At 38.8% G+C, this 103,713-nt stretch overlaps 6 protein-coding genes and 1 pseudogene across 8 annotated transcripts; 5 read left to right on the top strand and 2 right to left on the bottom strand.

Moving 5' to 3' along the window:
* Positions 1-6,362: 6,362 nt before the first annotated feature.
* LOC140525549 (histone H2B type 2-E) lies at positions 6,363-6,869 on the bottom strand. Its single transcript, XM_072641048.1, has one exon. It carries the CDS (start codon positions 6,802-6,804, stop codon positions 6,424-6,426), a length of 381 nt encoding a protein of 126 aa, XP_072497149.1. The 5' UTR covers positions 6,805-6,869; the 3' UTR covers positions 6,363-6,423.
* A 2,191-nt stretch (positions 6,870-9,060) lies between these two features.
* Positions 9,061-9,578, top strand: LOC140525547 (histone H2A type 1-like). The gene has a single exon (XM_072641046.1). It carries the CDS (start codon positions 9,119-9,121, stop codon positions 9,509-9,511), a length of 393 nt encoding a protein of 130 aa, XP_072497147.1. The 5' UTR covers positions 9,061-9,118; the 3' UTR covers positions 9,512-9,578.
* A 2,099-nt stretch (positions 9,579-11,677) lies between these two features.
* On the top strand, positions 11,678-12,188 carry LOC140525538 (histone H3-like). The gene has a single exon (XM_072641034.1). The coding sequence runs from the start codon at positions 11,728-11,730 to the stop codon at positions 12,136-12,138; it is 411 nt and encodes a 136-aa protein (XP_072497135.1). The 5' UTR covers positions 11,678-11,727; the 3' UTR covers positions 12,139-12,188.
* A 4,675-nt stretch (positions 12,189-16,863) lies between these two features.
* LOC140525521 (E3 ubiquitin-protein ligase TRIM11-like) lies at positions 16,864-36,232 on the top strand. 3 transcript variants are annotated; one of them, XM_072641011.1, is made up of 6 exons: positions 16,864-17,677; positions 22,717-22,812; positions 23,018-23,248; positions 26,848-26,870; positions 26,968-27,068; positions 30,925-36,232. In XM_072641011.1, exons 1-6 carry the CDS (start codon positions 17,213-17,215, stop codon positions 31,464-31,466), a joined length of 1,458 nt encoding a protein of 485 aa, XP_072497112.1. In that variant the 5' UTR covers positions 16,864-17,212; the 3' UTR covers positions 31,467-36,232. The 3 variants fall into 3 exon arrangements, with proteins under 3 accessions (XP_072497112.1, XP_072497114.1, XP_072497113.1); XM_072641013.1 differs by having other exon boundaries at positions 16,867-17,620; XM_072641012.1 differs by lacking the exon at positions 16,864-17,677 and adding an exon at positions 17,684-18,135.
* A 5,118-nt stretch (positions 36,233-41,350) lies between these two features.
* LOC140525526 (uncharacterized) lies at positions 41,351-62,193 on the bottom strand. The gene is made up of 3 exons (XM_072641023.1): positions 62,003-62,193; positions 50,753-50,861; positions 41,351-43,189 (listed from the first exon to the last, which is right to left on the bottom strand). The coding sequence occupies exons 2-3, from the start codon at positions 50,838-50,840 to the stop codon at positions 42,135-42,137; spliced, it is 1,143 nt and encodes a 380-aa protein (XP_072497124.1). The 5' UTR covers positions 50,841-50,861; positions 62,003-62,193; the 3' UTR covers positions 41,351-42,134.
* Positions 62,194-70,184: 7,991 nt separating this feature from the next.
* LOC140525540 (histone H3.3A-like) lies at positions 70,185-70,704 on the top strand (annotated as a pseudogene).
* A 24,947-nt stretch (positions 70,705-95,651) lies between these two features.
* Positions 95,652-96,599, top strand: LOC140522674 (putative olfactory receptor 2W6). Its single transcript, XM_072638002.1, has one exon. The coding sequence runs from the start codon at positions 95,661-95,663 to the stop codon at positions 96,597-96,599; it is 939 nt and encodes a 312-aa protein (XP_072494103.1). The 5' UTR covers positions 95,652-95,660.
* The last annotated feature ends 7,114 nt before the right edge of the window (positions 96,600-103,713 follow it).

The following is a 103,713-nucleotide window of genomic DNA, read 5'->3' as shown; positions in this document are numbered from 1 at the left end:
GCTTTTTCTTTACTCAAACCCTGTGTATTTAAGAAGGATTTTAATAGCATTTTTAGAATTTAGTTTCTCAGGATTCATGGCCGTGGTAATATCTAGTTTCCAGGTGTTAAATAATAACTCCCAGAATAGCCCCAGGGTTCCTAGATAGTAATTCCTAGAATCATAGTGATAGACAGCCCTTCCTGTGTCCTGACATAATATGATACTTATGTACAGAGGGATGATATAGCTAAAGTTAATCTATGAGCTTAATGTTGGCAAGATGCCTTTTTAGTCTGTTGCCCTATAAAGAAAGTGGTTACTGGTCAGTGAGTAGGGAATTCATAGGGGAATCCATAGGGGAACCCATGGGGGAATCAATCTGAGATTTGGGTAGTGCATACAAGAATGCACGTACCTGCCTCAACCAGCCCCCATTAAGGTTTGAGGGGATTTAGGGGAGTGTACAAGCTGTGCCTGTCTCGACTGACCCCATCAAGATGTAGAGGTTGTTGCTCCCCCTTTAAGCTGGCCCCTGTGAGAAGGGTGATTAGGGAATGCTCTAGGAATTGGTGCCTCCATTATCAACAACTCCCTTTGAGAAGACTAGACCAGAATAAAGTAAGATTATTAACCCCTCTGGAGCTGTCTTCCTGTCCTGCCTGTTGGATCAGACCAAGAGTGAACATGTTAGAGGCTGAAGTCCCAAAACTCCAGTGCCTCTGGTTTGTAATCTGTGAATCACCCTGACAGAAAACTGAGTATTTCCTCAACACAGAAAGGCCAGAGGTGGGTTGGGGGGTGTTGGGGGGGTTTGAAGAGGACTGATGGGGAGAAAGTGGTGGTGGAACTAGAGGCAGGTACAAATGTAGGCAGAGCTTGAGTTTTGAGGTATCAGGAATTTTTCTATTCAAAATAAATTCTGGGAGGTCAAAGAGTAACATGAGGACTTTTATGCTTAAAGTAGAAGTTGATTTAAGAAGGTCCAGCAACTTGGATGGGAACAAATGCCTCTGTATTTCAATATAATGTGTTTCCTTTGTAATTCTACATATTACATTTTCAAACATTTTTCTGTGCCAGTACTCAGTCTTCACCAGACTACCAAAAGGTTATATGATAAAAAGTAAAGAATTTCTGCTTTTATTTATTGCAGAAAATTGACACATAAATGTAAAGTAGTTAAATATATAGTGGTTTGGGAGGGAGAGTACTAGCAGCTGAAGAGATCAGAAAAGGTTTCATGCTGTTAGTGCTTCAGCGTCAGTTTCTTGAAGGAAGATGGGGAATCTATGAGGAGGTGGTGAGAAGAGAGTGTATTCCAGGCATAGAGACAGTGAGGGCAAAGGAATGGAGAGGAGAGATGGAGGGTCCTGCTTGAGGAAGATCAGAGGGCTGGAGGGGGCAAATAATGTTTAGCGAGTTGGAAATAGAATTGGCAACAGAATGGGAAACATTTTAAAAGCTAGAGTCTTTTGCAACATTTCTCAAATATGCCCCCTTCTTCTCTGACGTTGTTACCCCCCAAAGTGCAGGCCCTCATCATCTGATGCCTGGAGTATCATATAGCCTGCTGGTGTGTCTGTCTGCCCTGAGTTTATCCAGCCTCCCTTCAGCCATTAATGTGATTTTCCTAAAGCATAGGTATGACTGTTGTCACCCACCTACTCAATAAACTCCAGTGGCTCCCTATTGCCTCCAGGATCAAATACAAAACCCTCTATTTGGCATTCAAAGCCTTTCATAAGCTAATTCCATCTTACATTTCCAGTCTTCTTACATCTTACTCTGGGACACTGGAAAAAAAAAGAAAAAAAATCCAGTGACACTGGACTCTTGAATGTTCTGTTAACAGAATATTTCATCTCTGCTCTCTGAATATTCTTTCTGACTGAATGCTCTCCTTAGTTTGGATACCTTACTTCCCTCGGTTCCTTTATACTCAGAGTAAAATACTACTTAATGGAAAGCTTGCCTAGTCCCTCTTAATTCCAGGGCCTTTCCTCTGTTAGTTACACCTGGCATATAAGTAAACATTTAATAAATGTTTACTGATTAATAATGATTGATTACATTTTATCCTTCAGGCAATAAGAAGCCACTCAGACATGGCCAGAGTTGTATTTAAGGAAAATTACTTTCAAAGGTGCCTGGGATCTGCTTATACTAGAATGGCATATATGTCACATATACCAGTTCCTGTTTGTTTATTCCTGAGTATGTAGCAATGCATTGCCCCAATATTCTGAAGCCACTTTGACCAATCTACTTACTTGACAAAAAGAACAGGTTTTGATTGCACCTAAAGTCTTCAGTTGCAGGTCTTCAATATGACAAAAGAGACCTAGGTGGCTGTGCCAAAATCCAATATCCGTTCTTGCTGCTTCCTTTATTTTAATAATGATGAAATTCAGATATGCAAGTTCACTGTAAAAATGTACTATTTCCTTATGTGGTGCTTGTCCCTTCCTTTTCCTTTTTCCCTCACCCCTAAAGAACAGTGTTTTTCCTATTCAGGATGCCTGATACAACTAATCAAAAACCATCATCTCGAAAATTCTGAATTCTTTTGCTAGTAAACCAGATGGCATACAATCATTTCAAGGCAAAAGTACTAAATTAACTGTAAGGCTAAAGAAGTAGGAGCAGAACTTCACCTAAAGTTAGAATAATTAATTTTTGTATTTCCTGAGACCTAGCACAGTGACTGGTACATAGTAGACACTTAACATATGCTTGTTGAATGACTTCTTTCAGAAACCTGGGGCAAGCTCTCATATTTCTGGGAAATACTGCACCTGCAACCACAATTCTGTGATCACTCCTAAACTTGATATTAAAATTTCTTTCCATTCATCTGGACGTCAGCCATCTGCTAATTTGTCCTAGTTTTAGTCAAGGGCAGACTTTGTTCAGCCAGGAATCTTGCAGTATTGAAAAAAATGAAAATTAAGTTTGATTGGGCACATCTATTTGTATTCCTCATATTCAAATGAAAGTTTTAGAAATCTTATTAAATAAAATATAAGTCCTTTACAGTTTAAATGTAAAAAAACCCAACAAAACAACCCAAAGCAACACCTGAGATACAAGTTTTACTTTCTAGTTGGCTAGATAATAAAAATATATTTGCAACCAATCCATAAATTTGCTTATAAGATTATATAGTAATGGTTCCTTTTTCCTCTAAATATGTTTTTCTTCATTTTAAGAAACTCCTATCACTCACTTTGCTGTGCCAGGACTCAGAAAAATGAACCAGCAAAGCCTGTATTACACTAGTGATATTCTCTCAGGAAGGGTTGTTTGTACTTCCTCTTGGGCCTGGTGCATGGTCTGATCAGCAAGGGCAATTGCTCTGAATGGGTCAGGACGACAGTGAATGTGAACCTGACTGCAGTACTAGAATACCTAGAAATCAAGACATAGAAGTGATTGGTAACATGGTCTAGGGTTAGGCACATAAAATGTCAGCAATTATTTCTACCATCCCCCAGAAGGTCAACCATGAGTGGTCACTCTACTTCTATTGTGGGCCAGTCAAATAGAAAATAGACACAGTTTCAAAAAAAAAATTTAATTAAATTAAAAATTTACATTTTGACAGTGGGTAAATAAAGAGATCTCTTTGTTAAACAAAGTGATATAAACTTAAGTACTGTTTAAATCTTGCGGAAACAGTTCTGTTTACAATTTATTTGTTTGCTGGTTTTTTCTTTTACTTTTTTTTGAAATCTGGTCTTCTTAACTGGCCAAAGCTAGAGGTACAGTGGTCACCGACAAAAGCCAGTCCTTTTGGTTCAGCCCTCCTTAGGGCAGCCTGCTAGTCTCTCAAACTCTGGGGCTCACCATAATTTTGTGTTGATGACAATTTTTTTTACTCCTGTACACTTCAGAACTCCCAAGCTCAAGCCATCCGCTAGCCTCAGCCTCCTCCAGTAGGAGGAATTTTATGTATTTGCCATAACTTTGTGAAAGAGGGTTTCCTTCCAGAGTTGCTACAAAGACAAATATCAATCTCAATTAGTGAGAGAAAAAGAATTTCAAGTAACAGTATCATCAGTGACACAACATTTTGAAAAACTTTACACAGAAAAACATCACATCAATGATTGAAAAAGCACAATGTTAAATTCTCAGACTTGTAAGTAATAATAACTAACATTTATGTATATCTTTAAGGTGAGACACAGAGCTTCAGGGTAATTAATAATCAATTTATTAATTAGGCAAGCTGGCAATCAATAAATTGGTGGTCTCTGGTTTCTTCTGAAATCCCTTCTGAAAGGGAATTTTCCTGACAAGTGAAACTCGATGGTGAACTTTGATTATTGGACACTTAATGAGGAGATAGGTTAGAAGTCTTTGGCCTCCTCCTGCTGAGAATGTGGCTTGATTGTGAGATTCAGCAGCTTCCATCAATCTAGGCAGAGAAAACCATTTCCATCTGGATCTCTCTGGTTTTCTCCTTCGTGAGCTGGGTCACCCTAAACTCTAACTGAGGAGATGAAGAACAGGGGTTCCTTTCATTAGGGTAAGAGCTCATCTAAACTGCATTCTATTTATACTCTAAGAAGAAATTAAGTCTCTTTGTTGGGTGGAGTTCTGCCCAAAATTGCCTAGCAAGTTCCTTGAGGGCTAAGAGCAATCTCATCAATTATCCATTCCCTTCAGAGACTGACTGACCTTAACAGGAGTTGGGTTTTACAGAAAATGAAGGAAAAAAGGTGGATCACAATTAATAACTAGTTCTTAATATAAGTGTATAATATTAATTTCTCTCAAAGGATTGTGAAGTGCTTTAACTAAAGCCTTTAATACTATAGTTAAGTAGGCCAACAATTTAAGCCATGAAATATAAAATCAAGCTTAATTGCATGTGCCCATTAAATAAAAGAAAAACAACAATATTATAGATGCAAAGTTTCCTTTTCAAATAATTTGTAATTGTTTGGATTTTTTAATTTTCACTTTTTGTATCTACTCCAGAAGTCCTTCAGGTTATATATGTAACTGAATTGTCATGATTTAATATTATACTCAATCAAGCAAGCAATAAAAACTAATTAAGGGCCTATTATGTACCAAGCACTGTTCTGAGCTCTGGAGAAACAAAAAGTGACAGAAGACAGTCCCTGCCCTTCAGAAGCTTAGCAAACATATACCAAGCAAGCTGCATAGAGGATAAATAGGAAATAATTAACAGAGAAGTTGGGCAAGGCTTTCAGTAAAATGTGGTATTTTACTTGAGACTTAAAGGAAGCTGGAGAAGTCATTAAGCAGAGCTAAGGAGGGAGAGCATTCCAAGCATGGAGGAGAGCCAAAGAAAAGGCTCAGAGCCTGAGAGAGTGTCTTGTTAGGAAAACAGCTGAATTCAGTTCTGCATCAAAGAGTACATGTCCAGGAGTAAGAAAAACTGGAAAGGTGAGGGGAGCTAGGTTATAAAGGGCTTTGAATGCCAAACAGCATTTTGTACTTGGTCCTGGAGGCAACAGGAAGTCACTGGAGTTTATTGAGTAAGGGATGAGGGGAGGGAGGAGTGAGAATCAGACCTGGGCATTAGGGAAGTCATGAGATTGGAGTGAAGAGAGAGTTGAGGGCCTGCATTAGAGTGGTGGCAGTGTTAAAAGAAAAGGAACTGTATAAAACAGATGTTGCAAAAGTGAGATCAATGATTGCCAAAAGATTGGATATGGAAAGTGAGAGACAGTAAGCAATCAACACATATATTCCAGTGGGCTTTTCCAAATGTTAACCAAGAGAGCTAACTTTGACTCCAAGTAAATATGTATGCGTGTGCACACACATTTTGTTGGTGCTTAGTTTTTACATCACTGCCTGTAAGAAAGTATCAAGTATGCTTGTGTGTTACACGAAGTACAGCTTAAACAGAGTAAATGAATGTGTATGGGATAAGATGAAAAACTGCTAGAGAATGAAGACCCGAAATAGGACAGGAGTCAAACAGAAAAATCAGCATACAAGCCCAGAGGAAACGGGCATTGTGAGACTCGATTTTCTTTCAAGAGCAATTTATCAATTTATTATTAGCTAGCCTAATTACTAAAATCATTAGCTGCCCAGAAAGTATTGATGAGCCAGAAGGGCACTAAGTGCAAATATATGTAAACATATATATCTAAATACACATACCTATCTCATTAATTCAGAAGAGTATTTGCCTTCAAATTGAAGCATATTAGGATACGGACACTGTTCCACTTTCTGTCTTGCACAATGAAACAGCTAAGCTATTCCTGACCCTGGTTAACTTCCAACCTTTCTGGTTGGAAATGCAAAAACACATTTAGATAATAGGTCTAACAATTTTTTCCCCCTCCATTATGCATAACGCGTGTTCAACACTCTTTTGTTTGAGAATATGGGTGGCTCTTAAAAGAGCCCTTGGGGTTAAAGGTTTTGAGGTCCTCGCTGGCAAGTACTCTACTTGGAGCTGGTGTACTTGGTGACGGCCTTGGTGCCCTCGGACACGGCGTGCTTGGCCAGCTCCCCGGGCAGCAGCAGGCGCACGGCCGTCTGGATCTCCCGGGACGTGATGGTGGAGCGCTTGTTGTAATGCGCCAGGCGGGACGCCTCGCCGGCGATGCGCTCGAAGATGTCGTTGACGAAGGAGTTCATGATGCCCATGGCCTTGGACGAGATGCCGGTGTCGGGGTGGACCTGCTTCAGCACCTTGTACACGTAGATGGAGTAGCTCTCCTTGCGGCTGCGCTTGCGCTTCTTGCCATCTTTCTTCTGCGCCTTGGTCACGGCCTTCTTGGAGCCCTTCTTCGGGGCGGGAGCGGACTTGGCGGGCTCAGGCATCTCGCAGACAGAAAAAGACCTCAACGAGCCAAAGAAGAAACCGAACGCAGCCTTAACCAAGCAGTCTGTCCTACTTGTAGTGCGCGTATTCAAATGAGAGATTAGAAAACTCTAAAGTCTGATTGGGTGAAGCACCTTAAGCCGTTTCCCTATTGGGAGGAGCACATGCAAATTTACTAGATACCACTTCTGATTTTTAGTTGGATGGTTAATTTTTTAAAAAAGGGTTTTGAACCAATGGAACAGCTTTGCTTGTATCCTACCCCTTTTTGGAGTTCGATTGTGGGTCAGAAAGAATTTTTAAAATCCTTTCCAGATTGTTTCTGTTTAACTTGGCTGAATCTCTTGGTGGCGCTACAAAGAGTCCTTGACATGTTATGTAGAGTTGCTGGCTGACGTTTTTACTTATGATTGGTAACCTTAATTTTACTCAGTGCTTGGTAATCTTAGCAGTTACGTGGCAAAGAAGATAGAGCACTTGGCTGGTAATCAAGAAGGCTCGTGTTCATGAGTCCAAATTCCATCTCAGACACTATTTGTATGAATGGCCAAGTGATTTAACCCTGCTTGCCTGTTTACTGAATATATTATGCTAAAAAGCAAGGCAGCAAGCACACAGCCATTGGTGACTGGGAAAATTCATACTTGACTATGAATGCCATCGTGGAACTGGAGTACCATACTGATGAACTTCTCTGGGCAACCAAATTTTGCCATGATCTCCTGCAAGCCTTCATGACTGACAGTATGTCATCAAAGTTCAGTGGCAAGACAAAAGTTGAGATGACTGGTGATAGCTTGGGATGCAGTAGATGACCTTGGCATCTTCTATGACTAACCAAGCTCTAAGTGCTTCACAGTACCTGCTTCAGCCACCTTCATGTCCTTTGAAACAAATTGTTCTCACCCACCCATTCTGCCAGGGAAAGTCTTCACATCCCCCTAATTCACCAGTGGGTTTGAGGCCTATCCATTACCCTCAGACCTGGTTTAAGCCATCTGCTGAAACAGTTTACTAGGACGTGGCTATGCATACTACAGCTTCTTGGAGACACAGATGAGAGTTGGGTGGCAGGTGGGCCCCAAAGGTGGAAAGGGTTCTGCAACCCTCACATCTGAGGTACTAGTCTTCATTGAACACCTATAGACACCTAAGAGGGCAGCTAGGTGGTGCAGTGGATAGAGCACCAGTGCAGAAGTCAGGAGGACCTGAGTTCAAATCTCTCCTCAGACACTAGACACTCACTAGTTGTGTGACCTTAGGCAAGTCACTTAACCCCAGTTGTCTCATCCTGGGTCATCTCCAGTCATCCTGATGAATATCTGGTCACTGGATTCAGATGGCTCTCGAGGAAAAGTGAGGCTGGTGACCTGCATAGCCCTCCCTCACTCAAAACAAAGTTAAGTGCAAGTCATGTTATTATTTCTCTGACAGCATGGTCTTCAGCAAGGAAGGACAGACACAGATATACACCTATTAATAACTATATACAAACAAGATATATACACATTATATAGATGGTAAGTTACACAGGGAAGGCATTAGCAGGTAGGTGGACTAGGATAGATTCCAGAAGATGAATTTGAGTTAAATCTTGAAGTTATGGGAGTTTAGAAGCTAAGGGAGGAGGAAGAGCATTCCAGGCAGTCCCTCAGCCATAGGGGACTAACCACTTCAAAGGAATGAAATTAGGAGATGGAATGTGACATGCAAGGAATAGCAAATACATCAGCGTAATTGGATTGGAGAGTTTTGGCTATGCTGCATGTCTGAATGCTCTCCTTCCACACCACAACTGCTCAATTTCCCTGACTTCTTTTAAGACATCTCAAATCCCACCTTAATGCAAGAGGTTTTTCCTTCTCCCCACAGCTGATGGTGCCTTCCCATATGAGTTTACTTTCCATATGCTTTGTAAAAATTATTTACATGGTATAAACTACCAGTTATTGTTCACCTACGGTCCTCATTTTCTCATTGTGCCTCTGTTTCTGTCTGTTGGCTGTCGCTTAACATTAGAGGGCCAGTATTCCCCTTACTCTGTCTTCCTTCTTTCCCTTCCGCCACTTCCTCCCCTCCACTTTTATTTAATATCAGAATCTTCAGTAGATTGACTTTTGGAAGGGGATGGCAGTTTGTAAATATAACAGATCGAAAATCAGTTTTTCTATTGGCTACTATAAATTAGCCAATCAGAGTGCTTTGTTTTCGCGCTCAGACCACTTTATAAATGGGTCACTTTGTGCATTTGGTGCATTACTTCGGCTTTTGTTGTCCTATTCGAACTCCTACAGCACTCTTCAGTTTGTTACCATGTCTGGACGTGGAAAGCAAGGTGGTAAAGCTCGTGCCAAGGCCAAGTCGCGTTCCTCTCGGGCTGGTTTGCAGTTCCCAGTGGGCCGTGTACATCGGCTACTTCGAAAAGGCAGTTATTCCGAGCGAGTAGGAGCTGGAGCACCGGTGTATTTGGCCGCTGTACTGGAATATCTGACAGCCGAAATCTTGGAGCTAGCTGGGAACGCAGCTCGGGACAACAAGAAAACGCGCATCATTCCCCGGCATCTTCAGTTGGCCATACGCAACGACGAGGAACTCAACAAGTTGCTAGGCAAAGTCACCATTGCCCAGGGTGGCGTCCTGCCCAACATTCAGGCGGTCCTGCTGCCCAAGAAGACCGAAAGTCACCACAAAGTCAAGGGCAAATAAGGCATTTGAGACAGTCCTGTGTTTTTGCCTTTGTCCCTGAAAACCAAAGGCTCTTTTAAGAGCCACCCACATTTTCAGAGAAAGAGTTGATTCATTTTCAGTCATAAGTGTAACAACATAGTGCGATTTAAAAATTTTTGATTATGCAATATTTTTTTTAGCGAAGCAAAACCTATCCGTTGTTCCCCCATCCAGCACTACTTGCTGAGAAGGAATTTATCCATAATTTGTAAGAGGGTATGAAGTTTTGATAGTGCTAATTTGGGAGGTTAGGGTCTCACTAAATCATTTAAACCTAAAATTATTAGTTTTAGATCCCTTAGAAAAGGTTACTTCTGAGGGAAGAGGTACACATTCTGCTTTCTCTTAAATTCTAAAGGATTTTTTCCCCCGTGTTTTGGTAAAAGCACAACCACCTCATTAAGGTTCAAGTGATGCTGGCAAATTCTCATATTTAAGGTTCTTAAAATGATAATAGCATGCCCAACAAAGAATGGTCTTTTGTCCTCGGTCGCCGCGGAATTTAGAGCCTTCGGTACTTAAAGGCACTCTCCTCTCCTTCGCCCAAACTCTCAACCGACCATGAAGGCAGGAACAGTAAGACTTACAATAAAAAGCGGTTACGTTAAGAGTACTTTCCACAAAAATTGAGGGAAGTCGGAACCACGGTGATATGGTTCCATTTCCCCTTCACTGCCTCCCCTCTGTCTTAACCTCCCTTCCAGTGCTGGAGGAGGTCAGGGTTAGAACTGAGAACACACAGAACAGATTAATGGCCGAAATTCTGCTCTCTAGCTCAGCGCTTGGCAGGTTGAGGGTAATCCTTGGTTTCGGTTTCCCTTTTCTGTTTTCTCAGGTATTCTGGCTCGTTAGGGTATTTCCTACAATGTACAATTATCTCTACTTCAGACAGTCAGGCATTCTAGCAAACCAACCCCAGTCCTGGAATGTTAGTTTAAGGGGAGCAGACTTGAAGACCTTTGGAGCTCCCAAAGCAGAACTCCTCTGAAGGGAACGAGATAGGGAACGGGGAGAGGGGTGGTGAGGAAGTTCATTCTTGTGTCTCCTCCTTCTTCCTGCTCCACCACTAGCCCCCATACCCAACGCCTCTCACATGCCCCCCACTACTCAGCATCCCGAGCGAAAATACTCCTTGACTGCGCGGAGTCTGCCGCTTATCCTACTGCCGCCTAAATTCTAGCTCCCACAACAGGGTGTCATGCAGCGAATCTTAACTTTTTGTATGTTTAATGAACCCCTTTGATAGTCTGGTTAAGCCATTCTCAGAACAAATGCTTCTTTTTTATTGAAGGATATTCCGAACTAGCGGTTAATGAAATAAAGATTTAACTTTCCCTCTGTAACCAAGTTTACGGACTCCCGAAAGCTATCCACAGCTTCTGTGAATCCCAGGCTAAGAAGCTCTGATTTAAGTGGAAAGAGCCCTGAATTAAATGAGAGTTGATTTATTGTCAATAGAGCTAAACTTCCTTACAGCTAGAAATCATGATAAAACATTGAAATGGCTGAATTCACATAAAGACAATTCGACTTTTAGTATTGAAATCTCTGGGAAATTCTTATCCAATTCAATAAAATGGATTACATGTAACCGATGTTTATAACAGCTAGGAAAATTTTTTAAAAATATGATTTTATTAACCTTATTCCACTATGCATTGTTCTCAAATATTTTAAAATCACATTCACGCGTTCTCCACCCCCATCTCTTTCCACGAGATGTGATTTGGTCAAAAAAATAGGGCAAATACTATAAAATAAAATCATGTTTCTGTCTCTTTCTCCTGGGTTTTGTTGGTAATTCACAGAGAATCTATTTCTTCTTTCAGAGAGATAAATCATTCTTTCAATAACAAGTCACAATAGAAAGTTTTTAAAAATCTCCAGAAAGACCAATCACAAACCAGCGCGGGCTTTTAAAATGTTAATGGGGAGGGAAGGAAATCAGTTTTATTCTCACGAACGTTTTGATTCTAGAAGCAAGGAAAATAAATCTTCAGAATTAACTTTGCTCGTTAAATTGGCTTTTTACTCACTGGAGCTAGAGGATTGAATTGAAAACCAATCAAGACATAACGCGGGACTTTCGAATGTTGTTTTGTCCAATCAGGAGAGAGTCACTTCTATAAATATAGCCAGGAACACTAGGATTGTACTTGCGTTACGAAGAGCTTGCTTTAGGTTGTATTTGCGAAATGGCTCGTACCAAGCAAACTGCACGTAAATCCACTGGCGGGAAGGCACCTCGAAAGCAACTCGCTACAAAGGCTGCCCGCAAGAGCGCGCCGGCTACCGGCGGCGTGAAGAAGCCTCACCGCTACCGGCCCGGCACCGTGGCGCTGCGGGAGATCCGGCGCTACCAGAAGTCCACCGAGCTGCTGATCCGCAAGCTGCCCTTCCAGCGGCTGGTGCGCGAGATCGCGCAGGACTTCAAGACCGACCTGCGCTTCCAGAGCTCGGCCGTCATGGCCTTGCAGGAGGCCAGTGAATCCTACCTAGTGGGACTATTTGAGGACACGAATCTCTGCGCCATCCACGCCAAGCGGGTGACCATCATGCCCAAAGACATCCAGCTGGCTCGCCGCATCCGCGGAGAAAGGGCTTAAGCCATGAGAAGGCGCGAAATAAAATCCAAAGGCTCTTTTAAGAGCCAACATGTATTCACAATGAGTGCTGTAATAACACTTTAAGTACTGACGCAAGTAGTAAGTAGTACGTGTAACGACTAGCTTTGTGTTGAAACTCGTAAGATTTTTTTCTTTCCAAAATTGCATTTGAAGTGTAGTCTGTCCATAGTATGAGGGAAAATACTCTTAAAATAAGTTGCTATTTTCTAGAAATTCTTGATCTCAGTTCAAGATTGTTATTTAATCTCTTTTTGCAAAAGGTCTTCATTGAACATAATTTTAGTATTTGCTCAGTAATATTCTTTCGTCCATTAAGCATTTTTGTGAGTTTCTGTTCTAATGCCAGGTTTTTATAACGGTGCCATGCACACCGGAATCGTGTTTCCTCCATATTCCAACAAATGAGGTGAAGGAGATACTGGCAAAAGACATACTAACAGTGAGGTTAATAAGAGAGAAAAGCGAGCTCTTGGAGAATTGCCTTTTTTTTCCACTTCAGTGAAATAGGAAGCACGTTTCTCAGTTGAGTATAAGGGAGGAATCTTGGGTTGATTTGAGTAAGTGGAAAAACTAGTGTTCAGGGTGGAGAGTTGGTTAGGGAGGTAAGGAAAGTTTTTTGATGCAGTGAGGGGCCAATTGAGGTTATGTAACGAATATGTATAATGCACCTAGTCTGTACGATTGGGGATTTTCAAGGAAACAAGGCTGCCCACAATGATCCAAGGTTGAGGCCTGACCAGTTAGTGGTATCCTTTGTGTCAAAAGACTTGATATAACTGTACTAACTTTGGAAGACATAAAGTAGTTACAAGTTGCCTTTCAAAATGACTGGACCAATTCACAACTCCACCAGCAGTGTATTAGTGTGCCTGTTTTATCTCAGCGTTTCCCAAAATTTGCCATTTTTTTCGTCATTTTTGCCAATCGGATAGGCATGAAGCAGACCTCCAGAGTTAATTTGCATTTCTCAAATTACTAGTGATTTGGAAGTTTTAAAAATAGCTATAGCTTGTGTTTCTTTCTTTGAAAACTACCTGTTCATGTCCTTTGGCCATTTTTCTTTCTTTGTAAATAAATATATTTGTAAATGTCAGTTCCTATGCTTAGAAATGAAGCCTATATCAGCAAAATCTGCTGCAAAATTTCACCCCATCCCAAAAAGTTTTTTTCAATCATAGCTGCTACTGTTTGTCCTTCATTCTTCAAGAGGACCATGACATCAGGTGAATTGGATTTAAGTGAGGAAGGGCTGTGCAAAGTCACCAGCCTCACTTTCTCCTCTGCAAGAGAGATCAGGACAATTGGAGATTGCCCAGGATGCAGTGGGGTTGGCTTTTTCAAGCTGTGGCCTTTAACAGGTCTAAGTTTGAAAAAAGGAGGCAAAGAATGGCCTCTTAAAAAAAAAAACAAAACAAAAAACAACAGATCTGGGAAGGGAAGACCCTCTAGGTTTCTGGCAAAACCAAAAACAATCATTGTTTACATTCATTCTGAGCCAGTCAGGAGCCAAACAGTGACCAAGTAGGGCTTGGTTTGGAACCAGAGTAATTTAGGGTTTAGGCTTGTCTTTAAGAGATAAAAAATGAGAATAAGAGAAAAAAGTTTCAGAAATAAAAATTTACTCCCTCTGGATAATCTTTTTTCTCTGCTATTGTATTTTCTCACTTGGCAACTGCATCAGTCTCCTCGGGTTTAGTTATCTCTATGTAAATAATTCATATGTATACATATACACATAAATATGTATGTGCATATATATACATATACATATATGTGTGTATATACATATACATATATATATATATATCCTACCTAGACTGTGAATTGGGAAGAGGGTAGATGTTATTTTCTAGTGGCTCTGATATGAGTCATGTCTGTTTTCCCTAACCAGTGAATAAGCTCTTTCTTGAAAAATGAGGAGGAAGATAATGATAAGAATGAGTAGGAGACTGAGGAGGGGAAAAACTCTGGAAGTCGGGGACTGGTTTATTTTTATTTTTTATCCTCAGCATACATCACAGTGGAACCTGGCATACAATAAGGCTTGTTGTTTGACTGACCAATTTCCTGACAGCTCTCCCAGGAACCTGTTTCACTGTGGAGTGTAGGGGTTCAACATCCTCACAATCCTATAAATCAATCTAGAAATTTGTCAAATGATGACTATGTGCCTTGAAGGGAGCTAGGGGTTCTAAAATGCAGAGATGAAGAGGGAGAACATTCCAGGCATGGGGGACAACTTTTGCCTAGGCAGACATGCAAGAATTCATGTCTTGTGTGGGGGATAGAAGAGTAGCTAGGTAGCACAGTGGATAGAATGCTGGGCCTGGAGTCTGGAAGACCTGAGTTCAAATCTGATTTTTGACACAAACTAGTTGTGTTACCCTGGGCAAGTCACTGTTTGCCTCAGTTTCCTGATCTGCAAAATGAGTTGGAGAAGGAAATGGCAAACCATTCCAGTACCTTTGCAAAAAAAAAAAAAAAAGGCAACCAAATCCAATGAAGAGTCAGACATAACTGAAATGACTGAACAACAAATGTCGTATCACAACCAGTCCAATTTTACTGGACCACAGAGAACACAAGAGGGAGCACTATGTGATAAACTTGGACCAGGGCCAGATCAAATAGGATTTTAAATGCCAATCCAAGGACTTCTAGTTTAAGTTAAAGGTAATGAGGAGCCACTTAAGTTTCTTCAGCGGAGGAGAGGAGAGGGTTAGGCCTCTGCTTTGATATTATCTCTTTGGTAGCTATGTAAAGGATGGATGGGAGAGTTTGGGGTGAAGGATGAGTTGAGTACATATTAAGTTTGAGAAATCTATGGGACATCCAGGTAGAGTTGTCCAGGAGACAGTTGGAGATACTGGACAAAAGCTGAAGAAATGAGGGCTGAAGGATTTGGGAGACATCTGCATATAAATAATAGCTGAGTCTATGACCAAAATTTCTCAGAGAATCTGTGACAAAATTACTGCTGATTAGGTATTGCTGCCAATCATCAATCAGCTTCTCTGAGGTAAGAGCACAGGCTTCATTGAACTCTTATCAATCATTCATCCAACCCTGAGCATCAGGCTTAGCAACCTTACATAGAACATGAATACATAAGCAGGAAGAGTACAATGGAATTTTAGCGAGCGCAGAAGAGGAAGGTAAGGGTTTACAAATGGGGAAACAGACAACAGAAGGGCAAGAAAATCATGTCTGTATCAGGAAGGTCCAAGAATCAGTTGGTTAAAACTGGAATTTTACTTCTCAAGTTTGATTTTTGCAAACTTCAGACATAGCCAAGATGGTATCAGAAAGTTCAAGATAGAATCTGAGACAAAGTTTTTCTTGGCACAGTGGAGGCCAAAAGCCTGAGCCAGAAATTCTCTTACCACAAATCTGAGTGTTAGTGAAATTGCCAAGAACAAGACTGAGTAGAAAGCAAAGAGGAAAGGAAAGGGAATAAGCATTTTTAAGTATCTAATATATACTAGGTATTAAGTTGCTGCTGTTTTTTGAAGTGGACCAACATCTCACAGGGTGATATCATGACTTCCTCTTGAATTGAATGAGGCAGAGTTGTCAGCTTCACTCTCTCTTCCAGAGTTATCAAAGTCCAGCTGCAGAATAAAAGTTCAGATGACTGGTGATAGCCTGGAATGCAGCGGATGATCTTGGCATCTTCCATTGTCTAACTAAGCTCTAAGCTTCAGCTACCCTCATGGCCTTTGGAACAAATTGTTCTCATCCACCCATTCTACCCAGGAGGTCTTCACATACTTGGGGTAGGTATCTCCCAATCACCAACTGATGGGAGACCTGCTGATTACTCTCAACCTGGTTTAGGTCATCTGCTGAAATGGTTTACTCAGCATGGCTGCTACACAGGCTACAGTTTCTTGGAGGCATGGGTGAGAGTTGGGTGATTGATGAATCCAAGGGTGGATAAGCATCCCTAAAAAGGGCTCAGGTCTTCCTCATTTCAGGCACAGCTCTCTATCCAATGCTGCCTCTTAAGAGGAGACAGGTTGGCTCAGGACCCTAGGTACACCCATGCAAGAGGATTGACACATAATAAATTAATAATAATGCACATCTGTATAACACTAAGTGTCAGGCATCCTTCTAAGCACTTTAAGGTTATCTCATGTGAGCCTTTCACAACAATCTTGGGAAACAGATGTTATTATTAGCACCCTCACTTTACCGATGAAGAAAGTGAGGCAAAGAGGTAAAGTAAGGAACTTGCCCAGCGTTACGCAGCTAAGTGTCCTAGGTTGGATTTGAATGCAGGGCCTCCTGACTCCGGGTCTGGGCTTCTCCTCGCTGCTACAAGGACACGAGTGTCACGAAAACCCAGGTGGGTGAGAAGACCCGTAGGAGGGGATCAAGCCCACAGGGATCAAGGTGGAAGAAAGGTCAAGAAAATTACTTCCACGCCCTCGGAGAACAGGCCAAGCGTCTCACATTGCCCCAAGCAAAGAACCCAAACTTTCATCTCCGACGTTTCACCCAATACCGGGATGACACTGACGTCACCTGAAGAACGTTTTCCAATCCAAAGCGCTCCCTCAGCGCGCAGAGATCCCGTGGTAGGAACCCGCCAATCCAGAACCAAAGCGGGTGGTTCCCAAAAAATAAAAAAAGAAGTCTAGCGTCTTCCTGCTTCCGCCTCCTCATCTCTTTGCTGCGGCGGCTTCTGCCCCTGGCACGTTTGCGTGCCCGCCCCTTTGCTTTGGCTGGTAGCGGGTACGGGACCGTGCGCGGCCTCGCCAGCTTTCCTACTGCTGAAGCCCGGGGCGTCCTCTCCGTTCTTCAAGCGAAGTGCTTGGCAGATCGCCCCCCGTGCCCAGGCTGGCACCGCTCCGATCCCGGGACCCAAGGCGGGCAGCTCGGACCCGACACGGGCGGCTGGTCCTCCGCACTCTCTAGGGCGGGCGGTGGGAGGTGCCGCTCTCCCCGATCGCTGTAGGGAGGCCGGGGACTCTGCTTCAAGGGGGTGGTCCCGAGCCGCCCAGGGCCGCCGGCCCGACCCTCCCTGCTCTTTCCCTCGGCCGCAGCCATGGCGGCCCCGGATCTGTCTGCGAACCTCCAGGAAGAAGCCACCTGCGCCATCTGCCTGGACTACTTCACCGATCCGGTGATGACCGACTGCGGCCACAACTTCTGCCGGGAGTGCATCAGCCGCTGCTGGGGACAGGCCGAGGGCCCCTTCCCGTGCCCCGAGTGCAGGGAGGTGTCCCCGCAGAGGAACCTTCGGCCCAACAGACCGCTGGCCAAGATGGCCGAGATGGCCCGGCAGCTGCACCCGCCGTCGCCGGTGCCCCAGGGCTTGTGCGGGAAGCACCGGGAGCCGCTGAAGCTTTTCTGCGAGGAGGACCAGGCGCTCCTGTGCCTCGTGTGCGAGCGCGCCCGAGACCACTGGACCCACCGGGTGTCCCCGGTGGAGGAAGCCGCGGAGGACTACAAGGTGAGGCGGCGCCCCCGGGCTGGGGCCGGACGGGAAACTGGAACCCGGAAAGAGGAGGTGAATCTTCGGGAGACTCGTAGTTAACAGCTTAAATGGCCGAGCAAATCCCCTCACCTGAATCCAAGGCCGGGGCTCGGGAGCAGCCCTATAAGCCATGCGGCATGGAAAGGGGGAAGGACCCCAGGGGCGACACCTCGCAGATAAGGGAGCCCGGATCCGTGGGTCTGGGGCGCTGCCCTTTAGTAGCGCAGGGGATGAGAGAACAGCAAAGAAAACTTAGTTTTGCAAGAGTAACTTTAAAGAAAGTTCGTCCTGCTCGAATTTCAAGGGTCGGGCGCTGTCTGTTTTCTGAAGAGAACCTCCCGGCTCAGTTTAGAGACGACTCCTCCCCAAAGAATCCTAGATTTAGATCCGGAAAGAAACCGAGAGGCCATCCAATGCAGCCCCTTCGTTTTTTACTAATGAGAAAGCTGAGACCCAGAGAGATTTGTGGTTTGTCCAGGGCCACACAAATAGTAAGTAACAGGTCTGATTCCATAGTGCCATGGTTTGTTTTCCCCCTCCATTGTACTACCAGCCTTTTTACTCAAGTTTAGTATCTCTGACTGACCACTGGACATTCAGCTTGCATGCCTAGGATCTTGAGTTGGTATCCACACGAGATGGTAGAAAAATCTAGTGAATTGGAGCAAGCAGAAGCTTTTAAACAGAGACCCTTTAAAGAGAGAGGCTAACGGCGCGTTGATCTTTTAGCTCTGGGGGGAGAGCAAGAGACCGGTTTAATTGAGGGCTACGAAAAGCTGCTTCTGTTGGACCTGCCTCCTGTCCTTAGATCACTTCTGTTGTAAGGCTGTTAAGGTAAAGGTAGCGCCCTCAGTACATCGCTGGACCTGGAGTTCAAATTCGTTTAGCAGTCTCTTACTGGCTGTGTGACCCTGGACAAATCACTTAGCCTCTGTCGACTTCAGTTTTTTCTTACTGCAAAATAAGGATGATAATAGGATCTATCTACCTCACCTGATTGTTGGCAATCAAAATGAGATCAAATGTGATTATATTTGTAAAATGTTTAGCACTGTGCCTGGCACTTAGTAAGCACCTAACGTTTATTCCTTCCCTTGTTCTGCCCCATGAAATCCAAAAGTATGTGGTGCATAGTAATGGATTCTGATGCACTTCCAAAAAGCCTAGGTCTAGTTCTTGGGCTTAATGCCCACCAGGGACTGTTTCTGAGATTACTGGGCAACATGATCTAAGTCATCAACTGCTTAATAAGATGCTTGAATTTGTGATAATTTATTGAGCAAATTAGTCATTTCGTTAGCAGGATATATTTATCTGCTATCACATACACAGCTGTACTAGGTGTTAGAGAAGAGGAACATAAAAAAAATAGTATTTGACAAAGCCTCTGCCCTCAGGGAACCTCAAGTCTTAGGTGGAGAAGTGATTTAGGTACATGAAACATTACAATATGTACAAGTATATGATTAAAATCCCAAATAAGTGGTTTGACTAACTGAAGTAGGAGGTCAGAAAAAGGGGCAAGTTACTATCCGATGGGACTTGCTGAAGGTATTGCTGAAGTGGAAAGTAAGGAAAGAAAGATTTGGCTTGAATTGGGCCATGAAGGTAAGAGTTTGAAAGCCAAGAGGAAAGGAGAGCATAGCATGTTTTGAGATATGAAAGAAACCAAACCAGACTGGACCAGGATAGAGTTAAGGGTTGATCTTGGGGAGTAGTGGAAAGTTTATCATTGAGGTGAACTGAAATAGGTGGAAGATAGTCGAAAGCTAAACTGAAGGTTTGGATATTAAGCCTACAAACAGTTGAAAATGTTGTAACAAACATCCTTTTCCTATCATAAACAGTCTCTCAACTACTCTATTTCACATCCCCCCTTAGGGGGAAGGATACCTATACCTGTTGGGCTAGTTATTAATTGTTTTACCCTTATACTTGATCTTTCCTGCCTCCTCTAGAATTTTATTGTCCTGCACACACCTTCTTCCCACCTCCATTGTAGATACCTTCAGTAGTTCCTTCTTTACTTCCTTCTTATCCACCTAAAAATACATCAGGCATTAGTAATTCTAAAAAACCTTGAACCTTTACTTGTTGTCCCATCTTTTTTATTTCCCTTATAATGAAACTTTTTGAAAAAGTAGTCTATGTACTTCCTTACTGCCCTCCCTGGTAATCTGGTTTTTGTAAACAGATTTAAGATGGGTTGGTGGGGAAGATACAGGTATTTGTTTAGTTCCTTCTATGTGCCAGGCCTTGTGCTGGGTGATTTACAAATGCCTCACAACTCTGAGCTGGGTGCTATTATCCCTATTTTACATTCGAGGAAACTGAGTCAAATGGGTTGAGTGACTTGCTCAAGGTCACACAAGTCTCTTAAGGTCTGACTTTATGCAGAACTTATACCTTCTTTCTGAACGTAAGCCCCTTGGGGGCAGAGAATATTTTGGCTTTTTGACTTTGTTTGCCTTGGGCCTACCACAGTGCCTGGAACATAGTAGGTAGCTAACAGAATATTTTTTGATTGGTTGATAATCCTTCCCTTGATATTATAGATATAGTCTGCTGGTATTCCTACCTCTTCTTTTATTACTGATCGATTGTCTTGTCCTAACTCATGATGTCATGCTTCTCTACTACCTTTGTATGTATTTTCCAGTAGCAATCTTGTCTACTTAAAGAATCATCAGTTACCTCCTATTGCTCCCAAATGGAATTTACACAAATCTCTTTATGGATATTATTTATACATTATAATTACTATCCAGATGACTCATTGCCATCTCAAAAGAAATATCTCCCAACCTAAGCATTTTCATAAAAACAGCTTCTTCTGATGTTACTTTCTGTCAGCACATATTCAAAACAGATATTTGCTTTGGTTGATGATAATGTATAAGATCAAATATCAATTCTGCTTAATATTTAAAGTTGGTGAAAAATATTAATACTTTACTCTGATTTTGACACAAATCTACAAGAAACTGTTTTTATTCATTTAACGTTATTCAAAATTGAAACATATCTAGCTTAGAGAGAGAAATATCTCAATTGATGGTGTCCCCCCACCATGTCTTCAAACATATCTCTCCTCCAAGACAACTTGAAATAACTTAGGAATCTTGAACAAGGAAGGAAGATATAACAATATGATTTTTTAAAAAGTTTTTTATGGTCAGTCTTCTAGAACAGTTAGTTAACTTGATTTTTCAGGAACTCTTCTTGAGAAATAGAACCACTCATTCTTCTTTGACTGCTTTTCTTAAGGGCATTTCCATCCCTTCCCCTCCTGACTCCCAAGCTGGTCACTCGTGATCTGTAGTAACCAAAGGACCTCTTTCCTCTAATCAATATCCTCATCCCTTCAGGAAAGAAGGAGAGAAGGATACTGCTTAGACTGACCCTAGTACTCTTCATTTCAGGGGGTGGGGAACAGTGAGCTCAACTAGACGTGAAGTATTTTATTTTTGTTTCTGTCTGTAATTCAATTTTGTTCTTTCCCTATATATTTTCCTAAGAACCAGAGTCTGGAAAGGATTTTTGGGCCAGAGAAGTATTTTGATTTTTGAATGAAAAAGGACATTTTTAGTATGTTTTTGCAAAACTTTTCAAACTTGGGCGCAGTCTGTTTTCAGCCTTATTATTCATGACTCCCCTTTACACGCTACAGTCCAACCATACTGATTCAGACATAAGACTTCATTTCCTGTTTCTGTAATTTTGTGCTCCCTTCTTACTGCTGCCTCTTAGAATCCCTAGTTTTCTTCATGTTTTACTTCAAGTGCCATTGTCTGCTTTAGACTTTTCCTGATTCCCCTCCCAGCTGCTTCAAATTTCCTAATTTTGCTAATACCATATGTACATGTTACTCTCCCATCCATAGTAGAATTTTAAATTTCTTGAGGGCAGGAGGCTATTTATTTCTCTTTTGTTTCTGTATTCCTAGCACTATCAGTTAGCATTTCTTGCATACCTGCTTTGTATGTGGTAGACACTGTGCTAACAATGAATAATTACTTGATTGAATTGTGAAAGGAATGAAAGGGAAGATTCTATTTACCAAGGCCTATGATCTGTTTTTGCAATAATCTTCTTGTCATTTATTCTATTTAGTCATTTATTGGCTATTTGTTGCCTTCCAAGGAAAATTAAAACTTTGCTTGGTTAATTTATCATGTGCCTTCTATATGCCAAGCACTGTTCTAATAGCTGGGGGATACAGAGACAAAAAAAAAAATCAGACATTCTCCACTCTCAAGGAATATTCATTGAAGAAATGAAGAAAAATTCAAATGGAGAAAAAAAATCCTAAGCTCTGGGGAGAAAAATGGAAGACATTTGCCAACAAATAGTTATATTGTAATGGGGGACAATACACAGAGGAGTGGAAACCAGGGAAGAACACTTTTCTGAAAGTTACAGGGATGGTGTGTGGGACCATTGGAGAAGAGATTGTTATACCCCTTCCAGGAACAATGGTAGAGATGATCATGCTTCCATAACTACAGGGCTAAATTCCAAAGAAAATCAAAGGAGATAACTGGGGAAGAGGATGTAAAATGAAGCATGACTGGGGCATATCTGAAATCATCTGCTAAGGGAGGTAATCACCAATCAGAATAATGGGCCCCCCAGGCTGAAGTTCCAGAGATGAAAGAGTTAAAGGAAGGAGATTAATGAGCTCACTGTACTTATATAAACATAAACACATTGAATACAAAATAAATAAAAAGTAGTTAGGGAGAGTATTAACATTGCTGTGTCAGTGAAAAGGTATCATGCTTGAGCTGTGTCTTGAAGAGAGGAATTCTCTGTGTAGAGGGAGTACATCCTGGCATGGAACAGAGGGCGTCATTGTGTGTGCAACATAGAAATAATAGAAATAAAAGTCCAGCAAACAGATACCAGACTAAACCTTGGGTTAAGAAATTGGGCTAGAAACTCCAGGGTGATGGACTATTTGTATAGAGGTCATAGAAGTCATAAAACTGAATGACTTCTCCCTAAGGAATAGGGAAGGATTGGGGGCTCCTGTTCTGCTGAGGGGTTAATCAGTCTCATCTCTCCTCTAGGGAAAGTTGGAGAAGTCACTGGAGCATCTGAGGAAGCAAATGGGACAAGCTCTGCAGTTTCAGACCCAGGGAGAGGAAACCTGTGTTATTTGGCAGGCAAGTGACTGGAGGGGAATGAGAAATGATGAGAGTAGCCAGGCTGGCCAGGGAACCCCACAGCACAAGCCCAGGAGTATGTTTCTTTGAGACACTTGCTTAAGTAGGAAGAACAAATGTAACCAAGTGGGAATAAACAGGGGAAGAGAGAAAAATGCAGAGGTGACTTAGGTCAGAGCTTTCTTCTCCCCTTCTTGATCTACAGAAAATGGTGGAAAGCCAGAAACAGAATGTTATAGCTGAATTTGATAAGCTTCGACGATTTCTGGCTGAGGAGGAGCAAAAGCTCCTGCGGAAGCTGGAGGAGGAAGAAAGTGAGACTCTGCCTCGGCTCAGGGAGAACAAGGCTAAGCTGATTCAGCAGAGCCATTCCTTGGAAGAGCTGATCACAGAGCTAGAGGAAAGATGCCAGCGTCCTGCCTTGGGCTTGTTGCAGGTGAGTCTTCCTTTTAATTTTAGAGGCACAGAGGTTAGAGATGGAAGAATTAAATGGCTGTTGGTCTCCTATAATTAGAACAGGTAGCTTTATTTAGGTTCCTCTTGGACAATCTGTTCTCTTACCCTTTCTCATCTCTAACTATCGCCAACCCTGTTCGGCGCAGCTTATTATTTTGATCGGTATCAGTACTCCCTGGGAGAAGTGAGGGAGGGGAAGGAAGAGACATGAAAGAAGGGCTGAAGAGATTTCAAATAGTGTAGCCAGAAGAGGACTCTGAGAAAAGGGAAAAGAAATTATAGTTAGTGAGCCCTCTGCCAAATACACAGCATATCCTTCCTTACACATAATAAATACTTAATTAGTGTTTGTTGAATTGAATTGGATTTCTTACTCAGGCCCAGTTCTTCAAAAAGGAATTCCCCAGTGCTAAGAAGGTAAAGATGTGCAGAGGTGGAAATCTCTCTATTATTCCAATTTTTTGTGTATTTTCTTCTTCCTACCCTGGTGTCTCATCACATAGTATGGAGGTGACTGTATAAGTTTGGCCTGTATAGACTGTGTCATTTGAGAATCAGCCCTAGAAAGGGAGGGCATAAGAGAAATGAGAAAGTCCTTCCTACCTGTCTTTACAGTGCATGAATATTAGGAATTATTCAGAGCTGGGTGTGTCAGGGCAGTCCGTCATAGTGGAAAATGTAAAAAGATAGCCCAAGTCTCTTCATTTCTTGCCCTGCCTGGGGATTATTAATTCCTCAAAGGCCCACTAGATCAGTGATCTCATTGATGTGGGAACTCTTTCCAAAAACAGAGATCACAACTCAACCATACCTTATCCTATGTAACTCCTATCTATGTCCTTCATAAATCTTCGTCCACAAAGGTGCTGATGAGGGGTCTTCCAGAAAGGCATCCGAGAACACAAAGGCTGACTGTTGGCTTCCTTTCATTTATGCTGTATGACCAGCCCAGCTCCTTTTCCAGGAGTGGCCTTCTCCTCTTCTCTGTACCTCCTCATGATAATACTTTATAGTGTCCTCACTCCAGCTGTGTGCCTCACCATTGCCCTTCAGGTGCAGTTTTAATTTTCTTGAAGCTGTAGTGGTCTGTGACTGACAGCCTTAGAGCATCATTAGAAGAAGTTTGGAGACACATTTAATACTATGGATGTTTGCTTCAGAGAAATGCTTGGAGGTATTTAAAACCTAGCTCAGCTACTCAAAGGCAACCTAATGAAGAAGTCAGCAGAACAGTTCCTACCCTCAAGAGGTGTGTGTGTGTGTGTGTGTGTGTGTGTGTGTGTGTGTGTATGTGTGTGTGTGTATACACATATAAAACAAATACAGGGTACTTCATGGAGGGGTCTGTCCTGTGCTTTTCTTCTTTGTATTTCTTCACTTTATGATCTTATTAACTCCTAAGGATTTATGATCTCTATGCTAATGATTCTCAAATTTACCTGTCCTTCCTCAGTCTCTCTGCTTACCTTCAGTTTTGCATCTCCAACTGCCTTTCACATGTCTCAAACTGAATGTCCAATAGACATTGTAAACTCAACCTCTCAAATAGAATTCATTGTCTTTTCCCCTACACTCTGCCCTCCACCCCCTCTGACTTCCCTATTATTGTAGGAGTACAAAACCACCCTCCTAATCCTTCAGGCTTGCAACCTAAGCATTATCTTAACTCTTTACTAATTCTTTCCCTCCCTATATCTAATCTGTTGCTAAGGCCTATAAATTTCATTTTTGCAATATCTCTCCAATAAACCCCTTTCTCTCCTCTGACACTGTTATCACTGTTGTAGCCCCTCATTACCTCATGCCTGGACTGTTGAAATAACCTAATGGTGGGTCTGCCTATCTCAAGTCTCCATTCCAATCCACTAAACTGATTTTCCTAAAATCCGACCATGTCATCCTTCCTCTCCTACTCAGTAAGCTCCAGTGACTTCCTATTGCTTCTAAGATCAAATATAAAACCCTCTGGCTTCATACCTTTCCAGTGTTCTTACAACCTAGATTCAGTGACACTGGCCTCCTTGCTGTTCTACCAGCAAGACACTCCATCTCTCTGCTCTGGAATTTTCTGTCTGTGCTCCATGTCAGGAGTGCTCTCTTTCCCTTTTCATCTCCACCTCCTGGCTTCCTTTAAGATCCAACTAACATCCCATCTTCTACAGGAAACTTTTCTCAACAGCTCTTAATTCTAGTGCTTCCCCTCTCAATTATTTCCTATTTATCTTGCATATAGCTTGTTTATACATATGTGTTTGCTTATCATCCTCCCCCATTAGATCGTTAGCTCCTTGAGGGTAGGGACTGTCTTTTGCCTCTTTTTGTATCCCCAGCACTTAGCAAAGTGCCTGGCACATAATGGGTGCTTAAAATATGTTTATTAAATGACTGGAGGGGAGAAGAAATCCTATTAGCAGCTTGTGGTTAGAGGGTTGGGATTTATAAAGATTTCACATAGAGAATGGTGCTTGATCTGAGTTTTGAAAAAATTTTAAGAATTGGAGGTGAGGGAGGGAGTTCATTCCAGGCATAGTGGTCTGCTTGTGCGAAGGCACAGAAAGAAAATGGAATTTTATACGTGAGGCACATCCAGAAGGCCAGTTTGACTAGAATGCACGAATGAGAGTAGCATATGATAACGTTGAAAAGATAGATGGGGCCAGGTTGTGAAGGGCAAACAGGAGTTCATATTTGGTTCTCAAGGCAATAAGGAGCTCCTGGAGTATTTTTGTGCAGGGAAATGACATGAGGTACTCTTTAGAGTGAAATTGATTTGTCAGCTTTTTAGAAAATGGAATAGAGGGGAGAAAGAGCCATATCTGAGTCAAAGATATGAAGCTCTTAGACTATTCCAGGTGAGATGTGATAAGGGGCCAAAGGAGGGTTCTGGCCAAGTGAGTAGGTAAGAAGGGGCCAGATAAAGGAGGTGTAAAGGTGGAACAGAGAATCTAGAGAAAAGAAAAGAGGGTCTAGGGTAGGAACTTAGGACACACCCACAGAGGCATAATATGATGATCTAGCAAAGGAAACTGAGAAGGAGCAGAACTGGTAAGAGGAGAACCAGTAGAGAGCAATGTCATGAAAGCCCAGAAAGGAGAGCATAACTAGGAGGGGATTGATAGTCTACATTGCAAATACTTTAGAAAGGACTTAGAAATAAGGTCATCAGATTTGACAGCTAAGAAATTATTGGTAACTTTGAACAGAACAGTTTCAGTTGGGTAATAAGGTCAGAAATCAGATAGCAAAAAGTCGGTCTTAGAGAGGAATATTAGAGACATTTCTCTCCTGCCTGCTCTTCCACTCTAGTTCAGTTCTGGGTCATATGAAAGTGGAGGTGGGTGGGGAGGTAGGAGAAGCACTTGTGGAGATAGTGTCTTAAAAGTCTAGCCCACCAAGGTGAAAAAGAGATTCACCCCAAATAATTAGAGGAATTTAAAAAATTAGCTGTTGGTTTTTGCTGTTCTTGCATCTCTAAGGAATTAAATTATGGACAAAGGTAATTAGTCTCTGATGGGAGTAGTGAGAGTAGTGGGAGTTCCTGTCCTCCTGCTCACTGTTGACTTTCTTTTCTTTCCATAGGATGTCAGAGAAGTACTGCATAGGTATGTGGTATCTTTTGCTTCTGTTAGAAGGGTGGGTGGGCGGGAGAGTGGGAGAATGCTCATTGGCTGAGCCAGGTGGGACCTGTGCTCACCCTAGGAGTCAGGATGTGAAGCTGCAGCTGCCAGAGGTCGTTTCCATGGAGCTGAGGACTGTATGCAGGGTTCCCGGGCTGGTAGAGATGCTGAGGAGATTCAGAGGTAAGTGGGACATAATTGACCAGATATTTTTAGGTCTATTAACCTGCTTGAACCTGTAAACACAAACATTTCCTTCAACCTAGCAGAAGTATGTGGAAAGAAGGGACTGATTTCCATTAGGCTCAAGCTTATTGCCTGATTTCTTTCTGGTCTATTTATTCTCATACTTCTACTGAGTCCATGTAAAACATCATCTGGGCAAGAGTGCAAATTCACCTGCTGGACTAGCAGTGAAAAAGTGGAGGCAGGTGACTCACCTGTTTAGTTTTGTACATCTTTAATTCAGCAGATACTTTTTAAGCCCCTGCTTTTTAGGTATTGTGCTAGGCACTGGGGTGGGCAAGATACAAAGAAGCATGTGACAGCATATAAACTTTCATGTGGAGCTTTTTGTGTAGGAGTGGAGAGAACATATGTACACCCTATAATTTAAAGCTTTCATGTGAAAGTCTAGTGAATGTTAGGACAAAGGTGGGAAAGGTCACTTGTTTCTTGTTTTTACATAAGCCTGGAAATTTGCTCGTATCTGTATGCTGATAGCCCAACTCTCCAATTCTATAGAAGCCTTTCCTGATCTTTCAAGTCAGTGATGACCTTTCTACCTTCAGAGTTCACAAAGTACTTGTGTTGTACCTTTCTAATGCATGTGTGTGTTATTTTTGTATTATCTATCTATCTATCTATCTATCTATCTATCTATCTATATATATATATAATATTATATTTGTCTATAAGTTTAATAAGGGTAGGAACTATGTCTTAGCCAAACTTTATATATCGGTACCTAGCACAGTAATATATATACAGTAGTATGTTCTTAACTAATTTTATGTTATTAGGGGCAAATGTGCTTGATCTTTATTTCACAGTGCCATTTCTGGTTAGAGAGATTGGGAGGGAATGCTTTGGAGAAGAATGGACTTTCATTCTGGGTCTTGAGGATTGAGCTGGTGAGGAAGCCAATTTTAGGTGGAGAAAGCAAGGTGAGCAAGGGCACACAGAGTTAAGTTACTTCAGGGCATATTTTGGATACAAATATAATATGAAAGAGAATAGTGGAAGATCAGTCAATGAGCAGTTATTATAAGCAATTTCTGTGTTCCAGGCACAGTGCTAGCATTTGGATACAAACACCCCTACCCTCAAGAAGTTTATATTGTAATAGAAGACAACATAGATAGAGTTGTGGCCACAGAAGGGAATTTTATTCAGTACAGTCATAGGATGGTGGGTTAAGACAAGAGATATGCCCTTTCTAGAAATTGTATAGATTTGGTTACTCTGTTGCTTGTTCTCACATATGAATAATAATGGACAAAAAGGGGGATTGTGCACCCTGTGGCAGGCAGATGATGGAATGGCCTAGTTGGACAGATACATAGGATGTGAAGGTGAAGCATTGTCTAAATTTTTGGGTCATCTCGATGTGACCAGCTAAGTGACACATAGTTTGAACTCACTCAGAACCAAAGTTTAGACTTTTATTTGGTAATAATGAGGTTTTTGCACAAGGTAGGGACTTGATTCTGAGCTGTACTTTAGGAAGATTAATCTAGCAGTAATTTGTAGGAAGATTGCTTGTAGGAAGAAAGGCTGTTGTTAGGAGGTTAATTGTCGTTAAGTTGTGGCTTTTTATCTTGAACCCTAAGGTGAGCAGGAGACTCAAACTACAGTGATGGTGGGGGTAGAAGGGATGTAACTTACTCACTGGATGTAGGAGACAAGGGACAGGGAGTAGTTTTAGGGGGAAGATTATAAGGTCAGTTTTGGATGTATTGAATTTGATTTGTTGATCTAGGTGGAAATGTTCAGGAGAGAGTTAGAAATAATGTGATGATCAGACTCAGGAGAGAAATTGGTGGCCATCAATATAGAATCTATTTGAAGCAATTGGAATGGCAAAGGAGGGGAAAACAGATTAAGAACAGAATAATGGGAACTTCCATCACTTGGTATTTAGGAAAATGAGTTAGTGGAAAAGAGATACAGGGGGTCAGGAGAAAAAGACTTTTAAGAGTATAGGGCTTTGGGAACCCAGGATGGAGATTAGTTAAAAGATGAAAAGGTTCTACACTGTCAAATGAAGCAGAGTAAATGAGAAAATAGCCATTGGATTTGGGAATTGGGTCTAGGAATTTGAGAGAAGGGAGTGGTAATGAACAAGATTGGGAAATGAATATGGGGGAAAGTAGAGAAAATAAGAATAGATCATTCCTAAGAAGTTAGGCAGTAAGAGGCAAATGAGAAAGAAAGATAGTGAAGACATGTACACACTGTAATTTAAGACTTTTTTTAAAGCTAATTTAAGAGTAGCAAGATGGAGGGGTTTTTTTAGACTGTAGAGATCTGAAAATTCAAGGGGAAAAATGAGATTAAGGGTACCAAAGAACATGGGAAGGAAGGCTCTTGAGAGATTTTAAAGATTGTAGCATCTAGGAAAAGATTCTGAGGACAAAAGGGGAGAATTAACCTTGGAAAAGAGAAGATTCTTTTTCTTTGAGTTAGGAGGAAAGAATAAGATGAAACTACAGAAGAATTTCGAAGAGGAACATTGAAAAATTTACATTTGATGACATTTTTTCTGTACTCAGAGGAAATTGCAGAGAGCAGAAAGAGGAAAGGTGGAAGGATAACTTCTGATCCACCATTGAATTGAAACTTCCATCTCAGAGGTTGATAACAGTCTCTTAGCTTCTAAATCTCATGGCCTTTTGTTTCAGTGATTCGAGGAACAGCAAATGTAAATTTTGCATAGCCAGTAGTCAAATGGTGCCTACTATATGCCTGGTAAAAAAAAGAAAGACAGTCTCTGCCCATAAGGACCTTACAGTCCAACTGGGGAATACAAAACACACAAGAAAGTTGAACTCAGTGAGAGAAACCCCAAAGCAGTGCAGTCAAGTGAGAAATGAGTAAATGCCTGAGCTAGATAACCTCCTTAAATGATGGTTTAAAGTTCATGCCCCCATCCTCCAATCAGGGACAGTGATGAGGTGGCATACCAAGCAAGGCTGATAAGGTGTTATAGGCTGAGAAGTCTCACATCCTCCAGATGAGAAATTTTGTTAGGACAGTGTTGGTTAAGTTTTGCTTAACTGCTTTTCTTCCAAGGAGGGACTCCGTGTTGGAGGGATACGTCAGATAATAGCAACAACCAAGAGCTTTAAAATTAAAACTTTTATTTGAAAAGCCCTTTTAGTGACCTTAGGTTAAAGTAGAAGTCTCAGTCCAACATTTTAAAGCCTTCCACAAACTGTGTTATACTCATCTTTTCAGACTTAATCTGTTATTACCTCTCTTTCTTCTTGTTTGTACTTTAGCCAAAAAGCAAGAAATCTAATAGCATTTCCCAGAACTCTGTATTTTACTGTCTGTCTTAGGTGAATTCACTCCCTTAGCATCGCCAAAATCCCACGATTCCTTCAAGGCTCAGTTCAGGTACCACCTTATACTTGAAGCCTTTCCTGATTCCTTCAGTTGTTACTGTTTCCTCTTTCATCAATTTATCTTGTATTCATTCATCTGTGTAGATAGTAATCACCATGAGGTCAGAAACTAGTTCATTTTTGTCTTTTTATCTCCAGTGCCTAACAGAGTGCCTTCCCTATATATCAGTTTAATAAATGTTTGTTGAATTAAATTTTGAGGAGATAATGTGGAAGGACCAATGTGATGTCTGTCCCATAAGACTTGAGTTTGAGTCTTAATCCTTCCTATAAATGGGGATCATAATATCTACTCTTTGCCTTATAAAATGAACATTATAATACCTGCTCTTTCCCCTCTCTCAGCCTAACTCATTTTAGCCATTCTTATGTTCTAAGACCTCAGAATGGCTCTTGGCTTCTCTCTGCAGGAGATGTGACTCTGGATCCAGATACAGCAAATCCTGAACTGGTCCTCTCTGAAGACAGGAGAAGTGTGAGACGGGGGGACATACGGCAAGCATTGCCAGACAGCCAGGAGAGATTTGATCCTGGTCCTTGTGTACTTGGTTGTGAAAGCTTCACTTCTGGGAGACACTATTGGGAGGTGGAGGTTGGGGAGAGGGTTAATTGGGCTCTGGGAGTTTGTAAAGAAAATGTGAACAGAAAGGAGACAGGGGAATTGTCTGCTGGCAATGGATTCTGGATTCTGGTGTTCTTTGGAAACTATTACTATTCTGACCAGACCTTCATTCCACTTAGAGAGGCTCCCCGGCGAGTGGGAATTTTTCTGGATCATGAGGCTGGACATATTTCATTTTATAGTGTAACTGATGGATCCCTCTTATTCATGTTCTCCCAGGTAACCTTCTCTGGGACACTCAGACCCTTGTTCTCCCCCTTATCCTGTAGCCCAATCCCTATGACTATCTGCCGGGTAATAGGAGGAGCTGAGGAATCTTTTACCTCCTGATTCCTCTGACATTTTGACCCAACCCATCTTTTGTGATCCGGAAGTCATAAGTTGCCCAGGCGCCTTACAGTCCCAGAGCTAGTCCTTTCCATTTGTCTCAGCAATTCCAAAGGATATAGAGATTATAAGGAAAGAGATCCTTTTTTATTTTAAGCTCGTGAATATGGACCCTATACTACTGAGATAAATAGTTTGGTGCCAAAACATTAAGCCTTCCAAATTTGAGTGCACCCTACTCAGATCATTGGTTTTCCCCAACAATGTCCCAAGTGGTACAAGGGAAAGATTTTTGAGCTGAGTCATGCAGTCAGGATTCTAATCCTGATTTTTCTACAAGACAGACCCTGGGATAGCTCATTAATCTCTGGATTTTGTGGTGAAACACTTAGACCAGATAATGTTTGAGGTCCTCAGTGTCTTTGTAATGTTCATATTTTCACATCAAGTGTCAAAAACTTACCTTTAAATGCAGAGAAATCTTGAAGGTTTTATTATGAGCACCAGTGTGATTGGATTCTGGACTGCTGAAATGTCTTTTGGGTGTAGTGCTGCCAAAGGAATTCTGGGTGTCTTTGATTTTTATCAAATCAGACCTGCCTGTGGAGAAAAGTCACAGCATCTAAGCTGTGTATAGATATAAACCTAGAGACCAGGTTATCAGCTGCTCCAGACATAACTGATCTTTGACATAAATGAGTTAACTCTCTGGCAAGTCATTTAACCTCCTTGATAACTCAGTTTCCTCACATATAAGATAGAAGCATTAGATTATTTCAAAGGGTACTTTCTGTTTTAAAAGTCATTCATCTCAAATAATTAAGATAAGATATAAGACCAAGGGAGTCTTCAGTAAAGATAATAACTATATAAATAGCTGTTATCTTTTTATCTACATACTATATAAAAGACATTTATATGGGGAATAAGCATTTATATAGTGGCTACTATGTGCCAGGCACTGTACTAAGCACTTTGCATTTATCTCATTTGATCCTCACAACAATCTTGTGATGAACTGAGACAGCTAATAAGGCTGGATTTGAACTTAGGTATTCTGACTTTTAGCCTAGCACTGTATCCATTATGCCACCTACCTGCTTCACATGCATTATTTAATTTGTTTCTCACAACCCCGTGAAATAGGTAGTATAAAATGTAAGAATTCTGTCTTGGACTTGCTTAAGGTACCAAACTAGTTAACGTCAGAGCTGGGATTTTCCAAGGTTACCAGTATAAAAACCAGTGTTCTTTTGATGTCTAAAGATACAAGGACTCTTCAAGTGAAAAAAACATGTTAAGATAGAAGTCCCCCAAATTATGCATAGGTTGAACATAGATTTGGTCACCAAATTCTGGTATATCATCGAAGGGACACTCCTTGAAGTGCTTATTTAGTACATTCAAGTATCTGAGGCTGGATTTGACATCAGGTCTTCCTGGTGCGCTATCCACTGTACCCCACTGTACCACCTAACTGCCTACTCTAAGAGGTATTACAGATAAAGATAAAAATATACACAGGAAAACAGTATTTCATTAAGTAGGTAGAACCCAATCAGGTTATTTAGTACACATTGCTAAATTTTGAGGTTGACTTCAAGAATTGGCCTTTCCCAATCTTTGAATCATCAATGATAATTCTAGATTGGATGGACCATGTGTCTAACACAGGATGGATCATAAGATCACAAATTGAGAGGGAACTTAGAGAACATTTATTTCAATCTCATTTTACAAATAAGGCAACTGAATCTCTGGCATTAAGTTACATGCTCAAGGGGAACAGATGGTAGAACAGGGATGTGAACCAAAACCTTTGACTTGAAATCCAGGTCTTTACCCTGTGCCACACATTTTTAGAACTTGAAGCAGTGAATTTGTTCACCTAGGACAGGTAATTGCCATGCATATGAAATTGGTCTGAACCTCTGATCTTTTGTGATATCCACTGTAAAGCTGGGGCAAAGATGGTGATGAATGTATAATGAGATGTACGCAGGACCTATTGTCCAGAGAACCAGTTTGAAGTCCCAATTCTACCACTATCATAGACAGGTCATTTCAATTCTCTGGCCTCAATTCTAAAATAAGAGAGTATTTGCTCATTCAGTCTGTGCCATGTACTGGTAAAATACCCAATTCTCTTGCACATTCAAAATTATATAGGTGTCCAACATGTATTTCAAAGTTTTGCCCTTGAAAGAGGCAGGTTAGAATGATTTATTTGTTGTGGTTTCTTCTTATATCTTCTTTTGACTTGGTAGTGGTTGAATTTCTGTAGTTTTTAAAAAAAAAAAGTTTACACAACTCCTTAAAAAGTACAATTGTCCAAATAGAAATGAAAGCACAAAGCTAATTGAGGAAAATACCTTAAAAATTAGAATTGGGCAAGTGGAAGCTAATGATTCTATGAGACATCAAGAATCAAACAAATTCATAAGAATAAAAAATAGAAAATGTAAAATGCATCAAGGTATTTTACTATTTATATATATATATATATGTGTATACATAAAATATAATACACATATTACAAGGAGAGACAATGTTAGAATCATTGAACTACCTGAAAGCCATAATCAAAAGGAGCACCTGGACAGCATCTTTCAGGAAATGATCAAGGAAAACTGTCCTGACATACTGGAACCAGAGGGCAAAATAGGCATTGAAAGAATCTATCAATCACCTCAGTAAAGAGATCCCAAAATAAAAACTCCAAGAAACATTATAGCCAAATTTCAGCATTATTAGATCAAGGAAAAAATACTGCAAGTGGCCAGAAATTCAACAATTCAAATATCAGAGCCACAATCAGGATTACATGGGATTTAGCAGCTGCAACATTAAAAGATCGGAGATCACGGAACATGATATTCTGAAAGGCAAAGGAATTAGGGATATAACCAAGATTTACCTACCCAGCAAATTAAGCATAATACAAAAAGGGGGGAAAATGAAGTAGAAGGATTTCAGACTTTCATAAGGAGAAGACCAGAATTAAACCAAAAATTTGATCTCCACTAACAAGACCCAAGAGGTGCATAAACAGGTAAAAAGAGAAGAAAACATAAGAGATTTAAGTAGAGCTAAACTATTTCCCTACATGGGATGATGATACTTGTAATTCAAAAAAATTGCATCACTGATAGTACAGCTAGAAGGATTATAAATCTATTTTACAGGAAAGTAGGAAGGGAAGAGATTAAGTAAAGGTGAGGGAGGTGGGGACTGACAGGAGGGAAGGCAGATGGGGGGAGGTGGTAGACAAGCAAAACACTGGTGGGAGGGGAGGGAAAGAGTGAAAGGAGAGGACAAACAGGAAAATTAGGATAGAGGGAAATACACAGTAATCGCAACTCAATGTGAATGGAATGAACCGTCCCATAAAACAACGAGGGGGAGGAGGGAGGTGTGCAAAAATCAGAATCTTATAATAGGTTTTGAAGCAGAGACACAGTAAAGATAAGGGCCTGGAGCAGAATCTGTTCTGCTGAAGTTAAAAAAAAAGGGGGGGAGGGGTAGCACTTCTGGTCTCAGATAAAGTAAAAGCAAAAATAGACCTAAATTAAAAAGAGATAAGGAAACTACATGTACCATGGACAATGAAGCAATATCAATACTAAATGTCCCAAGTGGTATAGCATCCAAATTCTTAAAGGAGAAGTGAGTTACAGGCATTATGAAATGTAAAATAGATAATTTTGATTGTCTTTAAAAACCTTTTGTATAAACAAAACCAGTGCAACCAAGATTTGAAGGGAAGCAGAAAGCTGTGAAACAATATAACGTGTCTAATAAAGGCCTCATTTCTCAAATTTATAAGAATACAAGCCATTCCCCAATTGATAAATAGTTGAAGGATATGGACAGGCAGTTTTCAGATCAAGAAATCAAACGTATCTATAGGCATATGAACAAGTGCTCTAAATCACCTGAATGCAAATTAAAACTAAGGTGCTATCTCACATCTATCAGATTGGCTAATGTGACAAAAAGGAAAATGATAAATGTTGGAGAATGTGGGAAAATTGGGCAACTAATTAATTATTGATGGAGCTGCAAACTGGCCTAACCAGTCTGGAGAGCAATTTGGAACTATGCCCAAAGGGCAACCAAACTGCATACCCTTTGATCTAGCAAAACCACTGCCAGGCCTATAACCCAAAGAAGGGGAAAGGACCTACATGTGCAAAAATATCTATAGCAGGCCATTTCACGGTAGCAAAAAAATGGAAATTGAGGGGATGCCCATCAATTGAAATGGCTGAACAAATGAAATACTTTTGTGCAATAAGAAATAATGAACAGGAACATTTCAGAAAAACCTGGAAAGGTTTGTACAAACTAATACAAAGTGAAATGTGCAGAACCAGGAAAACATTGTACATAGTTATCAGCAACATTGTGTGATGATCAACTGAATGACTCAGCTCTTCTCAGCAGTACAATGATCCAGGACAAGTACAAAGGAAGGAAAATGTTATCCACCTCCAGATAAAAAAAATTGATGAACTCTGAATGGAGATCAATGCATATTTTTTCACTTTTATTTTTCATTTTTTTCCTTTTCTGTTTCACAATTGTAACTAATACGGAAATGTTTTACATTATAGCACATATAGCACATACCATTTTTAGAAAAGAGGAGAGGAGGGACAGAGAAAAATGTGAAAATCTTTTAAAATGAATGCTAAAAGTTTTCTTGACATGTAATCGGGAAAAAAATACTATTTAAAAAATAAAAGAAAATAATAGTTTACAACTGGTACGATGATGAATTTTTTTCAAATATAACTGGATGGATTCTTGTCTAGCAGACATATATAGACCTGGTCAACACCTAAAGGCTTGCCGTAACCTGTACTTTACAGGCACAACTTTGAAGAGCCCAGATTCACTTACTGTAGAACTTCAGTGGGGAAAGGAATATATATTAAGTTTTTCCATAAAGTAAATCTTTTTGTCATTAGCTACAAACTAGGATATTTCCAAATGTCAGTGGGTAGCATGTAGTTTTTAGGTCATGTAGAAACATGCAATCCTGGTATTCTAAATGTGAGACATTTGAACAACAAATAGTGCCTTATACTGCTAGAGAAATTAAATCATTAACATATTTTGTGGGAAAATAACCTTTTGATAAAAGGAACGTAGTAAATGTATTAAATGCAGGTTCTCTTTGGAGAGGCAAATAAAGTCTAAAAGTAAACAAGAAACACTTCATGGGACTCTTGGTCATCTCCCTTTACAATGCCTTTGATGAGCATAAACAAAATGAACTTTGTAAAGGTATTTGCAGTTCTTTTGTTGCAGGGAATAGGAGTGGTAAAGAATTCTACGAAGAACTTAGAGCCCTGACTTTAACCCAAAGGTTGGTAAAGTTTTTGTGAAGTTATGAATTGGCATAACCATTCTAGAAAGTAATTTGGAACTATGCCTCAAAAAACTGTAAGGCTCTACTAGGCCTATCCTCCAGGGATGAAAGAACAAAAGGACCTATCAAAAAATTTAAAAACGTAGCAGCTCTTTTTATAATGTCAAAGAACAAAATAAAGGGAATGCCTGCAAATTGGAATGGTTAAATTATGGCATAGAAATGTAATATAATACTATTGTGCCACAAGAAATAATGAAAGGTAGTTTGAGAAGAATCTGGTAAGATGTGTATGAACTGAAGTAGAAGGAAGTGATAAAACCAGAAGACGAAGTTGTCTTAGAGTTTTAAATCAGTACAGTGACCAACCATGATTCCATAAGACTGTTGATGAACTCTGCCATCCATCTGATAAGAAAGATTCAAGATGAATCATGAGACAAGAAATTTTGGAGCCTGGCTAATGTGGGAATTTGCTTGACTATACATCCTGCATGGGTTTGTTTGTTTTAGCTACGTTACCTGCATTTTTACTACACTGGTAAGCTGGATAGAAAATGAATGTTAGTTAAGAAAACATAAAGAATGACAATGAAAAACCATATTGGAAGGTATGGTTTAGGATCAAGAAATGACATCAGCCAAATGCTTAAAGAATGCTCGGAAACTTCAGCATGTCATACTTTATTCAAGAAGAGATACAATGTACTATACATGACAAACATTGAAGATTCCAATGAATCTGATCTCATTGATAGGGATATTCCCTCTACTGATCTCAATCTATCCATGCTTGCTCATTTTGTTTGATTTCATCTTTCCATGGACTCACTAGAATTCTGCCTTACTTGCTAGACATCTTGTGATCCCTTGGAATACTAATTTACTGTGTGTGTGGTTCCACCACTAACACCTGGTTGTAACCCTGTATAAGTCACTTAACCTCTCAAGGATCCCAAGCAACTAAGTTGCAAGAGAAGGTGGCAATCTGCATTAGTAATGTATTAAAAAGTCCTAATTTAATGTATGTATATTCCTGTTGTAAAAAACTATGCCTTTATATATCCCTAACCCAGGGCTGGAGCTCAGCTAAGATAAACTGACTTCAGACTGGGGAGAGCTTGATCTCCATCCCCCTCACACACAGACACAGACACACAGACACAGACACAGACACAGACACACACACAGACACACACAGACACACACACACACACACACACACACACACTCAGGCTTTTCTTGAACTATGGCTTATACCCCTCCTTCAAAATATCTCCAGGGAAAATCTTTTAAAGTTAAGTAAAAACTATGGTGCATATCTAGGGTCCATCCCTAAAAGGATTAAGATCCTTTCTAGAAAGATACTTAAGTGTATATAGTAGATAGCAGGTTTCAGATAGCTGCTTGTTTTACCAAAAATTAATTTAAAAAAAGCAATATATAAAAAGATCCTAAGTACTCATGAACTTAAAATAGGAAGTAGTAATAAAAGGCTCATAAAAGCTCATCATCTCCATAATACTTTCCTGATATGTAAAAATTCCAGAGAAATTTACATACCTCTGGCACATATTTCACTTTCACCTCAGTTCACACCATTCGAGCAAAAAGTTAGTCATTGTCTTGTGGTCAGCCAACATCATGAGGTTGTATAAAAATCTGGATCTCAATTACTGCAGACATCTCTCATAACTGTTGCTGTTACCTATGTTCAGAGAAAGAGGCAGCTAAAAACATCTATTGAGGGTCAGAGAAGCACACATATTCATTGCTCTGTGCATACAGCTGTCAAAGCTGCATTGAGGAGGATAGGGAATACCCTTTTCATTAAAGGAGAGTTCCAACATGGGTAAAGAGAGGAAGTTGTTCTTCCTTTTAAGTCGGAATGGGGTAGCTTTTCCTAACTCTGGGCAATTTTCTTTGGCATAGCCCCATTCCCTTGTCAGAGAGGTAGTTAGCTCTCTGGTAGCTATAGTAATACAGCTTCAGCAGTAGGCCAGATTATGTCATAAGAAGTGGCCACAAGTGTACACTCAGTACCCTGTCTCCCATCATGGGAACCAAGGAATTAGTCCGGGAATCTTTGGTCATGCATTCCTTTCAACAACAGTTTGAAAGTATGTGTCACCAGAAGAGGCCCACTTCCTCAGCCCCCTCACCCTTAAAACATCTCTTCTACATAAAAGCCTTTTAGGTATTTTTGAAGGATACTATAATGTTGCCTCAAGCTTCTTTTCTATAGGCTAAACATTCCCTTTTTTAAAGTGATCTTTATATGACACAATTTTGAAGCCCTTTGCTATCATATTTGCCCTCTTCTAGATGCTCTCTAGCTTGTCAATGTCTTTCCTAAAACATGGAACACAAAATTGAACAGTTTGGCCTTAAAGAAAGTTAGACTTTACTGGAAATTATTAACTTGCTACCCTGCTACCATTCACCCCATCATAGCAATAACACCACCTATATGATGACAAAACACATTAGCCTTCAACATAAGTGTAGAGCAAACTTGCCACTATTTAAAATGAAGTTATTCTGAGAAACAAAACCTATAAGCCAAACAAAATCCACTCCCACTCGTTTTCCTCTCTGATCCTGTGGCCTCCCGGGTATCACCAAACTACATTTATGTTGGGGTCCCTTAGACCATTACGGGGATCCCTAAACCCCGACCCAAGGCTCCTGTCCAGCAAGAGGCCTTGATCTAGTGAGTAATGAAATGAGGTGGGAGACAAGGTGGTAAGAACTCCGTTTATTCCAGCTAGTTCACATGCATATATAGTCTTAATTACGTGAACGTTCCTAAGCCTATACATTGAACCTATCACCTAACACTATTCCTTATATGGGTGTCTTCTCCACTGGACATCCGGAACTGGACAAAGAACTGCCATGTTGCCAACAAAGACGAGACCCTTCCTCCTGAAATCCATCTAGTTCCACCCCTACGGACAAGCCCCCAGGTTATCCAGGCAGGCTCTCAGTGGGGCGTCCTGCGATGGACAGGGGTCGGCTCTAACTCGTCCCGTTACACATTTAGATCCTAAAGGAAACAGTATAAGCTAGACCACTATACTTACTTAACTTGATGTTACATATATCATACATACATAATGTACAACATAAAAGAGGGATTTTAGTTTCCCCATAAACAAATGTACAGAAACCATCAACATTGATAAATGTTTATTCTATTTTTCTCACCTAACTACAGTCTCAGCCCTTTTTTATTGTTTTTGTATTTTGTTGAAATACTGTTTAATTGATTTGTTTCATTAGTAGAACCCCCAACAGGTACTGAAAGAAGACTTGTTAGCCAATGGTGTATGAAAAACACTACAATGTCACCTTTAGATCTTTAGAAATTCTAAGGCTCTTAAACTGATAAGCCCCACTTTCAACAGTAGAATACTTGTGCCCAATTTTGAATTAAGGTTCTTTCCAGGTCTAAATCCCATGATCCTGATTCTATGTGGCCTAAAGGATATAGGTACCCCAACCTTGGACTACAAGTCTATTTAGTCTTTTCCAGTGCTTAGAAGGCTAGACTTCAACCAGGATGTGGTAAATTGCTATATATATTGGTAGACTGTGGAATAACAATCAGAGCTTGTCAGTCTTGACCTTGAGTAACCCCATCATGGCTAATTCCTATTAGGGCAGTATTTCACTGTGCTACAAGGAATGAAATGTCCCAAGTTTTCAATGAACTTTACTGTTTATTAATAAGCATTAAAAATAATTCTAGAAGACTTTACCAGAAGGGTTCTACCATTATAGAAAAACTTGAGAACCACTGTTATAGGAGATACTGGGTCCCAAAGGAAGACTTTGGGAGGAATAGCAGGAAAGAAGGGAAATCTCTGCTTGTTAGGACTTTAAGACAGTCCACAAAACTGCTACTTTTATTTTACTCTTTTAAAAAATTAACAAGCATTTATTCTCTCCTACTTGCCATTTCCTTTCTTTGGAGCAGAGGTGGGGGGAGGGGAAGGTGAAATATGCATAGTCAAACAAAACATGTTCCCACATTGTCTAATAATGTGTATTTCATTCTGCATTTTGAGTCCATCACCACTCCTGGAACAGCAAGCTTTATTACCATTTCTAAGGAATCATGCTTGGTCATTGCATTGATTAGAGTCTTTCAAAGTTGTCTTTTCAATATTGTTACTGTGTAAACTGTTCTCTTGGTTCTCCTCACTTTACTATGCATCAGTTCAGAAAAGTCTTCCCAAGTTTCCCCAAAACTGTTCCTTTCGTCATCTCTTATGCTAAGTATAGTATTCATGTGCTATAATTTTTCAGCCATTCCCTAACTGATGGACACTCCCTTGGTTTCCAGTTCTTCACCAAGCCATAGGTTTCCATTCTTAAACTGAGGTGCTTTAACAGAAAAACTGTTAAGGTAATGAAATATGGCCAAAAACCCAATGGATAGAAAATCAAAATCTAGGTTCACATTCTTGGTCTGCAAATAAGTTCCTGTATGATACTGGATAAATCAATTTACTTCCTTTTATTTCCTTACCAACAGAAGGAGGGGGTTGGACTGTATTCAATTCACAAAGAATGTACCTAGAAATTCTCCTTAGTGGCCTGGAATTCTTTGAGGAAATTATTCCACATGACATAGGGCATGAAACCAGAGAATTATTCTAACAATTCCAAGTGATACAGCATAAGGGCACCATAGATATATGTGAGATACGTCTCCACATGCATTTATATTAGAAAACATTTAATCGCTTTTATGGCCCTCTGATTTTTTTCCAAAGTGATTAAAACATTTCAGAGGGTTTCTAGCAAGCATGGAAAAAGTTGAAAGTCATGGTGGGACAGAACCTTCCATATATCCTGACCTAGACTATGCTTTTCAAATTGCACTTTTAGAAAAAGGATTAGGATTCTAGTACAAAGAAAGACCATGTTAACAGGACTCTCCAACACCAGATAGGAAACTGAGTTTGGCTCTTCCACTCTTATCATACCCAGTCCCTTCTCTTCTCTTGGTATTCGGTTTCTCATGTACTTGATGGGAAGAACAAAGCCACCTTGTTAATAGTTGTGAGGGTATATAAGATAATCTACTGAATGTAAAGGCCTCACTGGTGCTAGTAAGGTGTAGGTCATGGGTTCAATACTCGAATGGTTCACACATATCCCATCTAGCCTTCTCCTAAATGGATGCTCTTGACCTGGCTAGGTGCATGAAGGGCTTATCTTAACCTTATGTCCCATTGATGATCTAGAAGAGGGTCATTTGGCAAGAATAAAGGATATGCCCTTTATTCTAGGGGTTTCTCTGGAAACTCTCTAAAATGAGTCCTCTGATGCTTCAGAAGATATGAATGGTGCCCAAAACTCTTCCCACACTTGCTGCAGCTGAAGGGTTTCTGCCCTGTGTGTGTGGTCTGATGGATGATGAGACCAGATCTCTGGTTGAAGCTTTTGCCACAGTCACTGCACTGGTAAGGCTTCTCACCAGTGTGTGTTCTCTGGTGTATGACAAGGTCTGACCTACGCACATAGCTCTTTGCACAAACTGTGCACTTGAAGGGCTTTTCCTCCCAATGAGATTTCTGGTGCGTACGGAAATTGGAACTGTCACTGAAACTCTTGCCACACTCCACACATACATAAGGCTTTTCACCTGTGTGGATGCGCTGGTGACGGATGAAGGCTGAGCTGTCATTAAAGCTCTTGCCACATGTATTGCACTTATAGGGACTGGCACCTGTATGGATGCCCTGGTGTCTGGCCAAACCTGAGCTGTCACGGAATCCCTTGCCACACTCTGGGCACTTATAGGGCTTCTCTCCAAGGTGAGTCCGCTGGTGCAACTCCAAATGGGAGCTGCGGCCAAAGCATTTTCCACACTCCTTACATTTGTAGGGTCTTTCACCTGTGTGGATCCGCTGATGGCGGATGAGGGCAGAACCATCACTGAAGCATCGACCACAATCCCCACACTTGTAGGGCTTTTCACCAGTGTGGGTTCTCCGATGGAGACTGAGATGAGTGCTTCGGCCAAAGCATTTTCCACAGTCCAGGCATTTAAAGGGTTTTTCTTCTGCTTCAAGTCTCTCATGACCAATTAATTTTCCTTGATCCTTTGTTGGGGTGTTGGATTTACCCATTTTTCCTTCCATCGGTGGGGTCTTCAATTGTTCTTCCAGTTTAGGTTCTTTGGTCTCACCACTAGCTCTACCCCAGGCATGAAAGAGATGCTGGGTCCTGCCAATGTCAGATTCTCCCAACAACCCACTGGAAGATTCCTTCATTCCTGGAACCTCTTGCTTCAAGATACTCTCTGTGATGTCTCTTTGCTGAAGCCCTAAACCTGGAAAAGTGGGTAAAGAAATCAACTAAGTTACTCTGCTGAAACTAAGTGGAAAGATTAAAGTTTGGGAAGAAGAAAATGACCAAGGGAATGGTACTCATTTTAACTTTCTATGTATGATAAGTTACTTTGAGATTATTTGCTTCAGTAATTTTCAAGACATGGTCTGAAATCCCCTATATGCTTCTCAGCTATTTCCTTACAACGAAGCTGATTTATGTTTAGGGAGTGAAAATCTATTCTTTGACACACTGCATTACCAATTCATAACAGTGTCTTGCCTGAGAGTCAAGTAGACTGTACCATATGTCTGAGACTAGATTTGAATCTAGCTCTTCCTAATTGCTTCCATTGCTCTAACCACTGCACCATTTGTACTGTTATTCATATGTTTTTTGTGTATATTTTCCTCAATAGTTCCTGAAAAGCAGGTTATACTGACCACTTAGAAGTGCCTGGCACATGTGTAACAAATACTTGAGTGAATTGGCATGACCAAAGGAGAGCTAATTAGGGAAATTATGAACCCATAATTGGAAGGGTCAAGGATTGATCAGAGTTGTTGCTGAGGTTATTATGGTCCTATTCATTTTACATTTACTGACCTTTGAGACATGTGCTTAAATCTAGACCTGCACTAAAGCAAGACCCAGAAGTACTGGTAATAGGCCTCAGCAATGGACAGTGATATGAGAAGGGTACAAGAGTAATATTTTGGGCTTCTCTGGTGAACACTGTTCAACCACTGCCATCCCTCCAAATGGGACCATCCTTTCACTAGGGTTTAGGGAGGTCTAAGCCAGCTGTCTCCTCTCCCTGCAATTACTCCAACACCTTGGATACCTCCTACCCAAGCTGAGTCTAGGAATAGGATATAGGAAGGGGTACAATGCAATTCCCAAACTCTAAAGAGGAAATGGGAAGTTATCCTGTCACCAAGTGGTAGATTTGAATGGAACCAGGTCTCTTCCTCCTCAGTTACACCAGTAATAGATTGGAGGGTAAAGGGTTGGGCAGAGAGTAAGAAACCTACTGAACAGATACATCCCAATAGTTTGGGATGTATAGTTTGCCTATAGTTTGAAGTGGGAATGGGGTGTCTTATAGTAACCTGGGTGAACTGCCATAAATTTTCACCTCCCTAACTATATTGGAAATGAAACCACTAAGTCATGTACCTTCTTAACCTGTGTTCCTGTTGGCAAATAAACACCTTTGTTTACTACAACTAATTTTGAGCCTAGGTTGATCACCCTGTCCCTTTGCCAATACAGGAACCACTCCTCACCTACCATCAGTATGAAAAGGGAAGGTTTGAATTCTTGAAAGAACTAGAAACTATTAATAACCATATGAAAGAATGCTCCAATTTATTAAAATTAAGAAAAATACATTTAAAAAAAATCTAGGTTTAACTAAACAGATTGGGAAAGATGACAAAAGATAAATTTAGGAAAGGATACCCTAATTTTGTGACTATGGAACTCTGAATTGGTTAACCAGTATGGAAAGCAATTATGCTAAGAATCTGACTAAAATGTCTATGCTCTTTAACCTAGAGATTCTACTGCTAGGCGTATACCCTCAAGGAGTTCAATGATAAGAAGAAATGTCTCACATACACTGAAATATTGATAACAGGACTTTTCATAGTGGCAAAGAATAAGAAATAAAGTATATGGCCATCAGTTGGGAAATGACATTAAAGATCAGAGCGGGGAGAGAACATAGAAGTCATATACTCAATCAACAAGTATTTATTAAATACCTACTCAGTAAAGAACTTAGGGCACAAATACAAAGAATAAAGCAATTCCTACTCACAAGGAGCTTACTATGCTCTAATGAGGAAGATAATACATATGGAATAAGTATGAAGAGAGGGAATATAAATACCATGAATACAAGGTAGTTTGGGAAGTATGCAACTACTAGTTGAAGGGATCAGGAAAAACTTGTTTCTTAGAAGGGAGTGCTTGAACACCATCTTGGAAGAAGAGAGGGATTCTGTGAGATGGAGATGAAGAGGAAGTAAATTCATTCTGGACATGGAGGATGGCCACCACAAATGCACGGACTCAGGAGGGAGCGTCTTCTGAGAAGAATTAGATTAATTTGCTGGCAGCATAGTCTATGGGAGAGAACAATGTGTAATGAAGTTGAAAAGACAGGTTGAAGCCAGTCTGTGAATGGTTTTAAAAGTGAAACAGAGGATATTATATTTTAATCTTAGAGGCAACAGGGAATCACTGGAGAGGGTTGAGTAGCGGGGATGACATGGTCAGATCTATATTTAAGGAAAATGAATTTGGTAGCAGTGTGTAGGATGGAATAGAGTGTTGGGCAACCAGAAGAGGATCAATTAGGAAGCCTCTGCAATAATGTAGGTGGTGTGGGTCTGGACTAAGTTCTATATTCAATGGTCTTTCCTCAGTTCTGATCCAATGCAGTATTTGACAAGGGTGACCTTCCTCCCCTCCTCAGTTTCCTTTCCTCTCTGGGTTTTCATGACACTGCTGTTGTCCAATCTTCTTTCTACCCGTCTGACATCTGATCCTTTTCCATCTCCGTTGTTAAGTTATCATTTATATCATACCTGCTAATTGTGGATATTCCTCAAGATTCTGTCCTAGGACTTGAACTTCTGGGAGCCAAGATGGCAAAACTAGGAAATAATTTTTACAACTAGTATCTGTGATAAAGTCCTCATTTCTAAAATATGTAGAGAACTGAGTCAAATTTCAAGAATACACGTCATTCCCCAATTGATAAATGGTCAAAGGATATGAAGAGGCGGTTTTCAGAGGAAGAAATTAAAGTTATCTATAGTCATATGAAAAAGTGCTCTAAATCACTATTGATTAGGGAGATGCAAATCAAAACAACTCTGAGGTACCACATCACACCTATCAGATTGGCTGACATGACAAAACTGGAAAATGATAAATGTTGGAGAAGATGTGGGAGAGTTGGAACACTAATTCACTCTTGGTGGAGCTGTGAGCTGATCCAGTCATTCTGGAGAGCAATTTTGAACTATGCCCAAAGGGCTACAAAAATATGCATACCCTTTGACCCAGTGATACCACTTCCAGGACTGTATCCCAAAGAGATCATTAAAATGGGAAAGGGTCCCACAGGTACAAAAATATTTATAGTAGCTTTCGTTGTGGTGGCCAAGAACTGGAAATCAAGGGGATGTCCATCAATTGGGGAATGGCTGAACAAGTTGTGGTATATGAATGTAATGGAATACTATTGTGCTATAAGAAATGATGAACAGGAAGATTTCAGAGAGGCCTGGAAGGACTTATATGAACTGATGCTGAATGAAAGAAACAGAACCACGAGAACACTTTTCAGCGTGCAAGGAATTTTTATGACAGACTTAGCCCCTCACAGCAATGCAAAGACCTAAAACATTCCCAATGGACTCTTGAGGCAAAATGCCTTCCACATCCAGAGAAAGAACTATGAAATTGGATCACAGAATGAAGCAGAATATTTTCTCTTATCTTATGTTTTGGTTTTTCTCATGGTTTCTCCCATTCATTTTAATTTTTCTATGCAACATGACTTATGTGAAAATGTGTTTAATAAGAGTGTATGTGTAGAACCTATGTAAGACTGGATAATGTCTTAGATAGGGAGGGGGAGGAAGGAGGTAGGGAGTGTGAGAAAATCTAAGACTTATGGACGTGATTGTAGAAAACTGAAAACAAATAAATTATTAATAAAAAGTCTTTATTAAAAAAAAGTTATTTACAGAGGACATTGTACTTTGATGGATTCCTGTATTTCTGTATATCGTTTTTATTCCTACATGTGCATTTTCATTTTTATTTATTTTTTAAAATTTTTATTTAATTCATTCTGAACTTAAGAAATAAAACAAGCATTTCCATAACATTAAAAAAAAAAGATTCTGTGCTAGGTCCTCTTCTCTCCTTCCTCCTCATTCTCAGTAACATCACTAGCTCCCATGGTTCCAACTAACACCTTTACACATATGATTCACAGTGCTAGTCTCTCCTCTAAGCTTCAGTACCACATCAGCAAGTGCCTATTAGACATTTCCAACAGGATATCCTAGAGACACTTCAGCCTCCATCATGTACAAAATTACCATTATTTCCTCCGAAAACCTTCACTCTTTCCAGACCACTATCTCTATTGAAAGCACCACTATCATTCTAGTCTCCCAAGACTGTAATATCAGCATTACCTTTGACTATTTATTCTTCCTCATTCCATATAATCTATCAACTGCCACATCTTCCTATTTCCACCTTTTCTCACATTCAATTCCTTCAGCCCCTTAATGTTACAGATGTGGAAGTTGAAGAATTATGTAAATTACTCAAAGTCACAGAGTAACCATACAAGGTAGGATCTGGACCCAGCTGCTTTGACTCCAGAGTTATTTCTTCCCACTCTACCAAGCTGCTTAATGCCTCCTGGGCACTGAATATGATGAATACAGAGAAGCATAGGAAGACTTATATGAACTTAAAAGTTAAGCAAGCAGAACAAATAAAACACAAATACAATGCCTATAATGTAAATGGAAAGAAAAGCAACAAAACAATTGAAATTGCACATTGTGAACCTTGACTCTGCTTCTATACAGGAGTAAGGAATTACAGGTGTGAACGCTACACTTAATAACAGACTTTTTTGAAATCCTGGTCAATTTTGGTAAAAACATTTCCCCCCTTTTTTATTTTTTGTTAGAAGGTATGGATGACTCTCTGGAAAGGGGAGAACATGTTTATAAATGTAGATGTAAAAACAAAAGATAACAATCATTTTTTAAAAGGAGAGTTTGGTACTGAGGGCAGGAGGTAAGGAGTAGAGAGGGTTGGACAAGTGGAAAAGTGCAACAGACACTCTCCCACCCCCATATCCCAACCCTTGGTCACACATGGCATAAGTAATACCTAGATACCAACAAAAGTCAGTTCAGATAAAAAAAAACCTGTCATTTTATAGCACTCCTCCATTTCACAGCTAGAATCACACAGCCACTTTGGAGGCAGGATTTGAACCTGAATTCTTCTGGCTCCAAGGTGAGCTCTCTACCTACTCTATAATGCTATAGCATGTGTGTATATGTATGTGTGTATACATATACACACATATGTATACACACATATGTGTATGTGTATACATATATATACAGACACACACACACACATACATACATACAGTCTTAGGAAAAGTCATCTACATTCCTTTTATTCATTTTCTTCCTTTCTATTCAGTTTTTTCAAGGCTTTGTTAATGTGGCTTCCAAACTCATACTGTCCAAAGTCACTAATGATTTCTTAACTGCTAAATCTGATGGCTTTTTTCTTGGTCCTACCTCTCTTGAAGCATTTGATACTATTGGTCACCTGTTCCTAGATGTTCTCATTTCTCAATTTATCTGACATTACTTCTTTGTGTTCATATTTCTTGTTTCTTATATAGCACATGAGTATCCTGTGAGGTAACTTTGTACAGTGGAAAGAAATGGCTTTGGAGTCAGAGCAACTGGGTTCAGATCTTTCCCTTTATATTTACTATCTCTGTCACATTGCTACTTTTTAGCTTTCTTTCTACCTGTCTGATCAATTCCTTAATATCCTTTTGTTGGATTATTATCCCTCAAAAACCAAGAAAGTCCGTCTATGATGCAGTGATTTAATGTCCCTCATGAGACTGAGAGACAATTACTGATTGTCCCTCATGACTCTTTTGTGTCCTCTTCTCACCTTTGATCTTAATGATCTTATCAGCTCCCATTGGCTCAATTATTTCTTTGATTGTGATCCTCATATCTAGAAATGAAATCCTAAACTATTTCCCTAAACTATTTCTAATCCCACATCACCAAATACCTGTTGGACATTTCCCAGCTGGATATCCTGTAGGTATCTCAAACTTAACATGTCTCTAAAACAGAACTCACTGTCTTTCCCCCTAAATCTAATCTTCCACCAAGAACACCATCATCCTTCCAGTCGTCCTAGTTCCTAACCCTAGTATTATCTTTGACTCTTATTCATCATATCCAATCAGTTGCCAAGTCTTGTAGATTCTAATTCCATAATCATCTCTTATATTACCACCTTTTCCCTTACTTCCTTTCACCTCTTTCCATGTCTTAACTGGATATCCAACTTCCAGTTTTTCCTTTCTCTAATCCCTTCTCTATATAATTGCCAAAGAAATATTCCCAAAGCATAAATCTACTCAAAAATCTTTGAGGATGTCTCGATTTAAAAAGATCCTTATATTCTGGATCCACACCACTTTTTCTAGCTTATTTCATGTTATTACCTTTCATACCCTCTACAGTTTAGCACAATTTGCTGTTCCCTGAATTTGGCCCTCCTCCATGACTAGAATGCACAGAATCTAATTTCCTTCAAGACTTAGAGATGCCATCTCCTATTCCTTAATATTCTAGTTGATTGTTAGTCAATCAGTCAACAAAAATCTATTAAGTATGATGTGCCAAGTGCCGTGCTAGAAACTGGTGACATGAAGAGGAACAAAAATATTCCCTGCCCTCACAAAGCCGATGTTTTAATGACAACATGGAAATAACATACAACGGTACTTGGAAGATTATTGGCAAGTGGAAGACATTAGCAGTTAGGGGATTGGGAATGGCCTCCTGCAGAAAGTACAAAGTCCTAGGTGAAGAAACTCTCTCCTCCATTGCAGGTTGACACCTTCTGTGCAACTTTTAGTTAGAAAATTGCCTAGAGCACTAAGAAATTAAGAAATTGACCAGAGTCACATAGCCAAAACATTTCAGAAGCAGGAGATGAATGCAGATCCTTCTGGCTTCAAGACAGATTTTCTATCTACTGGAAAGAAACAACATGTACAGTGTGTTTGTGTGTGTATGTGTGTGTGTGTGTGTGTGTATGTGTGTGTATGTGCACTCATGCATCTGTGTGGACACACACACAGACACAGACACACTCTACATGTTGCTTCTTTCCAGTAAAAATGTAAACTTCTTAACAGTAGAGATTGTTTTGTTTTTGTATCCCCAGCATCTACCACAGGGGTTTGTCCATAGTGAGTGCTTAATAAATGATGTTGGCCTTATAGATATAAGATAATCACAGGACCCTCCTCAAAGTAGTGTCCCCAAGTCTCTGTCTCTCCCCCTGACCCACTTCAACAACTAAGGGATAAAGGTACTTTTTCCTACTTTTTGTCCCATTCATTTTCACATCCATAGCTACGTTTCTAGTTGCTTAAATACAACTGCAAAACTTAGGGTTCAAAAAAGTACCCCTAGCAGCAAGTAAAGTGGAGATCAAAGGGATAATCTGAGTTTTATTATCCTTTGAAAACAAGTAGTACCTGTGAGGTTCATTGGTTCACCTAAGTAAGGCACAAAGAAGGAACAGGAAAGGGGGAAAAGAAGAGAGAAGAGGAAAGTTTTACAAAGTGATTATCCCATTCTCCTCCCTTCCAGTTCCCAAATACATAATCTCAAGTATGTGAATCCCATATATTAATCTAAGTTGAAATTTTTATCTGGAGAAATTCCATTACCGTAGTTCTTTTGTAAGACATCTTGGTAGCAGTCCCTCTGGAGGGGGTCCAGTTGTCCACATTCCTCTTGTGATAAGTAGACTGCCATGTCCTCAAAAGTTAATGACTCCTGGAATAATGTAAGTATCTTCTCATTTCTGGTGGTTTGGGCAATTAATTTACCCATATTCAATCAAGGGAAATTTGCCAGAGCTTAGATTATTTGTTTTTTTGGCTCTCCTCAGCTTTAGAATGCATCTCTGTCCATAGCAAGGGCCACTGAAGGCACTAGGTACAGTTATCACCAATCTCGTAGCACTCAAGGGCCTATGGTGAAGGTAAATTTATTTTGGAGCTAAAGTTAGAGAAAGGGCCCCCTTTACAAATTTTTACTTAGGGTAATTAGTAGAAGGGTGAAAAACAAAAGGGAAATACATGGAGAAGAGAAGTAATAACTTTTAATGTTGTACCCAACTTGAATTGCAAAGATCACTTGAAAAGAACCTAGTCAGAAATATTCTAAAATAGGATGCTCAGTCTGATGGAGCATTTCCACATCCTTCTATTTTTCTCTAAGGGAAGGCTGTATGTACATCAGTCAGTGCTCATTTAGGGTCTACAACAGGGGTGAGGAAACTGTGGCCTTAAGGTCACATCCAAACTTCATAGAACAAATCCTTTTATTAAAAGGATTTGTTCTGTGAAGTCAAAGGATCACACCTGAGGAGCTAGAGGGCCACATGTGTCAGTTTCCCCATCCATGGTCTACAATCTCACTTCACCTGTTTCAGTATCTCCCTTAGCTTTCCAATGGGTTAGACAAAATTGCTAACCATATGGTGCTAATATCTTTCCATCTACCCCATCAGTGATGGCTTTCTACTAATGATATCAATTCCTTTGAAATTTTCTACAATGAAAGCCATTCATTCTCCCAGGACTCAAAGGGACTACATAAGGTATCAGAAATGCTTTCTCTTTACAGACTACTCTCCTTTGACTAATCTTATCTCCTTTGAAATGGATATAATATACTTAGACCCAAAGGGTAAATTGGAGGATTTAGCCCAAGAGTGTAGAGGCACACATGTATTCAACAAAACTCTGCCAGGATTAACAGAGTTAAAATGACTAGCCCAGCAATAAATGAAATGTGATTTTTTAAAAAAGAATTTGAAATAATTTATAAGCTCTCTCTTCTTTCCATGATCTTAGATATAGACTTCTCTAAAATAATCTCTGCAAACAGCTAACCTGAATTTGTAGAAAGGAAACAAAGTAAGGAGACTATAATATAGCAGTCAAAAGAATTAAAAGTTAAGATCTGTGAATAAGGACCTTTTGAAAGGTAGATATGAAAATGTTTTTTGGATTAAGTTAAGCAAATACATAGAGAAAAACAAATGTATACAAAGGTCAAGAGGAAAGGCAAAAGCATAGAAAAACAAGGACAAAGAATGCTGGTACATCCTGCCAGAAGAAACCAGGAAAGTCAATCTACAATGCAGTGATTTGTTAGCTTAGGAAAGCCAGGCTGGCCCTTCCTCACTTGGATACTGAGGAACAAGTGGACACATGAAAATAAATCCTTTGAATAGTAGCTCAAACTTATATAACACTGTAAGGTTTACAAAGCATTTTCCTCACAACACATTTACACTAAAAATTTTGTTGTCTTTGCTTTATAGGTAAAGAAACTGAGCCTCAGAGAGCTACTATAAAGTGTCAGGGCCAGGATTTAAAAACCGGGTACTCTAATTGAAAATCCAATATATTTTCTACTAAGTGACATAATCTAACACTATCTACTGCTACGTTTCAGTATTAAATATGTGACTTCTCACTATCATAACAAGGAATAAATGGGATAAAGGTACTGTCTCTGTTCCTGATGACCACACCTCAAAGGTTTATATTAAGTAGAATGGAAGCTGAGGTACTAATGTTGGAACCTATGTTTGCAGATCCAACTCAGCATAGGATCATTACTGGTTACTGCTCATTTTGCCTTGTAGGAATCTACTCACCTGCCTAAAAGGCTTCCTAGAGAACATTCATCCAGCCTTGCTAACATAAAATGAGAGAATATACTTGTCCTGGGATTATCCTAATTCTTAGAAATAGACTGCTGATTCTCAAGCAGTGTGAGGACACCTAAAATAGTTAAATATTATTATACTTCAATCTGACCCTATTCCATATTCTACAACCCATGCCATTGAAAAAAGTCTCATTTCTTTTTTTAACTTTTATTTAGTAAGCCAATACTAAGAAATATTCAGAAATGCATAAATGCTGAGAGACAATGACTGGCAGGCAATGCTAAGTGGTTCATTATATTAGAAGAATTAGAAAAGTTCATTGGTCTTATTGTTGTTCATGGCACTATAGATAAAAGGAATCTACCAATAAAAAATATGTGGATAGCTCTTGAGGGTATCCTTGTTCAATGGCACTATGCCATATAATTGATTTCTAGATATAATGAGGTACCTTCACTTTTACCTGGAAACAGAAAGCAAGTAAAATTTATGTTAGGAAAAATTTTGGCTAGTGTTCTCATTGTAGAATTCTTTCACTGAAAATCATCAAAAAGTATCATCTACATACACTTATGGCTGAAAAGCAATTGCTTCCTTCAAAGGCACATTGTAAATTTATTTATATGTCAAAAAAGCCAAATTTAGCCTAAAATTTTGTTTGACGATAGTACTGAAAACAATTATTTGTTCAATGAATTCTTTTACTTGAGAAAAGACAGTACTAGAAGCAAAGATGTCAACGGTGTACCTACAGATGTAGTGTTAAGCTCACAAAACCACTATCCGACAAAAGCTACAATGTAACACATGACAATTATTTTATATCTTTTGATCTTTCCTTGAGTTACAAAGCAAAGACTATCAGAACAGTAGAGAAATGTTCCAGAAGTAATTTAGACACATAGCCATTGCATGAAAATCAGGTTTTGAAATCTAAAGAGAAGCTAACAGTGACATTAACTTCACACCCACTGCAAGAGATTTAAGTACGTAACTATTATAAGAACCTACCATCTAGATGTTGAGATTCCAACAGAGAATGACCCAAAGCCATAGCCAGATAGTTGCCTTCTTTAGAAGAATAAAGTGGTAGATGTTCTTGATCAAATAAATGGCAAGATGTTAGTGAAAGCAGAGAGAAGAAAATGGTCTATGCATGTTTTTTTTTTAAATTTTCTAGATATGGCCCTCATTAATAGGTAGATAATAAATTTAAAAATCTGTAATTCAAACATCAGCCATTAAGAATATATATACATATACATGTATATATATATATATATACATGTATATATATATGTATATATATATATATATATATATATATATACATACATACACACACACACACACACACACACACACACACACACACACACACAAGGTGAGTGAAGAGTTTGCCAGAGATTGTCCAAGTGGCAAATCAGAGTTTGCAATAATCATGGTTGAAGACATGGTTGCTCCTTCAGCCAAAATGCACTTCCCCACTCCTAGCACAAGAAGCTTGGGATAGTGCTCCCTGTGCTTCAGCAGGAGAGCTCAACTTTAAAAGCCAGGAAATAGGCAAACAAAATGAGGAAAATAAAGCAAAAAAGAACACTGACTATAGAGAATTATTATGGTGCCAGGGAAGATCAAAGCACAAACTGAGAAGAGGACAAAATTGTCAATATACCTATATCTGAAACCTCAAAGGGAAATATGAATTTGTCCCAAACCCAAAAAAGCCTTCTTGGAAGAGCTCAAGAAGGATTTTAAAAGTCAAATAAAAGAGGTAAAAGAAAAATTGAGAAAAGAAACAAGAGGTATGCAAGAAAGAGTGAATAGAAAGGAAGGACAAGAATTGACTGAAGACAATAACTTCTTAAAAAATTCAACTGGCTGAAGAGAAAAGGAGGTACAAAAATGCATTGAAGAGAAGACCTCCTTAAAAAGCAGAAGTCGTCAAATGGAAAGGGCGGTACAAAAGCTAACTGAAGAAAACAATTTACTAAAAATTAGAATCAGGCAAGTGGAAGCTAATGACTATGAGACATCAACAATCAGTCAAACAAAATCAAAAGAATAAAAAAAATAGAAGAAAATGTAAAACACCTCACTGGAAAAACAACTGACCTGAAAAATAGATCTAGGAGAGATAATTTAAGAATTACTGGTCTACCTGAAAGCCATGATAAAAAAAAAAAACAAATTTCAAGAAATTACCAAGGAAAACTGACCTGAGGTCCTAGAACCAGAAGGTAAAATAGTCTTTGAAAGAATTCACCTATTACTTACTGAAAGAGATCCCAAAATGAAAACCCCAGGGAATATTGTAACCAAATTCCAGAATTACTAGGTCAAGGAGAAAATACTGCAAGCAGCCAGAAAGAAACAATTTAAATATCATAGAACCACAGTCAGGATTATGCAGGACCTTGCAGCTTCTACATTAAAGGACGAGAGGGCTTGAAATACGATATTCTGGAAGGTAAAAGAGCTTGTATTATAATCAAGTCAACTAAAATGTACATAATTTTTCAGGGGAGCAGATGGACATTCAATGAAATAAAAGACTCCCAAACCTTCCTGATGAAAAGAACAGAGCTCAACAAAAAAAATCAATTTTCAAATACAAGGCTCAAGAAAAGCATAAGAAGGTAAACAGGAAGGGGAAAAAGTGTTACTCAATAAGGGTAAATTGTTTACATCCCTACATAGGAAGATGATACTTGCAACTCTTGAGAACTGTATTGTTAGTATGACATTAAGAAGGGTGTACATAGAGTGTGTGGGTATAAGGTGACTTTGATGTCATAATAAAAAAAATTAAGGAGTGAAAAAAGGGATTGTACTGGGAGAAGCAGAAAGGAAGAGAAAGAAAAGGGTAAATAACATCACATGGAAAGGCACAAAGACCTATTATAAATGAAGGAAAGAAGGGAGGGAAGCGAGTATTGTTTGAACCTTCTTCTCATCAGATTTGGCTCAAAGAGGGAATAACATACACACTCACTTGGGTATAGAAATCAATCTTACCCTATAGGAAGGAGGAGGGGTAATGGGGAAAAAAGGGAGGGGGGAGGATAGAAGGGAGGACATGGGAGGGAAGGAAGAAGTACCAGAAAAAGGGAAAAGAAAGGGGAGGGGGACTGATAGGAGGGAGGACAGATTAAGGAAGGTGATGGTCAAAAGCTAAACATTGGTGAGGTGTGAAAGGAAGAAAAGAGAGAGAAAAGCATAAATGGAGGATGGCGGGGAATAGGATGGAGAAAAAGACAGTTAAAAATCATAACTGTGAATGTGAATGGGATGAACTCTCCCATTAAACAGAAGTGGATAACACTGCGGATTAAAAACTATATTCCTACAGTATGTTGTTTACAAGAACCACATTTGAAGCAAAGGGATACATACAGAGTGAAAATAAAAGGCTGGAGCAGAATATATTATGCTTCAGCTGAAGTAAAAAAAAAAAAGTAGGGGTAGCAGTCGATCTCAGACAAAGCAAAAACAAAACAAAGATCTAATTAAAAGAGATAAAGAAGGAAACCACATCCTGTTAAAAGGTATCATAGACAATGGAGTAAAATCAATACTAAACATACATACTCCAAGTGGTATAGCATCCAAATTCTTAGAGAAGTTAGGTGAGTTACAGGAAGAAATAGATAAAACTTTGCTAGTGGAGGACCTCAACCTCCCCCTCTCAGAACTAGATATTCTAACCACACAATAAACAAGAAAGAAGCTAAGGAAATGAATAAGATCTTAGAAAAGTTAGAGAGCAGAGGAACAAATGGAGTCTTCCTTAAAATGATAAGTAGAATTTAACTTAAACCATCAGCAACCATTATATGTAATGGGGATAAGCTGTAAGCATTCCCAATAAGATAAGGTGAAATAAGGATATCCATTATCACCACTGTTGTTCAATATTGTACTAGAAACGTTAGCTTTAGAAAAAAAAGAAATTGAAGGAATCAGAATGGGCAATGAAGAAACAAAGAGTGAAGCTATCACTCTTTGCTGTTGATATGATGGTATACTTAGAGAATCCCAGAGAATCAAGTAAAAAACTACTTGAAATAATTAGCAACTTTGGCAAAGTTGCAGGTTACAAAATAAACCCATACAAATCATTAGCATTTCTATATTTGTAACAAAGTCCAACAGCAAGAGATAGAAAGAGAAATTCTATTTAAAATAACTGTAGACAATATAAAATGTTTGGGAGTCTACCTGACAACACATACCCAGGAGCTATATGAACACAATTATTACAAAATATTTTTCACACAAATAAAGTCACATTTAAATAAATGGAAAAACCTCTAATTGGTTAATCTGACAAAACAGGAAAATGATAAATGTTGGAAAAGATGTGGGAAAACTAATGTGGAGTTATGAATGATCCAACCATTCTGGAAAACAATTTGGAACTATGCCCAAAGGGCTATAAAACTGTGCATACCCTTTGATCCAGCAATACCACTATGTCTGTATCCCAAAGAGATCATAAAAATGGGAAAAATGGCCCACATGCACAAAAATATTCATAGCAGCTCTTTTTGTGGTGGCCAAGAATTGGAAACCGAGGGGATGCTCATCAATTGGGGAATGGATGAACAAGATGTGGTATGTGAATGTAATGGAATACTATTGAGCTAGAAGAAATGATGAGCAGACAGACCAGAAAAACCTGGAAAGACTTACATAAACCAATGCTGAGTGAAGTAAGCAGAACCAGAACACTGTACATAGCAACAGTAATATTGTGTGATAACTAACTTTGATAGACTTCTCCTTTCTCACTAATGTAAGGATCTAAGACAGTTCCAAAAGACTCATGGAAAAAACTATTCACAACTAGAGAAAGAATTATGGATTCTTAATACAGATTGAAGCACACTATTTTCTGTCTCTTTCTCTTTTTTTTTTTTTTGGTTTATTCTTTTTCATGGTTTTTCCCTTTGGTTTTAGTTCTTCTTTACATGACTTATGTGGAAATATGTTTAATACAATTATATATGTATGGCCTATATCAGATTGCATGCTGTCTTAGGGAGGAGGGAGAGGAATGAGGGAGAGAAAATTTAAAACTCAAAATCTTATAAAAGTGAATGTCAAAAACAAATAAGTTTTTTTATAAAAATATGAGAATGATTTACTCTTTCCTTCTAAAGCTTATTTTACAGATGAGGAAGTGAGTTGACCAGGGTCATTCAGCTAGTGTTTAGGCCAGATTTGAACTGAAGAGTCTTCCTGACTTGGAGCTGGAACTCTATCCACTTAGTTGCCCTACTCATAACTGAGCAGTGGTCATCAACTCTTTGAAGGGGGAAACCACTTCTTCCTGAGTTAAACTATTCCACATTTGGATATCTTTCATCATTAGGAAGTTTTTCTATATACACTCTGAAGGTTGGACTAGGTAATGTCTAAGGTCTCTTCCAGTCCTACAGCCTATTTAACATAGACTAATATTATGTTAGATAGCACTAGGCCAAGTCCAGATACTTGGAAGTCCACTGGAGACATCCCATTGTCTAGCCCACAGGTCTCTATTTGTCCACAAGCATAATGTCCATACTAAATGCTCCACTAAAGTCTAGGTAAATTACATAAGTTTTGTTGGCAATGACTTGTTTTTGTTTAGGTCATGCTGGCTTTTTAAAATCTTTTATTTTTCGAGATTTTTACTAACTATCCTTCCTAATAATCCATTCTATAACTGTACCAGAAATTTAAGTTCATTGGTCTATAGCTTGTTAAATCCATGCTTTTCTTTTAAAAATGATAGACATTTACCTTTCTCCAATCCTATAAAATCTCTCCTAGTTGTCATGTTTTTTTCTGTTTCCTGACAAGGTCTCAGTAATCAAATATGCCAATTCTTTCAGAACTCAAGAATATCATTCATCTAGGTCAAATGACCTGAACTTATTAAGCGCATCTAGGGAACCACTTATTTGGGGTATCAATTTCTTATCAGCCATAATTACTCCATTCATTTTCATCTAAAGATTTTTATTCTCCTTGTCAAAGAAAAGAGAAGCAAAATAAAAATTAAATACTTCTTCCCTCAATTGTCAGTTAACATTGGCCCAGTCACCCTCAATAGAGATTCTACCCATCTTTGAGTCTCCTCTTTTCTACAATATGGCTAAAAAAAAAATAACTTTTTGTTATCATTAAGTTTTCCCTGACAGCTTCAGCTTCTTCTCAGTTTTAGCCCTCCTGGTGCTGCTATCCCTACAGGACTAAGCCATGTTTTACAGTTAATCAGTCTACCAGTCAATAAGAATTTAAGTATTTATAGCATTGTGCTCAGTGTAAGAAATATAATGAAAATGATAAATAGCCTCTGTAAATAAAATAATTACATTCTAATAAGGAAGAAAATATATTCATAAAGAATGGATGGAAGGTAACCTTAAAGGTGAAGTAACTAGCAACCAGGCAGACTGGGAAAGACCTCCTGCAGGCGGTAGCATTTGAGCAAAGTCTTGAAGGAAGCCAGGATTCTGAAAGGCAGAGATAAGGAGGGAAAATGTTCTAGGTAAACAAAACAGCCAATTTAAAGGCACAGAGAAGGGGGGTAGGGAATTGTGTGTTAGAAACAGAAGGTAGACCAGTATGTGAACTGAAGAGACCATAACTGGAAAGTCAAGGGCCAGGTTGTAAATGACTGAACCCTTATTAGGCTTTATTATGCTGCCCCAGCCCCAATAGTCTAACTTCCTTATGGGTCCCACTGAACAGCAGGCATGTCCTGATTTACAATACAATTTATAATACAATTTGGCATCACAAGTCCCTAAACATAATCATAGGCCACACTGAACAGCATGCCCACTGCCCTCTGATCCAATTCACATATTTGAACAGGTGTGTTCTTGTACTCAACCACAATCACAACATCCGTTGAACCCAACAGAGTACCACTACACGTAACTATCTATCTCGACCAAACAAGACCACAATAGCTACCCAATAAGAAAGCAGCATGACCAGGATGTTTGACCACCAAACCACAGAAGGGACCACCTGCCCTATTACCTGATTCCTTAACAAACCACTCCTGCCTTTTTAATATTAATCATATTCTTATATTCTATGTAAATTATGATTGCGTAATAAACATCATATGTTCCATAAAATTGTCTTGCCTTACTGAAATCCCTAGTTCCTCTAAGGAACTTAGCTACTCACCAGAGTGTGAAACCTCAAAATCACAATCAGTCTCTCTAATTGGCTTGGAGTCCACCTCAGTCTTTGAAATTATTTGAGACATCCCAATGCATCACAACCTGACCCCTCATCAGTAAACAGCTTACATCTCAAATGGGAAAGTTTCTATGTGGTCCAAGAGATAATAATAGCCAAGATTCATACAGCATTTATTATGTGCTAAGTGCTTTACAATATTATTTCCCCCATTTTACAAATAGAGAAACTGAGGCAAGCAGGGTTAAGTGACTTGCCCAGGGCCACACAATAAGTAAGCATCTGAGGCCAGACTTGGAGTCTTCCCAACTCCAAGGCCTGGTGCTCAATCCACTGTGTCACCTAGCTAATAACAATACTCATATGGTGCTTTAAGATTTGCCACAAATATCATCTCATTTTGTCCTCACAATTCTAGCAGGTAGGTGCTTTTCTCATCCCCATTTATAGATAAGGAAATTGAGGAAGAGATTGATTTGCCCTGGGTCACACGGCTATATCTGAAGCAAAATTTCAACTCAGGTCTTCATAACTCTATGCCCAGCACTCTATCTACTGTTCTACTTAATTGCTTCATAACAGGGAGCCACTGGATTTTACTGAATGAAGTGGGGGCATTAGACGATCAGATTTGCACTCTAAGTCAATTCAGCAGTTATATGGAAGATGAACTTAAATAGCAAGAAATTGCCAATTAAAAGAGTATTGCAATAGTCCAGGTGAGAGGCGATGAAAACCTAAACTAGGAGGGCCGGAGTATGAGTGGTGAAAATGGAACAGATATAAGATAGACACAAGATTCGGTGTAGAGGTAGAAACAAGATTGGGCAACTGATTGGAAATGTGGAGTGAGGGAGAGAAAGATGGAACCAAAATTGTGAACCTAGGTGATGTAGAAAGCTAGAGGAGCCTTTGATAGTAAAAGGAAATACTTGATTTCTGTTACCTGCTTACTTCCATCTTCTATATGTGTCTTTTAAATATCTTGGCTGTTAGATAATTTCCCTGTGCATACACATTTGTCTCTTTAAACCACTCCTTTTTATCACCAATGGAATCATTTTTTCCTGGTGTCTTCAGAATTTCATTCTAGAGAGCTTCCCATTCCTCCCAGTAGAGGAAAGAATCAGAAAGCTTCTCCCAAGGATGGGGCCCAGGGCAGACCTCATCATTTCCCACCTGGCTACTACCTGGACTTCAGCATTGTCTCCAGAAATGCATCTTGCACTAAATACCTCTCTGGAGCAAAGCTGTATCTTATTTTGTGCGATTCAGTTTCCAGGTCCCTAGATCCCTGAGCCTCAACAAATCTGCAATGCAGCAGGTTTAAAGCAGTAGATCATTAATGTCATTATCTCCCTCATCAATCCCTGCCCCAACTGTTTCCTCCCTCTCTTTGGTTCTTCATTTCTAATATTTAACTCTCTTGCTTCCCCAGGCCACTTTTCTTAGGGTCCCAAGCACCTAAACTCTAGCTCTTCTTTTAGCCTCCTAATTTCTCAGATCTCCTGAATGAAAACCTATCAACTGTCTCTCATAAGCTCTTAAATGTCGGAAGCTTTCCACCTTTCCGTCGGTCTTCCTCTAATCGCAGGTCCAGGTGTAACTTCCAGGTTTCAGGCACCAATCTCTCCAGCCCACACCTCCCGGGGCCAGGTCTGCTCCAGACCCTTCATTCATTCTCAGCCGGCGTTCCCGTTCCCAACAGCGGCTCCTCCCCAGGTACCAAACTGTTATCCCACCGTCTTCCCCCTGCCTCCTGCAGACCGGGCACCCCGTCTTCCCAAGCCCCTGGTCCTCATTCTCGGCCCCCACCTATAGCCCCCATTCCTCAGCCCATCACCGGCTCCAGCCCCAGGCCGGCAGCGCCGGACCTTGCCCTCCCTTAGGAGGAAAGGGTCCGCTCCCATCTTCCAGGGAGTTCCAGCTCCGGCTCCAGCCCGGATCGGCTCCTTTCCCCGGGCTGGGCCCGGCCCCTCCCCAGGGTTTTGGTGTCCCCACCGCCCGGGCTCAGACTCACAGGCCGGGGCCGCCCCGGGGCTGGGTCTCCTCTTCTCCGCGACTTGCGGCAGGGACGCTTGTGCTCTCTCTGGGACGCAGAGGCGCAGGGCACACCAAGGACAGCGAAAGTCGCGGTGGAGAACAATGGAAGGGAAGCGTACTGGCCAGACGGGCGGAACCGCCGGCACCGCCGCCGCGCACTTCCGGGTTCCCTCTAGTCCACGTAAACGTTGGCATTCCTGTTTTTGTGTTGTCCTGCGGTATATTTTAAAGGACTTGTTGGGGTGTCTTCAACGCCCTGCTCCTTACTACAGATGTGAACTTGAACATGTGTATTCCCTTTTCTGGGCCTCAGCTTCCTTATCTGTCAAATGAGAGGACTGTTAGAAGCAAGTGTGTGTAGATTTGTATTATGTGTATATATACATGTATGAGTGTGAAATGTTTCAGCCTAGCACCACTGTGTACTCTATACATGATCACACACACGCACACACTCACACATACACACCACCTTTATGTAGACCTGTCTTCTCTCCTAGCCTTGACTATCTTCAGCCATTCCCTCAGTTTCTCCTTTCTGGGAGTGGCTTTTCTCTATAACCAAACCAGACAGAAAATGAGGAAGCCCAATAATAACCCAACTGATTTCAATGGACCTAGGCACAAAGAACCCCCATTCTAAGAAATCACTCTGCTCTGAGAAACTGCAAAAGTGAAACAATGGTCCTCTTATAGCTTTGTGCCTCCAGCAAGAAATAATCCTAGCCCCTCAATTGTCCTCTAACTACTTCATTCTCAATGGTTCACCCAGATTAGCAGCATCTCTTGTTCACAATTGCTTATTAGGTTAATGTTTAAAAAAAAATAAAGGCAAACAAATTTGGAGAAGGAGCATACAGAGTCACTTTCTTGAGCTTTTGTAGATGCAGCCTCCCTTGCCTCATTATGGAAATGCTAATAAGCAGGTCAAGTTAGGATATGGTAACTTCCATTGTTTTAGGCACCCACCAGGTATGAAAAGTTCTGATCTTACTTGGGTTATGGAGAAGCAGAGACTAAGCACTTTGAGATTTGCAAAATACTTTATATGTGTTATCTCATTTGATCCTGTGATAGAACTAATATCTACCAGTATTTCCTTACAACATGGGTTAGGCTCTTGCCTCCTCTGTTAGGGATTAGTTTTCTCCAAAAGGAGACAAAGTGATCTTTGCTTCCCTCATGTAGCTTCATGGTCGCCTAAGGGCATAAAAAGTCCCGTCTAAGTGGGGTTGGATACTTGGTGGATACTCACGACTTGGGAGTCTCCATACACTCTGTATGAGTTTAGCAAAACTAGGATTTGCTGTGACATTCCTCTTAGTCCTTCAAGTCCAGAGATGCTGATCCCATCACTGTAGCCCTGAGCTGTAACTATTTATTCTCTTTGACTTTTGCTCACCCCTTATTTTACTTTGATACTTGTTAGAACTGTTTCTCTGGGGTCAATCTCTATGTAAATGATGCAACAATCTCTATATCCAGCCCTAGTCTCTTTCCTAACTCCTCTCTCAACATGCCTACTGGACATTCTGGATGGTTTGCAGGCACTTAAAACATAATATGTTCAAAACAATTTATGTCTCCCCAAACCTCCTTTTCAAAAAGTCCTTATTTTTGTTAAGGGTACCACCATCCTTCTAGTCATCCAGATTAACAACCTTAGTGTTAAACTTGACTCTTCATTCTTTTTCACCACCATATCCAATCAGCTGTCAAGTCTTGTTGGCTCTATCACAACAATATCTCTTGTATCCATTTCCTTCTCTCTACTCATATGGCTATCTCCTATAGTTCAGGCCTTTATAATTTCTAACCTGGACTATTATACTGGTCTTCCAATTGGTTTCCTGTCTCAAGTTTCTTCTCTCTCTAGGCCATTCTACAAGAGATGATCAAGTGATTTTCCTTAAGTTCAAGTCTAACCATGTTCAATATAAACTCCTCTGTTTGTCATTCAAAGCCTTCCACAACTTGTTCCCAGTGTTTCTAACATTTAATATCCCCATATTTCTAAAACTCGCTATGTATTACTACTGCACTCTATGATCCAGCCCAGGGGTAGGGATCCTGCAGCCTTGAAGTCACATGTGGCCATTTACCTCCTCAGGTATGGCCCTTTGACTGAATCCAAACTTCACAGAACAAATCCAGGATTTTTGCTTTTGAGGCCACAGATTTCCCATCCTTGACTAAGCAAACTAGGCTTCATTCTGCTTCTCAAACCTAACATTCTATCTTCTATCTCCAAGCCTTTGCCCTGTCTATCTCCCAAGTTTAAAATGTACCCCTTCAGTATCTCTGACTCTTAGAATTTCTCATTTCCTTCAAAATTCTGCTTACTCACCACCTTCTACATCAAAGGTGTCAAACACAGAGCCTGTGGGCCTCATGTGACCCAAGTAATGCTGGAACCACATTGCAATGTAATGAATAAATATTTAACAAAACAAATAAAATATAGATAACATTACATTTTAAAACTAAGTCAATATGCAGCCCACAGCAATACTGTAGAGATTAGAAGTCCCCTTTCTATTTGATTTTGACTCATAGGTGTTCTTTATACATAGATATTCTACATAGGCATTCTTCCTAAATACCTTCCCCTAGCTACTAGTGCCTTCCCCTTTCAAAAAAAATTACTTTATACTTACCTTACATAAAATTTGTACATACTTATTGTATGTTTTGTTTCCCTAATATGTCATCTTCTTAAAGGTCAACACTATTCCGTTTTTGTCTTTGTATTCTCAGTACCTGGCACAGAGTAGGTCCTTAATAAATGCTTACTTATTAATTCAGAATGTTTAGATTGAGTGTTTAGAAGGAGAAGAGAAAAGGGCCCCTGGGTACATTTGTGTATAGGGAGTTGAACAAGGGTGATGACCTAGGAAAGTAAACTGAGAAAGACAGATAGAGGGAAAACCAGGAGAGAACAATGGAATATATTATTCAGGGAAGAGAGGGTGTCCAGAAATTGAGAGCTGTCCATAACATTGAATACTACAGAAAAGTCATGAAGGACAAGGACTAAGAAAAGGTTATTGGATTTTATAAATAGACAATTAATGTATTTGGAGAGAATACTTTTAGTTGAACAAAGAGGCCAGAAGAGAGATTGCATAAGGCTGAGAGTGAATTTGACGTGGAAATTGTGGATGATGAGGAAGAAATAGGGAGCATTCCTCAGAGCTTGACTATAAATGGGAGGAGAAATATAGAATGGGAGCTTTGTGAAATGGTAAAAAATAAGGGAAGGATTTTTTTTTAAGCTGATGAAATCTATGTTTATAAGCAGAAGGGAAGAAGGCAGTCGATAAGGTAAAATTGAAATTTGAAGAGAAAGAGCATGATTTGAAAGGACACTAGGGAAAAGTGGAGGGGATGGGATCAAGGGCACATCTTGAAAGAGACTCAAAGAGAAAAGAGAAGGTTTTGAATAGATTCCAAGGAGCATGGAACAAAGAGTTAGAAAAGAATAAAAGGATGTACATATAGAAGTGAAAGTCCACCTGAGTTTACATAATGTATATTTGAGTGAACTTAGCATATATATACACATATATGTATATATATGTGTGTACATATGTATTTATATATATATATATGCTTCCTCTGCATTCAGTAGCACATAAGTAGAAGAGATAGAGAGTAGAAGTAATTCAGGGCTGTGGTTTGGAAAGGGTTGGTTAGTGATTCAACAGATAAGGAAAAATATTTAGTAGTAGAGAACCATGTGAAGTAAATTTGAAGTCAAGATTTTAAAGGGAAATAAACAAAAAATTAATTGAAAACTAAATAATTTAAACCTAGAGAATGAGTGGGTTAAAAAACAAATCATAGAAACAATCAACAACTTCATTCAAGAGAATGACAATAATGAGACAATCTACCAAAACTTATGGGATGCATTGAAAGCAATTCTTAGGGGAAGTTTTATATTATTAAACACCTATATGAATAAAATAGAGAAAGAAGAGATCAATGAATTGGGCATGCAGCTGAAAAAGTTAGAGAAAAATAAATTGAAAATCCCCAAGTAAATACCAAATTAGAAATACTGAAAACCAAAGAAGAGATTAATAAAATTGAAATTAAGAAAACTATTGAACTAATAAATAAAACTAAGGGTTGGTTTTATGAAAAAAACTAATAAAATTGATAAACCTTTGGTCAATTTGATTAAAAAAAGAAAGAAGAAAACCAAGTTGCCAATATCAAAAATGAAAAGGGTGAACTCACCTCCAATGAGGAGGAAATTAAAATAATAATTAGAAATTACTTTTCCCAACTCTATGTCCTTCCGTTCGACAATCTGAATGAGATGGGTGAGTATTTTAAATATATATATAAATTGCCCAAATTAACAGAATAGGAAGTTGAATACTTAAATAACCCCATCTCAGAAAAAGAAATTGAACAAGCCATCAAGAAACTTCCTAGGAAAAAGTCTCTAGGGCCAGATGGATTTACAAGTGAATTCTATCAAATATTTAAAGAAGAGTTAACTCCAACAATATAGAGACTATTTGAGAAAACTGGTGAAGAAAGGGTCCTATCAAATTCTTTTTATGATACAAATATGGTTCTGATACCATAACAAGGAAGAGCCAAAACAGAGAAAGAAAATTATAGACCAATTTCTCTAATGAATATAGATGCAAAAATTTTAAATAAGATATTAATAAAAAGAATACAGCAGCTTATCACAAGAATAATACATTATGATCAGGTAGGGTTTATAGCAGGAATGCAAGGCTGGTTCAATATTAGGAAAACTATCAGCATTATTGATCATATCACCAACAAAACTAAAAGAAACCATATGATTATCTCAATAGATACAGAGAAAGCTTTTGACAAAATACAACACTCATTCCTATTGAAAACACTGGAGAGCATAGGAATAAATGGAGCCTTCTGTAAAATAATAAGCATTATCTACCTAAAACCATCAGCAAGCATTATATGTAATGGGGACAAGCTAGATGCATTTCCAATAAGATCAGGGGTGAAACAAGGGTGTCCATTATCACCACTGTTATTCAATATGGTACAAGAAATGTTAACTTTAGCAATCAGAGAAGAAAAGGAAATTGAAGGAATTAGAACAGGCAAAGAAGAAATTAAGTTATCACTCTTTGTAGATGATATGAAGATATCCTTAGAGAATCCCAGAGAATCAAGTAAAAAAACCTACTTGAAATAATAAACAACTTTGGCAAAGTTTCAGGTTACAAAATAAACCCACATAAATCATTTGCATTTCTGTATATTATTAACAAAACCCAACAGCAAGAGATAGAAAGAGAAATCCCATTTAAAGCTACAATAGATACTACAAAATATCTGGTAGTCTTCCTGCCAAAACAAACCCAGGGACTATATGAATACAATTGCAAAACACTTTTCACACAAGTAAAGTCAGATCTAAGTAAGTGGAAAAATATCAATTGCTTATGGGTAGGCTGAACTAATATAATAAAAATGACAATTCTACCTAAATTAATTTACTTATTCAGTGCTATACCAATCAAGCTACCAGATAATTATTTTCTAGAGCTAGAAAAAATAGTATCAAAATTCATCTGGAAAAACAAAAGGTCCAGAATATCAAGGGAACTGATGAAAAGAAATGCGAGGGAAGGTGGCCTAGCCCTCCCAGATCTCAAATTGTATTATAAAGCAGCAATCATCAAAACCACTTGGTACTGGCTAAAAAATAGATGGGTAGACTAGTGGAGTAGGTTAGGTACTCAAGACACAGTAGTCAACGAATACAGCAATCTACTGTTTCATAAACTCAAGGACCCCAGCTTCTGGTATAAAAACTCATCGTCTAACAAAAATTGCTGGGAAAACTGGATAACAGTGTGGTGGAAACTGGGCATAGACCAATGACTGACACTGTACATAAGAATAAAATCCAAATGGATGCATGATCTAGGTATGAAGACAGATACTATAAACAAATTATGGGAGCAAGGAATAGTGTATGTCAGAATTACTGAGAATGGAGAAATTTATTACCAAGTAAGAGATAGAGAACATTGTGAAGTACAAAATGCATAATTTTGATTATGTTAAATTGAAATGTTTTTGCACAAACCAACCCAATGCAACCAACATTAGAGGGGAAACAGAAAATTGTGAAAGAAGTTTTACAACTTGTGTCTGTGATAAAGCCCTCATTTCTAAAATGAATAGAGAACTGAGTAAAATTTACAAGAATACAAGTCATTCCCCAATTGATAAATGGTCAAAGAATATGAACAGGCAGTTTCAGAGGAAGAAATTAAAGCTATCCATAGTCATATGAAAAAAATGCTCTAAATCACTGTTGATTAGAGAGATGCAAATCAAAACAATTCTGAGGTACCATATCACACCTATCAGATTAGCTAACATGACAAAACAGGAAGATGACAAATGTTGGAGAAGACATGGGAAAGTTGGAACACTACTTCATTGTTGGTGGAGCTGGGAGCGGATCCAACTGTTCTGGAGAGCAATTTGGAACTATACCCAAAAGGGTACAAAAATGTGCATACCCTTGGACCTAGCAATACCACTTCTAGGACTATATCCCAGAGAGATCATTAAAATGGGAAAAGGTCCCACATGTATAAAAATATTTATAGCAGCTCTCTTTGTGGTGGCCCAAAACGGGAAATCAAGGGGATGTCCATCAATTGGGGAATGGCTGAACAAGTTATGGTATATGAATGTAATGGAATATTATTGTGCTATAAGAAATGATGAACAGGAAGACTTAAAGAGAGAAGAGAAGGTTTAGAATAGATTCTGAGGAGAGCAGAACAAATTATATGTATTTAATGAGAGTAATAAGAATAAGAAAAATAAGAAGGTAGAACCTATATAAGATTGTGTGCTGTCTAGGGAAGGATGGAGGAGGTAAAGGGGAAGGAGGGGGAAAAATCTAAGATATATGGAAGGGACTGTGGAAAACTGAGAACAAATAAATTAATTAAAAAAGATTTTAAAGGGAAAAAATTAAATCAAGAGGGTGGTTGATTGTCTGAGAAAATAAGCAGAGATCAAAGTGTACAGAACAGTCTTTTATCTCCTCTTGATATGAGTAACTCAGTATCAGTTAAAATAAGTGGTTGCCTCTGAGTTCTCTCCCACCCCCACACCAATTACTCCTAAGGCCAACCATATATAAAGAATAGATCCCTTTTTCTACTCTCTCCTGAGTCTAACAAATTTCTCTTTTCTACTTGCAAAGCCTGACACAGAGAGAAATAAGTTGCTCTGTTATATTTGCAGAGGCAGTTGCATTAACTAAGAGACAAAAATCAAACCAAACTCTTTTCCTAATTCTATTCAGGGGTGGGGAACCTACAGCCTCAAGGCCACATGAAAAGGGCACCCTTGAGGACCTAGAGGGCCACATGTGACCTTGAGGCCACAGGTTTCCCATCCTTGTATATAAAGCTAACTATAGGCTCCTGTTAAAAGAGATCTTTCCTTTAAAATTCTCCCCATAGTTATGTGTTCCTGCCTCTACTTAAGAGAGCATAACTCCAGTGGGTTGGCCATATTGTTTGAATGTAAAACCTATGCTTGCCAAGAAGACTATTTTATGGAAAATTCATGGCAAGGCAAGCGTTTACATGGTGGTAAGAAGAAGCAATATAAGGACATTCTCAAGGTCTTTTAAGAACTTTGGAATTGATTGTGTAATATGAAAGACATTGGCACAGGATCACTCAGCATGGTGCATCCACATCAGAGAAGGTGCTGTGCTCTATGAGCAAAGCAGCATTGAAATAGCTCAAAAGAAATGCAAGATGCACAGAGTAAGAGAATCCACCTCAAATGTTCACTTGGACTATTTGTGACCGACCTGTGACAGACCATTCCGAGCTCATATTGGTCTGATCAACTATACTCCAACACACTGAAACTTTACTCTAGAATAGTGATGTCATTTTGGTTCCCCTTCGAGAATGAAGAACAACCAACCAACCAACCATGTGTTCCTGAATTAAGCTTATCCAGACCTGTACTCTAAATTGTAAGTTGATGTTCACTGCTTCAGCTGCTGTAGCCCTCCAGCGCTAGGGCCGCCTCTCGCTCTTCCAACCCAAGTGGAAAGAGAGGGGGGGGGTGTGCAAGAAGTTTTCAGGAACATGGTTCCTACCAAGCAAACTGCCCATAAATCCACTGGTGGTAAAGCCCCCAGGAAGCAGCTCACTACAAAAGCCGCTCTCAAGAGTGCACCTTCTACTGGAGGGAGTCAAGAAACCTCATCACTACAAGCCCGGGGAACTGTGGCTCTTCGTGAAATCTGACATTATCAGAAGTCCACTGAACTTCTGATTCGTTAACTTCCCTTCCAGTGTCTGGTGCCTGAAATTGTTCAGGACTTCAAAACAGATCTGCACTTCCAGAGTGCAGCAATTGGTGCTTTGCAGGATGCAAGTGAAGCCTATTTGGTTGGCCTGTTTGAGGACACCAACCTATGTCCTATCCACACCAAACATGTCACAATCATGCCAAAAGCTATCCAGCTAGCACACCGCATACGTGGAGAACGTGCTTAAACTTCACTATGATGGGAAACATTCTTCATTCTCAAAACAGAAAAAAATCTCTTCTTCCTGTTATTGGTAGTTCTGAATGTTAGATATTTTTTCCCATGGGATCAAAAGGTACCTAAGTATATGACTGCAAATGGAAAAATGGGAGACAGAATCAAGTATTAGCAAGTTTCTTCCATTTTCATTTGTGCGTGAATTTTGAATATAAATACGAGGACATAAAGCATTAATGAGGTCAAAAAACTGTTTCTGTGAACAAGTTTCAACGATTCAACTTTATAGCAATTATAAATAAACATGTTAAATTTTTCTGGACAATGCCAGCATTTGGATTTTTTTAAAAAGTAAATTTCTTATTGATGGCAACTAAATGGTATTTGTAGCATTTTTATCATATGGTAGATTCCATCCATTCACTATACTTTTCTAAATGAGTTGTCCTAACTTGCAAGTACATGTTTTTAATGTTGTCTGTCTTCTGTGCTGTTCCTGTAAGTTTGCTATTAAAATACATTAAACTACATTAAAAAAATAAATTTTAAGTTGATTTTTTCCCCCTCCATGTTTGAAGAAGAGGAGGTTATGGTCACATAGAGGACTATCATGGTTAAGAAACATAGGACACTTAGCTTATGACAAGATCAAAGATATGACTGCTGCTATGAGTAGCTACTGCAGAGTAGTAGTTCAGAATACGGGCATTGATGAAGTCAATGAACTTGAAAGTAAGGGTATTTGAAAAGAAGGGAAGAAGGAAATAAGTGTTTGTATATCACCTTCTATGTGCCAGACACTATGCAAGTGCTTTATAAAAATACCATCTCATTTGATCCTTGCAACAATCCTGTGAGTTGTGTTGTTATTATCTCCATTTTACAGATGAGGAAACTGAGGCAAACAGAGATTAAGTGACTTGTCCAGATGCCTACTGCTAGTAAGTGCCTGAGGCTGAATTTGAACACAGGTCTTTCTGACTCCAGACCTGGTACTTGAATCGCTGTGACAATCATCTTTGTCTGGCTCCTGTGAAATTTGAATTTCCATCCTCTGGTTTACAAAACCAGTGCTCTAACCCCTGTGTTATGGACCATATAAATCAAATTCCCCAAATATAAGGTAGAATGTCTGGGAAGAGAGGAAGACTGTGAGTCAGATACTGAGGAGCAAGTATTCTACAACATATAATCTTAAGTTGACTGAGGAGTTAAATGACCTTTCTCATTGTCACAAACCCCCTATTTGTCAGATATGACACTTGAACTGAGATCTTCCTGACTCTTTCTGCCTATCTATATTACACTGCATTTTAACATTCATATGCATGCAATTTTTCAACCATTTCCCAATCATTTGGTCACAAAATTTTCTTCACCTTTTTTTCTATCATAAATAATGATGCTAAGACATATAGATTGTTTCTCCTCCCATCAATAACAAAGAAGAGCACTCCCTTTAATGTTCAACTATTATTCCTGATACTATCTATGTGACCTTGGACAAGTCATTTAACCCTCCCAGGCCTCAGATTCCTCACCTGCAACATGAGAGTTGAACTGGTTGACCTCTGGGATCCTTCCCAGTCATATGTCTATGAGCTAATACCATTGGGTCTTAGTGTTACTTAACACAGGCCATATATTCTGTTACTTGTAATGTTAAAATACTGAATTTGGTCTATGGAAGAATTCCAGATGGATATTTCCTCTTCCATTCTCCCTAATTCCTTAGTTACTGAGGGCCTATTTCAATGAGTCAAGTGAACTAATTAGTTAGCACTGTCCTAATGGATATATTCTACTATTACTGTGACTTCCAGAAGATCTTAGCTTCATAATGACCTGAAAAAAATTACTCAAGTAGACATTATTGGTATATGTGTCATTAGGACTTGAAAACTAACTGATCCAAACCTAACTTTATCTCCAGAGATAGAAAAACCTTGATCTTGGGAGGCTGCACAAAAATTCTAAGAACTAGGTGAATGATGGACCATTCTGGATAAAAGAACACTTACATTGCAACAGCATATGGATGGCATCATTTTCATTCCACTTGAGGTTTCAATGAATTATGAAATGTCTGTGCCATAAGTGTAGGTAATAAGTATGCTCTGGCTTACTATCTCAGATTCGTTTGTCTATATCCACCTCTCTGGGTTCCAGGGATACCTGAGACGTTTGAAGTAATCTCTTCTTTACTGTAATCAACCTGAGCCTCTACCGATTGTGTTCCCTTTACTGTTCTAACACTGTTTTAGCCTAACATTCTAACACTTAATATCAACTATCTTTTTTCTATTTAATATTTTATTTTTCTCAATTTCATGTAAAGATACTTGTAACATTTTAGTTTTAAATTCTCTCCTTCCCTCTTTCCCCTCACCCGTTAAGAAGACACATAATTTGATATAGGTTTTATACATGTGCAATCATGCAAAACATTTTCATATTAAGCATGTTGTGAAAGAAAACACAAGCAGTAAGAAAGGAAAAAAGAAAAGAAAGGAAGGAAGAAAGGAGAAAAAAGTATGCTTCAATCTACAGTCAGACTTCATCAGTTCTTTCTGTAGAGATGGATATAATTTTTCATTCTAAGTCCTTCACAATTGTCTTGGATCATTGTATTCCTGAGAATAGCTAAGTCATTCATAGTTGATCAATAATTGTACAATATTGTTATTGTATATAGTGTTCTGCTGGTTCTGAGTCTTTTCAGGTTTTTTCTGAGAACATCCTGCTAGCCTTTTCTTTTAGCAGAATACTATTCCTTCACAATCATATACCTCAATTTGTTTGATCACTCCTTAGCTGATAGGCATTCCCTTAATTTCCAATTTATTGCCACCAAAAAAGAGAGCTGCTTTGAATATTTTTGTGCATATTGGTTTGTGTCTTTTTTGCTTTTTATTTTTATGGTATATAAACCTGGTAACGATATTGCAGGATCAAAGGGTATACACATTTTTACAGCACTTTGGGTATAATTCTAAATAGCTCTTCAGAATGGTTGTATCAGTTCACAACTCCATCAACAACACATTAGTGTCCCAATTTTCTCACATCCCCTCCAACATTTGCCATTTTTATTTCCTGTCATATTAGTCAACCTGATAGATCTGAGATCATATTTCAGAGTTGTCTTAGTTTGCATTTCTCCAATCAGTAATGACTCAGAGCATTGTTTTCATACAACTATAGATAGTTTTAATTTCTTCATCTGAAAACTGCCTATTCATATTCTTTGACCATTTATCAGTTGGGGAATGATTCACTTGTAGTCTTATAAATTCGATTCATTTCTCTATATATTTGAGAAATGAGGCTTTATCAGAGAAACCAGTCATGATTTTTTTCATAATTATTATTACTGTATTTCTTTCCATTTATTTTAGCAGTAAAAGAAAAAGAAATACAAGGAATTAGAATAGGCAGAGAAGAAAATAGATTATCACTCTTTGCAGATGATATGATGATATATATATATACTTAGATAATTCTAGACAATCAAGTGAAAAACTACTTGAAATAATTAACAACTTTACCAAAGTTGCAGGATATAAAATACACCCATATAAATCATTGGCATTTCTACATATTACTAACAAAGTCCAACAGCAAGAGATAGAAAGAGAACTTCCATTTAAAGTTACTGTAGGCTTTATAAAATATTTGGAAGTCTACCTGCCAAAACAAACTCAGGGACTATATGAACACGATTACAAAACACTTTTCACATAAATAAAGTCAGATTTAAATAAATGGAAAATCATCAGTTGCTCATGTTTAGGCCAAGCTAATATAATAAAAATGACAATTCTATGTAAATTAATTTACTTATTCAGTGCCATACCAATCAACTACCAAAAAATTATTTTATAGAGCTAGGAAAAATAATAACAGCATTCATCTGGAAGAACAAAAAAAGGCCAGAATACCAAGGGAATTAATGAAAAGAAATCCTAGGGAAGGTGGCCTCACCACAGCAGATCTCAAATTATATTATAGAGCAGCCATAATCAAAACTGCTTGGTACTGGCTAAGAAATAGTGGTGGATCAGTGGAATAAGTTAGGTACAGAATATGTAGTAGTTAATGACCATAGTAATCTACTATTTGATAAACCTAAAGATGCCACCTTCTGGATAAGAATTCACTATTTGAAAAAAACTGCTAGGAAAACTGGAAAATAGTATGGCAGAAACTAGGCACCAGCATCTTACGCACTGTACCAAGATAAAGTCAAATTGGGTACATGATTTAGATATAAAGACTGATATTATAAGCAAACTAGGAGAACAAAGAATAGTTCACCTGTCAGATCTATGGAGAAGAATTTATGACCAAACAAGAGATAGAGAACATTATGAAATGCAAAATGGATTATTTTGATTACATTAAATTGAAAAGTTTTTGCACAAAGCCAGTACAACCAAGATTCGAAGGAAAGAGAAAGCTGGGAAACAATTTTTTACAACCAGGGTTTCTTCATTTCTAAAATATATAGAAAACTGAATCAAATTTGTAAGAATACAAGTCATTTCTCAATTGACAAATGATCATAGGGATACTAACAGGCAGTTTTCAGAGAAAGAAATTAAAAAGATCTATAGTCATATGAAGAAATGCTGTAAATCACTATTGATTAGAGAAATGTAAATCAAAATGACTCTGAGGCACCACATCACACCTATGAGATTGGCTAACATAAAAAAACAGGAAAATGATAAATGTTGGAGAAGATGTGGGAAATAGTGGAACGCTAATGCATTATCAGTGGAGTTGTGAATTGATCCAAGCATGTTGAAGAGCAAATTGGAACTATGCCCAAAGGTCTATAAAACTGTACAATACCACTTCTAGGGCTGTATCTCAAAGAGATCATGCAAATGGGAAAAGGACACACATGTACAAAAATATTTATTAGCAGTTTTTTTTGTAGTGCCCAAGAATTGGAAATTGAGGGAATGTCTGTTATTTGGGGAATGATTGAACAAGTTGTGATATATGAATATAATGGAATACTATTGTGCTATAAGAATTGATGAGCAGGTGGAGTTCAGAAAAACCTGGAAAGACTTGTATGAAGTGTTGCTGAGTGAGAGGAATAGAACAAGAAGAACACTGTACACAGTAATAGGCACAATATAGGATGACTAACTTTGATAGACTTAGCTCTTCTCAGTAATGCAAGGATCTAAGACAACTCCAAAACAACTCATATTGGAAAATGCTATCCACATCCAGAGAAAGAACTTTGGAGTCCAATGCAGATCAAAACATACTATTTTCTCTCCTTTTCTTTTGTTGTTTTGTTTTGTTTCTTCTTTCTCATGGTTCCTCTCATTAGTTCTAATTCTTTTTCATATCTTGAATAATGTCAAAATATGTTTAATATGAATGTATAAGTACATCCTATATTAGATTTCATGCCCTTTTGGGGAGAGGAGAGGAGAAGGAGGGGGAGAAAATTTAAAACTTAATATCTTATGGAAGTGAATGTTGAAAATGAAAAATAAATTAATTATAAAAAAATCCCAAACCAAAATAAAACAAAATAAAAAAATAGTCTGATGCAAAGCAACTTTGGTCACTGGTCTATTCCTTCACCCAATCCCCCAACCTCAGTTGAGCTGTACAAGTTCCTGACCCAAATTTGGATCAAAGTAGTTGTAGAGTATAACTAGAAAGCTCTGCTGGTTCAGATTGATGGAACTGTAGGCTTCCCTTTAGTCTTCAATTCTTGTTTTGATCATTTCTCTGAGGGCTTCAAATTGAAAAGGAACTTCAAATTGAGGTGGAACTGGGTCCCTGCTCCACTCTAGGGGTTTGAGTCACACAGTTGCCATTTGCTTCTGAACTTGATCTTAGCTTGGTACTAAGGTACTAAGTCCAGAGCTATCAATTGCTCCTTACCATGGACTGCCATTACTAAGTGAAGATCCCCTTCTCTGAATACCCTGGATCTGTAACCTGAAACTGAATAGTGAACAATAGAGGTGCCACTTGGCAGCTGTTTCTACATTAGCACTTCTTTGCACTGGAGCACAGCCTCTCCCTTTACTGGAATGCTCTATGTAGCCTGCCCCAGGCCAATCTCTTTCTTCAATATTCAAACATCTTTGTTTGTCTCCTTATGATGATTTGGACTGGCAAAATGACTCACTGTGATTTTTTTCCTTTGATTTCCTGATCAGAATTTGGTCTAATGTATTTTCTAGATTTGTTTGGAGGAGTTTTGTAGGTATGGATGGGGTATGGTGAAGAGTTTGCTATTTTTCTTCATTCTATTCTGTCATCTTGGCTCTGCCTCTCCACTCACTGTGTTTCTAAACTTGTCATCTGAAAATTCTCTAATGAATTGCAGTTGCTTTGTGGCCTTATCCTCCATGGTAGAAGTGTCTTTTACTCCTACTTGGAATCAAGAATTATCTTAGTTTTTTTTGAGTTCAAATCAATGAGTAATAATCTAACCAGAAAACTTTTTGGAATCAGTTTCCTTTTAAAATTATTCTTTAATCTGTCTAAGCTTCCACTCCTTGAATTCAGTAAACTCCTTTAGGTTGATTGAGAAAATTCCTTCTGAATACCATACCTTGTGAAAAAGAACATTGTGGAAGCTTTATTTGGCAAGACTGAGAGTGACTGGATAACCCTGATGACCTTTGTTCTGATTTCCTGCCAACAAAGGTCTCTTCTCTCCTTATATATTGAAATAATAAAACTATCATAAGTACATAATAGAAATACCAGTTGCTCTGATATAGTGGTATTAACAATAGATTATATGTCATTAGATCACATTTTCACTTAGATCAGGAAATTTGGGTCAAGTGAATTTAATACCAGTCTCTTATTGTGAGAAGGAACTCAGTAAAGTCCCACCATAGCTTTTATATAGTGAGACGACAAGTTCCCACTAAAGTCACACAATTTCCTAGGAAATAATGGCTACAAGCCTAGATGTGTTGAGATCTGGCCTACATTCACCTTTTTTTTCTTTTTTGGGAAGTTATAAAATATGAATAAATAAAATTTCCTCTTCAACTCAAGTCCTAATTGGGAAAGTTTCAGAAATTATGAAAAATTTCTTTCCTTGGGTAACTTAGTACCCATTTACTTTTCTCTTCATAGCATTTACCCACAAGAATATATAGAAATGAATAATACAATGAACAACAATTATTTAGAGAAACTTATTTTTGATAATATATGAATTTGATAATATATGAATATATGAAACAGAATGTTAATAAAATCTTAATAAAGATTTGGAAATAGTTTATCTTTTCTCTGAATGGTCAAAAGTGTGAGAAAGAAGCAAAGATGAAAAGGAAAAGAAATTTCTAGGCTTTGGCTAGTAATCACCCAATCCCCCAACCCCAGTTGAGCTGTACAAGTTCCTGACCCAAATTTGGATGTTTAGCATAAAGGGTACCTCACTTTGTATTGGTGTCAGGACATTTACTTCTCCTCATTCCATGAAGGCTGCTAGCTTTTTCTGCAATAGAAGCAGCTCATCTGAAGCAGCTTTTGGATGGAAGTAATGGCAAGAGTTGGCAGCAGTCAACTCCTGTACCATCCCCTCATTTTTTTTTTAACATATAATTTACTTATTTTCAGTTCTTAACATTCACTTCCACAAGATTTTGAATTAAAAAATTTCTCTCCATCTCTCCCTACTCCCCACCCCAGGACAGCATGCACCCCAACCACCCCTTCCTCCAGTCTGTCCTCCCTTCTATTATTCACCCTTCTTCCATCCCCCTTCCCCTCTATATTTCTGGAGGGCAGAATAGATGTCTATACTGCATTGCCTGTATAGCTTAATTTCCTTTTACATGTATCATCTCATTTGCTCTTCACAGCAGCCCCAAGGTTGCCTGGCCCATAAAATGCTGTATATTTCAATACTTAAAGTATCTGTGAATTAATGGGTGTAGGTGTTCCTTCCATTTCCAGTAATGGCAATCGTGGTCTTTGTTGGTTGCTGTAGCTCAAAAATTCATCACCCTTTATTCTGCCTTGTGATGTTTCTTCCTGGACTTAGGTAACACATATCTCCAGTCCATTGCTAGATTTGTACTTAGAGCCTTCCTAGATCACTAGGATTGCCAGAGACTGGGCTTTGCTGGCATATGCCATTTCTTCCCTTTGGTGAGACATCAGAGGAAGACTTTAGTGGATATAAATGCTACATAAAAGTGTCATTATCTCATAGAATTTCACATCTAGCACCATTTCTCCCTCTCTCCTTTATTTCCTCCCTTCATCCTCCTTCTTCATCCCCTTCCTTCCTTTCTCCCTTCCCTTTTCTTTTCTCCCCTCCTTCCTTCCTTCCTTCCTTCCTTCCTTCCTTCCTTCCTTCCTTCCTTCCTTCCTTCCTTCCTTCCTTCCTTCTTTCCCTCCTCACTTATATGAAAGAAGAAAAAGGTGAAGGAGAAAAGATCAGGCAAAGAGGAATCAGGCTGTGTAGATAAACCTGCACTTCCACTTACTTTACTTTCCCAGTGAGTGGTTAGTGTGGCAAAGACACTTGGTATCTGTGTAGAGGCAGTGTGGAACACTGAGAAGTCTGGACCTGGAGTCAGGAGGAGCCCCAGGGTTTGAAATCTGCCTCTGACATGCTATGTGTGATGATAGACACTTAACTTTGGGCCTCAGTTTTTTTTTTAAAATATTAATTAATTAATTTAACTTTTAACATTCATTTTCACAAAATTTTGGGTTACAAATTTTCTCCCCTTTTATCCCCTCCCCCCCCAAACCCAAGCATTCTAATTGCCCCTGTGACCAATCTGCTCTCTCTTCTATCATCCCTCTCTGCCTTTGTCTCCATCTTCTCTTTTGTCCTGTAGGGCCAAATAACTTTCTATACCCCTTTACCTGTATTTCTTATTTCCTAGTGGCAAGAACAGTACTCGACAGTTGTTCCTAAAACTTTGAGTTCCAACTTCTCTTCCTCCCTCCCTCCCCACCCCTTCCCTTCAGAAGGCAAGCAGTTCAATATAGGCCAAATCTGTGTAGTTTTGCAAATGACTTCCATAATAGTCATGCTGTATAAGACTAACTATATTTCCCTCCATCCTATCCTGTCCCCCTTTACTTGTATTCTCTCTTTTGATCCTGTCCCTTCCCATGAGTGTTGACCTCAAATTGCTCCCTTCTCCCCATGCCCTCCCTTCCATCATCCCCCCAACCCTGCTTATCCCCTTCTCCCCCACTTTCCTGTATTGTAAGATAGGTTTTCATACCAAAATGAGTGTGCATTTTATTCCTTCCTTTAGTGGAATGTGATGAGAGTAAACTTCATGTTTTTCTCTCACCTCCCCTCTTTTTCCCTTCACTAATAAGTCTTTTGCTTGCCTCTTTTATGAGAGATAATTTGCCCCATTCCATTTCTCCCTTTCTCCTCCCAATATATTTCTCTGTCACTGCTTGATTTTATTTTTTTAAGATATGATCCCATCCTCTTCAATTCCCTCTGTGCACTCTGTCTCTATGTGTGTGTGCATGTGCATGTGCATGTGTGTGTGTGTGTAATCCCACCCAGTACCCAGATACTGAATAGTTTCAAGAGTTACAAATATTATCTTTCCATGCAGGAATGTAAACAGTTCAACTTTAGTAAGTCCCTTATGACTTCTCTTTGCTGTTTACCTTTTCATGCTTCTCTTCATTCTTGTGTTTGAAAGTCAAATTTTCTTTTCAGCTCTGGTCTTTTCATCAAGTCCTCTATTTCATTGAAAGACCAATTTTTCCCCTGAAGTATTATACTCAGTTGCTGGGTAGGTGATTCTTGGTTTTAGTCCTAGTTCCTTTGACTACTGGGATATCCTATTCCACGCCCTTCGATCCCTTAACGTAGAAGCTGCTAGATCTTGTGTTATCCTGATTATATTTCCACAATACCTGAATTGTTTCTTTCTAGCTGCTTGCAATATTTTTTCCTTGACCTGGGAACTCTGGAATTTGGCCACAATGTTCCTAGGAGTTTTTCTTTTTGGATCTCTTTCAGGCGGTGATCTGTGGATTCCTTGAATACTTATTTTGTCCTCTGGTTCTAGAATCTCAGGGCAGTTTTCCTTGATAATTTCATGAAAGATGATGTCTAGGCTCTTTTTTTGATCATGGCTTTCAGGTAGGCCCATAATTTTTAAGTTGTCTCTCCTGGCTCTATTTTCCAGGTCAGTTGTTTTTCCCATGAGATATTTCACATTATCTTCCATTTTTTCATTCTTTTGGTTTTGTTTTGTGATTTCTTGGTTTCTCATAAAGTCATTAGCCTCCATCTGTTCCATTCTAATTTTGAAAGAACTATTTTCTTCAGTGAGCTTTTGAATCTCCTTTTCCATTTGGCTAATTCTGCTTTTGAAAGCATTCTTCTCCTCATTGGCTTTTTGAACCTCTTTTGCCAATTGAGTTAGCCTATTTTTCAAGGTGTTATTTTCTTCAGCATTTTTTGGGGTCTCCTTTAGCAGGGTGTTTACTTGTTTTTCATGCTTTGCTTGCATGTCACTCATTTCTCTTCCCAGTTTTTCCTCCACCTCTCTAACTTGATTTTCAAAATTCTTTTTGAGCTCTTCCATGGCCTGAGCCCATTGGGTGGGCTGGGATACAGAAGCCTTGACTTCTGCATTTTTTCCTGATGGTAAGCATTGTTCTTCCTCATCAGAAATGAAGGGAGGAAATACCTGTTCACCAAGAAAGTAACCTTCTATAGTCTTATTTTTTTTCCCCCTTTTCTAGGCATTTTCCCAGCCAGTGACTTGACTTCTGAATATTCTCTTTACACCCACTTTGCCTCTGGATCCTCCCAGCCAGTGCTTGGGGTCTGATATTCAAATGCTGCTTCCCAGCCTCAGGGCTTTGGGCAGGGGCAGGGCTGCTATTCAGTGTGAGATTAAGTTCAGGTGCTCAGGTGGGGCAGGGCCTCCTCACGGGGCTCAGGTCCCTCAGGGGGTTTATGTAGAGACCTTCAACAATGGATCCAAGCTCCTGTCTACTTGGGGAGCCCTTGTCTGCTGCCACCTCTGCTGCTGCCTCCTGAGGGGGCCTGAGTTATGGAGGCACCCCACTCCCCTCTCGACCCACCAAAGAGACCCTCTCACTGACCCTCGCCACTTGTGGGTGGAGGGACCTGTGTGGCCGCTGGAGATTCTGTCCCTGAAGCCTGCTCGGATCCACTCCCCTTCGGTGCCTGCTTGGCCAAGGCAAGGCTGGACTTGGCTCTGGGTCCGCAGTGTGAAGGACCTTTTGCGAGAGGTTTTCAAGGCTCTCTGGAACAGAAATCTCATCTGCTCTGTTGTTCTGTGGCTTCTGCTTCTCCAGAAGTCATTGGGAGTTCTTTTTTACAGATATTTTATGGGCTGTGGGTTCAGAGCTAGCATATGTGTGTCTTTATACTCTGCCATCTTGGTTCCATCCCCCCCATCCCCTCATTTTTGCCATGGCTGCTCTAATTCTCTCCTTAATGGTAGCACACCTGTGACCTAACATCTTATCCCACTCCATGCTTGCTCATTTACTGTTAAGTAGTATAGTGGACTATACTGGACTTGGAGTAAGAAAGACATGAATTCAAACATGGTTAGAATCAAGATGACAGAGTAAGAGAAAACAGGACAGTGTAGTTTCCCACTACACTTCCTCCACAAAGATTTAGAAATAAAAAGGTACAGTGAGTCATTTTTTTCTCAGTTCGAGAGGTCATACAGAGAAGTCTTTGGACCCTGGAGATGGTATCTGGTTAGAAGTATGATGCCAATACCCAGTACTGGGTCTCATTACTCAGTACTGGGGCCCAGATGCAGGACACAAAGGAGTGTTCTGAGAGTTGGACTTAGTTATGTACTGAGCAAAGAACAAATGCTGGAAACAAACTATAGTTATAGAGCTCTCATTCTAGAAGCAGAGCAGGGACTTGGTTCTCGCCCACAACCCAGGAAGGAAACCTACAGTGGAATAACCAGATAAAAACTCCCAAACCAAATGGGAACTAAATGTTCAATTGTTCTGAACCTGAAGAGCCACACTGAGCTAGTAGTGGCTGAATCCAGTGGCAACCTAGTGAAACTATGAGTCAGGGGACAAGCTAGCAAATGCAAACCTGAATCAGCAATATGCAGAGTTCAGACCAGGAGAACAGTGGACAGAACTTGCCCCAGAACACATTACTTTTGGAGCACTGAAAGCTTTTACAGGTGCTCAACTTGAGACACGAAATCATCAGAAGAACATGAAGACAGAAACTCAGGTCAGATATCCCTCCTAGAACTTCACAGAGCCTAGTGCTAATACAAAATCTGAAGTCAAGAAGTAAACAGAAAGAATGAGCAAATAAACAAAGAATCCCTCTGAAAAGAGCTATTATGGCAATAGAAAAGCTTAAGACACAAAGCCAGAAGAAGAAAATGATTAAAAACCCCCAAACAAACCTAAACAGAACCTCAAAGAAAAATACAGTTTGAATACAAGTCCAACAAGAATTCCTAGAGGAGTTATTTTTCTGAAGAGCTGAAAATGACTTTAAAAACTAATTGAGAAAGGTAGAGGAAAGTGAGAAAATAAGTAAGAACTAAGGAAGAAAGATATAAAAAGATTATTGGCTTGAAAAAGAGGCACAAAACTTAACTAAAGAAAATAATTCCATGAAAATTAGAATTTACCAAATGGAAGCTAATGACTCCACTAGACATAATGAAATGAAATCAAAAGACAAAATAGAAGAAAATGTAAAGTGCCTCAGGGGAAAAACAAATGATCTGGAAAACAAAGTAAAGAGAGATGATTTAACAATCATTAGACTACTAAAAGCTATGAACAACAACAAAAAAGAGCCCACATATAATACTTAAAGAAATCACAAAAGAAAACTGCTCAGATTTCTTAGAACTGATGTGGTGCTTGATTACTTGTGCTTGGACTCCAATTCCAGAATCACATTTCTCCCTAGCCTCAAAACATTATCCCTGGCAGTTTCTTCCCACTAGAACAGCATGTCCTAGTAAAACATTTATCTCTCTTCCTGACACAGTAGCCAGCTGCACCTATAGAATTTATTAGTTTGAACTGGTTATGCACTGGTTGAACTGTCTGTGTACTGGCTCATAAAGATATTTAGTACTCATTGAACTTTCTATACCATCTCCATTATATTTATTATTATTATATTATTATATGCATCCTTGATTTCTCATTATGTGCCTTCTAGACTTAGAATGAATACTCATGAATACTCCCTATGTCATCTTGTCAAAAGAAGATGCTGGGGTCAGCCTGGGTATTTCCTAGTCACTCCTGACTGTTAGTTGACTTAGTGATGTTTTAGGCCTAATACCACACCTTCTTATAGCCCCACCTTGGGTTATTTTCCAATGAACTCCAGGTAAAATGCCTCCACAGTAGATACTAAAACTGGATGTTCCTTTAAGAAGTGACCACTCCTTAACCACTTCCTAAGTCCACCCTGAGTCATCTACTTAGCATATTTGGCACATATTTTACTATAGTTTAGCCTATATAAACTTTACCTGTACACCTTTCAAATCCCAAGTTCCCTAAGAACTCTTGCCCACTGAAAAGTGTAACAATAAATCTTTGCCACCTTGACTTAAAGAATGCTGAAGTCCATGAATTCATTCCAGATAACTCCTTCCTGTGCGTCCTTGAGGGGTCCTCCCCCCACCCCTCAGACATCATCAGAACCAGAGGGCAAAGTAGAAATTGAAAGAATTCACTAGCTACCTACTGAAAAAAGAGAAAATCTTCAGAAATATTATAGCCAAAATCCAGAGGTCTCAAATCAATGAAAAATATAATACAAGTAGCCAGGCAAAAAGGAATTCAAGTACTAAGGAAACACAGTCAGGATCACATGTGATTTAGCAAACACCACATCAAAGGAGTGGAAAGCATGGAATATGATATTCTAGAAGGCAAAGGATCTAGACACATGATCAAAAATAAGTTACCCAGTGTAACTGATCTTAATCAATCTGAGGAAGAAATAGGCTATTAATGAAATCAAGAGCCTACTAACCATTCCTGATTGAAAAAAAAAACAGGACTGAGTAGAGAATTTAAATTACAAACACTGGAGTCAAGAGGAACAAAGAAACATAAACACGAACAAATGATCATAAGGAAGTAAATAAGAAAAAAACCTTTTCATGTTCTTATACAGGGAAATGATATATATGGCCCTTAAGAAATTTTGTCATCATCAAGGATCACAGAGGGAGTCTAATTAGACAGAGGATGAGGAAGTCATTTTCTTTTATTTTGATGATCTTAAAAAATGAATAGAAAAGGTTGGGAAGAATACCCTGAGGGAAAGGGGAAGGGAAAGAAATAGTGTGTAAACTTATCTCATCTAAATGAGGAATACAAGTAGAAATCTATGCAACAAAGAGAAGTATTAACAACTAACATTCAAATAGTTCCAGGCACTATGTCAAGCTCTTTACAATTATTTCATTTGATTTCACAATAGTACTGGAAGGTAGGTGTTAATTATTACCACATTATTATACAGATGAGGAAACTGTGACAAAACAGAGGTTGTGACTTGCTCAAGGTCACATAACTAGTAAGTGTCTGGAGCCAGATTTGAAATCTTTAGGCATTAAAAGACAAGATTCATCTGGAGGAACAAAAGGTCTAGAATTTCAAAGAAAATAAGTATAAATGGATAATAGTTAATGTAAATTTTGAATAAGGGCCAGAGCTTGAATTAAGAAGAACCTGGACCTAATAGTCTCATTGCTCTCTGAAATAAACTCATAGAATGCCTCTTCCCATGTCAGCAAAGCCAGATGGGGCTGACTTTCAAAGACCTGTTTATGACAGGATGCCTGGCACCAGAGTGGTGGGATTTTCCCCTTATCTTGTGTCACAGAGACATATGCTAGAGAGAGGAAATTCACACATCCTGGAATCATAAATTCCAACTGACAGTACTTTGTTAATTGTCTTGTCTCACTAAATTTAGAATTTGTTCAACTAAGAGAGTTCCTTTCTCATGGTAAAATGTACTTAAGCCTAACCATTCTTGTATGGAGCAGTCAGATCTAATTCTGGTTCTGTGGATTCACATAATCATGCTTAAGGGAATAATAAAAACGTATGCATTTAGCCTGTTGCCTTTTCTTTAACCAAAGTTTCAAGTCAACAAAATAAAATAAAGGAAAAAAGGCAGAAATCAAGGGCATATGGCACCAATAAATAATACATTTATTGAACATTTATGGTGTGACAGGTACTGTTCTAGGTCCTGGAGATATAAATATAGTTACATGTGCTCTGTCTTCACTCTCTCAGAGCCAAGTAGGCTACATATGCCCTTCAGAGTTCTAAGGGTTTGTGGATGTCTTTCTTTTTTGCTCTCTGCTGTACCTCTCCCCTTTGTGCTTCTCTATTTTAAAGGACAGAAATTGCATCCCCAGTTCCATTTTACCACTTAACACTGGGTAACTTTTATAATGAGATACATATTTACTTCAGAGATGTAGTATGAACAAACATGCAAACATTTTCCCCAATACCTCATGTGCTCCCTATCTCACCTTGGTCTTTGGGAGGATTAGGTTTACAATTTAGCTCAGTGTGTACATATTATTGATTCCCTCAAAATCATGTCAAGGGGGAGGTATCTGCTGCTGACTTCTTTTAAGCTGAAGACTCCAGAGGCTCACTCTGCACTTTTCAGAACCACATTTCTAGGTGCCCTGCAACATCTGACATGGATTCCTGGACTCCTGTTACTTATGATCTTGGCCTTCCAAACTCTCAAAGCCAGAATCTTCACTTCTTGCACTCAGAATAGAAAAGAATGAATGAAAAGCACTCTCAGTGGAAAAACTCCTTCTAATAATGTAGATCTGCACCTCCTCTGCAATTTACAATCTTAGAAATTTTCCTGGGACACTGAAAGGTTAATCAACTTGCTTATGATTGCACTGCCAGCATATGTCAGAAGTAGAACTTTAATTCTAATTAAAGGTTGGTCTGATTCTAAGACTGGATCTCTATCCATCAGGTGATATCTTCTTTCACTCAAAATAATTATATAATATTTTCTAATTATCTTCAAATGGTTTATTGTAAACATTGATTTATTTTTTCTTTCTTCTTCCAAATACATTGTAAGTTGTTTAATTGTAGGGAACCATGTCTTTAAATTATTTTGCATTGGTAGTGACTGGGTAGTGACTTTTCAAAGCCAAGACTGTTTCCCCTTACCTCAAAAGAATTTGGGGTCCCATTTGTCTATGGGTCCTGGAAAAACCTACCTTGAACTCTCCTTGAATTTTCCCACTTGATCAGGTGTTCCCCTGAGGCTATAAGCCTTTCCTTGTTGCTCTGCTAAATTCTCTATTACCCTTAACCTCGCTTAGCCCTCCACTGTCAGTTATCTCCAGATTGTGTTTCTGCTACTTCCCACCCTTAATCCTATCTTGGTTCCTGGGCTCCTACCTCTAGTGACCCCAGCCTGCTGGCCACTCCCATCAAGATTCTCCCTAGACCCTTCTTCCAATCACCCTAGAATACTTGGTCAATCCTAGATTCCTCCCATAGTCTTTCTGTATATAAGATATATCTCAATCTCCATGAAGGCTCTCAGATTCAATCTGGCCCACTTACATTAGTATTACAAATGCTCATATTTCTTAAGAGTCTGGTCAGTATGGTGGATTTTTGATAAACTTTGTTTTTCTTTGGCTGAAAGAATTCATTTGGGCAGTATCCAACTACTGATATTTCACGGTCCCAGCACCCATAACCTTAACATACTCTTAACATACTAAATAAATGTTTAATCAACTGACCTACTAATTTAACTAATTCATTCTTTGACAACCTCTTCTAACTTTCTTATTTTTACATAAAATACTTGGTCCTTCTAATCTGGTCTAGTCTAGGTTTGCCAACTCAGCATTAAGTTCCACTATCATTCTTACTTAGCACCCTCCCCTGTAAGGTAAGTCTTTTTATTTCTACTCCCACAACATCTCTCACATCTGCCTCCTTAACTCACCACCCTATTTTATGTCCTAATTATATCTCACCTGTACTATATCAATAGCCTTTTAATTGATTTCCAATTTCCAGTCTTTTTCTAATCCATGTTCTACAAAACTGGCTAATCCATATTCCTAGAGCACAGATCTGACCATGTCACCCCTTCTGTTAAAGAAACTTCAGTGACTCCCTATTGTTGGGATAAAAACCAACTCTCTTTTAAAGTATTCCATCTTCTGCTTCTATGCTTTATGTAGTCTGACTTCTATTCCCTCAAATACTCTCCCTTCTCACTTTGTCTTGGAATGCCTAGTTCCCTTCAAAGCTTAGCTTCTGTCACCTTTCACAAAACAGCCTTTCCTTATTCCCTTAATTGTTATTGTTCCTCCCTGAAGTAGTTACATTTTATTTAGTGTAAATTTTGTATTCACCTACATGACTACAAGTTGTTTCTCCTACTGTAGAATGTATGTTTCTTGAAGGCAAAGACTTTAAAAAAAATAATCTTCATATCCTCAGCCTAGTGTCTGGAATATAATAGGCTCTTAGTAAATGTTTGTTGAATTACATTAAATTGAACAAACTATCTCACTACTCGCAACATTATATTTCTATTTTAATATTCTCTTCTGTAAAATGAAGAAATCATATTACTAACAGGACTAAAGAGATTGTTTTAACATTTTCCCTGAAACCATTTGGGAACTGATACACTTGGAAATCATCAATTGCTCTGGGGGACAATAATAAGACAGCACAACTCAGAAGCTTCAGAAGAGTAAACAAGCTACACCCTAAAAAAGAATCCCCAGGGTGGATAAAGCCAGGTCCCGGTTGGATATGAGCGAGTCCTATAAAACCACCCTTCATTCTTGCAATAGAACCTTTAAGTGGTGGGGTATGCAGGAGGGAATGTCTTTTTAGTTCTAGGTCCTACTTGTTTTTCAGAAAACAATTGGAGGGGAGATGGGGCAGGCAGTGAAGGAATTTCTACAGACTGGTTATGACCATGTCTTATTTCTCTGGAATAAGTCCTGCTGAGAATTTGTGTCCCCTTCTCCCTTTACTCTCAGGCTATTAAATCAACTACTTTTACTGAGATGGTTATTCTAGCTTGGAAAAATAAGTTTGATTAATTCCCTCACCTGCAAATTCACCAGTTCTTTGATTGCACTGTTTGCCTGGATATTATGAACATAGCATCTGAAATTCTTCCTTTAAACCAGTACTCTATCCCTGAAACTACCCTCACAGGCACATCAAACACTCACACTTACCTCAGACAAAATTGCTAAAGTATTTTCCAATGAGATTCCAGCAGCAGAGTATAGGAAAAAAAATCTGAATATGGATATTTGGAATTTGGAATCAGAAAGCTTCTGCTCAAATGTTAACTGTTAATTAGCTGTGTACTTCTGGAAAAATTTTCTTAATTATAAAATATAGTTATATTATATTGATAACTTGCCTTACCAGATTGTTATGTAGAATGTGGTTTTTGACCTTAATCTTCTACACAAATGTTAAGTGTTGTTGTTATTCACTTATTTAATGGATGTGTGTTAAACTTTTAGACCACACAAAGCATTGTGATAAACACTACTTTTACAAAGTATAGTTCTTGCTTTGGAATTTCATTTTCTTGAGAAGAGCATGGACCAAGAGAAACTGAAGTGTTTATCTCTATGGCCAAGGCAACAAATAAGATATATTTGGAGTCACATTTCATTTCTAATATCATTCATTTGATAAGTATGAGTGTCTCCATTAACCAAAATCTTATTGGTTCACAATAGACTACTTCCCATACTTCTCACTTCAGAGAGGTGTTTCCTCCAAATGGATTCACATCAATTTCAAGATGACAGATCATGGAACATATCCTGGACCCAGAACTAACAGATATCACTAGCAAGTGATGAATACAGGTCAGTGTGACTGGATGACTTATGAGGGAAGTTTGCTGGTTGGACAGTTATAGAAAGCTGGGTGGAAATAGGATGTAGCATTTGGAAACAAGGAGACCTAGGATCTCTGGTATATTAAAGGTTAGGTCTACATGGTTAAAAAAAAAAATCAAGATAGGAAGTCTGGGAAAAATTCTGTTGTCTATCTAGGTATTTTGTTAATGTTGCACCAAACATTCACAAACAACTGTGTAACTGACTGAAATATTCACTGTTCATTCAGATGTTTTTCTTTAGGCAACTATATCTTCAGATTATCCCCAGTACTAAAAGCTTTGTATCTTTTTTCACATATAGATTAAGTGATGGCATTTATAAATGCAAATGCTCTCATAAAAAGACCTTTAGACTTAATTTCCACTTTAAAAATCAATTTCTTTACTTGTTGTGTATATTCCTTTGGTACATATATCAGAATGAGTTGAAATGGAAGGGTGTGAGGAGTCCCACGAGGTTGTATGGACTCTAGAGGTCAGCCATTAGACTAGTGTTCCCTATTTCATGAAATTAGAGAATAATATGTGTTGAAGCTGACAGACCTTAGTGATTATCTAACCTAACTCCATCATGGCATAGATGAAAAAGCCCAGAGAAGTATAGTGATTTACCCATGAACACAAGGTGGTAAATAACAGAGATGGAACTAGAAATCTAGCTTTTTGTCTCCCAGTTTGGTTCTCTATTAGATCCTGACGCCTCTTGCTATGAATGTAAAAAAAAACAAAAACCAGAGATGAAGTTTCTGGGTAATTAAAATTAATTAGATTAGCTAATAATCAATAAATTGATCATTAAGAGTTTCTCTTGGAAAACCAAAGATCCCCAGTGGAGACAAGGAATGCTTTACATACCTTTGTAAAATCAGAGACTGCCCCGTGACAAGTGAAAATCAGCCCTGATTGGTGGACATTTAATGAGGAGGTGGAGGAGACTCTTGTCTTCAGCTCCTGCTGAGGATGTGGCTTGATCATGAGACTCAGATACCTCCAGCAAACTAGATAGGGGAATCTATCTTCATTTAGACCACTCTGGTTGATTTTCTCCTTCATACACCGGGCCACCCTAAATTCTAATGGAGGGGCACAAGGAGCAAGAACTTCCCAGAATGAATTCTATTTACAATTCCCTTCTATCTTGGTTGAATTGGGGCCCACCCAAGATGGAAGTGTATGTTCTCTGAAAGCTAGGGGTAATCTCATCAATTAGCCATGTCTTTTAAAGATTGACTGACCTGATTGGCAGGGAGTGGGCTTTGAATGAGGAAATAGAGAAAGAAAAAACCTGGATCTTAATTTAATAATTCGTTATTAATGTAATAGAAGAACATTTCTCTCACTCTCCAGTACCATGCAGAACTGGACTGATGCCTTTCAGTTCAACATAGTGAAGACTCAGACTCATTATAGTCAAGGGTCATGAAACTTCAAAGGGTAGGCAACAAATGTCACCATATATTTATCTGGAGACAAAAATCCATTATAAAAGTATGTACAGAAAATAAATAAGATTTTTAAAAAGTCATGAAACTTCAAAGACTAAGCAGTAACAATTCATCCATCAGTTCATGAGGTAGAGGACGAGGGGGAAGCAGAGACAACAGCACTGAGTAACCACATTCACACAAACAGCAAGTTCTTCTGGGCAGATAATTTTTCAGGTAGATCATCAAGACAGATAAAACTTCTGACTGTAGGTAGCAGCACCCTTCATTTTCAATCAACTCCCATCAATGGGATGCCACCAGTCTTAATACTTCAGTCTTCCCTTCTAGCTTAGAAAAACTATATTTCCTAAATAGCCCTTGGTGCTGAAAAATGATTGTATTGAAATAAGTTGAATTATTTATATATGAAAGCCACCATTGTTATAGTCAATAAAATCTTCACAACACTTTTATTTATCAACAATTTATTTTCAATTGGTCCTCAAGAGAATTTTATTTTTGGCATGCAGTGATATTGTTATTAACCCTATTTTACAGATTCCCCCATCCTCAGAGAACTAAATGATTTGCTAAGGTCATGTAGCTTGCTAATCATAATCAGATTTTTCTGGCTTCTGGTCTAGATCTTTTTCTTTTCTTTCTCATTATAACACAGTGCACAATTCCTGCCTTTACAGACACTCTGCAAGGATTCCCAACAAAATGTTTCATGGTCCTTTGCACTGTTTCAGAAACATTTTTTTTTTTTACATCTGGAAGGGTAGGAAGCTAAGGAGAAAGAGAAAACATGCCTGTTTCACAATCTTTCTTTTTGATTTTTCTTCTAGGGTATCCCTTCCCAACTCTATTTACTACAACCTAGGACATTGAGTAATAGGGTATAGAGTTGAAAGGGTTAAAATTAGTAATCATCTAGGCCCAACTTGTTATTCACAAATAAAAGAACTGAAGTCCAAATATAGGTGCTCAGATTGCAAATCCAGTACATCTTCACTACATCGTGAAAGTGCCAGCTATTCTTACCACAGTGAAAGGAGCTCCTAAGATACAAAGTAAATACTAAAGAAACAAGTACTTGAAAAGTAGTTCCATATCTTCAGGTTAACTGGGCACTGGTTCAAAGCATTAATTTCTTCTAGTTCTCTGTGTTTTATTCCCAAAACAGTGAATTGAAGCCCATTGAATCTTTTTCTAGCTCTGCCCCTTGGGATCACTGTCCTCTCTTATTACTTACCCTTACTGGAACCCCAAGTTCCAAGACAGAGTCTTCTCTCTATCAATTTCCCAGGTCTCTGGAAAAGCAGGGTTTTTTTCTCTCTATGTCCCTGGTCTACTTCCTGACTTCAGGCTGAATTTCATCTCTTCACAAACTCTTGAGCTCTACCTTACCCATACCTTCAGCCTGGATTCAATCCTCAGAATATCTCTCAGTCTTTCCTCAATTCTGGATACTCAGGACCACACCTAAGTTGCTCCTTCATTTATGATCAGCATTTCATTCAGTAAAAGTCAGAAGTTTTATTCTAACCCTGCCCTCAGACTTACAGATATGTATTAACAAGTCAAAGAGAACTTAATTCAAACTTTTGTATTTTAGAAATATGAATGGACAAATATTTGACTGTTTCCGGTCCTTTGGAAGTGTCTACCTCAATGAGATTACCATTGATATTTGTGCTTTCTTTATATAGTACTTAGAAACTCATTCCTGTAATCTTAGTCCCCAGAAATTACAATGAGAGTATGAGGGGATTGTGGGTAAGGAATATCGAGAACAAGCATAGCACTCAAATAGTAACAAATCAGGCAGTTTATTATTCACAGGGATGGAAGCATGATGGTCCTTCAACTTCCAGTTCCAGTAGCAGAAGATAAGCCTGGGAGTACAGTGGAGTCTATACCTTGATTGAGAACTGAGATTGTCCAGGTTTCTGCCCTTATATCTGAGTTTTGCTGCTCTGCAGATTTCACAGAGACTGAGTGGAAGGAGGATTTTAGGAGCAGTCAACCAACAGGTGGTCTAGTTTTTAATTCCTCCTCCCCCTGTCCCCATTAAGTATAAAGACACTAAGTTTGCTAACCTTATGTACATAGATTAGAGGAAGTTTGATAAGCTGATCATTTGTTAACTTTGCATTTCTAGTCCTATATGTAGCTGACTAAACCAGTTGTTGGGTACGTAAGAACTTCCTAGTATATAGGGCAGGCACGGCTAAACATGGAATTACTTTAGTACAATTCTCAAAGTAAACAATTCTTGATTCTCTAAATGTTGAATCTTTATCTAGTTGATATGCCACTAGAGGACCTTAAAATAAATTATTTAAATCCTTATTATAAATGAAACTGGAAGACAAAAGAAATTGAAGCTAAATGGATGTATGCTTCCCAGTTCCATCTTGGAGGGGCAAATAAAGGAATTCGTAGATCTTATCAATGACTAAAAGGGACATTAGCAGTCATTTGCTAAGTTATAGTTGAATCTGTTCTTTCACAATTGAGGAAAATGAGGTTAGATGAGTTGCCCAACCTGACACAAGTAGTTAATGTTAGAAGTAGGTTTTAAATTGTGGTCCTCAGACTTCCTTTCCAGTGAGTTTTTTTTTGTATACCATGCTACCTATTTTTCATAGTATTTTATTTTTATGCATCTGTGGACATCAGGAAATATGGGTCATCTTTTATTGCAGTACTCATTATGAACATTGGTAAAAAGATGATTATGGACATAACTGTAGTTTACACATCAGCATCTGTTGCAGAGGATGGGGAGGTATAAGAATCCTGTGAAGAAATGGAAAAGGTAGCCAAGGAAAAGTGATTTATACTTTAATGCTTGGTGATGGTAAGGCAAATAGGGAAGACAATGAAAAATAAGTTGGAAAATATGTTTTAGTAATATGGCACAAAAAAGTGGGAAGCCTATACAATATATAGAAGCCTAATGTCTAGATCTGATGAATATTTTCACCAGCCTCTTACTAATCATGAAAAATAATTCAGCTTAAGTATGTAAGTGAAAATCATGTAAGTGAAAAATAGCTATTGTCCAAAGAGCTGATCCACCAGTGACTGTACTTTAGGCATACTACAAATGGATATGTGTAGGATTGAATAGTAGCTGGAGAGTGGACTGACTCGTGAAATTTTACAGTGATTTTAATGATGGAGGTAAGTTTTTGATTAAGCATTAAATGCGTAAGCATGAGGATTCTGTATCACTTGAATTATGAAAGTAAGAGGTGGGAGTTTGCTAGCCATTTGACAGAGAATAATATCTTTCAACTACAGTTCCCAGCCTCATGTCCGTAAGTGACAGGGTTTCTTTCAGTTCTTTTTCAAGCACTGGGGAAGGAGAAAGATTGAGCCTAGTGTTTCTGGCCCTTTCCATAGTTGAGTTTTTAGTAGTAAGCAGCCCATAATTGAGTCTTTGAGTCCGGTCTAGGTCCTTGAGATAAGTGTAGCCAAACACTCACAATTCAGGAAGTCACTTGATAATGACTGACAAGTTGGTAGCTTACCTGAGCCTTATGATCAAGAGATATAGTAAACATTATGGACTAATATGGATATATGTTTTGCATGACTGCACATGTATAACCTATATCAAATTGCTTGCCTTCTCAATGAAAGAAGGAGGGAGAGAATTTGGAACTCAAAATTTAAAAAAAATGAAAATTAAAGATCATTTTAAAATGTAATTGGAAAAAATAAAATACTTTTAAAATATAAAAATATTAATTAGAAAAATAAAATAATGGAGGGAAAAAAGAGACATAATAGAAATCACAGAAGCAGAAACAAAAAAGACAAATGGTAATACCCCATAAAACCAGAGCAGGTCTCTCTATGAAAGTTCATAATTCATACTGATCTAGACTATGCTCAGGACTTAATTTAATATATGATTTATCCATGCCTCTGCTTACTCTGGTTAGCATGGATGTTTACAGTCAATTATATTGATACTAGATGTTTTCACATAAAGTTAGAGAGACCATATCAAGGAGAGAGAATTTCACTCAATCTTTAGTAGTGTCTGATATAGTTGATTACTTAGCACAAATAGATTTTCCCTTTTGCCTTCTATCTTTTTTATCATGGCTGTAGAAGTGGCTTTTGCACTGTATTTTTCCCTCCATGGTCAATTATTTTGATTAGAACAGGGTAATCATGAGGCTGGAAGTAAAATCTTCATATGGGTCAGTTAGCAGTAGGGTTTAAGGTAAAGAATACTACGTTATGAATCCAAAGATATAGATTGAAATTCTAGCCACGTATAGGGAAGTTACTTAACTTATATAAGTCTCAATTTGCATATCTACAAGTACTTCCTAAGGTTTATGTGAGGAGAATGTTTTATAAACTACATATCAAAGTATAAATCATTATGAATTTTATTACACAGCCACAGGTTACTCCACATTGCCTAACAAACTAGTTGACAAACTATCATTGACAACAATGTGTGAAAGGATATTGTTGACATGCTGCAAATCCATTCCAGCTATTGTGCAAACAACTCAAAGCTCAGGCTTCAGGGATACTGGTTCAGTAATATATACAACGAAATATTGTATGCAAATAGCAACAAAATATTTTAACTCTTTATGTAGGAAATATTACATCAAAGGTGATGGAAGCAGTCAATGAGACCTCTGAAGAATATTTCATCTTAATAGGTTTCTCTGACCGGCCAATGCTTGAGACAATCCTCTTTATTGTCAATCTAATTTTTTACTTTTTTGCTGTTACCGGCAATTCAACCATCATACTGCTCTCCCTCCTGGACCCCCGACTTCACACTCCCATGTACTTCTTCCTCAGTAACTTGTCTCTTTTGGATCTTTGCTACACAACCAGTAGTATTCCCCAGATGTTAGTAAATCTCTGGGGTCCCAGAAAAACCATCACCTATATAGGCTGTGTGGTTCAACTTTTTGCCTTTCTCTCAGTGGGAGGTATTGAATGCATTCTCCTCTCTTTCATGGCCTATGACCGTTTTGTAGCAGTCTGCAAACCCCTCCACTATATGGTCATCATGCACCCACAGCTGTGCTTACAACTGGCTGCCTTTGCCTGGCTTAGTGGCATTGCCAACTCGATTCTGATGTCTCCACTCACCTTGTCACTTGGGCGTTGTGGTCACCGGCGTATCAACCACTTTGTATGTGAGATGCCAGCTTTGATACGGATTTCCTGTGTCAACACTAGTAGAGTGGAGGGCCTGGCCTTCTTCCTAGCCATCCCTATTGTGTTGGTGCCCCTCACCATGATCCTGGTCTCCTATGGGTACATTGCTGCTGCTGTGTATAATATCAAGTCAGCAGCTGGGAGGAAGAAAGCCTTCAACACTTGTTCCTCACACATGATTGTTGTATCACTGTTCTACAGCAGCATCATCTACATGTACATGCAGCCAGGCAATGTAGCCAGCCAGGACCAAGGCAAGTTCCTTACACTTTTCTATTGTCTGGTGACTCCTACCTTGAACCCTTTCATATACACTCTGAGGAACAAAGAAGTTAAAGGGGCAATGAGAAAGGTCCTGGGGAATGGCCCAGACCTACATTGACACTGGGGAATGGAAGATGTGGTCCAGGAAATCACTGAGCCTTCAGGTATCTGATTTTAAGAATCGAACTTTCTTTTTTAATTAATTAATTTTAGTTTTAGTTTTCAACATTTACTTCCACAAGATTGAATTCCAAATTTTTCCCCCATCTCTCTCCTCCCCCCACAACAAGACAGCATGCATTCTGATTACCCCTTTTCCTCAAGCTACCCTCCCTTCTATCACCCGCCCCATGCCTTCCCTTCTATTTTGCTGTAGAGTAAAATAGATTTCTATACCTCATTGCCTGTATATCTTATTTCCTAGTTGCATATAAAAACAATTTATAACATTTGTTTTTAAAAGTTTGAGTTCTACATTCTCTCCCCTTTTCCCTCCCCATCCACCTTCATTGAGAAGGCAAGCAATTTTATGTAGGTTACACATGTATAGTCATGCAAAACACTTCCATAACAGTTATGTAATGAAAGACTAACTATATTTCTCTTCATCCCTATCCTGCCCCCCATTTATTTTATTCTCTCCTTTGACCCTGTCTCACTTCAAAAGTGTTCACTTCTGATTACCCCTCCCCTCATTTGCTCACTTTTCTATTATCACCCCCCTTATCTCATTTCTCCCTACTTTCCTGTAGGATAAGATAGATTTCCATACCCAGTTGAGTATGTATGTTATTCCTCCCTCCTTCCGTCAAACCTGATGGGAGTAAGGTTCACACATTCCCTCTCATCTCTGACCTCTTTCCCTCACTGTAAAAGCTTTTTCTTGCCTCTTTTATGTGAGATAATTTTGTCCTTTCTACCTCTTCCTTTCTCCTTCTCCCAGTACGTTCCTCTCTCACCCCTTAATTTTATTTCTTAGATATCATTCCTTTATATTCAACTCACTCCATGCCCTCTGTCTATACATATTCTCTCCAACTACCCTAATACTGAGAAAGGTCTCATGATTTACAAATATCATGTTTCCATGTAGGAATGTAAATAGTTCAACTTATTAAGTCCCTCATGATTTCTCTTTCCTGTTTACCTTTTCATGCTTTTCTTGAGTCTTGTGTTTGAAAGTCCAATTTTCTATTCAGTTCTGGTCTTTTCAACAAGAATGCTTTAAAGTCCTCTCTTTCATTGAATGTTTACTTTTTCCCCTTGAAGTATTATATTGAGTTTTGGTAGGTAGGTGATTCTTGGTTTTAATCTTAGTTCCTGTGACCCCTGGAATATCATATTCCAAGCCCTCTGATCCCTTAATGTAGAAGTTGCTAAATCTGGTGTTATCCTGATTGTATCCACAATACTCAAATTGTTTCTTTCTGACTGCTTGCAATATTTTCTTCTTGACCTGGGAAGTCTGGCTTTGGCTGTAGTATTCCTAGGAGTTTTCCTTTTGGGATCTATTTCAGGAGGTGATCAGTGGATTTTTCAATTTCTATTTTACCATCTGATTCTAGAATACCAGGGAAGTTTTCTTTGGTAATTTCTTGAAAAATGATGTCTAGGCTTTTTTTTTATTGTGGTTTTCAGGTAGCTTAATAACTTTTAAATTCTCTCTCCTGGATCTATTTTCCAGGTCATTGGTTTTTCTTATGAGATATTTCACATTGTCTTCTATTTTTTCATTCTTTTGGTTTTGTTTCATAATTTCTTGATTTCTCATGAAGTCATTAGCTTCCATTTGCTCCATTCTAATTTTGAAGGAATTATTTTCTTCAGTGAGCTTTTGGGTCTCCTTTTCCATTTGGCAATTCTCCTTTGGACTTCTTTTGCCATTTGAATTAGTCTATTTTTTAATTTTCTTCAATATTTTTTGAGGTCTCCCTTAGCAAGCAGTTGACTAGTTTTTCATGATTTTCTTACATCACTCATTTCTTTTCCCAATTTTTCCTTTGCTTCTCTTACTTGATTTTCAAAATCCTTTTTGAACTCTTCCATGACCTGAGACCAATTCATATATTTTCTGGAGGCTTTGGATGTAGGAGCTTTGACTTTGTTGTCTAATTCTGATTGTATGTTTTGATCTTCCTTGTCACCAAAGTAAGATTTTATAGTCTGATTCCCCACCCCCACACACACTGTTTGTTTGCTCATTTTCTCAGCCAGTTACTTGACTTTTGAACTCTTTGTTAAAGTAGGATTCTGCTTCCAGAGTGAAGAGTGCACTGTCCCAAGCTTTAGGGGATTTGTGCAGCTATTTTCAGAGATATTTCTAGGGACCTGTAAATTTTCAGTTCTTCCAAGGTTGTACAATCAAAGGAGAAGTTTTTACTCATCTCTTGGCCCTGTGCTCTGATCTGTGAGTGACCACAAGCACTGTTTTCTGCCTTGGAACTGTGAGGAGGATTCCGACTCTACTACTACCACAACCTCCACCATGCAAGCACTCCTTCCCATCCCAGGACCAGTACCCAGGACTGCAACCCACATCCTAGCAATGGTAAAGCAAGAAAATCCTGTGCCAACAAAGAGATCCCTGAAATTTCCCTCTGGTCAGCTGCTTGATCCCTGCCCAGTCTGTGGACTGAGAGCTCTGGAAGCAGCCACTGCCATTGCTGCCTCTATAGCCCTGGGACTGGGGGTGGGGGTAGACTGTGCTCTTCTCTCACCCAAGTCCCACAGACCTTTCCTACTGACTGTCTAAATTGTCTTTAACATTTGTGGATTGAGAAATCTGGAAACTGTTTCAGCTGTCACTGATTCAGTCTCCTGAGGCCCACTCTGGGTTTTCTGGGGCCCAGTCTGGTGCGGCCCACACTGGACTGAAGTCCTTTCTCATACTGGTGCAACAGACCTTTCCTGTCAACCTTCCTGGTTGTCTTGGGATAGAAATTTGTTTCAGTCTGTTATTTTGTTTGTTCTGATGGTCTAGAATTTGTTTAGAGTCATTTTTTTTTACAGGTATTTGAAGGGGTTTGGGGGGAGAGCTCAAGGAAGTCCCTGCTTTCACTCCACCATCTTGGCTCTCCTTTCACTCTGTCATCTTGGCTCCTTCAAAGCTTCTTGATCTTGCACTAAGGTACTGAAGTGCTGTTTATTCATTAACTTGTATTGTTCATTATACAAACATTTATTAGGGCACTTAAGTGAGATCAGAGTAGTGAATTCTCATGGGACTAACCAAGGTAAATTTGAGGCAAAATTTATTTTACTTCTTCACTTTTGGTGTTGTACAGGTGCCCTCATCATTCTGGGTCTACCTTCTGTCAATGTCCTCATATTGCTCTCTGGATGTCTGAGGCCCGAGACTTGAGCCCCTACCCATTCCCCACCCCCCACCCTCACTTAGGTACTCCATTTGAATTTACCCTCTCTGGTGAATGCTCCATACTGTCTCTCTTATCACTTAGGGCTTCTATCTGTTGCTAAATGTTATCTATCAAATAAATAGATATCTATAGAATTTGCACTGAATAAAGGTGATGATGAAACCATATTAGCTTAGTTACCATTTCTTCAATTTCCAGATCATTTTCCTTAATGATCCATTCTTGAATTTTTCAAGCTTAGTTTTTACTGAGGAAAAAAAATATGTGTACAGGTAAACAAAAACAATTTATTTTAAAATAAATGAAAATTAATTTTGAGGAGGTCCTTAGGAAGTGATATGTAAGTTGAGCTTTAAAGGGAGAAGAAGAACCTGGCTGTGGAGGTGAGGAGAGAGAATTCTAGGCATGGAACACTGACTATCCAAAGTCATATTTGGAAGATGAAATGTAATTTACTGGAAAAAGTAAGTAAGCCAATTTGTGTGGAAATGTATGTGTGTGTGTGTGTGCATTTGTGAGTAATCCATAATCAGCCTAGAAAGATAGACTGTAGCCAGATTGTGAAGGATTGCATATTAAATAGGACTTTTATTTTATGCTGGATGTAATGGGGAGTCATCCAAGCTTCTTGAGCTAGGGAATAGGTTAAGTACATAGAAGAGGTAAAAATATAAGGTGCTATGAGAATATATATAGAAAGATCACTTCTGACTAGAGGGTTAATGAAGACTTCATAGAGGAAGTTACATCTGAACTAGGCTATAAAAGATTTCAATAGAGTCAGGTGGAATAGAGAAGATAACTAGATAGGTGTAACTGTGTACTACTGGAAACAATGCCCTTAGGATAGAGGAGAGAACACTAAATAAGGCCTGGCTATGCTACTAACTAGTTGTGGCACCATGGGCAAGTCTTTCTAAGCCTTGTTTGTTTTTTGTCTGTGAAAAAAAAGGGTTGGTTTAAATTGTTTTCTTCCAACTCTAAAACTGATTTTTCTTTCTTTTCTAACCCAGAGGAGTGACATACTTTAATAGAAATTTCAGGCCAGAGAGGAGAAAATGGAGAAACAATGGAAGATGGATCAATGGAGAATGATATAATTAAGAAGGTTGTGGGACTGGGTTTGGGAATTAGTGGTGAAAGTGGAAGATCTTCAGCTATTATAACTAACTGACAGGAAAAATAAGAAAGTAAAACCACATAACAAATCAGGCTAGGAAAACCCAAACAGTTAGTAAGAAGGATCCAATTAAGGTGGTTAGATGGCATCTAGGTGGCACAGGGTGTACTGCATGGAGTCAGGAAGACTTGAGTTCAAATCCAGTCTCATACATTTACTATCTGACCACTAAATGACCAATGGTCACTTAGCCTTTGTCTACCTCTATAAAATGAGAATCACTAGAACACCTGTCTCACAAGGTTATTGTGAGGATCAAATGATATAACTACAAAACACAGCACAGCTTGCCACACAGTAAATACTTAATAAATGACTGTTTCCTTGCCTTAGTTTTAATATTTTCCAGTGGATAGTGTTAATAGTCAAAGGAAACATAACAGATTCATCATGGTCAATTCCTGTAAGAGTAGGTCAAACTAATGAGCATTTATCAAACATCAGACACTACAGCAATCACTGGAAGAAGTAGGTGAATCCCCTACTTACTCTCAAAATACTTTTATGGAAAACCTCACACAGTTAAAGATAAATAGTCTTGCCCATGGTGGTAGTAGTAATAATAAAAAAAGGAAAAAATGCAAGCAATATTTCATTTGTAAAATTATCAAAGACAAATTCTCCCACTGTTTGCCTGTGGCAAACATGCAGGTTTCATTACAGCATCTTTATCCTCCTCTTTCTACTCCATTGAGCCTTTCACTGTCAAATCTTCCTTTCCATATTAATTGTCCCATCTAGTACCTCCCTTATTTATAATCCCTTTATTTCCGTCAAAATAGGAAAGCATCTGATATAATCATGTAGACTTTAAAAGTAATTAATTTACCCTAATGTGCTAACTCTCCAGGAATTTGCATTTTATCCTTCAGGTTGGGGTGTATATCTATCTATCTATCTATCTATCTATCTATCTATCTATCTATCTATCTATCTATCTATCTATCATCTATCTATCTATCTATCATCTATCTATCTATCTAATCTATCTATCTATGTATACATACACACACATACACACATACATTCACACACATATAATTGTAGAGGATTGTCAGAATGCATTAGTTGACTGGAAGAGGCCTAGATAGTCAAACAATGCCTCATCCAATTCTAAAATTCTATTACTTTGAATGGAAATACATAGGTGATAATAGGTTGATGAAAACAGGGGAGAGAATTTGTATCTAGCTACCCCCCCCTTCACTCACATCTATTCCCCTATGCAAAGTATGGAAAATACGGGCATAGGCCATTGTAATTTCACTTTATCTAATTAAATAGAATGAATTTTTCCTGTGAAACTATTTTTCCTAGTAGACATGTTCTCACAGGTGCATCTACAGAAGCATATCTTGTCCCTAAAACTTTATTTAGCCTCTGATCTAATCATTCTAAAACCCATTGAAATTGAGGTTCACTTTGAGCCATTATCCCCTACGTGATACTGTTCTGTCACATAATTAGGAATGAAATGGCAAGAAGCTGGGCAATAGGTTCCATCTTGAATCATGGTATATGTGGCAATCCTCTTTATAAATGAATTACTCCACTGGTTACCTTAGGAAAATCTTCATGAACAAAAATCAAAGGCTGCTCCCATGCCATTTCTAAATATTAACTTACACAGTCGTTACAAAACACTGAGCTTCCTGCTTCCCTGTGTCAAGAATGTATATTTTTGTTTTATCTTTTACTTTCTTCTGTTCTCCTGATGGAAAGAAACTTTGTTTTCCTTTTCATTCTTGCATGGCTTTATGAAAGTCTCATTTATTTTTTTACCTAATTAATTAATATCACTGTGAGGTGTACAATAGTTTCTCTACTTTCCTTTCTGTATAAGTAAATGAACTATTTACAGGAAGAGTTCTGTGCTGAGCAGTTAACATATCTATTCCTGCCTGGAGTAGTGTTTACTTTGAAAAGTAGAAGGATGTTTTGTAGACAATCCTTCCAGATCTTCTCAATGATCTGCTTGTGGTTGCAGGACTTCCAAACTCCTTCTTTCCTATTACATTTTTTTATCTCTTTCAAATCCTGGGAAGAACTCTGTCCCAAAGTTTCTATTACAATTCCTACAAGTGAAACAGGGAGGAGAGGGAGGAATTTGAAAGAGAAATCATGTCAAAGGCAAAGACAGAGCAACTATTGGGAACTGAATCCAAGAAATTTCTTTTAAAATATGTGTGAACCTGAATGGAGCTGGTAAGGGTGAAGAAATTGCACTATTTCGGACATTTGTTGTATTTCAGGACTGAATCGATTGCTCTACCCCTTGTTTTGTCAGGGACTGCTATTGATGATGACTTCATTGACTGAAGAATTTAAAAAGTAAAAAGAGAAAGACTTTAAAACTTTTCATCTGGATAAATAATAATAAACTATTAGATTGTTAGCTCCTTGAGGGCAAGGACTATCTTTTGTCTCTTTTTGCAAACCCTATATTTAGCACTGTGCCTGGTACATAGTAGGCACTTAATAAATGTTGATTGAAGGGTTGATTAATTGATTCAACTAATTGAAATAATTTATGTAACTGCTTAACATTTATTGCTAATTGCCATTAAGCATAATGGCTATAGTGTAAATAAATTTTATATGAAAATATCTAGAATATTAAATATAATATGGATGATATGTATATGTTAATACACATACAGTGTGATGACATATAT

Source organism: Notamacropus eugenii, chromosome 2 (genome assembly GCF_028372415.1).
Source record: "Notamacropus eugenii isolate mMacEug1 chromosome 2, mMacEug1.pri_v2, whole genome shotgun sequence".
NCBI classification, from domain to species: domain Eukaryota; kingdom Metazoa; phylum Chordata; class Mammalia; order Diprotodontia; family Macropodidae; genus Notamacropus; species Notamacropus eugenii.
Note: the sequence above shows the minus strand (reverse complement) of the source record. Positions and strands in the feature narration are given on the sequence as shown.

What these genes read in the sequence shown, in the direction of transcription:
- LOC140525549 (XM_072641048.1), bottom strand. Translation starts at nt 6,804, where the DNA reads ATGCCTGAGCCCGCCAAGTCCGCTCCCGCCCCGAAGAAGGGCTCCAAG.
- LOC140525547 (XM_072641046.1), top strand. Translation starts at nt 9,119, where the DNA reads ATGTCTGGACGTGGAAAGCAAGGTGGTAAAGCTCGTGCCAAGGCCAAG.
- LOC140525538 (XM_072641034.1), top strand. Translation starts at nt 11,728, where the DNA reads ATGGCTCGTACCAAGCAAACTGCACGTAAATCCACTGGCGGGAAGGCA.
- LOC140525521 (XM_072641011.1), top strand. Translation starts at nt 17,213, where the DNA reads ATGGCGGCCCCGGATCTGTCTGCGAACCTCCAGGAAGAAGCCACCTGC. An exon ending in AAACCTGTGTTATTTGGCAG is followed by an intron (nt 22,813 to 23,017) that starts GCAAGTGACTGG and finishes CTTGATCTACAG; the next exon opens with AAAATGGTGGAAAGCCAGAA. An exon ending in GTCAGAGAAGTACTGCATAG is followed by an intron (nt 26,871 to 26,967) that starts GTATGTGGTATC and finishes TGCTCACCCTAG; the next exon opens with GAGTCAGGATGTGAAGCTGC.
- LOC140525526 (XM_072641023.1), bottom strand. Translation starts at nt 50,840, where the DNA reads ATGGCAGTCTACTTATCACAAGAGGAATGTGGACAACTGGACCCCCTC. An exon ending in TGTCTTACAAAAGAACTACG is followed by an intron (nt 43,190 to 50,752) that starts GTAATGGAATTT and finishes CCACTTTTCCAG; the next exon opens with GTTTAGGGCTTCAGCAAAGA.
- LOC140522674 (XM_072638002.1), top strand. Translation starts at nt 95,661, where the DNA reads ATGGAAGCAGTCAATGAGACCTCTGAAGAATATTTCATCTTAATAGGT.